Below are 121,649 nucleotides of genomic sequence, written 5' to 3'. Positions count from 1 at the left end.
CAAAAATAGTTCTTTATAGAACATTGCTTATGAGCTGTGTGCTTATAACTACACTTTGTCCTTTGAGGTAAAGGATGTGGCTATTGCCACTTGCTTGGTGTTTTACAGAATGAATCATATTTCCTCCCTCAGGATTCATTAGAAAGGCAAAGCATTTTTGAGACTTATCATTGTCTGGGACTTCTTTAAAATCCTCAGGCTGCACTGAAAATGCAATGTATTATGAAGAGTCATTGAAAAATACAATTTCTATCATCAATTTAAAACCATAGGAATCATCTACATAGTCATGTGTTTATGTCCTGATCTCCCTGTGTCGTGACCCATCCCCCCCCACTGCCCTTCCCCGAAGAAATGGGGAAATTAGAGTCTAAATCTATTTTTACAAATGTTATGAGAGAAAAGTTTGAGAAATGATAAGGTTGAGGTAAGTTCAGAGGTTTAATGTCTTGAATAGGATCCCAACAATGTGATGGGTTCAGCGTAAGGTAGCAGGGATTTTAAAGCTGCCTCCTCGTAATGGTTCTGGAGGAAAAATAGTGACAGCCCTGTATGTCACTTGCAAAATTGAGAACCAAGACATGATGAGGCTGCACAAGATCCTAAGCTATGTGAGGAGGGGTCCAGGCTGTCCATGTGGAAGTCTAGTTTGTCTTGTTTCTATTTTTATATGGCCATGGCAGTAAAAATAGGTGGCTCTGCCAGCATCCCATATGATCCTAAATTAGCTTTCCCTTCCTTTTGACTCAAAGCACCATGAGGAATCCATCTCGCCTGTTAAAATAAATCCACTACAAGTCTGGACAGGCAAAAGGTAGATAGATGACCAGCCAACATGGAAGTGGATATAGGGAGCTCCCTGTGTCTGAAGGTCAAGACACACAGACATTCAGCACTACTCTGTTACATGGAGGAAGTGCAGTATTTGCAGGTTCTGACATTACTGTACACAAAGGATTTAGTTTGGGGATCTTATCCCATGCTTTCCAGACAACAAAGGATACTGAAATTTCACTGCAGTAGGCAAGTGCAGCTAATGTGACCAGCTATCCTTACTAGGCACTGTACTTGTACATGTGTGATCAGCTTATGTTTGCTGTGATATCCACCTGTTCCTCAAGTACTGATCCTTAAACAAATCTCAGGTGGCTTGCCTAGTTTGGCAAATTGCTGACCTGACTGACTTGTCTTGATTAGCTCCATATTATCCTTTATGAAGTGATTGGTTCTAACATCAGGAGAGGTGAGCTCCTTGAAAAGAAGAGCCTGCTTGTGGTAAAGCTTTTGTTCACACAGCTGGCTCAAGTGGTGTTGCTGTGAGATGCTGACTGATGGAGCTGGATACCATGATGGTGCTAAAGAAAGGTTCATAAGTTCTTTGATTTGAGGCTGCAGACCCAACACTGGAAATGGTGCTTCTCTCTGCTGAACTTCCACACGGCAGACACACAAGGTGTCTGTCCTGTTTGGTCAAAACCTGTAACTGTGGTAAGAAATTATTTTTTTTTAGCAATGACACTGTAAATGGAACGGACAGGGCTGTACCTCCCTCCTGTTAATAGGTCTTTGGTTCTTTATTTCTTGCAATTTCTTCACAGGGCAGTGAATGTATAAAGATACTGCCATGTGCAGATCACGTTCACATCCAACCCTTGAAGTCCTGCTTCTCTAACCAACACACAAACAGCAATTTCTGTAATGCAGAACCCAGAAGCAGGCAGGGGAAAAAATGCAGCTTATGTGGATCACAGTAACAAGTTTTATATTTAGACTTTCATTTGTTTCCATCAGTCCAGATCCTCTTAACTTCTGCCTGTTATTTCCCTGCACTCAGCCCAAGGGCATGAGCAGATATTCAAGCTGGTGATCAACCCCTAATGAAGATTAGTGTCCCTGCAGCTGAGATAGAGCAGTTGCCTGGCAGTACCCAAAGATGTCAAGGTCAGAGGGGATTTCGTTGACCTAGCTAGAACATCAAAAGCATCTCTGAAAAAAAGATTTCAACAGGGGACTGTGCAATTTGGTGAAAAAGAGTAATTGCAGTTCTTGGTCAGTTGTATTCATGGTTAACAGCCCTCACTAGTGGTTCTTCTCAACTGGCTTGTCTGTGCTTATGTGTGCTTTTTATTCTGAACATCAGATTTTCTTTGTAAGTTATCTCTTTGCACTGCCCTGCTTCTGCTGGCACTTAGGATTTTCTTTGTCTTGGTGATGAGCCTGCCAACAAGACAGCTATGTTATTTGAACACTAAAAATACTTCTGTTTAAACTTTTCCTTATCAAATTAGGTGGATTAACTTCCTGATGTCCCTTCCTGTCAAGTATGTTTTTTCAGTTCCTTAATTAATCACTATAGGTCTTCTGGGTACTCTACTTATCAAAATCTTTGATGGGTGAGAGATGAGAACAGCAGTGTCAGTCACTTCTAGGGATGAAATGTTGAGCTGCCCCATAACTCCTGAACAGAGAAACTGAAACCCCAAATTCACCAGACTGAGTGAAACAGCTTGTTCAATACTTGAAAGTGCAAATAATCTGTTTAATAGTAGATTAGTTTGAGTTACTTGCTTTAAAATTGAAGTTTAAAAAAGAAACCAAAACAGCAAAAACCAAACAACAAACAAACAAACAAAAAACCAAAACAACAAAACTCTGCTCTGCTCCTTAACAGTTTGAGGTTGTCTGTGCTTGCTGTAGTCTCACTGCCTGGATGATAACATCAAAAGATTGTGAGAGTGGAGATAAAAGTATCACAGGTGGCCTTAATGCCCTGCTGGAGTCTTTTAAGAGAAAGTAATAAAGGCAGAAAAAGCCCTAGGATTTGGGGGTTGTGTTGTTTTTTTTTTTCTTCCTGGGATTTCTTGGTCTGTCCTTCTACTTAGAAGATGATTAGAGAAATAGAAATGAGGTGAAAGATCAAGACTGAAAGGAAGAGGCATGAGTAGTTTTTGAAAGACGGAGGAGGGAAGACAAGAAGTTAAACTTCCAGTGCTGGTTTTCTTCCAGGGTATGAAAGATATTCTCTGCCTAATTGCAAGGAAAATACAACTGTGGAAAGGCAGAACAAGTAGATTATACTAGCATTTTATAGGTGAATTTATTTCTGGCAAACACTGAGGCTAGGCTGGCATGAGGCCTTGGGCACAGTGTTTCCTGGGGAGATGATTTAATCCTGCAAGCATGAATAAGATATCTTTGGTTTGCTTGCACTTAATATTAGCCTTGCTTCAGCTGGGCATCCACAATGGGAATAGATGTGACTGCTAAGAAAGTGAGGGAAGAGAGATGTTTTCCTCTTTGTGTTCCATGTGGCACGTAGAGTTTGATGATCAAGAACAGGGTATCCATTAACCAGAACAGTGTCTGGATGTCTTGGCCTCATGGCCCAGTGCTTTTTTACAACACTGCTTGTAAGCTGAAGCCACGCCTGTATAAATCTCATATTTGTTCACTTTTCATAGGTCACCAGTTAAGGACCAGGTCACCATCTGAGTGTGATTTGCAGGGATGAACACAGACACGTTCACCAGTAAAAGTACTTTGAACTTGGCTTGTCAGACCCCGCTCAGGCCTGACCTATCCAAGTACATGTGATAGACGGGAGTTTGCACATCAGCAAATCACCTGAAAAGCTACAAGCATTGTTTTTGCTTGGCTGAAGAGCTGCCCTGACTTGGATTCTGTAGAGGATGTTATCTTTGGCTTCAGCACTAGTTCAACTGGGTCAACCTCATTATTGTAGAAATCCTTTTTTTTTTTTTTAGTAGTATTTATTTTATTAGAAATGCAGCAGGTTTCATAAGTCTGTCATTGTCCTAAAAAGTCATATTTAATCTAGCAGTATTATTATGCTGTGTCAATATTGCTTGTCTTGCTCCTTGCCCTGCCACACACAGCAGTCCAGTTTCATACAAGGAAGAGAGAAATTGAGAGTAAAATGCTGACCCCAATGAGCATCAAGTAATGCAAGACCATTAACTGATGGAGTAGCAGGGCTTGCTGTTCTTAAAATGCCACAGACTTATAAAGGGATGTTGTGTCCAAAGGATGTGCTCACTTAGCCTTTTAAATTTAATTTAAATTGATGGGGATGCAAATAACTAAGCTGTCCTTAGTCTGAGTCTCAGAGGTGAAATAGCTCTATTAGCTCTATATTCTGCTTCATTTCGGATGATGTGCTCTTCAATGGCAGATATATTGTTTCTCGATCCTTGAAGACAGCTCAATTGCCTGTAATTTCCAAGGTGATTTTGTCTGTTGGAAAATGTTTTGCTACATCAGAGACCTCTAGTGCATAGTCAAGGATTGTCAACAGTCAGAAACTGAGTGAGAGCTCAAGGAGAAAAAAATAAATACAAGTGCTGTGATTCGAAGCTGGATCTCTAGATGACAAAGATCTTGAAAGTAAGCAGCATGGTATTCATTCAGTGGGGGAGGGGAAAAAAGGTTCCAAGTTGATATTGAAACGTGTTAGAAGACACATATTAATAATTTAGTATTTAGTAATCAATTGCCACTCACTTTCATACTTTGATGAAAGCCTCACCTCTACTTGCTTACCATTTTAGCTTTAAAAAAATTGAAGTAATATCTATTGTGGGCTGGTTCTGTCTCCTGTGGTGGAAGAGCTGTATCGAAAATGTTAATGTCTTGCCTGTGTATGCAGATCTTTGCAGACTACTAATACCATAGTAGTTACTAGTATGTGCTTATTGAAGGTATAGGTATTTGACCTGGCATATATTCAAAATGAAACTGAATTACAAATTCAGCTGGTTTATTAGGAAGAACAGCCAAAACCTTTCCTTCCTCTGTTAGAAGTAATCTTGGCTGTAATTTGAAGAAATTATTTGGGGTACAAAGTATGCAATCAGACAGTGTGACTCTGTACCAACAAAAATTGATTGATTTAGGAATGTTTATGAATGCCTTCTGAAATGTCATTATAAACTGTCACTTAAACTCTTGTTTATTTTTCACAGACATGTTAAAACATGTGCTTTACCTGAGTTTTGTTCAAAGAAAAAACAGATAAAAGCAATATGCAAGAGAATTCTTATAGGTACTAAAACCAGGTTGTCGTAGAATTACCTTTGCATTGTGCAGGGACTTTCCTCCAATGATTTTGTGCAGCTTCTTAGACATTGCTGGTTAGCAAAGGGACATCCTGCAATACAAGCAAACTCTGTCACTTTTAATGTTCAGTTTGGAAAAAGTGTCACGCTGAGGTTAGTAGCTCTCTGGAGCACCCTGCTGTGTTAGTGGGCTGATGCTGTCAAGCTGGTTCTAGGCTCCCGTCATTTAAAGGGCAAGGACTGTCTCTGAACTGATCATGAAGGCAGCTTTGGTCAGAAGGGAAAATTTTCTATTACAAAAAGATGATTTTGTAGATGGCAGGTTTGCTAAGATAATAACCTCTTTCCTATCTGTACTCAGTTGTGAAAGTGTGATTCATCGTTTCTGTTTTGAATGCTTCTCTGTCACCATCGTGTATAGACTGAGACTAGAAAACAAACTTGGATTTACATGCCTAACATCTAGGCAGTCTGAGACAGGTGAGCTGAGCCCTACCTCTCCCCTGGCAGAGCACTAGGTTTGTGCAGCACAAGACAAACTTTTTCTCCTACGAGGCTGAATTGCTGGTATCCCAGCTTCCTCCACGATATATCCATGTAATACAGGCAGACATCTCCGCTGTGGCTTGAGGCTGTTGCGTAGATCTGCTGTAACCTTTCCCTTAATGAGGGACTCAGTGGGCTGGGGGAGTGTAGCAGAGTAGTTGAGAGAAGGTTCTCAGCCAGGTACAAGAAGTAGGACACAATCATCACGTGGATGATTATGATTAGATTTATTGCCAGTACAGTATATAAATATTGCCAATGCAGCAGCTAAATAACAACTCTGTGATCTATGACACAGTGTCTAAAGGGTTATAATATGAGAAAGTTTGATTAAAAATGTACAGATTTACAGTCTTCAGTCTTGCAGAATTCACAGTTAAAAAGCAACAAAGCACTTACATAGCTAGTTCAGATTTTAGCTCTGTATTTATCGGGATCTTAGCACTTTTAGTCACTCATCCAAAAGTGACTGTTCTCTGTCTTCCCTGCTAAAGGAATCCACCCAGAATGTGCTGACAGCTTCGGGACATCAGTTTGCCCTGATTGGCTGGTCTCCAGCAGCATTTTATACCCTTTTGCAAGCCAGTGTGCACCAACAACAATGCAAACATGACTCCCCCATCTCTGGAATGCATTCATTATGTGAGCCTCCAGACAGTTTCTCCTGCAAATACCCACCTGGTGGTCTTATCTGGGGACAAACCACATTGCCCAGAGGACTGGAAAGGGAGAGACGTGTTTGGGTGTGTAGGGAAGGATGCATCAAAGACCAGACTATCTTTCCTTGACTGTCTTTCGTCCCCATCATGGGGGGCACAGATTAGATGGACAAGCTGCCCCTGGTTGTGTGAGTGTCTTGTGCGAGATGGGAAACAGAAAGTCAGGCTGCCAAACAGATGTACATGAGGAAGCTATGCCCCTAAGAGAGAATGATGTGAGTGAAACCAAGTGCCACTATCAGTGTGTGAATGATCTGAGAAGTCTGTGATTTGTGGGAGTGGGTTTTACAGAAGAAAAGCATGAGGAAGTGGAACTGGTCAGGAAGCTATGACAAGGGCAAGAAAATGGGACACTTCTGAAACGGTTATGTTGATTTGGGTCAGCAAGAGATGTCATGTTTTCTTATGCGTTACTTACAGGAGATAAAAATCAAGGTGCTTAATACCAGCACATTCATACCAAGTAATGGCTTAAAGCCAATAGCCCTTTCAGGTGGACCTAAGTCAAAATGCATTTCTCCACAAAGCTCAGAACTGGAATACTTGGGTCATGGTAACTTTTCAGGCTGAACTGGAATCGTTGGTATCTATCAGGGGACCTGAGAGATTGAGCCTATGATTTGCATTGGCTTTGAATTTTTTTAGTCTTCAGACTTTTTTTTTATATAGGGAACATGCAATAATTAAGCAAAAGGAAACAACAGTGCTCACTTTCATAAGATGATTTTATTTCTAATGAGTTTCATGTTTCATTTCGGTTTGTCAACCTCTTTATTCTTGCTGCATTCTGTTTCAAAGTAAAGCTATCTTGAGCAAAACTCAAACCCTTGCTTTTTAAGAGGAGGAGAGGGGGAAGTAAGTGCCATATACTGCAACACTGGTTCTGGTTAACCATGACTATCAGCCAAACTCCCACCCAGCTGCTCAGGCTCTACCTCCTTTTCTCAGCAGGACTGGGGGAAGAAATGGGAGGAAAAGGAAGGAGAGAAAAATAGTGGTTTCTGCTGAAGACAGGGACATTAGTTGTCCATTACTGTCACAGGCAAAACATACTCAACTTGGGGAAAAATTATTGAACTTATTGCAAATTTAAAGAAAAACAGAAGTATTAATGTGGGTAGTGGGAAACCAAAGGGCAAACATGGAAAAAATGTTGTTCCTCCTCCTTCCTCAGGCCCATTTCTTCACTTGCCTCTTTTCTATTTACCCTCTCCCTTCACCTTCCAAACTCTGAGTAGTGGAGGAGAATGGGGGCTTTTGGTCAGTATTCAGTAACTTCTCTCTGCTGCCCCTTCTTTCTCACGCTTTTCCTCTGCTTCAACATCTGCTTTCTGTGGGCCACAGTTCTTCAGGAAAATCTGCTCCAGCATGATCTCCCTCACAGGCTGAAGTATTTATATGTACAATGCTCTTTCAGTCTATGGACCAGCTTCTGAAGTACCACTTATATCACAGGATCTCCCTGTGCACAGGGTAGTTGGAGGCTTTTGGGAATTAGATGAACACTTTAAGAGACCAGAGTAATCCCCAAAAAATTACTCATAATTTAAAAAAAACCCAAAAAGTGGGACTCAGAAGGAGTTATATATAGTCATTCTTAGATTTTCCTATGTGACTAAGCATTAATAAGGCCCAGAGCTTAATGTATCACTTGATATGGTTAAATTACCTTGCAGTTCTAGAACAAACAACTGAGGACAAAATTGTTGTGCTTCAGGGTATAAGCCAAAGACTACTGCAGATAAGAAATAGTTTTCTAGTACTTTATCTAACTCTAGGATTTTTTGCCTTGCAGTTGAAGTAATTTATTGCTGCTTACATAGAGCATAGATCACACCTGGAGCTCACCTGTTATGAGTTCTGACTACACCTTTTCTATTCTATGTCTCTACTGTATTGCTAATTTTTTTTGATTGATAGTCTAGGGTTTATATCTTCAAAGATAAATTCATAGAAGGGTTATTATTTTAATAAAAATGGTATTTTTCCAGTGCCATTTCTCCAGCTGATTCAAGGAAGGCATCGAGATTGTTAATCACTTAAAAGTAAAGACAGCTCTATAGTTAGCATCCATTGAGGAAAGTACTGGTTTACATCCTCTATTAATATTTAATTAACAAAGAAAATAGGATGGAACTGTTATAATACAAGTGACTTCCTGCATCTGATTACAAAAAGGATTCTCTATTTGAAGCCTGATCTATTTTAACAATATTAAATAAGTAACCTGCAGCAGTTTATTTCTCAGTTACAATAAAATAACCAAATTTGAGTGTTCAACAATCCGTTATAAAATTCTAGAAGAGAGTCAAAATGCTCCTCTTGGTTTGCAGTTATCTACTATTTGCAATACACTTACCCAAGGTGCCTGTATTTATTTTCCTTCTTTTGGCATGTTTTTGCTTTCATATTTATGTTTTGCTTGCTACTTTTCTTGTTCATGAAACTAATTTTGCGAAATTTTAGTGTAGTATAGATTTTGTCACTGTGATTTTATCTTTTAACAAATTGGAGTCTATTTCAGCATTGAAAATACTGTGAAAAGCCTATTTTAAGCAGTCTGACTTGGAAGTCTAAAGTTACATGATAGCAGCCTTCTAACATTCACAAAGGTGCAATAGGGCAGATGAGATTACAATTGGAAACTCATCAAAGTAAATTGATGCCTCTTTTGGTCCTGGACTTTGCTGTTAACTGTCTTCAGCTTCAGTAGTAGAAGTGGTGCTTGAAGAAAGGTGCAAGGCTCTTTTTCAGCTCGGACAAGTGATAAAATTAATTCTGCTGGAATGGATGGAAAAAATGATGACCCAACAGCTAAACCTGAGGATGAAGGAAGTGTAAGTAGATGACTTAAACATTCTTGATTTTATGTGCTTCTTGACGCTATTAGATCTCTTGTGATCTGATTATCAAGTATTAACCTTAACATCATGGCTAGATTTGACATTTGAAAATGTCAACGTGTGTTTGCATATCTTTAGATTGCTAATAATATGAATTTTTAGACAATTGAAATAATGAACATGTCAGTGTGACAATATGAAAAGTTTATACTGGTGTCATGGCAGCAGGTTTTCAACAAAGAAGTCAAATTCTAGACAAAAAGGTAACATTAAAGTAGGCAAAGTGTTTTGCTTTTCCCTGAGAAAATGCAGCAGGGGATTATTGCATGAGTGTTAACTCATGACAAAGAAGTAATTAAATAATTCAGTGTATGGTGATAGTCAAATTACAGCTTTAGATGGAAACCAATTCTAGAATACAAGAACTAAGTTGCAGTAGAGAGAAAAGGTGAATTAGGAATTATGGCCCTTACTGAGGGAAGGGAGCAGCTTAACTTTGCCTTGGTTTTCCTTTCTATAAGATGTCTATGGCAGACTATTATTACCTAAGAAAATACAGAAATGTAGCACACAGCATTCAGTATTCCTGTGAATCCTGCATAGCAGAGAACTTTGCCATGCAAACCTTGAGACATGAAGTGCATTTTAAAAAAAAAATAAAGTTAGAATTGCAGTAATGGCAATGAAGACGTTAGTTGTTTCAAGTTCATACTTATAGTCCAGTTGTGTCAATCTAGTGCAGTTTTTAATGGTCCTTGACACAATCCAGCTTTTAAGAAGAAGTCTGGCTGGTTAGGTCTATAGCTGCAAAGAGGACTGAAATGGGAAAACTTAGATATAAAATATTATTGGGGGAATATTGATCAAAGTGGCCCAAAGTTCAGATGTCAGAGCCAAGCATTCATTGAGCTGCCTCAAGCTGTCCTATTGGACACCTGAGTGTATACAGGAACTTTACCTGACAGTGAGGAGTCTTAAACAAACAGGTAGTTTGATTTGCATTCTGAAAGAGGCGTGTACTTGATAAGGTTTTTAAAAATTATGGCAGATGGGAAATTGAGTGGAGAACACACCAAACAAGTGCAGTTAATAAGCCAGATAGAAGATATTAGTCTGAAATCTTCCAGTTCTGTGTTTTCAGGTTTTGCTTGAGGAAATTTTAAAGCGTATTACTGGGTCTTGTTACTCGTTATTACTTATTGCCAAGCTTTCTTTGGACATCCTCCATTCTCAAAGACTGCTATCTGCTGTGTTTGACTATGGGATCAGTAGGATATTTCTGGTGATGTTTCTTATGCTACCTCTGTAAGGATACACAGAGCTCTCTTCTTGAGACCATTGCTAGTGCATAATATCAGAGAAATATTAGAAAAATTTATGTTGATGGGGATTTCTGAATGTTTTTAATTTTTTTAAAAAACAGGGCTAACATCAAAGCCAACAGATTTCTTGGGACATTGATCCACTGAGTTTTGAATACCCCTAGGGATGGAGGTTCCCTGAGCTCTCTGGGCATGGCTCACATGCATGACCCTCATGATGAAATACATTCTTCCCCCTCCTCCACTCTAGCTGGAATTTCCCCTGCTGCTGTATGTGACTGTTGTGACTGTCTCTTCACTGTTCATCAGTGAGAAAAGTGTGTCTCTGTCTTTTCCATAACCCACTTTAGATAAGGAAATCTATCATTAGGTTTACTCACACTGTGTTTGCCTTCTTGCCTCTAACTGAACAACCCCGGGGCTCTCAACTTTTTGCTGCACATCCCTTCAGCCCCTTACTGCTTGGTGACCTTCCCCTGGAATCTTATACTCATGGGCCAAAAACTGGACACAGATGTGGATCTTCTACTTTTGGGCAAAAGGAAACAACCACTTATTGTGAAATAACCTACAATGCTACTTTTGCAAATGACTAGTAGTTATGCTTGTCATCTCCTGTGTGACAAGCTCCATCAACACATGGATTTTGTAGCCACTGTATTAAACTTGACATCCCACAATGATGTCAACTTAGGAGTGAAATGCAAGTGTCTTGAAGGAAGGCCCTTGCTTTCTGACTGGAGTCTTAAACTGCTGCTAAGTTAGTTACAGTTATGTACATGCAGTAACAGGCAAATGTATGTGGGAATCTCTTCTAGTTGTTGGTCCATCAATTGCTGTTAGAAATGTTCCACATTTTTTGTTGTCTTTCACCTTATTTTAGGTAGCCAACATTTCAGTCCAAATGGTATCTGCAGAAGATAAGTTGGCAAAGAGGATTCTGGCAAGGAAAAAACATGCCAAATTGAAGAAAAAAGATAAGTTGCTGTGGAATTTTCAAAACAAAATAATTCTCTTTACCCTCATTCTATTCATTTTAGGAGTTGTAACCTGGACATTACTGTGGCTCTTCATTGGTGAGTTCCTGAAAGCTCAAGCCAATTTCATACATCCCTATCCTGAGCAGTACTTTCAGCTGTTTCTAAAAAAAACATAGTACTTTTTGTGTGTCTTTGTTAAAGACTTAAAAAGTAATTATAAGAGCAGGCATAACTGATGGCTTTAGGGAGTGTGACTTTTTTTTTTTAAGTGGCATGCAAAACATTTTTATGTGCAAGTTGATTGTGCAGACTTGATAGTTTCTATGAGCTTGATTGCTCAGAAATTTTGCCTTTCACTGTGTTTCTTGGCCTTATGAAATCCAAGTCCTTTATCTTGTATGCAAAATAGAATTAAAGAAATAAAAGGGGATTAAAAAGCACGTGTCTAATTGGGCATTAAAAGCCATGTTTTCCTCTTTAGACTCCTGATGCTAATACTGCCTCAGGTTCCTTAGAGATGCTTCAGAATCTGGATGTTGATACTGCCTTCATTATGCTGGCTCATTTGTATGGTGGTATCTTACCTTCTGTGTAGGGAACAGGTGCTCAATAAACCATATTTTGTGCACATCTATAGCAGTTTGGCTATAAAAAGTGCAGTGTTCTTTTGGTAACTGTTTCCACTGTAAGGCCAAATAGATTCGTTTGGGTTAGAAGTTAAAAAAAAAAAAACCCACCTCATTGTTACTGGGGGGAAAAAAAAAGGTTGTCTTCTTTGTTTCTTGCAGTTCAGGCAGAAAACAAAGATGCACTGTATTTTGTTGGACTGTTTCGTGTTGCCAACATAGAGTTTCTCCCAGAATATAGGCAAAAAGAGTCAAAGGAATTCCTCTCCATGGCACAGACTGTGCAACATGTGGTAAGATGAGCGTGTTGCTTGGTTAGTAAAGATTAGAGCTGTGAACAAAAGGTGGGACATTCGGGTGCCATTGAGTCTGTTGTGGTGTTCTGCTTTCCACCTTTTCCCCCTCAGAGGATTATGTACAAAGAGTGGCTATCTGGAGGTATGAAGGAACTGACTGCTTTCAGCTTGTTAATCACAAACTCAGTTCTGAATAGGTCTCTTTGACTTCTACATTTTACTAAAAATTTTATGTATTTTCCCCCACAAATCGGGATCTATGAAGAGAACTCTGCAAAAGTCTTTTAAAACTTAATTGCCACTTTTGAGACATTGAACTGATGAAGTCTTTTGCATTTAAATTGATATCTTCTGCCAGTCTTCTGCCTTAAAGCATCTATAATTACCCCAGAGCTCCCAAACATATTTACATTTACATTTTCTTCTGATGCTAGGTATTCTAAAGGCCATTATTTTTCCCGAATGCCTTGCATCAGTCAATGCAGAGATAGCACTCTGTTGGTAGGCAGTTAAAGCTGCTCCACAGTGGGAAGAAAGGGATGGGAATCTTAGTTAAAAGGGAATGTGACTTTGAAGACATTTGGTGTAGGGATAAAAAATACTTTAATGCAGCAGGAAATGCAGCACTGTCCACATAAGGATTCAAACAATGGTATGAAAACTGCTAAACAAATAACAAAGAAATGTCAGATGCAACCAAGAAATTTTTTAATAATTGCTAAGTTTTGTCATAATATCAACTCATTGTCTCGTTTTCCAGCTCTATTTCTCCTCCCTCCCCCTAGCTGGTTCACAAAAGACTTGAAAGCTGACTGTCTAGTTTTCCCAGTCCTGCATGTTAATGACTGAAGTGCTTTCAGGAGGGGTAACAGATAACCAGTGCAGGGCACATCCTTCCCCTGCACTCCATGGAGCAGCTCTAACCTGACGTAAGCCCTGTGTCTTGCTCTTGTCCCAGAGCATCCTGCCCTTGTCACACAGAGGTGTCAGAAAGAAGGTGTTGAGCTGCCAGTGTCACCACCTCCTACTTGAATGTAACTTGAAGTCTATTTTTTATGTGTAAATTTTGCCTGAATACAAGACAATGGATTTTGCAAAGCTGAAGCTGAGCTTTGTCCAACCTTTAATATTGACTAAAGTTGTTAGTAGGGAAGTGGGGGATTTGGGATTTTGTTTGGTTTTTCGCCTTGAAACATTTTTGTTCATGGTTACTGGCCCAGAGACCAAAAGTGGTAGTAGAAGAATGTCTCAAGATAGATTCCTTTTCTCTTTTGTAGTGACAGTAATATATAAAATCCCTTGTAGCCTAATCTGGAGAAAAAATTGAAGTCCACCCATTTTATTTAGACCATTGAAAGTATTGTTCAAACTTCCTGTGTCAAACATTAATAGGGATTTATATTGATGTGATTTTTGCTTCAAAATAACCCAAGGCCATCCCACAGCATGAAACAGGCAGAGATTTTACTTCTCCACACATTTTATGCTGTGTGTATTGGAAAGAAATACACTAGTACTGAACTGTTGATGAAGAAAATAGACACAAACTGAATCAAAATGCAAGAAATTCCACACAAACAGAGAAAAAGAGCTCTTTAGCTGTGAGGGTAATCAAACACTAAAGCAGTTTTCCAGGGAGGCTGTGGAGTCTCCATTATTGGAGATATTCAACTGGAAACATCCCAGAGCAACAAGGTGTAGTTGACCCTGCTTTGAGCACTGAGATGGTCTCCAGAGGTCCCTTCTCTGATTCAGTGGAAAAAGCCCTGTGCTGTTCATTGCCCTTCAGTAGCAACACAAAGAATGGTACAAGCGTGTGCACATTTCTTGAAGTTTGGCCCTAAGTTTCAGCATCAGCACAGGGAAGCCCTTTGTGTTTGGAATTTACTGGGCAAAGAATGTGCACCTTTTTCAAAACTCATTTATTTGGAAAAAACATTGCTGTACCCTTCAGCTGGCCATGGGCAGATGATCTGATGTTTCCTGGGAATATTGGACTTGTTATAAACAGCTGGTCTTCTTCTCTGCCTGGCTGGGCTGATGTATGTCTGGAAATACTTGCATGTTGCATAGTCTTGGAGGAAAATAGGATGTTCTTAGGAAAGGCCAGACATATACCATTTCTAGGTAGGACTGACTTTCAGAAATGCTAAATCTTTATACCTTCTCTTTCAGATGAACTTGGTCTACACAACCTCTTCTTTCTCCAAATTTTATAAGCAGTCCACCGTTTCAGAAGTCAGGTAAAACTGCAGTTAATGTAATTGCCTTTCTGCCAGGTAGGATATAATGTAATGAGCCCACAAGAGAAGCCTATTTTTGGTGGTTATGGTATAATGTCTTTGCTATGTACTTGTACTGATAGCAAAATACGCTGATAACCTATATGAATTCACTTAACAAAAGTAAGGGCAAACTAAAGTCATATAAGCAGTTCCTTGTCTGCCAGGAGTACAATCTAAGATGAACAGAAATAATGTCTTTAAAGAGGATTGGTGATAGTTTGGCCGATAGGTCACATGGAATTTTAACCAGTTAAACATGCTATTGAAGTACAACTCTGTGTTATTGACTAAGTCACACATATTTTGTAACTAATTTATTGATATAAAACTCTTTTCTACTGACAGAAGGGGAAAATCTCTATACTGCAATAGAGTACCCTTACTCTAATATTAGGTTTGCAATTAATATTAAAAGTTTAGTTATTACCATCCTCTTGAATCAAATACAATTTTGGTTCAGGTAGAGGAGTTTCTAGGGTACATTTGTTTTAATGATTTTTCTCCCCACCTGAAGGTAAAGATTGGGGTGACTGTACATCTCTAATGTGTTACCTAAATAGTCTAGAAACTGTATCTTGTATACCACAGCACACAGTACAGGGTGAAATGCATACCAGTGCAGAGTACTGCATTTCTGGAGATAATTCTATTTCTGTTCTACTATTTCTGTTTTGATTTTTAGGAAATAATTCAGCCCTAATTCAAGTAGATAATATCATTTCCATAGATCTCAAAAGTCAGGAGCCCTCAGGAAATCAACATACTGAAGATTCCCAACTGGATATGAAGAGTGTGTTTTGGGCTTCTTTCCCCCTCCCCCTCCAAGAGGAAAATACACGTTCAGTGTGTTAATGTAATTAGGAAAGATGAAAATGAACCATACACTTCTAAATTTGTACTTCAGAAGTCTGGGCTAAAAGTCCAGTCTTCAGAGAACTTTCAACATGATGATAACCTGTAGGACCTCTTTCTTTCAGTAACAACAACAATGGAGGCCTTCTTATTCATTTCTGGATCGTATTTGTGGTACCACAGGCGAAGGGCCAAGTGCTGTGTGAGGATTGTGTGGCTGCCATTTTAAAGGATTCTATTCAGACAAGTATCATTAACAGGACTTCGGTGGGAAGTCTTCAGGGCCTTGCAGTCGACATGGACTCTATTGTACTAAGTGGTTAGTATTAGCACATACCCATATCCCAGAGGAAACACTTTGTTAAGCAAACATTTCTACCTTGGAGTAGCAAATTCTAGAAATAAACTGGAAGTTTTATCCTATACTTTTAGCTTCTAATACTAAATTTATAATTTAAGAAAAAAAAAGAGAAAAGGAAAATGAAACCCCAGATTTGAGGTCAAAAAGTGTCTTTGTAAACAGTGACTGTAAAACTTCCTTTGAGTACTTGGAGTGCTTATGTTCATAGTCAGGAGCTAAGACTGACGCTTTGTAGGCAGCTCACTCTGTGACTTTAAAAGTATAAAAAGATGAAGGGTTAAGGTTTCCAAATGGATCAAACTTTAGTCCCCACACTGTAAATGAGACTCTTGTCATCCCTTTATTAAAAACTAAAAAACAGATAAAAAACCTGCTCCTTCGTTAAACAACTCTTGTGCCATTCCTGTCTAGGGAACAAAAACTGTGAGATTCAAGTATCTGTTTGATGTATTTAGCTACAAAATGGTTTATGATTTTCAGTTCTATGAACATAGGATGGAACAACTCTGTCCAGCTGAAAGCTGATTAAGACTTTGTGGTCAAGGATGAGGAAATGACCCCCTGGGGTACCTCTGTCTTAGTTCTTTAATTGAATATGACTGCTTAACTGACATGCAGTCTCTTCTTGCCTCAGGCACTGAGAGGTCTGGGGGCATGATACCTTTGAAGCTGCTTGCAGAACTTGCAGAAATAAAGGGTAGCCCCCCCTCATTGAGACATCTGTTTTGTCCTGTGTGTTTAGTGTTAGGACTGAACTGTGATTGAATTAAACCCTGAAATCTGGATTTCAGGCAAACAAGAAGACTCACACAACTCTTTTTCTATGCAGCAGGTCTTCGGTCAGATTATTGGTCAACAACAGGAACAGGTAATTCAGCATTTTGGCAACTTCCTGGCAGTGGAGAGGTGGAGAACAAAGCTTTCAGTTCATGACTTAGACTCAAAGACACTGTTCAGTGTTAATTTAAGAGGGCTAAATTCAGCCTTGGTATTTAAGTCCTGACTTGCTATAAGAATGACCAAGAGTCTTGCACGTGACAAATATGGAAGCTATCTACCCTTAATCTGCCTGGTAAATTTTTTAGATGTACCTGGTGGCATGGTAGGAAATAAACTCAGGCAATTGTTTACTATTCACTGTGTTGAACAAAGGATTAACCTTTCCTAAAGTGGACAGTAATGAATTTAATATGCTGAACAGTCGTAATGCTTTTGTCCACACTTTATCCTCCTTAATTCTCTTTCTCCAAGGTTAATGATGAGTTTTTCTTTTGAATTAATTTCCTAACAGTAATTAGTTTAAGCAGTCGAGTTTTGCAAGGGTTGTGGGAGATATAACTTGTATACCTGCTTGGTTTCATATTGTAAACCTCCCAGCAGGGTTCTTTGCCAGTGTGCGGAAACTTTACAAGAAGTTCAAAAGCACAGCACATCTATCTTCACTGTTATGTGGAGTTGGTACCTAGAAAAAATGTGCTACTAGGCTAAGCCATAGTATGCTGATCAACTTTGATGCAGACACCTGATAGGTTTCTGTTGGGCCAGTAGTTGCCAAGCAGCTCAGTGTGTTGGCCTCCCTTGCTCTTTGACACAGACTGACTCTTCGTCTTGAGAAGTTGCATGGTTTCAGTTTTTTGAGGGCTTTATACCCTTCTGTGATTGTATTTTTCTTTTCTGAGACATTAACTTTTTGCACTTCTATCTGTGATTTTCACTTCTGTTATCTTGAAATGTTTTAGCTTGCATACTTCTTCAGAATTCAACAACTGCTTTTGCCCATGCAGCCAAGTCAAGGTCTCCTAGTTCTGTGGTCCACAGGTGGACTTTGGGTCACACACCCTGGGCCATGGTTTGCAACATTTAGATTGCTATCAGCCCACGACTTCTCAAAACTCAGGTCAAGTTTGCTACAGCCTTCTCTTGTTCAAAACCTTTCCTGGCTTAAATTGCAAAGCATAACAATATTGATGTTAAGCACATCTCATGACATGCATTTTACTTATATAAAAAAATTTTGCATACTGGTGGTTACTTGCATAGTGATTTAATTTCCCAGTTCAGTGTTCCAGTGCAGAAGAATTAGTACATTCGAAGCTTGTGTTTCAATTTATTGCAAAGTGCAGTTCCTAAAACAGAAGAAATTAAGAGGAGGATTTCAACACAAGTATGGATGCTGAGGTTTTTTTAGGACTTATGTGGTTTCTGTCACATGAAGGGAGAAGGATGTCCTGCCATATTCTAGACATCTTTCAGAGACTTGCTGTAGCCAACCACAAATGTCAGCTGGTATCTGTGGGAAGCATAGAGCTGGTATGCAATGAAGTTGCTAGGGAACAACAACATAGTAGAGAAAATCTTATATTTGTGCAATTTCATTTTCTGTGGTCCTTTAACTATGTCTGCTTAGGACTATAGAATATGGTGCAGTGGTGAAAGTGCTCATGCAGCAGCACACAAGGAATGTGTATTGCCTGGTTGTATTTTGAGAGCAGTGGAGTTAATTTTGGTATGAAGATGCACCTAGTCATTGGTTCAGGCACAGCACTGGAGTGCAAATTTGTTGAAGAATCTTGTTGGAGAAGATGCTTGTAGAGATTCAGCTGATGCAAGAGACTTGCATTGCCATGGCATCTGACTATGCAGGGTTTGCTTGGGTGAAGATTTTTATCCAGCTTTCTTTTCAAGCTAACATGCTTGCTCTACTTGTAGTTCCAGAGCTAGCTCTGAATTTTCTTCACCCTGCTCCATACCAGCAGTGAGCTCATCATTACTTACTTAGTAGAAATAATGGTAGTCACATAATTCTAGAGGTTATGATCAAAGCTGTTTTTGTTAAGGGTGACTAAATAAGCACAAATAACTATTATAAAAAGAACATTATTAGGAAGAGATAAGAACAAGGAATAAGGAAGAACAATGGCCCAACCAAAGCTTTAAATAGTTATAACCGTAATTCAGTTGAACGGTATGTGACCCTTAGAGATTGTTCATAAGCATTCATAGCATTAGTTTCAAGATTGCAAATTAGAAGTGGAAGTCAAACAAAGCCTGCCACTTCCTGTCTTGATTACTTGCTGGTTAAAAGGCCAGCATTTAATTTGAGTCAACAATTGGTAGGAAACATTCACAGTGTTCTAATTGAGGTTCCATGATAGTAACTATTTCAGAGACTTGTCTTCTTAATAGGCAGAAATTAATGCAAATATTTACTTTGGATCTTATTCTCCCTAATTTGCATTTTCCAAAACAAAAAAATCTGTAAGATTTTTGCTGACTGTGGGTTACAATATTGAATTTAAAAAAAGACCTCACTGTATTTGACTTGGAAGTCACAACTGTTTCAGCTTGATTGGAAAATTGGATGCAAGTAGCACAGTTTCCTGGTATCCTTATCTTAATTATGACACAACTTTTTACCATCTTTTTTTAATGTAAGTGTTGTGTAGGCTAGGTTGCCTCATTAGTATTTCAAAGCATTTCTGTTTCTAACAGTGATTTCTAATGCTGCAAATGTTTTCAAGACTCGACAGGACAAAGTCCTGGTTTGAATTAATTCTGATCCTGCTTTGAGCAGGACGATGAACAAGAAAGTCCTAGCAGTCCTTCCAAACTGAAGGAATTGGTGAATCTGAATTTATTGGTAGCACTTACAGCTCAAGTCATGATAAAACATTGAAAACCTTGACAGTTGAACAATAAAAAAGCTGGAGTAACACAGTCACGTAGCTGCATTTTTATTTTGTTTTTATTTTATTGATTATAAATATCCTAATGTCTGTAGGGGCAAGCAGTTGATTTATGCCTTGAAAGTAGATGAATATTTCCCAGCAAACAATTTTTTAAGTCATTTATCCTATAGAGACTCTGCAGAACTTTGTTAGCTGCAAATTGTACAAAATGGCATTGCTTTAGTGCAAATACACTGCAAGAACTGAGTTACAGCACTGTTGGCCATGTTCTGTACTTTTATGAATAGACTTTTCCTTGACCACAGATGTGTAACTAAGGTGAAAACAGTGAGTGGCAGAGAAAACGAGAGAGAGATTCTTTACAAGGACAAGGGGGAATGGCTTTAAGCTGGAAAAGGGTAGGTCTGGGTTTAGGGTAAGAAGAAATTCTTTAGTGTGAGGGTGGTAAGGCACTGGCACAGGTTGCCCAGAGAAGCTGTAGATCCCCCATTCCTGGAAGTGTCCGAGGCCGGGTTGGAAGGGGCTTGGAGCAACCTGATTGAGTGGAAGGCGTCCCCTCTCCATGGCAGGAACTCGATTATCTCTTGTAACACAAACCACCTTATGATTCTGCAATTACCTTGTTTTCTGAGTTAGATATGCTTTCATATGTTGCTTTAGTTTAACATATGTTTTAGGTTTTTGGTTGTTTTTTTTTTAATGCCATGTGGATTTACGTGTTTTGGAGCGAGTGTGTCCAGTGTTGAAAATGTGACGTTTTCACAGGAACAAATTGTATGTATGATCTGTATGGTGATCGTCTACATGAGCACTTTCCTCTGGATATGCGGGCTGCCTCAGAGGGAACAATCTGCTATTTTAAGCTTATTGCATCTGTGGGCCATCTTATTCGCCTTTCAATAGTGTCCCTCCAGATTGAAGCAGATAACTGCATCACTGACTCACTAACCATTTATGACTCTCTGATGCCAATCAAAGATAAGATACTGTACCGGTGAGTATAAAGTTTCATTCATTGACTTTTTTTTCTTTCTGTCTGTCTTTTTTTTTCCCCCTGAAGACTTGTCATTCGTATTTTTGGTAGTTTTTGTTTTGTTACAATTATTCTGATCTTCGCGTATTACTCACACGACACCTGGCAATTTTAAGTTTCTTACAAAAGTGGAAAACATGACATTAGTAATAAAAGAAATGGTAAAATATTCTTCAATTTTTTTTTATTCTTCAACTAGAGTGCAGCTACAGAATTGTGAAAGTCACACATTACTGAGTGGAATTTTCTGTTTCTTTTCAGGAAATAGATGTTAACTGAAAGTGAATGTCAAAATTTCCTCCCTTAAGCAAACTCTTCTTTTAGATAAAGATTAGTGCTCTTCATATGAAGACTGAAGTTCTAAAACTCAGTCTCATGATTTTTTACTTACTGGCACTAGTCAGTGCTTTTTTTTAATCTGCTTTATTTGTTTAGAGGGTTTTTAAAACCTAGAGTTAAAGCTGTGATGGGTTGAGGGATGTTGACTACTACTTTTTTCTTTTCCTTCTGTCTTTTTAATGATCCAATATGCTTGTTTAGGGACTTTTTGCTTGAAATTCCTGATAACTAATTCCTCAGGGCTCTGTCAGTCCAAAAGGAGAAGACAGCATTTCTATGAAGTAGATGAAGAGCTCAGTGTTTTCACCCCTGAAATCCTTTTCTCTGACCTGTCAGTCTGTTCATAAGCCTCAAAACCAGAGCATTGGCTTTTCAGTCCTCTTTGAGAGCTGCCCTCTACTAATCTCTCTCACCAATTGACTTGTCTATGATACAGCAGATGGTGTTCACTTACATGTTAGTATCTGTAGAAGAGTGAAGATGTCTGCTAGGTAATGCATGTGGAAAGTAACTTTTTTAATGAGACTAGTTGATTGGCTCAAGTTTTTAATTTGACTTGAAGAATAACTTTCTTGTCTTTCCCACTCCCCAAAAAGTGGATAAATCTGTTGGTCTAATTAAATAAGCTTTCTCTTCTCAACCCTTTTTTAGTATTGGCTTCATTTATTTTTACTTGGAGTGAAGGCTGAAAGTCATTGTCTCCAAGAGCAAACCATTCCATATTAGTTTTCACGTTTGCAATTTCTTTTTTTGGTAAGAAGTGATTTCCAATATTGGGTTTCTAACTGGCCTTGTAACAGGTACTTTTGCGTTTAAGAGCATGGAGATTTTTACTAGATTTTCAAGTAGGTAAGATCTGAACCAGTGGAAAACTCATGCATAGAATGAGAGTAATGTGTTAGGCTTTTTACTTTTTAGCTGATTTCTTATGTATGTGCTGTTCTTTCTTCCCCCTCAGAGCTTGTGAACCAGCTGATTCATTGGTGTCACTTGTGTCCACAAATAATCTCATGCTGGTAATGTTTAAGGCAGCACAAGTAAAGGAGCGTAAGGAATTCCATGGCTATTTTGAGGTCATTACACAAGAAAGTAGGTTTGTTCTGTGTTTGGAAATGCATTTATTGTTTCTATCTAAGATCCTGATGAGGGTGTCATGTTTCCGACTACAGATAAATGACTCCTATATTTCATATCCAGTTTTTTATAAACGTGTGTCTCTCTTCTTTGTCTCCTCTGCATTATTGAGCATCTCCCTTCCTCTTTAGTAATTTAATCTGAGCAGACTAGCTGTGAAGTGAAATATGAAAGTAAAAGGCTGAAACCAGACCTGAATTCAGTTGGTGAGCACCGCAGTGTTCCAGTAGATGGAGCTGTTATTTCGGGTGTAGCACCGGCTTCTCTCCTGCGTTGCAACTCCGGGATCACGTTAAAGGTGGAGGGAGTTCAGCACTAAAAACTGCTCTCAGAAAATAAAACTTCAGTAGCTTTGTCTGCATTTGCTATCGGTCCCTGACTCCTCATGAACACAAAGGAGTCAGTAAAGTTTGTGCATCAGGTCCATCACTCGCTTTTTATTACTTTAGTCGTTAAGAAGTGGTTAGATCATAATTGCAAATAGTACAAGGAATATCACACTAGTAGCACAAGGAGAACAATCTAATACAATCCAGTGCAAGGAAATTCAAGTTGCTCAAAAAGGTGCTGCATACTTTCCATGTTGACAGTAATTAAGCATTAAAACACCATTATAAAAACCTGTGATAAAATCTCCATCTTGAGTAACTTCAAGTTCAGGGCTGGGTGGGTTCGGTTCCTTGTTCATTTGTTTGGGTTTTGTTTGTTTAAATTCAGATCTGGGTTTTCTTTGTTGGTTTCTCTGGATGTGCTTTGTTTTTAATGAATTCTGTAAATCCATAAAAAAGAAAATTTTGACTTCAGGAGGCTGATTAGTTTAGTACATTGTCCATTCCTCTTCTAGCTGGCTGCATTTTAAGACTAAAGATCCTTGTGTACTACTGCAGTGTGGACACATTGATATGCTTGTTTGCAGCAAAATAACCAATATAAAACTTCACAATATTTTCTCCTGGTCTTGCAGAGCCCAGCAAGCACCCCTGGACTTTTTTAAATTCCTTGTCTTCTGTGTGCATCAATGGGAAGGGTCTCTTTTTACAAGTTGAACCCAGATAAATGTAACTCCTTACCTGCTCCGCTTTGCAGTGAAAGACTTCTGATAAATGTGGATACTTTAACCCACTGAGTAGCTTTACTGGAAGCAAATTTTAAATTTTGCCTCCTTTTTTTTTTTTTTTTTTTTTTTTTTTTTTTTTTTTTTTTTTTTTTTTTTTTTTTTTTTTCTCCTAGGGTGTGGAAAAGCAATAGTGACAAAAGAGAAAATTGGCTACGAAGGGAGCATCACAAGTCCCTATTACCCAAGCTATTATCCTCCAAAATGTCTTTGTGCATGGAACTTTCAGGTAACATGAATCTCTCTCCTCTCTCAGGCACTTTTGTGTATTTTGGGCACACGGAGGTTAAGCAGAATCAATTGAGTAGGCAGTAACTACATCCTTACAAGTGTAGCAGTTTATAGAAATACCATAGCTGAATAGCTGGCTGTGCTCAGGTGTTTTGTATCAGTTTTTTCTTTTTTCTTTTTCTGTGCATTTGTTCTTAAGAGAGAGAACATAGTTCCCAAGCTGTCTAGTTATAAAGGTGAAGAGCTGAGATAAGTTTTGATGTTCAGCCTGCAGAATTACTTCACGTCAGCAAATATAAGACTTGACTGTTTTTAACTCTCCTCTTCCCACTCTCAGAAATTTGGATGAAACTTGTGTACAAAAAACTCCTCTAACCTCGTTATTACTGCCACTTCTCTGATGTCTTCTCATATGTCTAATATGTTTAATTTGTCTTCAGGATAGTCTGTCCTATCAGCACAATCCCACAGACTTTTTTTAACTTGGTGTCCTTTTTTCGGTGTCTTTTCAGGTACTTTCCTGAAAGCAAATTGTGAAAATTTCCATCAGTTTAAAAAAGTTTTGTCATGCCTTCTCTGTCATGAATATTTCTCTATTAGTGCTGCTGAAAGTAGGGCTTGCCCTTCAGTGTTTTCTTCTCTAAGGAATATGGCAATAGATATGATAATGTCCACTATTTACCCATCTTTCTGCTTATGTTACTCATGACTTGTAAAGCTAGTGGTTGCCCATATTGAATCACACCAAAAGAAATCAAGTCCAGCTAGCCATGACCTACAGCCTCTTCCTTTTCTAGAATGATAAGGTGTGGGTTTTGGTTTTGGGGGTTTTTTTGCTAAATGTAATGTCTTTAGTTCACCTTGGACTTCTGAGGGAAAGGTTTCTAGGCGCTTAACATGGGCAACTTGCAAGAGTTGTTGCTCAAACCAGTTTAATTTTCCAGTCATTCAATAACAAAACTTCCCTCATTTGCCAAATTATGTTTTCTGCAAGAGAGGAGGAGAAAAATTTTCATTTCTGGATTTTTGCCCTGAACCAGACCTTGTTTTTAAATGAACATTGCCTTGTCTTGCAAAAAGGTTCTGTTCCTTTTAATAGAGGGACTTCTAACTAATTATGAACACTCATGATATTGCTGGGCTTAAAAATGTTTTGTAAAGTACTAAAGAATGCTTGGCTGAGCAGGTACTAGAAGAAGACTACAGTATTGTGCTAGAGGTAACACGACACAGTTATTCCATGCAGTATCTGAGCTCTTAAAGTCCAGTGGGTCTCTGTGTCCCTACACAAGTAAACTTGGATGTGTTTGAGTGTTTTGGTCTTGATACAAATGCTGCTTTCTTTGGCCAGTGGCTTTCTGAAGATGAAAAGGCGATTGGCTAGAGGGGGAGAAAGCCTGCAGCTGTGGTGGGGCTGTGCCAGCCTTTGCTTTTACTCAAGACTGAATAGCTGGCATGTGTCTCAAGTGCTGGCTGCTGAGCTGGCTCAGAGCTCCCAGAGTGTGGCACTGCCAAGGTCTGTGATTGCTAAGTTTATAGACTTTTGTGGTTTATGTCCACAAAAGGAAAAAGACTCCTTTCACTGTCTTTCTTGTTCACAACAGACTCCACAGAAGAGCCTTGGTATAGCTCTGAAGTTTCATAACTATACCATCAGTGAGAAGAATATTAAAGGCTGTGAGCGAGGGTGGTGGAAAATTAATGAACACATGTAAGTATTTTGATACTGTTACATTAATAATCCATGCAGAAGTAAACCTTCCCATTACTACTGCAGCTCACTCAGAAGGTTTCCACAAAAACAGAAATAACTCACTGCCTTGTCCTAGCATCCTTTCATTTTAGCTGATGATGTAACAGAATCTTTATTTTATATATATGTATAATTTTGTATATATTTCTATTGAAAAGTACCAGAAACATGAAAACAAGAGCCTTTGGTACTCTCTGGAGAGAGAGAAATCGAAAGAATTGGGTGAAGATGGATGTCCTGTGAACCCTAAAATAATTCTGGGTTTTCTGGGGTCATTGAACTGGGTCTGCTACAGACCTTTTAAGTGTAACTTAATTCTATAATTGCTCAAGAGGACGGCAAATCTAGTTAACTTCTTGGTGAAAGCTGTTGCAATGAGATGACTGGGAATAGAAGAGTAACTACTTCCTCATTCCAGTCACTGACTCTTGAAAGAGAAACTGCGCATAGGATTTTTTATATTTTTTTTTAACTTTGTTCAAATGGAAACCTCTGTAAGATTATTCTTGAAACTGAGTTTCTGAACTCATTACTGAAACTAAGAAAAGTCAATTAGGCCTCTGAGTGTAACTGAAAGAACTGCAAAGAGGAGAAAAACTTTCTCTACTCTTTGATACCATCTTCTAATTAGACAGATAAATTTTAATTTGAAGCTCTTAAAATTGTGCCTTGATGGAGATTGGTTGTTGGACTAGATGGGCACATAAAAACACCAGTCAAAACACAACACATTTGATGTGCTTGTGGGGTTTTTTGGTGTTCTTTTTATGACGGAATTGTAAGGATTCAGGATATTTGGGAGGGCTGCGATATCAAATAAAGGCAAAAGCTGGATGAAAAAATGATAGTGGGTTCATATTGTAAGGATTCTCTATCTAAAAGAGAAGTTTTTCAATAAGCCTACCAATTATACATTCCATAGAACAAAATGTCAGAGAATAACACTTAGAAATGCACTTAGGACTACTTTTGAAGTACTACACAAGAACACGTGTTCCTGATTTCTGTTGTAAGTTGCTGATGATATGTGTAGACTAAGACAAGACTTCCTTTGAAAGTGTCTCTTTCACTGAAAATAAGGCTTTTGAACTTCTGACTTTCTGTTCTGTGTTTACTTCTCAAGGAAAAGTAGTATGATTTACAGCATGAAATGTTGTGTTATTTTATTTTCTTTTTTCCCCATTTTAATGGTTAATGAAATGGGGGTTGGGGGGACCCCACCTTTCAGTTTTCTGCAATTGCAGCTTATAGAATGCTGTTATCTTAGGTAAAAAAGGTTAAGAAGCTTCAGGATACTGATATTAGTAAAGACTGCTACTGAGAAGATGGTGCAGATAAGGTTCCTTCAGACCTTCAGGAACAGCTTTATCTACCCAGAGACACTGAACACAACCATACAGTTCTCCCTCGTTTTTCTTCCAGTGGACATACAGATGTTCCACTGCCTAGTCAAAGAAGTTAAAGCTGATGAACTGCTTTTGCTAAAATTCTCAGGGGCAGAAATATCAATGAGTCTCTGTAAGCAAAACATTAGAGGTTTATGTGAACACAGTTTGACAGTGCTTTACTGTTCTTAAAACTGTTGTTCCGACATCCCGTTGTTTCTGCTACAGGATGCATGTATCTGCTCATCCCCTGAAAAAAGTATCCCATTCCCTCCTTCAACATATGGGACAGAATCCCCTTCATTAGTTTCTCTCAGTATCAATGGCACAGAGTTACAGATGGTGCGTTGCAACCTCCATTTGCCTTGGACATGGAGATATGGTTAGTAAAACTCCAGCAGAAGGCTCCGAAGGATCAGTGGCTTTGTCTTACAAATCCCATGAACATATGGCATTTTTCACTGTGTATAGGAGACGGTTCCCTCAGTGTACCTTTTTCAGCTCTTTCACACATGGGCACAGATATCCTCTGCTTCTGGCGAGATGAGGTTGTTTTATGTGGCTGACAAGTGGTCAATGCAGACTGCAACTGTTTTTAAAATGGTGCTAAGGTTTGTTGAAGGGAAGGTGTCAAAGTCACTGACAGAAGGAGAAATGCAGAAAATGTCCGTGGGCTAATTGAGAGCAATGAGATGGTTAGGTGGCATTCTGCTATGTACTTTGACAAGCTGGTTTAGATTGGGAGCACTGGTGATGGATGTTAAAATGAGTGAGAATTAGACTTCCTGTAGTAGGAAGTCTGCACTCTGAGATTAGCCCAGTTGGTTAGAGCATGGTGCTAATAACAGCAAGGTTGTGGTTTTGATTCCTCTATGGACCATTCACTTAAGAGTTGGACCTGGTGATATTTGTGGGTCCTTTCCAACTCAGAATATTCTGTGTTCAACTCATAGCCCTGGTAGATCTGGTGTTTTGGCTGTGGTTTTTTGTTGGCTTGGTTTTGCCTTTTCTGTTTGCTTGTTTGTTTGGTGGCTTGATTTTTTTGTTGTTTTGTTTTTGTTTGTTGGTTTTTGTTTTTTGGATTTTTTTACAATTAATTTTTCTATAGTAGAAAGCTGTAAAATTAACTGGGTTTTTTTGCATCTGCATTCAGGATGTCTAGGAGGAGTCTACTTTTTAAATTATTTTCTTCCTTTATTTTTTTGCACTGCTGGAACAGAATCTCCTACATCTGTTAACAGGATGTTTCATTTTTGAAATCCCACCTCACTGGGATGCACAGGACACATAGGCAACACCCATCCACATGGAAATCACTGACCAATTTGTCTGCATTCGTTGACATGAAGAGTAGTCCTGGTGCAATGCCTGATGTGGCCAAAATACATGAGGGAAATATTTACCTCTGATTAATAGTCCACTAGTCCATTTAACAATACAACAATCCATTTTCATGTTCTTCGTGTTTATTCTAGCAGCAATGTGTGTTCTTGCAGTGCTGTCGAGCAAGCATGTGTGCCAAGGGTGCTAAAAATCAATACTGCTGCTTCTGCTCTGAAATCTGTTTAGACTCAGAAGTACTTTTTTTTTTGGCAGGAATCTGAAAGATGTTCTCATAAGTGCTGTATTTTTGAGGCAGTTTGTTGAATAGAGGAGGGGGTCCTTATTTCTGCTTCTAGAACAACCTGTACTGTCAATGTTCACTGGTTTAAAACTGTCTCCAATTTTTAAATAACGATCCAGCAACCTTTTCCTTGTTAAACAGGCTTTGTATGTTTGTTTTCATTTTGGGGTTTGGTTTTTCTGTGGTTTTGTTTGCTTGGGTTTTTTTTTGTTGGGGGTTTTGTGGGGTTTTTTGTTTGTCTGTTTTGGGGTTTTTTTGTATCCCCCCCATCTAGAGCTGCATCTAAATGCTAGTTGCAACATCTTTGATGGGAAGGGATATTAGAATTCATTAGCAGTGGATGAATTAAATGTTTACTGATATCAGGGAACATTTAGGTTTCTCTCAACTTGGTGGTGCCTAGGCTGAAGTCCAAGGAACCTCTTTGCCAAAATGACAGCTTTAAGTAGATTATTTTTAAGACTAGTTATTTGAAGGCATGACATTCAAAGGTAAATTTCCAGAATGTTTATAGTGGAGGAAAGCTGGATGACTACTTAAGAATATTTTCAGTTTCTGTAAACCTATTCCACTCTGCCTTAAATGAAGTTGGACCAATTTTATGCCAATCTCTTTCTGCGCTATTCTTTACAAGCAATCCTCAAAATCAGAGAAGCTAAATTTGCTGTCCCGCTGCGCTGACATTTACCCTCACACCAAACTTACTTGAGTCTTCTTAAAAATCAGAATCCTTTGAAAACAGATATAAGAAATGGTGACAAAAGTACCCATGTTTGTTACATCTCTGTTCTTCTAGATTTTTTGGCAAAACTTTGTGCTTGCGTGCGTGTGGTCACGAAGGATTATGACCAACATTTTGGGGAATTTGTGTACTGCTTCAGGTTTTGGTTCTTAATTAATGAATGGCAGCTGACTGTACTGCTGAATTTCAGTGTTGTTGACATTTAAATTGCATGTAAGGCAATTTTCACGTGAAGGCTTCTTAGAACTCCGCTGAACATTTTTAGGTACTGCGGTTACTATGTTGATCACCAAACAGTCTTCCACATTACAAGTTCTGCTGTCCATGTCGAGCTTCAGTGCAGTTCAAAGGTCTCTGAGAAACCACTTCTGGTGGAGTATGGCAGCTACAACATCAGCCAGCGTAAGATGGATTTTATCTTTTCAACCCCGCTTTGCATTTCAGACCTGTGAAGCATCGTTTTCTTGGGGTCCACTAGGACTTAATTAAGGAACTTACCTGTTGGGTTTTAGTTCATTTTCTTTTCTGATCTTTCTACATCAGATGACTAGCAAACAAAGAGCCTTTTCGAGCTCATCAAGGCTGTGCATCTAAGGTTTGTGGGCGTGTGCAGCATGCTCTGGTTTCCTGCATGTACAGTCTGCTCTCTTCTGCACAGTCCTTAAAGTTTCCTGTGTGGCTATGACCATGGTGCGGTCAATTGAAGTCTGCTGGTCCTCTTTGTTTTCATCCCCAACATTTTTTTTGTGATGTTTCTCTTACTACAAAGGCTTCCAGGTAATGAAGAGAGAGTACCAAATAATCAACTGCTTATTTCTTTTTTATTTTAAAAGGAAGCATTGATGTAGTCCATACCTCAGCACCATGCAGGTTACTTATCAAAGTTGTGAAGTGCTGCAAATTTTGGTTATTGGAAGCAAGACTGTCCTTTAGAAGAAGATGGCATTCGAAGCAGTCTCACGTTGTGTCATAAAACACTGGCTGATTTGGTCCAACCCTAGTGAGCCTGTGATACCTATTCCAGGAACAGCTGAATTGGAACTTTAAGGATGTTTTTTCCTCTTCTTCAAATCCCAGTTTTCAACATTTGAATTCAGTTTAAGTGCTGGCAATGTATACAGTTCTATTAGATTTAGATCAGCTTTGTCATTCCTTGAAATAGCTTAATGACTGTAAAATGAAATGAGCTGGCAATATTTGGGAAAAGAAAATTTTGAAGTTGTTTTTTCTTTTTTTAACCTGCAGCATGTCCACCTGGATATTTCAAGTGTTCTACTGGCTTGTGCATCCAGCAGCTACAGCGCTGTGATGGCATAAACAACTGCTTTGATGAAAGCGATGAACTCTTTTGTGGTTTGTATTCACTTATTAGAGATCTTGACTGGAAATGAATGAATTATCTTGTCTTAGAAGGCAGCTGAAACAGGGTGAAATTTTTAGGGGGGAAAAAAAAAAAGATGTTTTCAACTTCCTTTGTATGTCCAGGTACAGACTATAAGTCAGTCTCCAGTGCTTAAATAATAGTTAATTGGCAAGAGACAAAACCAAGAATGAAGAAATATGGCACTGGAGAGCACAAGGAAGAAATTTGGATGTGCAAAACCAGCTGTAATAGACTATATTTTAGTTTTTCCTCATGTCATAAAAGCTGGGAATTATTAGTTAAGTTCTGTTCCATTTTGAGATGAGTTATTTTTGGGGGGAAGTGACAAATGGAGGTGAATAGAGTATATGAAAGTGATACTAAATGTCCATGATGAAAGCGGGTTAGAACTTGTCCAACTCTGCCCGGGGCAATGTGTGAACTGGGGAAGTTACTGAACTCTTGCACTTTATTTCCTGCACTTTATTTCCTGCACTTTATTTCCTGCACTTTATTTCCTGCACTTTATTTCCTGCACTTTATTTCCTGCACTTTATTTCCTGCACTTTATTTCCTGCATTTTATTTCCTGCACTTTATTTCCCGCACACACAATGTGGCACTGACCCTTATCCTTGTACCATGCAGTGAAGGTATGAAGTGGTACTCAGACATAGTCAGAAGAGTAGTGTCAGCATTGACAAGCATGCTTCTATACCTGATTTGACTTATGTTTTTAAAGTTGTCCCTGAATGGAACTGTAACTCCAGCTTCGCAATACAGGATAATTTGGTTGCCTGCAATGGAGTAAGTGATTGTGAGAATGGAAAAGATGAGCAGAACTGCACCCACAGTAAGGCTGCTCTCTTAAATATTTTATTTTCTCTCTTCTATTATCTATCTCCCCCTGACTTGAATTCTGGATGCTACATTCAAAGAGTTGAGAGGCACTATCAAATTTCACTCAGGCTATATAATTCTGTTTAATTTTCTAAAATGCTTAGAAACAAGTCCTTATTGATTTTAAACTATTTATTTTTTTAATGAGCTCACGAACACCTGTTTCAGCAAAATACTGGCAAAAGAATTAAGTACTTTGGGTGCAGGATGGGGATCTATGAATTTGAAGCTTGAATCCCTGCTTTTATCTCTTTAAAGCATAAGCTGTGCAATTTATTTCCTGGATCTGTTTTACCATCTGTAAAATAACTATAAAAATGATAGCTTCTCTGGTACAGTTTTCAGGTTTATAAGGTTAATGTGTTTAAAATTCTATGGAAGCTATAAATTTAGCAGTAGGCCCATGAAAGTCTTGAATCAGACCTTTCTTGGACTTTTTAGAATAAATTAACACCATGACATGAAAGGGAGCACAATTGGTAAGTGCTGCAAGTGACCTTTTTGAAGGCAAGGTTTTGACCTGTCTGACTAGACAGTCTGTGTAAATGGTTACATGATACTTCTGTGTATTGACAAGAAAAATAGATTGGGTTTGAGTGGCCTCATTTATTGCAAACCACAGGGAAATAGAAAAATGCCAAGCCTAGGGTTTGCAGTTTTACTGAATACGGTTAATAATACTGCTTTCACTACAATCTTTCATTTCACATTTAATACTGAAATATAAAGGAGAGCTTCTTTCCAGAACCCTGGATGTTTTCTCTTTCTAGCCTCACACTGTACATCTAAATTTTTGCCACTATATCCGTGTTCATTAGTGCTATGGGAAAGGATGGGACAAAACCTTAGTTCAAACTTGTCCAAATTGATGTACACCTTGATATTGTTGCAGTTCTACTTGAAAAGTTTATTCTAAGTAGAGGTTGACTTAAACCATCCCATTCAAAGTGCTTTTTTTTGCTCTGTTCCCTCCTATCAATTAATACATGTATGAATCTTTTATCTGTGCACACATTTCTTCACATGTTAAGCTGAGTCAACAGTTGTTTTTTTTTTTTTCTCCACAACTATTTCAGGTATTCCTTGCACAAACCACACATTTAAGTGCAGGAATAATATTTGCATTAGGAAACAATATGCAAAATGTGATGGGACTGTGGACTGTGTTGATGGAAGCGATGAGAACAGCTGCAGTAAGTTCCTCTCAAACATTCATCTTTTTGAACTTTGAACTTTTTGCACAATAAAGCCCTTTATTCCTGTTTTGGAGTGGGTACAACTCATGCTGCAGGTACTGAGTTTTTATTGCATTCTCTCTATGGTAGTGGGGTAATGATCAGCTATCAGGTCACTGCAGGTCTGCTTGCAGAATTTCCTAAGTTCTTGTGAGAGGGTGAGTTTACAGTCTAAGACATGGGGAGTCTTAGACAGCTGTACTGCTTATTGTAACTGTGTTAAGGATTGGGGAAGCAGAGTTAATTGCAGAGTGAACTTGGCTAGCTGGTGAGGCAGCGTTTTTGATGCCTGCAGTGATGTCAGGTACTTCTGTTGAAGTCAGACTGTATTCGGACTTGGGGATGATACAGCTGCAATGAGATAAAACCCACAAATTTTTCACTTTCTCTCACTCTTCCTGATGGTGAAAACCCCAGTATTTCATAGTATCAAGCTATGTTCTAGTCTCAAATCTTCCTAAAGTAACCTCTGTACAACCTCTTCAGTTTACTTTGCTCTAAAGTGAACAGATTATTGTTACTGCAGTAGCAACAAAAGTGGGTTAGGATTAGTTGCTTAAACTGAATGTTTTCAGGTATTTGAGGTATATAACATAGACCTGTTGAAACAAGTCCAAAGGAGGTCCACAAAGATGATCTGAAGGCTGGAGCCATCTGTCATATGAAGACAGGCTGAGAGCTGGGGATTTTCAGCAAGAAGAGAGGGCTTTGGGGAGACCTTTTAGCACCTTCCAGTACCTGAAGGGAGCCTACAAGAGAGCTGGAGAGGGACTTTTCTTAAGGGCATGTAGTGACAGCACAAGGGGAAATGGCTTTATACTGACAAATGATAGATTTAGATTAGGTATAAGGAAAAAATTCTTCACTGTGAGGGTCCTGAGGCACTGGAGCAGGTTGCCTGGAGAAGAGAATGCCCCATCCCTGGAAGTATTCAAGACCAGGTTGGATGAGGCCCTGAGCAACCTGTTCTAGTGGAAGATGTCCCTGAACATGACAGGGGGATTGGAACTAGATGATCTTCAAGGTCCGTTCCAACCCAAACCATTCTATGATTTTATGATTTTGCCTGGCCCTCAGCTGCTTCTGGCATGTTACCTGTATTTCAAATCTGCCAGCACCTGCCTTGGATAGAGTAGGTTATCTTAAAAGACTAGCCATATGACTACTTTTGTCTGGAAACATTAATGCTGCATTTGACTTTTTGCCTGTGTGCAGGAAGCTGTTCAGAAAGATTAACACCTCTGTGTGGGACTAAAACTCTTGAGCAGAAGCTTTATGTGCAGGCACTAGGGATGGACACAAGGCCCTACAGAAGGGTCTTTCTTCCTTGCTTTTCAAATTAGAGTACAGCTTTTTGTGCTGAGATATGACTTTTTCACCTATTACTAATAGATGGCATTGACAGGCTTTCAGTTATTTCCATACAAATTAATGATTGGACCACCTTATTTCTGAAGTAACAAATGTCTAATCTCCACGTACATTTTTCTTGTATCACTCCCACTGTTTTGGCAAGAAATAAGTGTTCTGATGATGCTGAACTTCCTTACTGATGGTGTCCTTTCAGGTCAGGGCTGACAGTATCAAAAAGAGATAAGGTACTGTCTGTTTTTATATATTCATTGGGATGCTTATTAAATCAATGGATCCTCTGACGTTGCTGACATAAGAAATATTCAGAGGTCAATTCTTGTAGCGGAGCTAGAAAAGGAACTTTTTTAGACTGGTACCTTTTTTGACTTGGAGTCACCTCTTGTTTCAGTAATAGAGTAGCCAAATAGATTAGAACAGGGCAAGGAAATAGATTCCAAACATTTCAAAGTTCAAGATTCTTTCATGCCCTGTGTGGGAAGCCCTCTCACTGAAGAAAAAGCACTAGGGATGGGGTTTATAACCTGAAATATCCCTTGCAGGTTGTGGCAGTAGCAAGATCAGCAATCTCATCTCTAGGATTGTAGGTGGCTCAAACACCAAGGAAGGTGAATGGCCCTGGCAGGTCAGCCTTCATTTTGTGGGAGCTGCTTACTGTGGAGCATCAGTGATTTCAAAAGAATGGCTCGTGTCTGCAGCTCACTGCTTTCAAGGGAGCAAGTAAGCAATCTTCCCTCTGACTCTGTCCCAAACACGACCAGCATCCACAAATGCCTTTAGATCCCAGAGCTTGAATTGCATGGAGGTGCTGCCCTCACCTTTCGCCTGCAGGTGTTTTGGGGTACTTTTTAAAGAAATGCCTTCACTGTGTGCTCCCAAGCAGGCTGGCTGACCCCAGAGCATGGCGAGCCCACATGGGGATGCAAATGCAAGGCCGTGCAAAGTTTGTATCTGCCGTGAGACGGATCATAGTCCATGAATACTACAACAGCAGGAACTACGACTACGACATTGCGCTGCTGCAGCTGAGCAAGCCGTGGCCAGACACAATGAGCCATGTCATCCAGCCAATCTGTGTGCCTCCCTTTTCCCATAAAGTCCGCAGTGGTGACAAGTGCTGGATAACAGGCTGGGGCCAAAAGCAGGAAACAGGTGAGTTTTATCCCTTCAGTTGAGCTAATTTTTTCCCCCAGATAAACAGCAGCCTTCACAGCTGGTATGTGCATGTGGGTGTGCAGGACACCAGCTTTTGTGTGTTGCTGAGGTGTGCAGAAAATAATAGTGTTTTGAATTTTCTGTCCTATGCAAGTAGGTGCCTTGTGCATGTGCTTCCATGTGTTCAGGAAAACTGGCTACTGGTCCTATGGATCTGAAAGTCTTCTGGGTCATGTTGTTAGCTAAGACTTGCAAGGAGCTACACTTAATCTGAAATAATGTGGTGTTGTTTTTTGCCTTTGTTACCCTTGGAGCCTGTGCTGCTTGTTGCACGGAGATGAAATCGCTGTCTTCCTTCTCTCACCTTCAGCCTCTGCAGGCTGAGCAGCCCTGTGGTGCTGACCCTGGCTGTGAGGTGCCAGCTCCGTCCTCAGAGTGCAGCTTGAGAGAACGGCCACACTAATCGTGAACTGCCCCGTGGCAGGGGTAGGGCTGGCCTTCCCAGCAGCTTGTCCTCACCTGCCTCTTCCCTTGTGGGAATGGTGGTACCTTCCGCCCCTCCCATGGCCACCTTCCTAAAGCCCTTCCAGTGTGGGTGTGATGACTTCCCTTGGCATAACTCGTGGCACTGCAGGGACATGGGCCAGGTGGTTTGTCTGCACCTTCCCAGGGCCAGCCTCACCTGCCCTCTCGGGGCTGCTGCCACTGTGCTGGCCCAGACAGTGCAAGGTGAAAGGTGGCAGCAGCAGGTAATTAACCTCCAGTGTTTGGACTTGCTGCTCACAGCCAGGATTCCCACATGCTAACTTACATCCAGCCTCTCTATAAATAGCTGTGAGCAAATATATGGTTGAAAACCAAGAGCAACCACCTGACTGAGATAGGATGCATGGTGTGGTTTCTCTCTTTGGGCTGCTGGTTAGTCATATGTGCAATGTAAAAGCTGGTTACTTGAAATGCAATGCCTCAAAAAAAAAAAAGTGGTTTTATCCCCCAATTTTCCTCTATTCCCTTCATTCTACACTATATAAGTACCAAATCAATCTTTTAAGTAATGTTAAAGTATACATTGTACTAGCTTTATCAAATCCTGAAACAGAGCTTTGTTATGTAAACCAACACTTTCATAACTTGAATATATAGGGGAGGTTTCTTTGGCTGTACCCAGATTTTGAGAGGATCAGCTGGTGATGAGATTGGATCTTTTGTATTAAAAGGAGGGGACAATTAGATTTAATTCTGTTTTTCTGAAAGTATGTATCTTACAGCAAAGAGGTGTTTTACCAAATCTTTCAGACAGAGAGAACTGAATTTTGAGAAATGTCCAAGTTCTTAATGCTGCCAAAACTTGCTTTCTGAAACTCTGACTCATAATCTTAATCTTGGATTTGGCTCCTTCAGATATACTACCCTAACTGCAATTCTGTCATGTGATGATCCAAATACCTTTGTAAAATCCTATTTCCTTTTAAAAATAAGAAGAGAACAAATAAGGAAGTCTTGAGGCATTTTTGCAAAAAGCAAAGAAAAAACTTTTTGGCCAACCTTAGTGATTATGCCATTGTATTTGGTGTGTCTAAAGGACCAAAACCACATTATACAATTGCCTATTAGAAGAAGCATTCTGCTCTATTGCAGTTGTTTGGAATCTGAAATAAACTCAGTGATCTAAAGTATCCGTGGATATTTTCTGAAGATTTGTTTCCTATTTCAATAGATGAGTAAAATGCTAAGCTCTGTTGAATCACCCTTCTTTGAATTTGTTTTCCAGATGATGAAGGTTCAGCAGTTCTTCAGAAAGCGGAGGTAGAAATTATTGACCAGACATTATGTCATTCCACATATGGGATTATCACAGCTAGGATGTTTTGTGCTGGGCTATTGTCTGGGAAAAGAGATGGGTGTAAAGTATGTATCTCAGCACACTTTGCATAGAGCGTATCTTGTCTTCCATTGTTGCATGATGAGGTGTAAGAATTGAGTGGCAGACCACTTTGTGGTCAGTATGTTTCAGTTCTGAAAAAGAGCAATATAAGAACTGTCTGTCAGCAAGTCTCTCCTCTGGGTGCTTTCAGAGTTCTGCTGCTTTATGTGCACAAGTAGCATCACTAAGTTTCAGTTGCAGGCCAAAAGCCAATCAATTTGCAAGTCCCAATAACAACTTGAAGTCAGGCAACTTTTGGCATAAGAAGCTCTCAGTTGAAGAAAAAAATGATAAACTAGCTTGTCTCTTTTCAGGATCCCTCCCTTCCAACTTGGAGTCTATAATGAGACAATGATAATTGGGCATAAATTTTCCGAATGTAAATTATTTCTGATCTAGAAAAACTGAAAGATAATAAATGTGAGGCTCTGAATTTACTTCTGGAGAATGGTAGTAAAACTCTGCGTGTCTGTGTGTGTATACACACAATATGTATTTATATAACATTTCATATTACAGATGTTATATTGAACTTATATAAACCTACTACTAAAATAGTAGTTAATTTTCTGCTAAAATAATAATAAAACCATTTTTTAATGATGGAGATCTGGAATGTTCTAGCTTTCAGTGATCTATGTAGAAGTCAGAGAGACTACAATGGGTCTCAGGCAAGGAATGTCTGAGGGTTTTGAGGGAGTGTAATGCGCCAGCTGCTTGTTAGACATTAGCGAGACCATTGATATTAAGTATTGTTTTCACTAACTGGAGAATTTGTTTCTGCAGTTACTTTGTTTCTGTAAGACCACTCAAAATATAGCCAAGCAAAAGCATAATTTACAGGTCTTCTGGCTGTGTTTTTGTAAGGGCAAAGGATTTGTGGCTGTGTCTGGCAGTTAGAGCTGATCGAAATGTGTGAAAAATGCTGGTGTTCCACTTCTCTTTTGTCCTAGGAATTAAAGAAAAAAAATTGAAAATTTGACCTCAGTAAATGTAAAATCTTAATTGTCAAGGAAGGAAAAAGTTTTCTTCTAAATTCTTGACCTTTTTGTCAGGCAATTCAAGTTAATCCTTCTTCGAGCAGAGGTGCCACCTTGGCACCTAGGAAGAGGTCCCTTCCAACCTGCCTTCCTAACATGCTATAATGTTAAAACAAAATAGTTTTCTAGCTCTGTCAAAATATATGTCTAGAAGGAAGGCACTTCTCTTGCAAAACATTGAATTTTGCCAAGTCACTTTTTGCTTTTGGAAATTGTTTCTTGCATTCAGTGTTTTGGTAAGGTTTAACTTGCTACTTGGTGTCTTTTTCAGAGATATTGTGTGTACAGCAGATTCTTACAGGAAAGTATAAGCTTGGTCCAAGCAATTTTCCCCAAATGGTGGCCCATTTTTTTTTTACCTGAAGCTCTGCCAATGTATTTGTACAAGAACATCCTATAAAAGAAGAGTCCTAGTTGCTTTGTCCTGTATTATGGCATTATGACATAGTGTATAAAACCTTGAAGTCTGTTACAGACTTCACTTTAACTGATCTAATTGCAAAGACATTACATACACCTAAACTTGTTAGTTGTTTGTTGACTTGTATCTACTAGAGGATGACACTTAGGCTCTTTTTCCTTCTTTAAACTAAAAAAAACCACAAACACAAAACAATTGAGGGATTCAATCTGCTTCCATTTACCTTTAATTTGAGAGAAGTTATATAATTATTAAATATTTCATTTTATTTATTGTATTTATATTTTTTTTAAAAAAGCTTACTATTTTTTTGAGTTGTTTGTGTGTAACCTTTGAATTTACATGCATAGCAAGGAGCAGATTTGGGGTCTAGCTGTGAGTTTGAAACTAGGAAAAAAAATTTGAATTTCAAATCTAGTCCATGAAAAGTAATATCTTTAGTGTCTTTAGAGAGGGAGAGTTAGCCTTCTTTCTTGTGAAAGAGCACACTTTGGTACAACTGTGCAATCCATCTGCTTACAAATAACAAAGTATCGATGGTTTGAACTATGTGAATATGAAATTATAATCACTGTTGGAATTGCTCAGGCAAAACATCTGCTGTGGATTTTTCCCTAGTTTTTATATTTCATTGTAAACACATACAACTCAATCTGTTATTTTTAGGGTGATTCTGGCGGACCATTGTCGTGTCAAAGCAATGGAGACGGAAAATGGTTTTTGACTGGCATTGTGAGCTGGGGTTATGGATGTGGAAGACCAAATTTCCCAGGTGTCTACACAAGAGTGTCAAATTTTGCACCATGGATTCACAAATATGTGCCTTCAGTCTTGTAATGTGAAAACTGTTTTTGTGGAATAAAACATGTCCTGGATATCTCAATTAAAAATCATATTTGGAAAAACTGTTCAGTGGTGGAATTTCTTTGTGGGTCTCTTGCTGATTCTGGAATTCACATATGGAAGTAATAATTAGCCTTTTTTCAAACCCTCATGAATAAGGAAGAGGCTGTTCCTTGTGGTGGTTGTTCTATGCAGATGTCTGAAGACACAGGAGGAGGTGCAATAATAAACTTCTGGCACTCTACATTCATTTTCCAGGTACCACCTAAGTGCAGGTGCAATCCTCTGTCAGGAAGCTGAAGATACAATTGATCACATAAAGAGAGAGCTTAAGGCTTAGTCACTCCTTTCTTCTGAGATGTGTAAGGCCAGTACAGAAGTAACTGTGGAGCAGCAATCAACTATTTGCACTCTTGCAAATACTACTTTCCCTGTCTCCTCCACCAAGAACAGCTGACAGGTAACAAGGAAGAATAGAGGTTGCAGAAGGTGAACTCAATCCTTTCAAATCTGTAGGGCCCTAATTTTTTAAGATCAGAAATTTTGAGTTGAGTAGTGATTTGCTCCATGCTTATTCCTCCTCCAGCCTTCATTTAATTAACTGCATGATTTGGAGCTACTAACTCTTTAATTTCCTGCCTTCATTTCTTCATATTCAAGTTCATCCACCTAAGAATTTGAATTCTTTAGCTTCAGGCAATCTTAAGACGGTGAGTAAATATAATGATGTAAGTTATTGCAATGATCTTGTCCTTGCCAAGTAAAGCTGATGTTTCTGAAAGGTCCTGATACAATTTTTATGCAAAAGTGGTTTGTTTCTTCTAGGCTTTTTCTGTGTTTTTTTCTTTTCTGTAAAGGGAGGGACAATCAGCAGGTTGTGTGTGTAGCAGAAAGGCTGTTAGAAAAAAAAAGGACTTGAACAAAGCCATCTGTCTGCAGCTGTAGTTTGAATTTCTGAGCTCTGAGGATTGCCTTCCAGTTAATCCCTTTTGCAGTCTGCGTGATCTGGGTTGGGGTTTGTTTCTTCCCTTTGCGTTTTTTTCGGAGGGTGGGGTTTGTTTGTTTTGGGTTCTTTTTGTGAGACTCAGGTTTCTTGGGACTGTTTTAGTTTTCAAGGTTTTGTTTTTTGTGCTGTCTCTCTCAACATGTATAAAACATGTTATTATCCCTCTCACATCCTTGATTTTCTTATTTTACATGCAGAATATGTCAACTTGTTGATTTGCTGACTTAAAACTAGTTTTTCTTTCAAACAGGAAATGTGAACATGAATTACTTTGCAGTTACAGTTATTCTTTGGTACCAGCTTGAGACTGGAAAGTTCAAGTGGTCTGTGGAATTGAGCATTTCTTCTCTCTTTGGTATTTCTGTGGATTCCACTGGGCGTTTATTAGAAGTTGCCTCGTTTATGTTGCTCTGGGATTTTTTTATCTGTAAATTGCTTGCATGACCTTTCCATTGTATAATAAATTATTTCTGTACTCTATTATTCCTGAAAGAAGCGACCTGTTTTGAAATGGTGGGATCCATATCCTGCTTAGCCAGTTAGGCAAACAAAGAGTTACAGTGATGGTAGCTTTTCCTCCCAACCTTCTTTGATCACAGATCAGCTGGCTCCAACTTCAAGCAGTGTGGCAAAGGGGAAATAAGAGATGCCCAGGGTGTGCGGTGGGGAGGGTAGCATGCTATTCAGTTCTGTTTCAGAAGTGAGGGTTGCTTAGGGTTTTGATAGTAGGTTTGTCAGAAGGTGTTTGTGTCACAGCATCATGCTACGGGCTCTCCCCTCCAGCCAGACTTCTGTGTACAGCATTCCAGCTCCAGACGCTGAGCGGGCTGCAGGGCAGGTAAGAGGCACCAGCTGAGCTTTATAGTAGGAACATAGTAAACGATCTCCTTGTCCACTCTGGTGTGCATTGACCTCTGTTCTTCATAAATTGCTCTTAACCAAGGTGATAATAATTTCCCCACACACACATTTCCGTAGATTGAAATGCATTAAGCAAGCAAGCAGCCAAGAAATCTGTGGGTTTCCCAGGTGATGTAGCTGATAACATGAAAGATATTATCTCAATTTTAATGTCTTTAGTTTTAAAGAGTAAATATACTAAAATGTAATACGATAGCTCTTCTTCATTGCCTTACTAATTGATGCCTTCCCGTGTCATTCTCTAGGAAAGTCCACATGTTTGCTACTACCCATCCTACCAAGATGGCTTATGTCAAAAGTATCATGTCTTCAAAAGGATGAAGTTGTCTTTCTGGAGGAGACGGCTTCTAGGAATATTATCTGTAGTTTCTTTAACAGTTACAGTAATCGTGCTAGTCCTGCACTATTCTTTCTGTAAGTGTTACCCATCTCATCCAGACCATGCTGGGTTCACATTCTGCGCTGTGAAAAGCTCTGCACTAAGCAGCTGAGCACATAATGTGCACCTAAGCTACTTGGCTTTCCCTTCTCCTTCATGTCTTTGCTAAAGGAACAAAATGCACAATACTTAGCAGTTAATAGCTGCACAAGAATATTGAAGGTGTGCATTTTATCTCAATTGCTTGACTCTGTTTGTGAATACCATCATTATTATAACTGTCATCTTTCCCAAGAACCTACAGGAATTAGATGTCTATCTTCTATTCCCCTTTTCCCAAAAACAGGACAGGTACCTAACTTGCATATATACCTTCCCAAATCTCAACACATAGCCATTAAAACCATACCTCTTCAGGAGATTAGCACTGCAAAAAATGGAAGCTTAACAATTAAATCTTCCTAGTAAAAATGCCTGTCTGAACCTGTACCTCATTTCTCTCCTTTCCTGCTGGGCATTACTCTGTCAGTGAGAGTGATTCAGCATTCTGGCTATTACTGCATGTTTCTCCTAAGAATTAATACCTACAGGCACCAAAGACAAATACATGCTTCTGCAAGCCTCTTATTCTGGAAGCTTTTCTATAATGTTATTAGGTGTGCTAATTTTTTTAATCTTTTTTTTTTTCTCAGCTCCAGCCTTCTCCTTCATTTATATTGGCGGAAGCCTAGAAATTCCTAATGTGGCTTACACAAATGACCTCAATGATCCAACATCACAGAAATTCCTCCTGCAAGCAGAAGCAATCCAAAATTATGTAAGTTCCCACATAAATAGAGCAATAATTTATAAATATTTTTACAGAATCAGACTGGGAATGAGGAGGGGATTCCAGATAGTCGTAACTATTTTTTTTCCTTCAAAATTGCAAGTTTAAAGCTAGCAAGTGCCTTGGCAGTTTTCAGATTTCGAAACATAGCTAGACAGATGGGGCTGTGAGTCTTATAGTAAGGTCAATGTTTTCTAGATAATAAACCTGTGGGTTTCAAGGTTATGGAAAAAATACTCAAAGGAAAGAGGAGAGTGTTTTTGTTTTACTTCATTCAAACTCTCTTCCTTCTACATTTTTCCCTTTATTTTTTTTTTAATTATATCTCCAATTCAGTGCTTGACTTTTTATTTTGTTTTCCTTTATCACTCACAACAATGCTTTCTTTCTTGCACTTCTTATGAGTTTCTATTTGTGAGATCAATACTGTTTCCTAGGTACACGTGAACAGCAGCCTTAAACACAAAGCAGTTCTCTGTTAGCCTGTATTTCCCAGAAGAGCTAATCTAGTGCCTCAAAGCTGCTTTGTGCACTGCCAATACAAGTTGCTTATGCCCAGAAATTTAAAGACTGAAACAAAAATATAAATGTATTATTAAAGTCTTGTTTTTCATGGCTAGTTCAATGGTCTTGAAATGTGATGTGACTTGGAAGCAATTTTTTATTTTAGTGGAATTTAATGCAAAATTATGAGCCTTATTTGATACATTTTGTGAAAGTGATGGACAGTGCTTTTGATATATGTGGGGGTGTGAGGAAGAGGAAAGGAAGAAAAAGACAAATGCTTTATAACATAAGAGATTATATTGGCACTAAAATATAATGCTTTGCATTTTCTTTTACCACCATTTGATTGTCAGTTGGCAGAAACATATGAGTCTTCCTTCTTGGGAAAGTACTATTTGAAGTCTGTGGTGGCTGCTTTCAGGTAGGTACTGTTTCAACATGTGGTATAAATTTAAAATACTCAGCTGTGTTTCTCTTTTTTTTTTTTCCATGCATTTTAAATGAGTTACCTGGAAGAACATGCAGATCTCTGTAAGAGAATTAAAAATGTAGAAATGCACTTAAGTATATGAGTTAAGCTAATAGAGTGATTTCTGTCTTGCCCTGTAGAATCGGTGAGAGAAATGAAGTCTAATTAATTGTTCCTTGTTTTATGGATTGTTTTATAGTCTATTCATCTATTTCTAATTTTTGAAATAACAATTTGGCACTTGCAGAATGTTATTTTGGTTTTGTCTATTCAAATGAAGTTCCTTTTTAACCTATCAAAACAAAAATTAAATGTATAATTTTGGGCAAGACATTCTGCTTAAGCTCCTGGTGAGAAAGATAAATACACTGTGCAGATGGCTACTACTATCCTGGTAGTTTCTGAAAACTCTGACAGGTCAGTCCATAGGTCATTTTGAAAGGAGGAGTGTGATGGATTGTCTCTTTGAATCACTGAGGTCATACTTTCTATATGTACTCGTAAAGATTGTTTCTTTCAGCAACAATTGTATGAAATGTTGTATCAAAGTATGGGCATAAAATTGCGTTGTCATACGGTGCTAACCTCAGATAAAAAAAAAAAGTACAATGTTTCTGGAGCTGTAACATGATCTTAAAAGTGTTTAATTATACAGAAGGGAGGGAAACATCTGATTCCATAAAAATTATTGCAAGGATTTTGTGAGGTGTAGTTTTCAGTGTTAGTGTGTAACCTTTTAAGCAGCATTTTTTCGAAGTATTTCTACTGTATAGCAAAAGCAATTGTTAAACAAGAGAACTTTTTGCCAGTGTGTTCAGCTGCAACTCTTTGCACAGCAGTTCAACTGGCTGTGAAACTGTGCCAGCCAAAAATGTAGACCAGAGGAAATCACGTCCAAAATAGTAATTACAGTGTATTTATGATGCACTTTTTTCCTTTCACAGTGAAGGGGAATTTGGACTTCGAGCTTACTACTGGAATACATTCTGGGCACCACAAGACATAGTTACTTCTCTTAAGAAATTAACCCCAGTGGAACAAAAAGAAATGTGTAGTAAACAGGCAGCTCACTTGTTCAGTTCTTCTGGGGAGGAAGATTTTGATCTTGTTACAATGGAGCTTTTTGGTAACAATGTACCTGTCGTTTAATTCCTATTCTGTCTATTTTTCTTTCTCCAGTTTGTGTCTTTGACTTGTGTAGCTGATAGTTAATAAATTTCAGTTTCAGATTCCACAGAATATGATGTGATGCTAAAATCAGGTAATTATGCTTCAATCCCAACTGATACCACTATGGGGGGGAATCCTGTAACAGAAAAATGGCAGTTTGCCATTTATATCTGTAGGGCCTACAAACTAAACCAAACTAGGGAATCTCCCTGTCTTGTGTTCCAAATAGAGGCTGGATGAAAATACCTTACAGCTTTTATTCTGATGTTCTGACTAAAATGGTTGAAATTTAATAGTTCCCACTGCATTGCAATGAGCTGTGGTTCCTATCCGTGGCATCTTTAAAAAAAAAAAAAAAAACTCTACAAAATTATATATCACTTACTTATCTTGTGATTAGATAGTTTTGTAGTGATCAGTCAGACAGTGTAGAGCTTTAATTCACTTTGCTTGATTTCTCCACATCAAGCACACCTTGAGATTGACTTTGTGTACTTAGTGTTCTCATTGCATGGAGGGGGCAAAGAGAAAAGGACGCAGGAAGCAGTAGGTGTGAAACAGAGATCGTGGCAATTGCAGCCAAATCACCTCCTGCTTCTGGAGTTTGTGATGAGCTGGTGGTGATGAGGCTTGTCCAGAGCTGGAGAAGGTGATGCAGTCTGGTAGGGAAAAGAGAATAGAGTTGAAAAGGGAAGGGCAAAAAGGGATTAGAGTAGTCAAGAAGTGTGGGGAGGTGATTGTTTCTACCTTGTTTGAAATTTTATCCAAGAACTTAATTTATCTTTCAGCTTAACAGTTTTTCAGCCACTGATCTAACTTCTTTTGTATAGCAGTATCCTTTGACCTGTATGCCAAGCCAGGTAACAACAGGACTCTAACTCTGATGAATCCCAAAAAGTCTTTTTATCAATGGAGGCTGCGAGTTCCTTCTAACTATGTGGTGAGACTGGTAGTTATCACTTTGCATGGTGTCACTCCAGAGAGCTGTGCATCACACCACTTATCAGCATATGATTTCCTTCTTCCACTGCAAAACAAGATCATTACCAGGTATGATAGAGATAGCAAAGGTGTTTTATTGAGCTGTACAGAAACTCTCTGAAACTGTACCAAATTGATAAAATGTAAGACTCCAAACAAAACTTAATTAAAAATATTGCGTCAGGCAGTGAAAAGACCTTCTATAAAAGTTGGAAGTGCAATTCCCTGCTCTTCATTGGACTAAAGCTAAACCATATGACTAAGAGCCCTGTCCAGATGCTTCTTGAACTCTGACAGGCTTGGTGCCATGACCCCTTCCCTAGGGAACCTGCTGTGAGGCTTATTCCATTTTATGACTAATTTTTAATGGATTTGATTTCATACAGTTACTGTCACAACTCAAAAAGATACAGACTTTTTATAGTATTGTATTCTATCACTTTTAGAAAATACATGTTTTATAGTAGTCCATCTGCAAGGATTGTGCCTATGGAAGGCTCCATCCTCAGTCACCATGTAGTCCATTTGCGTAAGTAAGATCATATGATATTTAAACTTAAGTGGCCATGCCCACTTTTCAGAGTCAAATTTCATGTATGGACACAATTGAATCTGTCTTCATCAAACAAAATAAACAAGTTGAGAATCTGATGGTTTCAAGAAGGGAATTTTTAAAAAGTTTTTTGTAAGAACATTCAGGAAGAGGCTAGCTGAGCATGAAGATTCAGTAGGAATCTGAAATGCACTTCTCCAGTAGTGCTTTAACTTACTTGAGTAGGTGGTCCTCTTCAGCTCTCTTAACAGACTTATTTCTCTCTTCATGCAACAAAACGTAAGAGCTTGCTTTTGTTGGCATGGAATGAACACATGGGTTTTGTAAGGACTTACTCTCAGACTGTAGCCTAGGAAGGAGAATCCTGTTCCAGATGCTGGGCTGCATCTGTTCTGCTGTTGATTATGGATTATTGCTGCAACTGTTACTCCACTGTGCATTATTAGCAATGGCTGAGATTTTTAGGAAACACAAATGTAGAACCGTCCATGAGCATGGAAGCACCTGGAAAATGGCAAAACTGACACAGGGGTGTGATGTAACATATTCAGAGAACACTGATGCAGCGAGCTGTAAGGCAAAGTTCAAGAATGTGCATTAGTGCCTGTCTATCAAAGAACCAAAACAGAATTTTGTGACTGAAATTATGTTAAATGATACCTCAACAAAAGCTGACTTTTTTTGGTTGTTTTTCTTGCCACCATAGAAAATGTGTGGGTTTGCATATGTCTATTAGTTTTCTACTGGAGCCAAAAGCAGCTAGCGGCTACTTAAGACAGACATAATAGAACTAATAATAATATGTCCAATAGCCATGACAGCCAGTAATTATGATATTTATAGCCATTATTCCCTAATGTTTAGGTCTAGGGTCACACATGGTGACTAAAACAATTCTCACCAGTTTCCATAAATTGTGGTAGTACAGCTGTTCAGTGACAAATACTAAAGAGTGAGCAAGCTGTGATGGTGAGGTGTACTGTAAGAATAATCATCTCACGTGGACAACTCTTCTCATAGCTTGCCCTGCTACTCTGATGATACTGTGACAAAAGGTACAGTCAGAAGACAAGCCAGGCTGTCAACAGGGCTGATCAAGATGCTGAAAGATTTCCATGTTTCAGTGCAGATAGGACTCAAATAGTTATTTTATAAAGGTTTTGTCAGCTATTATGATAAAACAGATTTAATAATGTCTGCAAGAGAGGCAAATCTAGTGTCTCACATGAAATGGGAACCAGGAATAGCCTGCTGGAAAGCAAAAGACAACTATTTTCAGTTTAAGGTTCAAAAATTTTATTTTTATGCTGCCAATGTGGATCTTGGTGACAGTGGCAGGGCTGTGGTGAAAAGACTGTTACTGAGAGGTCTTGTCTTAATTGCTTTCATTTGCTGTGCAAGGAAAAGAGAAAACTGCTAGAAATTTTTAACACAGATTTATCAATTAATGAAAAGAAATCCAAAATATGCTGTGTATTTCAAAATGGAATAAACATAAGAGTGAATTTACAGATGCAAGAGATAACATCTCAAATTCCAAGTAGAAGTAAGTTTTCAAGCTTCAAGATTATAAATTAACTCATTATTCAAGTAGAAGATCAGTAAGAATTAATAGTTTCCATGCATAGACCTTCACATTTTGTGTAATAGCTCTTGTGACATGAAACCAAAGTGAATGTTAATAGATTGAAAATGTTTGGGCTTATCTGTTGCATAGATGCTTCTCAACGCTGCTGCACTGGCACTTGTTGTCTTTTCAGACCTAACCTCTATGACCCAGTGCCCCTACCACTACTGGAATAACATAGTCTGGCACTCCCTCTCTGAAGCTTGTGCAGGCCTGAAAACTCTGGGGCACTCGTTAAGCAAGAACAAGGGTGATTTTTCACCCTGAGTGACTAAGCCTCAGTGACGGGAAACTCTAGCGTCTTGTGTGCTGTCAATGGGGTGGAAGAATAAAAGGGAAGTGGTAGCCAAAGGAATGCTTCAGCAGTGCAGATGACCGGATCAGTGTTATTTCTGCCTGGTTTCTCAGCAAAGATGACTGGAATATGGGATTTTTTTAATGTATTTTTTTGTGTACTATTCCAGATGGTGTGGACCTGGGGCCTGGGCTCCTTCTGTTGTACGTTTAACTTCATCTAGTAATGTGATGTTGCTTACCTTCTCACTGGACCAAAGAGAAGGAAGCAGCATATTAAAAGCTCACTTTCAAGCCATTCCTAAAATCAGTAAGTAATTAATAGCAACAAACATCTAACGTATTCCTGATTTTGCCTCTAAAAAAGTTGATATTGCTTTGAACATACTTGTGGGAGGGAATGTTGGCGTATAAGTCAGGGCATTATCATTCCGACCCACTTTGAAAAAAGTTTGAGAACTGAACAAAGAACAGAAAAATCCTTTGGTCTGGGAGATTTTTTTGTCTTTCTGATAACTACTCAAGCCATACTTGCCAGACATTGGTCTTGCTACATGGAAAACACTGAGCAGTGGCAGCAGAACAGCCAGCCAAATAGCCCTACAGGCACTATATGTCTAGGCAAGGCTGGATAGTTCCAGTCAAAGAACAGCACTTTTATCAGTTTTGGCAATCTATCCCCAGCCTGTAGAATGTGTGTTTAAAGAAAATGGAAAACAAGAACAAACAGTTCTAATACGTCTTTGTTCCTTTACTGAAAGTACTGTTCAATGTAGTTAAATGTACAAGAAAAGTGTTTCAAGACCTATGAAGTATATTCCGAACCTATAAGGTACTATGAATTTTACATGAGTTCTGAATGATTAGTGAAATATTATGAGTAATGATAAACTGTAGTATTGTAGAGGAGATGAAGGGGCTTCACATGGTCAAGCCTAAGTGAAAGGATTTTGACAATAAAGCAAGTGACTATTTTCAAACTTGTGGAACAAATCACAGGGGGATAAACTTTTCCAAATCTTACACACTCGAGCTTGTGTCTTTGTGGATGCTGCTTAGGCAAATACCTATTCCATGCACATTACTAACTAGAATGGCTTAATTTTTCTGAAGATTAGCATTCCAAATGATATTTAGATTGGGGGTTGCCACAAAATATTGTTATTTTCAAAATTGTCTTCATTTCTGTTATATTCATGTTTACAATTGTGATGTTATCAAAAGAGAACTAAAAGCACTGAGGACTGGATGTCTAGGAGAGTCCTTGGTAGAAAATAAAACCTCAAAAATACTGTTCAAATGTGGCATGAATTTTCAGACTGAGAACTTTTACATAAACTGGTTTACGTGAAATTAAACAGAGGTTTCACTTCATTGGGCTGATTGCTTTTTAATTTTTGATAATGCCTACAGAAAGGTCAGAAGCACATTGGAAGGGGGAGGTTTGTTGCATCCACATTTAGTTGCTTCTTCTACCTACCACGAAAGAACATTTTTTAAAAACTTCAGTCAAAGGTGTTTTGTACTTACCCTTAGCTGTAATTTAATAAGAGAAATCCAGTGTGATGGAGAGGTAGCAGTTGAGTGATTTCCTGTTAATACGGGCAAAATGTGAGTTTAATACTGTCACAACCCTTTCTTCTAACTCAGTACATAAAGAAGGGTCCTAGCAAGTGAAGTAGCCTCTGCCCTTTAACCCGGCTGAGATAATAACGGTGTTCCTTGCTGATATATTTCTCTCCCAGTGTGTGGTGGTCATTACATTTCCTGGAACGGGACACTCAGTTCCCCTTATTACCCAAGTTACTACCCACCAAACATTGACTGCAGCTGGATCATCAAAGTAAGTTCCAGGATCTCTTTTGAGTACTGATGACTTTGTTTTATGTTAATTAGACAAAAAATCGGGAGAAATTACTTTTGATGTGGGTGGGACAGAGAGAAAACTTAGTGGGACTCCTGCACCTGACTTCTTTTCAGGCACTCATTTCTTTCCTGTCTGATGTACAGATGCCAACTATGGAAGGGAAACATTGCCAACTTCCAAAAGTTTGAGTATTATTCATGACAAAACCAAATTAATGGGTGAGACAACAACTCCTAGCAGCCAGAGAAAATTAATAATAATCAGCACTTTTCTTCTATGTCAGAAAGAAAAAATGGTCATATAAATCATGCCTCATATGGTGGATACCACACTGTATTTCCCTGAATTCTGCAGAAACAGGTTCTTCTCTGGCTCAAAAGTTAGCTCTGAATGTCCAGCAAGTCCTTTGGCAGGACTTAAAATCTCCCCATAATTTTTACCAACTCCCCAGTGTGTTGCTCCATTAAGCATTTAAGTACTTTTTTACTTTCCCTGGTAAAGGAAGCTTTTCATATATATAACTTGGTAACAGTCTCTACCTTTCTTGTGCTCAGTGAAAATTATTAGCAGCTTGTAGCATAAAACTCTCATCTCTGTTCACAAAAGGAATGGGAACACATGGCAGTACAAACATAGGATGAACTTCTGATACAGTGCTTTATGCTGACTGCAGAAATGCTCACACTCCTTTATTTGGCAGAGTCTGGCCAAAGTTGGATCTAAAAAGATTTCTATAGATTTTTAAATCGGGAAAGTTTTTTGGTTCTTTGAAGGCACTAATTTGCACAATAGAAATGCAGTACTTTCAATCTAATAATATGTGTACAAAGATTTGCCATCTTGGCAGCACAGGCCTTTTTCACCTTGTGAAATATGTATGTCGGGGTATTTATCCTTTGATTTTTAGGCACCATTGCCTGGCTACAAACTGTCACTAAAAATCCTTGTAATACAAATTCAAGAGAAGTCTCCAGGGTCCAGTAAATGTGATAAAGACTGGTTAGAAATTGATGGAGTTAGGTGAGTAAAGACATTATTTTCTGATATATTAATTTGCATTTTGATGTTCTGCACAATGTACTGTACTTAAGAAAAAAATGCATCACCACTTATAGTGCAGAAAGGTACATTTCAACAAAAAATTGGCATGCTTCCAAAGAACTTCAGCAGCAGAATGTTCTTAATCCTGCCCTAGTATTAAACATTTGTCATTACATTAATTTAGGCATCCTGGTTTTTCTACAGGCACTTACTTACACTTTTGTTCCCCTTAAAAGCAATAATGTAGAAAACTACAGGATTTTATGCAGCTGCAGATGAACTGTAAATTCCTGGCAGTGGTCTTGATGCAGGTGAAGAGCTTGCATCCATCAGAACTTTCATTTTCTATACCACTTACTCTTTAGTGACTGTAATTGTTACACTAACACTAAAAAAAACCACTACTCTGAGTAATTTGCCTCTTGGAAGGTGCATATTGAAATAAGCAACACCTATTGGATTTGGTTGAATGATTTAATCCTTCACTGGATTTGCAGCTCTTGGATTTGCAAACCTAAATGGGAAATCTGAAATCAAACATGCTTGAAGCAGTTTGTATTTTTAAGGTAGATCCTGACATCGATCATCTTGCTGTATTTTGTTTCAAAGTCTGCTAGTGTGGAGTGGAAGGCATTTGTAAATAGGCTTTCCAATGCCTCTGTCGGGCTGTTTTTAACACCAAAATATAACTGATCTTTACTGCATTGTTTTAAGAGCTTTTTGGAGTCATTACCTTTCAGTAAAAGTAGATGTAGCTGGGTGGTAATGGTCTGTTTGGTTAGAAATTAATAATTCTCACTTTTGCCTTGCTAGATACTGTAAAGCTCTTTCAGAAAACAACAGAAACAGGGAATATGGCTATTCTGTTGCAATCAATTTCCATTCTGATGAACTGGTCACCCACAGAGGGTTTTATATTGAATATAAAGCCTTCAGTCACACAGACCGTAAGTTATTGAGCACATACTTTAATTTTTAAGGACAAACCTTTGAGAAACCATGCTTGACAGGCCAACCACATACAAATCGACCTGCCTTTTATTCTTAACCTGATTTCAAGAGATAAATGTTTAAAATATGAGTCTGTCTTTAATCAAACAAATAGATGTACACATTTAGAATAAGATGCTTTAAGAAACTGATTTTCTAGGTTTTATCAATACTTATGTAAAATGGGTAGTAAAAAAAAAATTCTCCATTTCTGTGGATCTAATTATATGGCACTTTGCTAACACCTTAAAATAGCCGAGCTGCAACATGAAAATAGTATGGCAAAGAGCCTCTAAGCATGACTCCTCTGCCAGCAGAAGTTAACCACGAATACTTAGTCTTCTCTCTAAATTCACAACTCAACTTGCTCTAAATCAGTTTCCAGGTTTATGCAAACACTTTAGATTTTCACTGACAGTTGAAGAGGACCCCTTGCTAGCAGATGTTGCAGAAATATGACTGAGATTCTTATAGCCCTCTCCTGATTCCCCAGTCTATGCACTTCTGGATCAGCATTAGGTCTTGGAGGGCTTCTGAGGGTGAAACAGGAATTTTTGGGGGATACACATATCTACATGTGATATTTCTTAGAAAAGATGGAATATCTTATTTTTTTCTATGCCTTTTATTTCCTTTACCCAATTAACATCTAGGTAACTAAAGTTCTCTGCAATTTCAAGAGATCAGATGAGTTTTTGAAACCTCTTCAGATCCTCAGCTTGCTTGACCAAATGTAGTTCAGTGTTGACACAGAAGCGTTTATGTATTAAGGTCTCTGATAAAGATTCTTGTTTCATGATTTCCATTATAAACAGGTGTTAGGTTTTATGGTTGGTCATTCTACAGGACTAACATAATTTTTAGGGATTTCTGCTTCCACCAATGTGTGTCTCTTTGTACTAGAAAAAGTTACAGACTATACCATGTGCTGTGGTTATTCCAGTCACTGCCTCAAAAACGGGCTAAAGATGAGTCTAAGCCTAACAGAGAAAATCCTCAGTCTTTATTACAATCATAGAATATGCTGAGTTGGAAGGGACCCATCAGGATCATCGAGTCCAATTCCTGGCCTTGCACAGGACACCCCAAGAATCACACCATGTGCCTGAGAGCATTGTCTAAACGCCTCTTGAACTCTGTCAGGCTTAGTGCTGTGACCACTTCCCTGGGGAGCCTGTTCCAGTCCCCAGCCACCCTCTGGGTGAAGAACCTTTTCCTGATATCCAATGTAAACCTCCTCTGACTCAGCTTCAGGCCATTCCTTTGGGCTCTGTCACAGAGAAGTGATCAGTGTCTGTCTCTCCTCTTCCTGTGAGGAGGAAGTTGTAACTGTAGTGAGGTCTCCCCTTCTCCAGGCTGAACAGACCAAGCTGCTCCTTATATGGCTCTTCCTCCAGACCCTTCACTATCTTTATCGCCCTCCTTTGAACACTCTCTAGTAGTTTAATGTCTCTTTTATATTGTGGCGCCCAAAACTGCACACAATATTCCAGCTGAGGCTGCCCCAGTGCAGAGCAGAGTGGGACAATCCCCTCCCTTGACCAGCTGGTGATGCTTTGCCTGATGCCCCCCAGGACATGGTTGGCCCTCTTGGCTGCCAGGGCACTGCTGACTCATAATTAACTTGCCATTGACCGAGACCCCCAGGTCCCTTTCTGTGGCACTGCTTTCCAGTCTCTTGTTCTCCAGTCTATACACACAACCAGGGTTGCCCCATCCCAAGTGCAGAATCCAACACTTTCCCTTGTTAAACTTCATATGGCTGGTGATTGTCCAGTCCTCTAATTTGTCAGGGTCTAGTACTATCCGTGCGCTCTGCTTCTAGCACTGAGGAGCAAGCAGATGGCTCAAAGTTATTTAATCAAGTCTTAGTCATGATCATAAGGATCTGTATTAAGACTCAGCAGGCGGGGTAAAATAGCTGTGATGTGCCAGTATCAAGTCACTACAGTAATTTGTGGAAGACCATCTGAGAGCACAGCATGTATTAAGAGCACTGGTTTTCTAGGTCAGATGTGCCTGTAGAAGTAAAAAGGGGGAAAAAGAATTCATCTCCCGTATCTGTAGTGCCTGCAGTCACTCACCTCAGATTAGTTTCTTTCCATTGTTGGGTACCTATTAAAACACACTTATTAAAAATCACAGGCACTGCTCTGAGTTGACCTGGAAAGCAAATGCCAGCCATCATCTGAATAACTTTGGGAGTGGTGAAGAGAAAATGGAAATGCTGCTGGCTACCTAATGTGTGCTTTCCTCCCACTGACATCACATGCAAGGCAATGAAGAGGACTAAATTACCCCAGATTGGAACTGATTAGACAACTGTGGGACAAATATGTTTGGTCCTTCAATCTGATGTAGCTCTTAATTTGCTTATGGTGCTAGATGAGAAAAAAGTTTCATTTGACTTGGGCAGAAAGAAGAGAACTTTCGACTACTTGTTCTTCCACAGATAATTTTTTTCCCTGACACATGTGAAAAAGTGGAAGACAACAAACATTTTTTTATTTATTGCAAACGAACAACTGGCCATCTATACTAGTTGGTAGTTTAAGTGAATGTGAAAGAAATTCTTGGGGAAAGGCTGTTTCATAATGAAATTGGATTTGGAAAAGGTTTGATAAGGCACTTATTCACATAAGACCTTCAGTTGAATGTAGTAACACAGATTAGTTTCTGCAACATTTTAATATCAGGAAATATTTATCTATAATATTAAAGAGAATGCCTAGTTTTGATTTTTTTTTTTATTTTCCTTCTCCTTAGATACTCCTGTGTAGAATACATTCCCTTAACAAATTAAACAAGTGTTTGCTATCAGTACTTGTTATGTGTCTGTGCTGAATCACTTTCAGCCCTCAGAGTGAGGCAGTTAATGTGAGATTAATTTGCTAATTTCCATTTAGATGAATATTGATTAATTTGATCCAGACTGATTGATAAAAATCTTTGACAGGTTGTGCCAAGTAAGATATTGTTTCCTTTTTTAATATTCAATTCATTGTATAAATGACACTAGCTTCAATTTTTAACAGCCATTTTAGTATTTCTGCATGGTGTAGTCCTGCATTAATGCATTTAGACTGTAAAAGCATTTCTAGTGTCATTGACTTCTTATTTTTCTAGCTTGTCCTTAGATATGCAGATAGAACATGCATTCCTTCAAGCAATCTGTCTGAAGGCTGGAAAGGCTGCTCAAATGGTAGTGATGAACTAGATTGTGGTAGAGCAATTATTTCTTGTTTGCTGTCTTCTCTAAAGAGTTTGTTCCATGAAGGTTAGAGGCTGTCTGAAGTTCTCTAAAATACTGGTGGTGATCTTTAAGATCACATGAGGGATGTGGGTGAAGATATAAAAGTCTGGAGAAGAGGCTGTGTAATGCATCTCTTTTAAGAGTGGGAGAACAAAAAAATGAAGAGGGAATTTTACACCAACCTTTATAAGTTAATCTTCCAAAGGAAAAAAAAAACATAGCACAACAAATAAACAGTGAAAATATTAAATTTGTAAAAATTTGTAAACAGTGAAAATATTAAAAACCAGCATGTAGTTTTAAAATATTGTTTTAATTCCCCGCTGTGAGAGGATAAATAGAGGAAAACTGTACTTTCACGCTGTCTTGTGTGACAAGCTTGTCAGTAAGTGAAGAAAGCATAGTAAGGAAAAAATACAGAAAACTGTTTCCAGAGAACAAATGGCCAAGAGTAATTACCAAAGTGAAAGGATATTTTCATTGTCATTCTGCCAATATCTGCTATGGAATGTCACATAATTTTTGTTCATGATCTAAATGATAGACTAGAGTAGATGCTTATGATATAGGGAAAGTGCTACACAATAGAAAGAGGGATGTATTTATAAATGCTCCTGAGAAACTAGAGAACATATATGTAGAAAAATAAAGATCTGAACATAGGGAATCAAGTAGACAAGTAGATTGCCTACGTTGCTTTTTTGCTAAAAATGGCTGGGGGGATAATAGTTGCTCAAAAGATGACTTGTGAGTCAGTCATAAAATATTCTTTGTGTGTTTTGTGTGTACTTGGTGTTTTGTTTTTTGGTTGTCTTCTTTTGTTTTGGGGGTTTTTTAAGCATCACACTAGGATATAAAGTGGGAGTTTGAAAATATCTTCCCAGTCACTGGCAGGAAGGCCTCAGCTAGAGTATTGTATCCAAATTGGGTACTGCACATCAAAGAAGATAAGGAACACTGAAGAGATGCCGGAAAGACTGACCAGAAGGTAACACAAGGTCAGAGAGCACAGCACAAGTTAGGTAATGAAACAAGTCTCTCTGTCACAGGATGCTCTCAAAACTATGGTAGATTAATGTCTGACAGAGATAGCACAGCAACATCGAGGTGACTTCTGATAGGGTTTGTAGCTCATAGCTGATAGCCTGCTATTGGAACTATAAAGCATTTACAGACCTTTCTTCTTCAGGTTGTAATCCAGAATGGTTGAACTGTGGTGACAGGAAGTGTAAGCATCAGTATAAGTCTTGTAAAGAAGATGACAGCTGTGGGGAGGACAGTGATGAAAACAACTGCTGTAAGTATATATTTTTAGCTACCTTCTGAAAGATGGTGGAAGGCAGAAGTGGGAATATGCTTATTTTAATGGATAAATGTGTTATTTCTAAATAAATTTTTTTTCATGGCACAAAGTTTCATAATTGTGAAAATAAAACATGCAGAGTATAACTAGTTCTTGGGGGAGTCTAGACAATTAATGAAGCAAAATCCAAGATAACAGTCATTTTAGAAAGATGAACAAAACACATTTGCTGGTGATCTTGTTGGAAGAGCACTTTTTCCCCAGGTTCTGCCAGATCTGTACAAAATAATGTAAGGGAGAGAGATATGGTAGGTTGGGGACTGTTACCACATTCATGGTCTTTTTACTGTAGATCCACAATGGTTACAGACATTGCTGGTACTACCAATGTCTCCCTAGTGACTTGCTGCATTTTTCCATTATAATTCTTGGCTTGTTTTGGATCTTAGGTCCTTGAGGTAGCCAGGAGTATGTCTTCGTTTGCTGAAAAAAAACTCCTTCCCACTGTTTAGAGGTGTAAGCAACTGGTAATAAGAACAATAGCGATGGAAGCCTATTGCTGAGATGTGTCAGGGTTCTCACATAGTAAACTTTGATAGTCCTTAGAAAAATTGATTGGTGAGAGGTATAAAGTTCTTCCACAATTCTCTCTATTTCACTTAAAAATGCAGAGGTGCTGTGAAGATTTATAATTCATAATGCCAGTAGTGCTGGTGAAGGTAAAAGAACGGATCTGACAAGCCTAGCTGCTTCAGTTTAGAGTTCAGTAAAATGGTGGTGAAGACAGTTGGATGCTTTTATGTCTTTTTCCTCATGGATAGTGAAGACTGAAATTAGTGTGATTGTTATTCAGAGTAAAACATTCCACTGTACCTTCTCCATAGAGGGACCAGTTTACACCAGTACAGGCTGTGGCTTCCAGCAGACTGGAATGTGTAGTTTTGAACAACTAGTGCAAGGGTTTTTTTAATAATTTGAAAGCCTGACTCCAAACCTGTGACACTATCTTCTCTCTCTTATTTCAGCCTACAAAAGTTGCTCCCCTTATGCATACAAATGTCTCAACGGAAAGTGCTTGCTGAAACCAAATCCTGAGTGTGATGGGAAGAGAGACTGTGCAGATGGATCTGATGAAATGAACTGTGGTGTGGTAACATTTATGTAAAAATTAGTTTATGACTAGGGAAACTGAGTCAGGAATTTGTGTTACGGTCAAGCACTATTGGATAAAGAATTGATTAAATCAAATGGAAGTTAAAAAAAAATAATTCCCAGCAACATCAGTATGAAAATGTACATCTTGAATTACGCATGGTTTCTTTTAAATCCACTCATCCATTCTGTGTGTGACGACTTATTTCAAGCAATGAACACTTCCAGGAGTATTTGGAAGGTCTTAGAGCTTGTTGCAGCTGAATAAAATGCAGTTTAAGTGCTGTGTTTGGAAGGAGGGAAAAATGTGAGAATGTAATCAAGTGAACTTTCAGAAACAACCCAGCTTAGGTTTGTGCCTAAATGTCTTTTTGAAATTTTAACCTCTTTAGAAAGCTACAAGGGAGGATAAGCAATGATTGGCTTATATCTCACCTGCCCATTGAGTGAGAAGGAGCAAGTACTCACCTTTTTACAAATTGCACAGTAAGAAAATACTCTTTTTTTCCAACAGCTTTGTGGTCTGTGGATAAAAGTTTGTGTTAAGCATGGCAAAGTGAAATGACCTTGTGGGCTTTGTTACTATTGTATTCAATGATTTCTATTAGCTTGTGGAAGACACCAGATTAAGAAAAACAGAATCGTTGGAGGTGAAGATGCAAGATCTGGAAAGTGGCCTTGGCAAGCAAGTTTACAGATGGGAGCACAAGGTCATGTATGTGGTGCATCTGTTATTTCCAACAGGTGGCTCATATCTGCTGCCCACTGCTTCCTGGACTCTGATTCTGTGAGGTATGAAGAAATTATATTTTCTCAGAGTATGTACAGTTTAATAACCTTACGGTGTTGCTTTCAAAAGTCTGCAGTAGCTATTCCTTGTCTAGAGAAGCTGATTAAGGTTTTAATTCTGTGACATATCAGTACCTCAACACTCAGTATTGTATTCTGCTGGCTTCAAAAATCTGAAGTATTCAAAGTTACTCCTTTGCTTCTATTGTCAGTCAATCCTGCAAGATAAAACACTGTTTTGTTAGATTTAGGGTAAACACCCTTTTTTTTTATTCTTTCTTTTTTTTTTTCTTAAGGCAGTGATTTTCTGAATAGAATCTGTGGCCTTTTTTCTCCAGAAAAGTTCCTATTTATTGAGTGTAAAACTCACTGATGTTCAGTTTAGGCAGTGCAAATTGAAAAGACATACCTCCTACATGCAACAAGGAGGAATTAGAATTTAATAATATGCTTTTCTGACTCCCAAAGCATGGTGCATTGCATGGAATTGATCTTAGAGCTCTAGGAAATTAATTGTTTTCAAAATAGCAAGTAAAAATATTACTTAATGTTTTAGGAGACAGAGATTATAGTACATCTATCTTCTGAAGTACTATTCTACTCTATTCACTTTGGTTTTGATGAATCTCATCTAATACTGAAAAGTAATTAAAATGGAGTGAACTAACACTACATTACTTTCCAGTGGGATCTTCTAAAAACATTTTCTTTACAGATACTCTGTTCCTTTGGGATGGAGAGCATATATGGGCTTACACACTATTAATGGAAAGAGCAGTCGTGTAGCTATGAGATCAATCAAAAGGATTATTGTCCATCCACAGTATGACCAATCTATCTCAGATTATGACATTGCCCTGTTGGAAATGGAGATGCCTGTATTCTTCAGTGAGCTGGTACAGCCCATTTGTTTACCCAGCACCTCTAGAGTATTTCTTTATGGAACTGTCTGCTATGTAACTGGCTGGGGAGCCATAAAAGAAAATAGTATGTTCATTTCTTGGATATACTTCTGACAAGTTTGACTTAGTTTTAAACTCTAACAATGAAATATTTATACTTGTAAGCAAAATAAAACCCAACTCTGTGGTTTACTTAGTGGGTCTATAAAAAGCTAGAAAAAATCTCCTTAGCTACAGTCTGTGAATTCTGAATGTTTGCTTGGGTGACAGGTGATAAGTGACAAAATGCACAGTCAGGTGTCACAGATCATTGAAAAGCAAATGACCATAGATTTACAAAAATGTGCCTGTGCTCATGGCTTATTTTATCTGGTGAATAGGTATTTTGCATGTAAAGTAAACAGTGACTTGCAGCTATTGCAGAGGAAGAATTTGTCTCTATATCTACATTTGTGACAATAGGGGGCCATGAACAGCAGTAATTGCAAAAATATCATGGAGGATTTTTTGTTTTCTCTGTCTCAACTAAAGGCAGTTTAATGTAGGCCCCATGAAGAGTTTTGCCTCTGTGCTTGAAATAGCATGCTGCAGTAAGGAGGCAGAAAAAAAAGCAAATTGAATTGGAGAGGGGAGGTGGGGAGCCCATGGGATCATAGCCTGTCTCAGCATTAAACAGGAGCCAGTGTTGAAACCTGGTCTTGGACAGCCCCTGAGCACTTCAGAGGTCCCCATAGTTGTGCTGAGACCTAGTTCCTCATGTTTGGTCAGAAGCCCCTAGGCTGTGTAGTTCTGGCTTACTTAATATGCCTTAAAAAAATAATTAAATCTCATTAATAACAGAACAACCTAATGAAGTGCAAATGGCTTTACAATTGATGCCTTGATACGTCTTGCTTTTTATCAAAATTACATGGGTAACATTCAAATTCAGTATAATGATATGTAAAAGAAACATATTTTTCTATCTGTTTCACTCCAAACCCACCCTCAAAGCTGACTAATCAAACAAACCAAAATTCTGTACTTCCTCTGATCATCCAAGTATCAAAAAGGTTATGTACACTATTGGGCCAAAACATGACTTGGGATTTTTAGTTCACAACGACAACTTATGTCAATACTATAGCACAGAATTAAGTTCTTAGCATCATGTGTGACTCGCAGGCTGTTTTTTGTTGGGTTTTTTGTTGGTTTTTTTTTTTTTAATTATTTGGTTTTCCCCCTTTAGCTTTATTCCTCAGTTTAGAGAGGATTGAAAACAGCATATAAATTTCATTTTGTAGGACTTGGACATTTTTTGGAGCACAACTATAGTGTGAATAACAACATATTGTCTTTGGACATAATTTGAAATGGCATTCAAAGATAGTTACTCTGTGTAGAATCTTACTTTACAGTTTGCATGGTGCTTTTACTACTTTCTGGCAGAACAGGCTCATTAGGATAAAGACTAGGGAAATGCAAAGGTGGTGCATTGGGACCTCTGTGTCTAAAGGGTAGTGTGGACAAGAACTTTTGTAAGTTGAGGGCAGGCACCATCTGAAGGGAACAGAATTACTCTGCTGTCATTAGCTGGATAGATTTAGAGCTTGAAGCAATTCTCTTTTGTGATATCTCTATTAGAAATTTGTACCACCTTAACCTCTGCAATACTATTTGTATTTTTTTCTAGGTCATTTTGCCAAAACACTGCAAGAAGCTCGAGTGAGAATAATTAACCAAAGTGTTTGCAACAAGCTGTATGATGATCTTATTACATCACGTATGCTCTGTGCTGGGAATCTTAATGGTGGCATTGATGCATGCCAGGTAATCTGGAACTTGTAGAAACACTACAAAGAAATACTTGGTTTCATTAGAAAGCTGTTCAGAGTTGTGGGTTGTTTGTGTGGTTTTTCTTTTTACCTTTTTTTTTTTCTTTTTGTTTTTATTAGTAATAGAGAGAGATATCTTGAGTGTGAGTGTATGGTTAACTTAAAATAACAACTAAAGGCTCTCCAAAACAAGGAAGGAAATTTGGCATAGATAATCTCTGACTCTTGAGAAATGTTGTTTTGCAAAGACAAAGGGCCAAATGTGTCAAGAATTGTTTTTCATCTTCTCTTATATGAAATACAACTGTAGAAGAAAAATATAAGGATAAAAGGAATGAAGTTAGGTCCATCTGTATTAATTTGTATTAATTTCTTTTTTTTGTTTTTTAGTGTCTGGGTGTGTAATTGCTAAAATACTGTAACAGTATGATGAGTAATGTATTGTTATAGTTACAAAGAAATACAAACAGAAAAGCTAAGCTAGGTTTGGGAACTGCAGCTGCAATGTTCCCTTTTAATACAACTTTTGACTACATCACTGTATCATAAGTTATATGACCTCACTTATTTATACGCACAATCAGAAACTGCTCTTTGGATGTACTTCAATTGTCCTGACTCTGCTTTCTTCCTCCATCTCAGTTATTAGACTAGTTGTGTACTTTTTTAGTATTTAAACTTATGATAAATATCAACTTTCAAAATTACAAACATGTTTTTTATACCAGTTACTGTGTAAAGGGAGAGAAATGTGTTACTGATTTTTAGACTGTGGCAATTTGATATAATATTTGTGTAATATGTAAATTCTACTATTTTAATGTAATAGGAAAATTTTTGCAAGATTGTAGCTCAAAATGGGTCAAACTTCTTTATATGGAATAGACTATTTGCAGGGTTTTCTTGCAGTCTGTAAGTTCTAATTCAATGAACTATTATTTTTGTTAACTTTATGTACAGTTTGTCTATAACCTTAGACCTTGGAATTGTTTTGTTAAAACATGTTGGTTTAGGAGTGTGATGTTCCTCCAAAGATGTATTGCTTAAGAAATGCCCTTGAATTTTCAGATGGACATTTTTAAGCAATTCAGCTATATCTCATACTGGCTAGTTTCCAATATAATATGCTGTGTTTGAATCCTAGCATGCTGGCCCTCTGGGCCTCTAAGTTCTTGGTCTGGGTAGCATCTTTGCTATTTTTTTGTTTTCTGTCACTAGTATATTTCCTGTACAGTGCTAGAGAGGAATGACATTGGGAGTTCAGGAAACCCCCACAGCACCCTGAAACCCTCTTACTGTAGTTCCAGACTTGTGGTCATCCTGTTTTGTTCATTTCTTCCTGGACATGTAAGCTGTGCATGTGTTGCACAAGTTATGCGAAACTTCCAAACGCTTTTCATCTTTAGAGGACCTGATACTTACAGTGAAAAATGAAACAATTATTCTTTCACACTGTTTTCTTATCACTCCAGGATGTTCTTTGGTCTTAGTTCATCTGTGTAGGATCCTTCCTCTGCCACCATCATACTGCCCTTTTGGTCTTTCAGAACAGGCTGTGTAATCAGCTGGACTGTGTATCCTCCTTTCTCAAGTCACTTTGGGATCAGCCTCTTGGATCATTAAAATTCCTCATAGGACAGCAGCCTGAGAGAGTGGAAGAACTGCTCTGTCGTCTTCTCTTATCTCTAGATAATTTTGTTTGGTTGGGTGATGAAGGCTTTTCTTTTATTACTCTTTTCTTGGTACATGACTTTCTTCTGACCTTTTACATGTTTTAGCTCCAACTGGGGGCAGCAAACAAACCCCAGGGTCACTTTGGAGGCTGCTGACTGCCTTGTGTGCGTAAGGAACAGCTGCAGAGAGGAGCTGCACTGTAGCTGCTCAGAGTTCTGTGAACAGACCAGTTCACGGAAGACATACAAGGTTAAAACAATGAAGGGCACAAAAGCATTGATGAGCCTGAATGCATTTGGATCCTGTGAACTGAACCAAATGGAATTTTTTATTTTCCTACATTGCTGTGCAGAGCTGCATGTTCCATTTGAGGACTGGGTTGTTATGTGTGTGTTCCTTAGTCTTTATTCCTTCCTTTCCATCTACAAATGTAGACACAGTCTTGACTATGAAACTAATGATAATCCTTAATTGTGCCTGGTTTGTCTTGGGGTTTGGTTTAGTTTGTTGGGTTTTGTTGTTGCTGTTTGTTTGGGGCGTTGTTTGTTTGTTTTTAATTGAGGCTGTGTGGTATCTTTCTGTTCCTATTTAACACACACCATGAGAATTCTGCCTTCAACCTGTGAACAATTTATGGTCAAATGGTAGTAGAATTCCCCATTTCTGTCCCTATCATCATCTCTCCCCATTTTGGCTGTGTTGAGTTGTTTTATGAATCCTGTAGTGGGAATTAGCAAGGGGTTCTTTCACAAACTACTTCTTGCCAGTGATTTATATTGCTTTATGTGCCAACTCCACAAGTTAAGATAATTGAAAAAATTTGGCGTCTAGCTGGGTACATTCTATCCAGAATTTAGACTCTAGTATTAAGTTTTAATTTGAGAAACAGAAAGGTAGGTATTTACTGTTCTTAAATAACCTAACTTTTGTTAGAGTGCTTTGTGTGTGTGTATACTAATGGCTGGACTCCCTTCATTTTAGGGAGATTCTGGAGGTCCCTTGGCCTGCACAGGAAAGGGAAATAGATGGTATCTTGCTGGCATTGTGAGCTGGGGTGAAGGATGTGCTCGGCGCAATCGTCCTGGTGTGTACACTAAGGTGACAGCACTCTACGACTGGATCCATCAGAACACAAACTGATCAGCCAAGGAGAAAATGCACATCGTCTCCATATGAAAGGCACTTCCTCCTGTAGTCTACCTGATGGCATAACAGGAAAATGCCATTGACTGTTTCTTTGTGAAAGAATACACTTTCTTAATGAAGAAACTATAATTGTGGTTCACCTAGAAATAACTGTTCAGATCCAGAGCAACTTCAGGTTCCTTATGGATTCATCTTCTTTATCCCCATTACCAGAAACAGCACTGCCTTAATAACAAAACAAAATGGATTAGAACCTGTAACAAAAATCCAGCCAAAACTCTCTTGTGCAAGTCTTCTCTTCTTCCATGTCTCTTGTTATCTCTATATATCTAAATGTTTCCACATACACATATCTGCATATGCATAGCCACATTCCATATGTATTCAATTCATGTATATTGCCTTAGTGATGTTACAGGATTCTAAACATAAATGATTATTTCGTATTTCTCAAAAATACAAATAGTGTATAGTGTACAAAGCTTAGATTAATTCATCCTCTAGTTATGCTCTCACTGCCCGACTACTACTTTTTGGGCTGTAACTTTTAGGTTCTCTACTGTGTTTTCTTAAAAATATAAGATATATTGCTCACAAATGTTAGGATGCAAGATATTTCTCTTAAAGAACTGGAAGAGGATGACATCTAGGTAAATGGAAAGAATTAATCACTCGTAATTAATTAAACTAAAAAACTCTAATGCTTTTTCTTACATTATCTTTACAATTTCAACATAACTGAAGGGTTTAATGTTTTCAGTTTGTTACAGGTATATTTCCCCAGCTCTGTCTCTGGCATGCATTGTGAATTTTAAGCATGGGTTCACTGTTTTTCCTGATTTCCTTGGTCCATAGCAAGCAGAGTTTCAGGCTCAGGAGTTTTGTTTTGTGTATCTTTCTGGGCTGTGCCCATGTGACCACACTTCGTTGAAAGGGACATGAAAGGAAAATAGATTTATGTGATTGGATGCATCCTTGCATCCAAAGTAGAAAAGGAAATGGCAGCCACATTCCTTTCACCCTGTCAGTAACTCTAGTTTTGATAATTACAATCTCCTGATGAGCAGATCATCCCAAATCTAGCTGATTTAAGATTTCCAAAACTGCTTATGAGACTTAAGAATACTGGTATTTAGCTTAATAAAATATTTATTTAGATGGCTTCAAGACCATGCAGATGGTCTTTGAATTGTGCTCAATGTTCGAAACGTTTAGCTTTCACCTTTAATGTATTTAAAAAAACCCAATTAAGTTGACAATTTGAATGCCTGTCATTGCTGTCCACAGAGCACACTTACTCTGCAGCACATAAACACGTGATCTTTAGTTTTAGACCCACCTTGGCAGCATGTGGGGAAAATGCTGGAATGAGCTACCACTGTAATCTGCATGCACTGAGATACTTCTTTCTAACACTGATATTGCTTTTCCTTCCTTTCTCACTTTAGTGTTGGGCACCTTACCTTGGCTTCTGCTGAACTTACAGCATAAGCTATACTCAAAGCCTATATTTTAGGAGGTTACTATCTTTAATGGCTAGTCGGTCATTCAGATCTTCCTTTTCAATAAACACATGCTAAAACTGCAAGTGGATATGTTTTATTTGTTTGTGCCTCTGAAACCCTAATCCCCAGGTGCAATCAGACTACATGTGTACCTTGGAGTTTCCTCTTTTTGTAAAGCTGAGCCTAACATAACCCTATTACTAAAGTGCACATTTAAAGGCACAAGTTTCTTTTCCTTATATTGAAACCAGAGATGTCTTGGCTAGGAAAGAAAACAGTTTTCCTGCTGTTCTGTTTTAGATAAAAGCTTAGCCCAGAAAGTTCAGGTCAGTTCTTGACTTCTCATTTTATTTAAGAGTTTCTCAGCAACACATGTCAGAAGGGCTGGTATTTCACATGCAAGAAGGGCACAAAGTGTGGAAGTTAGATTGCCCCGGATGAAAGAAACTCAAGACCTTAGGGAGCTCCTTCACAGATATAAAGAAAATAAGGACTTTGGCCTGTGCATGGTGAGATCTATAATCATTAACTCATTTCACTTAGAAAAACCTTTTTGGTTTCAGACAATTCTGTAGGAAGGTAATGTCTTTTACTGTGATTGGAAATTAAATACATGAAGCTGGTCTCCAGCCAGAGTACTGAGAAACAGCTCATAAAGGCTTTTCTAGTGAAGATGTCCCAGGTAAAATCTTGTGGATCCAGACACATGTTATAATCTTGATGACTACTCAGCTTCATCCTCAGTCCTCAGGATTCTCAGAACCAAAGGTGGGGTTATACAATTTTTATTTCTTTTTACTTGCTGAATAAACATAAGACGTGCTCAATTTTGTGGAGTGCCTTTGCCTGGGTGGCTGTGACACATCAGGAATCTGAACCCTGGGCATCAGTAGCCAGATGAGTTGCACAAAGAAAAAAATCAAAGTGGCAGGATGGGGAGAGACAGCGTCCCAGGCTTTTGGTAGGACAAAGAAGTAGCAGTGCTCTGAGTGGATACCCAGGCAGCAGAGAAGGGAGTTGCTGAGAGAGGCTTTGTTTGGCTCTTAATGCATGATCCTCCCTGTGCTGGAACAAAAGGGTAAGCAAGAATGCAGTAAACAGCTACCTGCCCAGCCCTTTAGATCCAGAGGGGAGAGAGATGCTCTGTGGGGAGGAAGGAGAAACATGAGGGTGGAGTCAGAACAGGAGAAATAAGAGGAGGTAGGATGACGGATAGTGGGGAGGTTGGGGGAGGAATCAGCCCTGGCTGCAGAAAGCAGCAGTGAGTGACTTTTAAGTGCACAAGAGTGTTCACATGGGAAGTTAATGCAAACCAGATCACCGTGACTGCTTCATGAAAACATGCCCTGTAGATCATAGGTTGAAATTGAAGGTCATCTTCCTCTTCTCCTCAGATCTGTACTTTGTGGTTTTGCATTTTTTTTTTGTTTTACCTGAAAGCAGCTTCTCAGGTTTAGGTTGGATAGTATGTTAATAGATAGAAATGGTTCTTTAACACCAGATGTGATTTTAGGGAGTAAAACAGCTAGAGAAAGGACAATTCACAGAACAAAGATCAGTAACATTCATTTCTTTATTGTCTATACAGGGAGACTAAAATTACAAGCGTTGCTAGAGTCACAGCCTAAGCAGACCACAATCTACATGATCCTTTACTCAGTTTGTGCTGCTCAGAACCACATCTGTTTAGCTGCATGGAAAACATTAATAGTAATTTATTGCTTTGGCTGACAGCAGCAGGGAAAGCATTCTGGTTCCTTTCAAAATTGCCTCAGCGAATGATAACGTTGCTGAAGGTTTAGTCACTTGCTTGTCAAGGGCTGGTACAGGAAGGCAGGCAAACTGGAAAACCTAGTATTGCACAGCAGAGAGCTGTAGTTCTCACGGCTGGGCAAATTGATACTTCCTCCACCTCCTGTTTCTATGTAGCTAGTGCAGCCGACGTCATTTGTTCTTCCAAGGAATTCCCCTTATTAATCAGTGTTTTGAGATCACTTCTGTGGAAACTATCCCAACTCTCCCTGTTAGTGTCTCCAGCCTCGTATCAGAGCTATTACTGACCTGAAACCAGAAGGAAATGAGTTGCCTCTGTGCTTGCTTTAGAGTCAGAGGTCCTCGCACAGAGACAGAAGAAACAAAAAGGCAAAACTCTGCTCAGGAGCATGAGATTATTGAATTAAAAGAAGATAACGTGGAGGAAAGCGAGGCTGATCATGACAAGCCTCTAAATGCTCCAACGAGAAAGGTAAGAATTTTACTTGCTCATTAGATCTTTGCTGTTGGGGAAAACACTACATAGCAAGAGAAATGACACTTTGCAGAAACATCTTGCTGGGGTGGTTCAATTGATTGTTCAAGGGAGAGGGAAAGGAGCTGAAAACGTACTTTTTTTCTTCTTATCCGTGAGATGTTCTGATATTGGAGTGTCATTTTAAGTTTTAACTTGGGAACTAAAGTTGCAATTGATACTCTGAGTTTTGCTTTCTATTTTCATGTGCCATCAGTGGGATTGGGCTCAAAATCAGAAAGGAGAAAAGCTGAAATCGGTTTTAAACACAGGCTTCCCTTCAGTACAAATTAACCAGAAAACAGTGCTGCCAAAACAAGAATGTCCTCCAACAGAGCATGCAGGATTCTCTTTCTTTTTATCTTTGAGTAATTCAGAGTTACTAACCATTATGAATTTGTATTAATAGAATGCTCCAAAGCCTCAGTCAAGACCAACTATGAGTCCTGAGGAAGGTAGCTTCCAGTACTTAGCTTAAAGCTATGGAGCAGACTAATGCTGGCAGAGCTATAATATATGTTCACGGGTGACTGTTGTACAATGATTTACATTACTCACTCAAGGAATATTTGTGACAGAGCAAAGATGTTTCCCACTTTTCTCTAGGCATGGCTGAGCCCCCCGAGAGCTGTCTGTATAAGTCACACCACCCCTCCCTTCCTGCTCCTAGTGGAGTAACTGCAACTGCTTCCTTGTGCAAGCCCCACTGATCATCTCTGTGTGCTGATCCATTCCACTGGCTGGGCAAAACCCCCATTTATTCTACTATATCAGGGGTCAGCTACTTCTCCTCTGGTCTGGTAAGCTGAATCAGCTTGCTGCAGGGTGAGACAAATTTGAGGGAGGTGCAAAGAGGAACGGGAGAGGGTGGAAGAGAGGCAGGGGTGAGCTAGATCTACTTGGCTATATTGCAAAACTTTACCCTTAAGTTTATCCTTCCCCTTCCCAGAACTGAGTTTTCATTCAAGCTCTGTTTCTGCTGATTCTGGCAATTGGCTTCCTTTCCTATAGCGACTGCTGGAAAATTATCATGCTTTGCTTTCTGCTTAGGTGGCAGGTTAATCAGAGCTGCCCTGCCCAGGGAGAGATTTTTCTCTGCTGCTGTTGCTTCCCCCCAGTAGTCTTGTGATGCCTATGGGCAATGTCCAGAGGCTCTTGGACTAGTTGTGGAGCTGCAGGTTTTCTTGAGATCAAGGCAGTATGCTATGTGTGATTAAGAATTACATTTTGTGATAATCTAAATATGTGGCGGCTCAATCGAAACCTGGACTTGACAGCTGTCTGTCTCAACCAATATTACTATGTCTGATTTCAAAGTTGCACTCTAGGCAGTAGTTACTGGCTTTTAAAAAATTTTTAAATACAAAATGATATGCTAGTGTTAAGTATTAAATTGAAGCTTCAGTCTTCTAACACATTTAAAAATTAAATTAAAAAATTTATAGGTAAACATAATAACAGCTGAAAGTATGCTGTAAGTCAAACCATATTCAGTTTCTGCTCTTTGTTCTCCACCAAAGCAAAGTTCTGTGTGCAGAGATGTCTGCAGAGAGTGTTTCCCTTTTTCTGCCCCTGCTCCTGGAGAAATGACTCTTGTAAGATCTTTCTGTAAGTGTTTGTTTTCTCTCCCTGACCCCTTGCCACCCTCACAAAAACTTTTAGCCAGCTGGTGGATTCAGTAAAATTCAGTGAAAGCCTTTCTGTTATGCTGGATTCTTAGAAAGTTAAAAAAGTAAAGGACAGTAGCCTGGATTAGTGTCTCCCACCAATCTGCACATGTCCCAGACAACCTTTTCCTTACTTGTACTAATGTCAAAAAGGATGTGGAGTTTACTACTGGGTTTATGATGGATGGAGAGGGGGAAGGAGAAGGAATAAAAAGGCAGCATGGTCTACTTATGAATTCAAACCCTTCCTTCAGTCTTCTGGCTGTGGAACAAAGCAGTTGAAGTTTTTTGTTTTGCTATGTCACCTAAGTGAGGTTTTAATTGTTTGGTTGGTTTGGGGGTTTTGTTTGTTTTATAATATTCATACCACTAAGTTAACTAATTAAAAGATTAATTTTTTCTATGGTCTTAAATAGTATTAAAAATTAAACATCAGGCAAGTACTGTCCTTTCTCTCCCATATGAATGTATATGTGTACAATTGCTTTGGAGACAGTTTTCTTGTGCTCTCCTAGAATAGGTGAGATTCCCATTAAACTCTGTTAAATATATTCAATAACCTTCAAGTTTCCCATCTTCTGCAGAAAAAGGCAGTCAGCTATAAAGGTCTCAGTTATTTTATTGTGGATTTAATGCAATAGCATCTATTGAATAGCAGCCCCTTTGCTTTGATGCTGGCACCCAGTAGCTATGCAGATTGACATCATCAACATTGCAAAGGTGAATGATTTTGGAAATACCTCTATAAACACCCTTTTGGTTGGGAGAGATGACAAACATTAAAAGGACAGCTTGTGGAACATGCAACTCAAATTCCTGTAGTTAAAAATAAAGAGGGAGCCAAGAATGCACCTTTGTAGTACTTTGACTCAGTTGGCAACTCAGTTGGAAATTCTGCACAAATGGGAATTAAACGTTTTTCTTTCAAGTAATCGTCTGACTGTGAAAGTCCTTTGCCTTCTGCAGGTCCACATTCCCACCTGCAGCAGCAGTCAAGGGTGGGAACCCCTGGTGTAGGGCATTTGCTTACCAATGTGGCTTTCCCATCTATGCGGGGTTTTTGTTTCTAAATGTGACAGTAGAGACTCACTTCAATATTTTTTTCTTGCCTTATTTCATTAATCAATATGTCCTTCCCTTTTATACCTAGGAGAGAGATCATTGGAAGTCCTGCAGGAGTGTAGTTTTCTGGAAGTGTAAACTATGGATGGTTATAACTGCAATATTTCTAGTAATCTTCCTCGTCATCCTCATCAGCCTAATTCTTTATTCTAGTAAGTGTCTCACTCTTGGTTACAGTAATACAAATGTACAATATGTACAGTCTAATATAACACAAATGTAAGAGCAGCATCCTTTAAACTCCTTCATTAAACTGCTGAAGGGACTGGGATACTGAGTGCAGAGGCTGGTATGTTGAGTAATGGATGTGAGTGGTTTTGTCTTAGCATGCAACAAGCAACTTGTATCCTGATCAGGTGGCAATTCCAGTTTGTAGCTAAGTGAGAAAATGTTATAAGAGATACAGGGATGAGGATGGAAATGATGTTTGTCATGTTGCAACAAGTGCCGTGGATCGCTTAGATCCCCTCAAGTGGTGGCATTGTCACTCAGGCTCCCAGAGCAGCTGACTTTTCCTAACGGGGGTGGGTGTTTGACCTCCACGTGCTGTCACTTCTCTTCAGGTGACTTGCTGTAAGACTCCAAGCCCAGGGAGCTGCTGGCTCACAGATTTGGCTAGGAATTTTGCTTTAATATATAGATGTAGGGGTTCATTAATATCTCGAGATGGCATCAAGAGAATAAGCCACGGGCTTGTTCCCAAGGAATTTCTTTATTTATTTAGGGGAGCAAATAAGGGAACTTGGCCAAAGTTCAAAAGGACACCACACAAGCTAGACAAAAATGTTTCACCACAATACTGACTCAGCATATATTATTAATCCAAGAAGGTTTTTTTTCAATACTTCAGCTAACTGGAACTTTTTCCTTTTCTTTCTATCTCCTTTTATTATTAGATGTTTACACAGATGAGGATGACTATTGGGATCCTGATGCACTACTAAACAGTGGAAATTTTCACAATTTTTCGGGAACATTGGAGTTAATGTGTGGTCTCCCACACTTTTTCTCTGAGGACATTACTAAGAGGGTATGTCTTGATGTGGTTCTTGGCAACGTTGATTCTGCTTACAACATAGTTTCAGTGTTTTTCCTTTCAAGAAGTTTCTGTTTCTCTGTGTAGCAAGTCCACAAAAAAATTGAGTTGTACTTCTTAAAGTCCTGATCTAGAAAAAAAGTGTTGTCTGCTTTTAAGCACAAAAAGAGCATCTGATTTTTTTCCACCAAATTCGACTAATGGTTAGGACACAGTCTTTACCTTTTTCACAGAATCATTGAATAATTTAGGAGGGGCTGGTGGAAGTCATCTAAAGCCAATAGGCGCTCAAAATCCTGTGTGCTGCTGCATTCTTTCATGAGTACACAATGACAGCCTGGGTTTATAGCTGCAATTTCCATCAAGCCATCATGGCTCTGAGTTACAGCTGAAATAAGCTCAGCAGGCATGACAGTGCTCATTTAGACATTGTGGAAAGGGAGTATCAGTAGAGAAACCCTTCCCTCTACCATTTAAAAGTTAGAAGAGCTTTTTGGTACTAATTAAATCACAAACCTAACGATGTGAATTGCACATGGCAACATGAGCATACACTTTTACATCACCCTGAATGCCTCTATTGTGTTAAGGTTATATAGCAATCACTCAAATGTGCAATTAACTTTTCTGTCAAATTTAAAAGGACCGTGTACCTCTTCCAGGGCAGATATTTGCTGAAATCTGACCTTCAGTAGCTGTGTTTATGCCCATAAGATACCTTCTAGGAATGAATTGCTGTGCTTTCTTTTGTGCAGAAAAGAGAGATTGAATAGAAGAAATATGTTTTTCTTTTTTTCTTTTTTTTTTTTTCTGTCCCAGCTAACAGAGGTCTACAGTTCATCTCCAGCTTTAGGACGTTACTTTAGGTCAGCTCAAGTGATTTCTTTCAGGTAAGCAATTTGTCACCAAAATTATCTGAAAATTATAGGCTTTTGATGAAATAAACACATAAGCATGTGTATATATAGGTTGTTTAGGGGAAAGTTAGGTTTATAGGTAGGCAAAACTGGTCAAAGGATTCTCTGGTGTAAATGGAAAATGCTGCTAATAGTATATGACAGTAGTATTTTGTTGCTGTAAAGTATTCATCTCTGTTATTTTGGGTTCTAATTGCAGCCCTTAATAAACATATTCAAGGATATTCATTAAAGGGAAAGTTAATTGATGGAGACACTTAAAAATGAAGTGGCTTAAATAGTCTTAAATAAATGAAACAGGGTTCATGGGGAGGAGAGAACTGTTTTGTTTCCAAAAGAGGTAAAGGCAACAGGAATATACATACCTCCTGTCATGGAGAAATAGCATAGAGGCAAGGGAAGACAGTCAGAGAGCTTCCCCGAGGAGTTCTGAAAAGCTCAATTACAAAAGAAATTAGAAAGATGGGAGAAAATCAAGGAAAGTAGATTCACAAAGTCCCAACCCTTGCAAGGGCAAGGACAGAGATAGAGCTACTCTGGGATGTGGCAAAGGGCAGTCCTGAAGTCACTTAGCTCACTTGAGGGAATATGCTCCCTTGCACTGCCAACCTTGGGCGTGCCAGCTCTGTTCCATGGTGAACTGTAGCTTCTAAGCCTTATTTCCTCTATGCCTAAAAATTATGATTTAGACCATCAAGTACAAAGGTCTAGTTCTGCATATATATTGATCAGCTGATCTCTCCCTCTCTGCCTCTTTGTGTGTCTCTCTCTTGCTGCCTCTTTGTTTTATTTTCTCACATTCAACTACTTTTTGTAATGTTTATGTTCTGTGAGCACAAAATGTAACTGTTGAATTGTAGACAGTGGATGTAGAACGAAATCTCCAGAGGTGGTCTCCCATTCACTGGTTTGTGTAATCCACTCCAGAGCTGAGTTAGGAGCACAGCTGGGTGGTCCCAGGTACTGCTGGCAGGAGAGCAGACCTTTCTGCAGGTTCCTAGCTAAGCTGTGTACATGCTATTGCAACATCTCTTATCAGTGTGTACTTGCGAAGCAGGGGTGCTGAAAACCACACCCGATTAGGACACATGTCCAACTGCCCTTTGTGCATTTGAAAACATGTCCCTGGCTGGCTTCAAGTACATATCCAGTTTCAAGAGCTGTTCTGAGAAGGGAGGAGGTCGGAGGAGGAAACTGGAAGCTTTGATGACAGTTTTCTTTTATAATGCTTTTCTTTAGAAAACATTCTAAAAAAAAAATCCGTGTCAACATTGATATGTAAAGACAGTCTTCTCAAAAAAAAAAAAACATCCAGGGGAAGCTTGAAGGCATTCATACCTGACTTTGTTTTTCAGTAATGAAAGCTCCACTGTAATTTATCAGCTAGTGTTTTCTGTACCACCAACAACAGAAGGATTTATGGAAAACATTATGAACCCAGATTTTATAAGGAACATTTTACATCAAAATATTTATGATGAAGATGATACTTTTAATCCTGAGACATCTGAATGTGACAAGTTAAAGCTTGACCGAACTTCTCTCACATGTAAGTGCTGTACATTATAGAAACTGTTTCTTTACAAAGAGCAGAAGCATTTTATGGTAAAGAAGGGAAATAATTCTAAAAAGTGTTGATATTTGTTAGGAAATATATTTTGCACAACAACATTAAGAACACTGTAAAATAGTTTTGAGAAAGTCCTGCTATGCATAACTTATTACCGAGGATTCAATGTCAGGTGCTCTGATGAGAAAGGGAATAGTGATGAGACTGGTCAGCTATGGACTCCAACCAAACTCCTTAAATCTATTCTTACATTTTTTCTATACAAAGAAATTCTCCTCATGTGTGTGTGTACCATAGCGGGGAGACAAAAAATGAAAAATATTTATCCTTATTGTATATTGATTTCTGAATGTTTACAAACCAAATTTTAATCCAAGTAAAACAGGATAAGTAATTTGAGATTCAATTTCTCAATTTTCTTTTTCACAATCAAGGGTGAAAAAGACTCCTGATTTTTGTCTTTTGGAAGTTTGGGTTTTTTTGAAAATTTATTATGCACAGAGATACCTTTTAAAATCACCAAATATTCATTCTCCTAGGTTTTCTAAGCAGTGATTCCGATGACTACCAGTGACTAGCCAGCGATTCCAACAAATTTATATTTGTCTTGATAGAAATGCCAGTATAAAAGTCCCATGAGCTTTGCAGTTATAATGAAAACAATGCACGGAGCTTCTTCCCCCACCCCCAGTTTGCTAAGCCAAACTTATGTGCTTTCAGAACAATCCTAGGCCAAAGCTTCAGCATGCAGTGTATATCATGATTAACTCATATTAAAGTTTCATTTTAATTTTAATATTGTACTGTTTTAACTTTCAGAGAAATGATGGAAAAGTTCCTCGTCTTCATCACCACCGAGAAGAGATCTCCTATCTGTTAGTAATCCCAGGGCAGGGAGCTATTCATTAGGTAGAAACACTTCTAAATACTGCCTGTGATGCAATATTGTAAATGGAATATGTGACATATTTATAACAGTGTTGCACTCCTACACCACCACTACCTCCTTCTTAATTGTCCTGATACCTCACTAATCCATTTTGCTCTTGTGAAAATCATATATCTTCTCTGATGCATGTTCTGTTGACTTTGAAAGCTCTGCTTTGTCTTGCCTTTTGTTTAAATCTGAATGCTCTGTGCAAGCTTTAAAAGTGGTCTTGCACATGGCTTTCTTCTTCTCTTGGTTTATCCAAAATTATCTGCACGGCTTCACCCTTAATGCTCACTTTCACCCATACTGTTACTTTTTTCTCTCCTAGCTTCATATGCCATGTTTTCCCATTGCTCCTTTCTTGTAAAACAGCCTGAAAACATATATATATATATATGTATATGTATTCTTTAATTACATCAAAGACCTTTGCACTAGATTCTCAAGAAAGCTTTAACTCTCCTTATTCATCCTAGAGTCTTCCTGGATAAGGTGATATCTGCTCTATTTTTCTCTTCTTCTGTGTGAAATAGAAAAGAAGGAAGAAACATCGTGAAGAAACATGTCTTGTTCACTAACACATCTGAATGTCACAGGAATCTATCAAGGGTCAAATTAGCTGTGTGCTTTAATAATTAACTACTGCTATTAGTGAGTAGACAGATATTTCACCCGCATTTGTAAATCTGAAGACAAACTAGTCCACTCCCTTAGCTATAGTCCCTGTCCCAGCACTGGGGATAAAAATGAACAGATGCAAGATATTTGCCTTAATAAGGCAGCAAATAGTTGTTCTTGTTGATGAAAGATCAGATGAGATGGATCAATGCCAAGAGGAAGATGCTGAAGCAGACCATGTAGATCAGCGTGGCATGAGAGTTATAAACAGTACCTGACTATGACCTGAAAATGAAGCATTAACTTTATGCAGAATGGAATGTATTCACTACCATGTTAGTGAAGTATACCTTCTTGTCATTTATTTATAGCCTGTTGGATAGACAGACACATTTATTTTAAGAAACATTTTGTATTTTAAGAAATACCTTATGGTAAATTGTGTTTTCTAATATTGCTAGTTTATTTAAGGAGTAATCTGTCAATGTTATTGTGCATTAAATTATTTTTAGTCTTAAAGTGATTGTTTTCAAGCTCCATTCTTTCAGGTGTTTGAACTGGAAAATAACCTCTGGAATTCTAAATGCTGAGAGCTGTACGAAGCTTCTGTCTGACAGAGCTGTACACTCAAACCCACAGTTGTTCTTACGTTAGTTTTATCTGAACTTGGGAAACATTCTGGACCAAATTAGTAGTTCACATAACTCTCCTATTTGTGGGTAATTCTGATCCCATCTTGAGTTGTAAAATGTACCATTGGCTGTAAAACCATAATTTCTCTTGCTGTAATTTTCTATGCAGCATAGAGCTAGAAGAGGTATTCCTCTTGATTCTTACACTGGGGAAGGATAAACTTCATGGCCTGTATGGTTTGTCCCAAAAGCAGCAGGCTATGAAAGTACCAGCAGCAAAGAAATAAGTTACTGTTGAGATGCTGCTCAAACTTACTGCTCTTACTAAGACACCTGAACATATCCTTGAACACTTCATCTCAATTCTAAGAACTGAAAAATAATGTAATGATTAGACTTCTTTATGGTGATACCCCTATGAACATTAAGAGTTGAGAGGAAAAAAAGGAGACAAGCATTCATTTTTTAGCCAGCCATCCTCCTCTGCCCCAGTACCTTAACCCCAAGGAAAGAAGGAGGTGGAGTTGTAGTAAGACGTGATATTAAACAGAAAATATCCAACTTTACAGTTTACATCCAGTCAGATTGTATTAATTATGATTCAGTTCATTAGGGACACAGCAGTATGAAAACACATTATTTCATCAAGTTAGATATTTTGTGTGGATGCTTAATGTGAATTTTAATAGAAGGAATGTGGGTAATACTTTAATGACTGAGAAAACTGAGACGCTGTTAAAAAGCATCTTATGGAGTGTGCAACCAGCCCTTTAAAACCCCATAGCAGGTAGTCATCTGTGCAGCCACAGCAGCCAGTACCAGTTTTGGGCAGGTTCAGCTGCCTGTCACAGCAGTGGTACCTGCAGGCAGTCTGTGTCCTTCCATGCTACGTGCAACCATTGACCCGCGGGACTGCCCCCGGCACCGAAATGGCAGGTGGGAGTGGCAAAGGCACCGCACCACAAAGCCAGGGCTGCAGCCAGCCACCACAGACAAAGGAAGACTTAAATTCGGGAAAACTGTGCAAGATTTTCTTCCAAATTGCATTGTTACAAAAATGGAGGGAGCAAAAAAACATGCTCAAGCAAGAAAACAGGCACATAATCACTTTGTGAGCTCTGGTAAACAGTTGAATAACCAGTTTCAGTCCTTTGCGCATGTCCAGAAATACCGCTTGCAGAGGGGTGTGATGGGCTCTGAGGAGGTTATATTCCAGCATTGCAGAAAGCCAAACCTGAGACTCCAGCAGGAGTGAGCTGCAAGAGTTGTGTCATGGAAACAACACCTGGGCTTCCACTACTGAGAGGTAGTTGTCACCTGGGCAGCATCAGTACTCATGCTCTTCTGAGTGGGTGTAATATTTGTTTTGCATGCAGTTTATTGGGTTTTTTTATTTAATTCAAACTTTATTAAGACTTCACTCTTAGACGAGTAGTACATTAAAAGGGGAAGGGGGGAATTTGAGAAATGAGTTATTTATAAAAGTTGTGCATTGTATAATAGTATTAATCAAGCAGGACAGAAAAACTTTGGAAAAGTGTAAGTGCATCTAATACAAGGTTTATGCTCTCATTTAAAACATAAAAGATGCCCCAAACAAACAAAATAACCCTGTTATTATTGCACTTTTGAGATTTGTATCAGTAGTTCTTTAACACACCCTTAAAAAGTATTATAAAAGTCCAGAAAAATGTTCAGCCTCAGTTGCTTCTAACATTGAGGCTCCTCATTTTCTATAGAGGAAGGTTGTCTTTATGATAGCAGTTGCTAGTGATTCCTCCTGGTTTAGTTGTCAAGTCCTGTACCCTGTCCATGTTTCTTTCTCTGATCACCTTTTCATGGACAGGTTTGTCTCACAGGAAATGACTGGTAGATGTATCCTAATATGTAAGCTTGGTGCTGAGAGAGAGAGAGAGAGAGAGAGAGAGAGAGAGAGAGAGAGAGAGCTGTTTGTTTGAAGACCTGACAGCAGAGGTAAGATGGTTATCACGGCTGCATACACTGAAGTAAAAGAGTGCCTTCTAAGTTACCAGGACATCATCATATTCACTATATTCTTCAGGGCTGGTGATAGTTTTCTTCGCCTTGGGCACTTTGACAAGTGCGTATTCTGTCTGATTATTGCCATCAATCTCGGAGGCTTCATGTTTTACATTGTGGCTGAGAGTCGAGTACCACAGTTCACTGGAATTCATAGAATCTCTTTTGGCAGCATGTTCCTGAGGGTGGAAGTGGGAAAGAGAGAAAGAGTGAAGTTCAACACGATTATACCCTGAAGAAGCTGAACGAGCCTAGTATAGCCTATACACTCACTCAGTGCTATTGACCAATATACACAGTACCAAGAAGGGTTTGTAAATCCACAGTCATTTCCCTACTACACAGGCTATGGTGGCACACCTGGAGCTCCCAACAACACATGGACACCTGGTGTGGGTGGAGGGCGAAGGCCTGACTCTTGTCCTGAGGTACCACCACTGCCAGCAGTGGCTTGCATGGTGAAAGCTCATCACCACATGAGGGAGCACAGCAGCACAATTGCAGCCAGCAGCCCTGCCCCAGCTCCCCCCAGGGCTGTTCCATAAGGGAGATCATCCCGGTGAGCCTAAGGTGATATCAACCCAACCAGTGAATGGGAGCTGATTGGAGTGGAGGGAGAATTATGTGGGACATTGATACATGTATGTGAAGGGAGCGCACTGGGGATTTGCACAGGATTTAACATGGGGTGTTTAGAGGAGGAACTAAAGGGAGGGTTCAGGGTGATTTGCAAAGTAAAGTGCATAAGAAAACAGAGGAATAAAGGGAGGGATAGAGGAGTCACAGACAGTTGGCAGAGAGACTGTAGGGTCTAAGACCCCAAGTGTGCGTGTTGTGTGTGTCTGTGCAGGAGACATGCTGTCCTGGAAGGGGCCCTGGCCTCACTGGAGATGAAGCGATGGCTAATCCCTTCCCTGGCAGTCCTCATCTAATGTTCTCTGTGAAAATAGAGGGAGGAGAAAGAAGAGTCCCTCCCAACTTGAATATTCTCTAACTCCTGTCTGCTGTAATTTCTGTAAGAGCCATTAGCGGATGAGGTAAGACCGTGTGGGCAAATGCTTTCCCAACTCTGTTTAGACTTGTCCCTCCTTTTGCCTCTTGAAGGTGTTTGCTAATGGGTCGTGGGTGATTGTGCATCTAAATAGCTAGCAGGATGACTCATTAAATCTAAAGGGACAATGTGAAATGATTAAGTACTTGGAGCCAGAAGTTAAAAATTTGTTTGCTCTGGTGTTCTTGATTTGAACCCACTGGCTAATGAAGCCAGTGAGTAAGTACAGGCTTTATAGTGATTGTCCTCGGTAGTGGTAGTGTTTTAAAGTGAGTGCTGCTGGGTTCATGATGACATTTATAGCTACCTTTCACACTCTGTGAGTGTAACAGTGGTCTCTGCTTCATGGGTTAAAAACCCAAAACTGTTAGATTCTATTTTTCAAACCTAGAAGTGAGAAAGAATTCTTAGAACAAAATTCCTACAGAATTTATCTTGGATTTTCCAAGTTTATGTAAATCGTATTGTCTGCATTGTCTGCTTGAATTTCTGTGTGAAAGATCTCCTGACCTTGAGGATACTTCACCAAAAGTAAATCCTGAGTTTTGATTTGGGGCTTTATAACATTTGGAGATTTAGAAATTCCAGAAATTTTAAGGACCAAAGCGGTCAGGGTAAACTTGCCTAAGAAAAGGAATTTCCTACCTATCTGCAAGTGCATGGCTCTCTCACCTAGTCATGATTGCAAAGAATTGGGAGGACAGCAGTGTTTCTCTTAATGTGCCTATGAAATGAGAAAAGGTAGGCTCTTAATTTTCATGAGTTACTGGCTCCCAGTCCACTGAATGAAGTCTGGAGCACCTCTTGTCTGTCAAACATACAAGTCTCTAACCAAGACTTGCTCATAGCCACATTTTCCAGAATCCTCCCAGTCTTCATGTTTTAAAAGGCTGTTATCATCAACCTTCTCTTCTCAGTGGGGAGATCAAAGTGCAGAGGTGGAGTGATTTCTCCCGCATACCAATGGTGCAGGAGGAGCAAGAGTGAAGACCTTCATTATTCACAGGCCAAGTGTAACCTCAGAAGGGGCATCTCTCCTACTGCACTAACAATGCTACTGGGACTGTCTTTGAACCATGCTCTAGAGCTTTTACTCAGGGCACCAAAAACTCTCAAAACTTGACAGCTATTTGGCAGGTTCCCCATTACAGTTCCACCCCCTTCTTTTCCCCCACAATCCATCCCACACTTACATGTACAAATGATGAACTCATTTAATCACACCATTTTCTGTCATCTTGCCCACCTTCTTCAAAATTTTCTGCTAAACACCCACTTGTCTGCTGGACACCAACTTTTGTTTTACTGATGTCATCTTTATTGAAAAAAACCCTAAAACAACCCAGTTAGGCTGCTAAATGGCAGTGCTTTGTTCTGCGGTACGTAGGGCTCCTGGTGATCATTGGTCATCAGGGACTTGAGGCAACTTCACTAACCCTCTGCTAAAATGAACTATTTACAAAGCAGAGGTAGCAAACCACAGGTACTCAGCTGCTGCTTCTCGGAGCCCAGTGTATTAACTCAGACAAACAAGCGCACAAGACTGAGGAGTGCAGCAGTTGAGAAGTGGCTGTTCCCCCACCCCTGCCTTCCAGGATGATAAGTTCGGGTACAGAAGCAGGGAACATACCAGCTTATATAGTTACCTCTTAAATTACTGGGGGTTGCATTGCCAGAATTCCTAAATCTAATCCTAAACTAGGGAGGCAATTAGGACTGGGCAAAGTGTTTATCAGTCTTTTCTGTGTTGCAATGCAACCATTTGCTCCATTCTGGTTTACAAGAAGCTAAATGCATGACCTGAAGGGGCATTTTTGTTTGGTTATTTTTTTTCTTTTCTTCCTTCTACAGTCAGTGGGACATTGGAAAGGGAAACCTTATTCTGTTCCAACGGAGACTTAGCCATTTGTTGAGGCATCAACAAATTTACATTTAAATTACATTTACAGTGTAAAGATTAACCTTTAAGCCTCAAAGCATTAAAATTCCCATTGTTTTTCATCTGAAGATTTCTTTTATTACTAAACCTGGTTGGCCATAGTCCAGTTAAATGATTTTTAGAAAATGTCATGTTGAAACTGAAACTTTTTGTGGAAACATGTCAGTAGTCAAGGGAGGCTACGCTGGCTACCAGAAAGCTGAAGGGAGAAGGGAGGGGGGTAGAGGATAGAGAAGCACACCCTCAGCTGTAACTTGTGCAGTGGCTGGGGACACTCACCCAGGACGTGATCTCAAGGTTCAGCCTCCTGAATTGTCTGATTTGGGCCAGGCAGCATTACACTCAGCCTTGGAAATTATGAGTGAGTGCTGCAGCCTGTTTGGCCGCTGGCTGCCCAAGACTGGGGCTGAGTATCAATGCTACAGTTGTCTATGCACACACTTATTTTGTACGTAGGCTTAAACTGATGTTTTTCTGTGTCCCAAGCAAATACACTGATTATGGGCTTTTCTCTCTCCCACGGGAACATGACTGACACCACGTCTTTCTGATACTTTAATGTTTTGATTCAGTTACCCCAGAGAGCAGCAAAAAAAAAAAAATTGCTTTTAGTCTTTACCTTGATGGTACTTGATGGATAGCTGTAGGTCTCTGCTGAGGAGAGAGGAAGAAAACACATGTGATTGTCATGCTTTGGTGCAGCAACATGAGACAAGGATTTTTGGCAGCACAGGACTTAGCTACAGACGGAGCACAGGCTGTGCAAAAGCATGAGCTCACGTGGCATTAGTTGGGGAAAGAGTTGAATCTCTGAGGGCTAAATAAATCTGATGATTTATCTTCTCTCTAGTTCAACACACACTTGTGTCATGCAGTAGTGCTCAACGACCTCAAGAAAGCCTAGATTTGCAGCCTTATTTTTCTTTTTGTTGTTTTGTTTTTGGGGGTTTAATTAACTGAAATCAGTTGTACATGTCTGCTTAGAGATGGATGATCTTGCTCGCTCATTCTCTGACTCTGCTTTAGCTTTAAGGCCAACGGAGCCTGAATTGTGCCTGGGATCACCGGCTGGGCGCTGGGGCTCAGAGGCACTACATGATGTGCCACATGCCTGACTGTGCACTTGGTGTCTGTGTGCATGGGTCTGGCAGGCTTGAGCCTTTCTGGAAATTTGTCTCTCTGTCCCATAAGTGTCTAAATGGCAGAGGGCTGCCATTTGCATCATGCTCTCAGCCTTGTTTTTATCAGTCTAGTTCATTCTTGTTATGAGGTTGATTGAAATATGGATTGCTCCTGTAAAATTTTAGAGCTGAGTTTTCACTTTTGCCTAAGATAATGGGATTTTTAAGCATACTTGTTTTGCAACCTGACAGAAGGAGAGACATCTGTCTCTCGGTATTGTGTTAAAGCTGCTATCTTAGAGAATTTGAGGTGTTTTCAAACATTATTGTGCTGCCTTAAGACTGCCATGAAATTGCTGATGTAAATGACTAACAAGAAGCTGTTTTTTGCTAAGCAAATACTGCAGCTCGTGAAAATGGTAAAAGTATTATGTCTTTGCTACATGAATGGCTTTACCCACAGGGGAAAAATGTAGCAGTCTGAATCGAAACCGAGACCTCCTGATTCACATGAACACATGTGATCCTGGCTATCATGTGAGTCTTCCCTATTTGCATATTCAATATGCAGAAACTGTTTTATTAGGAGAATATGTCATACTGACGTGTTTAGAGAAAGTTCTAAACTGTGCTTGTGTATGGGGAATGCAGGCTGGTGTGTGACCAAATGCAGGCTGTGCTGTGTTGGCAGCCCACTTCCCTCAGCAGCCCTCCACCTCATTTGCAGTGGATGAAGCAGAGGCATAGCAGAGGCTCCCCCGCTCTGGTTCAAGTGCTTGCAATCCTGTTTGGGATGTAGGAAGGCCAGGTTCACCACTGCAGGAGGCAGCTGCAAAGCGGTGGCTGAGGCACGCCACCAGGTGGAGAGGACAGCTGCCCCCTCATGCTGCCTTCTCCAGAAACAAAATAGACCAGAGGCCCCAAATAATCCAGCACAGGGGGGCATCAAGAGCGCAGATATCCCCCACTGGATGCAAGGAGGTTTCCCTTGGCTGGGGTGCAAAATTCCTGGTCATGGCTGCTGCCCACCACATCCGCAGTGATGCTGGATGCTGGCAGAGAGCTCCCCCTTGCCCCCACCCATGCGATGCCACATCACCCCCGAGGTGCTCAAGGAGCCTCTTTACTTACTTTGCTTGTGGGAATATCTTTTTCTCCTGATCGGGATGGGTATTTTCCACCTAGGGCAGGAAAATAAAGGTGAGCAGGTAGGTCTGGCACTTCATAGTCCACATCCCCACTGCCAATCCATGGGCACCTGTGTTCCCATAGGGAGACCCCTTCTCCGGCTTTTTGGATAAGGCACTTTATTCAGCTTCTCTGCTGCTGTTCTCCCCTGGAGGCAGTCCCTGGCAAGGCATCCAGTTCTGCCCTGGAAGCTGCAGGAGCAGGAGCTGTCGCAGGGGGGTAGAGGCACAAATCACCAGTCCGAGGATGGAGGGATGGCAGGGACAAGCTGGTGGCTGTTGGCAGGTGTTACAGCACGTAGCTATTCGTGGGAAGTACAGCCTGTGTCCCGCTGTGGGGAGCCTGGCAGTACCTCTGCAAAGTTTGTGGATTTGAGGAGCAATCAGCCTTTCTGGGCTTGTCTGTATTAAGCACCTCTAGATGAGTGAGTGAGCAGTAAATATTGGAGAGAGATAGCGGAGAACCAGCCTCATGCTCCCACAAATGATCTACATCAATCTGACCTTTAGTGTGTCTTGGTGAAAAGCAAAAGGAAGAAAAACACAGCAGTTGTACAACACAAATTGCAAACACACAGGTGAGTGCAAGGCTAGCAGACACGACACCTTCTGGGACATCTGTCTCCAGCAGCTGAAATAATCCTTGCTGTTTCAAGCAGAAGACTATACTTCCAGGTTTAGGTACTGAAATTATTTGGCAAATTTGGAGCCTTTACATTATGTTCACATTGCTGTTACCGTGTTTCTTGGTAATAAGAACTAGGCTTGCTGAGGCGTGTGTTATCGCTTATGGTTTAAAATGTTGTCTTTGTACAATGCCTGTAATGTACAAGCATTTTGCAATGTAGTGTTAATATTTATATCTTAGTTTTATGTATATAATAAAAATGCACTAATGGGTGTGAAGCTGCCAAGAGAAATATGCCCATCTTGCTGATGGAGGTACATTATGAGTGGGTCTCTAATTGCTTATTTGCATATTCTCTTTCTTTCCCAGTACTGAGGTAAATAGGTGATGCCATGATCTTTTGTTGTTGATACTTTCCCTGATAAATGTGTGCTCTTTGGTCTCATTTCTTCTATATACTACCTACGTTCGGCAACTCGCCTGAAATAATTTCTTTCTATATATGCCTCTGATGCTTTTATAAGACTAGCAGAAAGTTTTGAAAATATTAGTAAACTTCCTAACTTTCTGTTTAGTGGGAGGATTTAGACTGCTTTCATTACAGCTGTGTATAAAAATAAAGTTATAATCCTACCTCCTTCCAGGTTGCCTACTTGATTTTCTCTGAATTATGTGTAGTGGTTTTCCTACACTGAGCACAAACTCCTCTACCCTAGTTGGAGATGCAAGGGGGACTGTTTCATGTAATTCAGTCCTAGAATTCCTATGAGATACATTTAAAATAAAATATGTATGTATATTTATAATACACGTAATTCACATTAGGAGTCTATTGTAACTGTCAAGCATCATGAGTTTAAGTATTTTTGTTTTCTAATCTTTATTTATTCCACTTTTTCTTGTTTATATTGAGTTGGCTTCTGATTTTTTTAGTCTCTGGCTCGGGGGAAAGGCTGTTGGGCTTGGGTAGCTCTTCCCCAGGACTGTCAAAAGATAAATAGCATATGTTGATCTAGCAAATTAGACCTGTAAATTGCTGCACAGCTCTCAGATAAATTCTAATTTAGTCAATCATATGTAATCCTGTGGCAAAATATGTCGTGTGGTCTGAGAATTGAAAGCATTTCTCAGCATCTGCATTCATGCCACAGATATGGTGACTCTCTGAGGCAGGTCCCCAGCAGTTAGAGGAAGGGAGCCCAACTTGCCTATGGTTGGAGGGGTTCTAGGGGTTGGCTCTTGATGGGTTTTTTTGGAGGTAATTAAAGGCATAGCCTTATCAGTGAAACTGCTGGGAAATAGTTCTGACCAGCAGTCTCAAAAGAGGAGAAATGTGACTCAACTATTAAAATGAAAACAAAGGCAGAATTCCTTTTCTTTCTTTCTATAGTTTCACTTTGCTCTTTGCAGAGCAGCTGCATGAGCTGTCATGCTCGGGAAGTGGTCAACCCAAATATAGAAGTGCTGCTTAAAAGTGAACTCTTCAAACAGAAGGGATGAAGTGGCAGACTTGGGGATGTATAGGAAGAAGGAAAGAAAGTCAAAAAATTAATTAGAGGAAGCAGCAGAGGCTATGGGTAAATGGTGGGGTCTGAACTCTGCAACATTTTCTCCCAGCAGCTGCAGCATTAAGCACCTGCTATTAAGAGCTTGTGTTAGGTCTGCTTTGTACACCTGAAATTAAGATTGCTTTCAATCTGACTTTACTTCTATCCAACTGCCAAAGGGCCAACAAACAAGGCAGTGGGTGCACTTTCTGTCCATGAAGGAGGATTTCTTGGGCAGAGGTGGTGGGACACTGCTGGTAAGGTCACACAGAGACCCATTGAGCCACCTTCATGAGGCACCAGTCCCCCTGCTTCCAGAAATACGATGCTCCTCTGAACTGCTGTGGGACTTGACAGCACCAGCTTTAAGGAGCAAGGGCTTCAGTGGGGAGCTGCTGCAGCTCTTGTCTCCATCTAGCTTGGTGTCCCTCAACAAGAGGTTGCTGGTCCAGAAATAGCGGGACCTTCCTCCGGAAATATCCAGTTCCCACTTGACTCCTTAAACCCACCACCTCTGACACAAAACTGCCAAACCTGAAAAAATCCCCACATCCAACCAAGCGAAAAAGTGTCATTCTTGCTCTGTGTCTGGCTGCTTGGCAAAGAAGGCCCAATGCCACATCACTTCAGTACATTTTAATTCCTGTCACCCCTGTAATTGGCTCTGGCCCCTCCTTCTTGGGACCCCACTGGTTGTGGCTGCTCAGCACTGACATACAGACTAACTCACCTGAAGCTGATGAACTTTTCCTGCCAGTCTCACAGGAGTGATAATTTGGGATTATTTCCTCCATCCGACTGTCAATTTTCCCAAGCCTTGTAGATACTGCACCACCTGCAGGTGCCCCTTTCCTTTAATTTTTTTTCCAGGTCTGGTTAAGGTTACTCAGGAGAGATACTGACAGTTGGATGATGTACCTGCATGAGCCTCATTCCTTAGGAATTTGGTGTGGATGGGCTGACTTCCACAAGTTACATGCAAATTTTATGTTGCAACCTGAGCTATCTCTTTAGGCTGACTCTGAGCTTGCCCGGTGCTGTGGAGCAGAGGAGCCTTTCCCAGTTAACCCTCAGTCTCTGCAGATCATGCTGCCTAGTGAGCAGCAGCAGCTAGGACTGAAGCTCTGCAGCACCAGAGCTTTACAAGGATGCTGCATAGGAATGGCTATTTCACTGAAAAAAAAGCCACAAACAGACAAAAAAACCCCTACCCTTGTTATTTCTCCATCCCTCTGAACTTCCGTGAGGTCCACGATTTTTTTGAAAGATGCGACTTCATGACAGAGGAGTGACATGCTACACAAAAGTCACACCAGGCTGGCACAGCTCATTGACAGGAGCTGCAGTGAGATGAACTGCAGTTTCTGTCCTGCAAGGGCAGCTGGTCAATGCTCTCCCTGAGTTACTTCTCCTGGCAGTGATTTGTTAGAGTTTTTGACAGTGAGGAAAACAGACTGTGGATGAGCACAGGCTGGGACACAGCACCGTGCTGGTGCTGCCTTTTACAGCAGTGGCCCTTCCTCCCCTCTGCTCTCATGAGGGATATGGGGTTCATGGCCTTGTCAAGCTAGAAGGAAAAATCTGCTTTACACAAACCTTGCTCAGAGTTCTGATTCCTTCTCCCAGAAAGCAGTCAGGAATGATTTCAAAAGGATCAGAAGTCCCACCTGTAAGTGTGACACAGCCACTTAAAGCAGTGGGTATTCTGCCAGCCTGGGAGCAAAGAGCCTGGAGCTGAGACCCTGAAGGAGTGTGAGCTCATCTCTGCTCCTTGCTACCAGAGGAGAGGACTCACCAGCTTCACATGGATTTTGCTGGCCTTGACTCAAAGTGCTTTTGAGAGTAAGGCTTCATGCTTTGGGGACTTTTGCCCTTTCCCTCAAGGCCAGGTAAAGTGGTCATGACTTAGATGTCTGGACACAGACCTGCAGGGAGATGAGGGGTGGATTCTCTTTGGAAACAAGCAGAACATTTAATTTTGGCAATGGAGTGCCTCATCTGAGCACCACAAGACCAAGTAAGCAGTCAGGATACAATACACAAAGATTGCAGGACCTTTTCTCTGACTTACCAAGAAAACAAGGGAAAAGAAAGGGAATTTTCCACCTCTCCTAGGTGGCTCCTGCTGAGCATCCTCCTCTGTCTTCACAGCTCCTTAGGAGACAATCTATTCCTAACCACTGTTGTCCTTAACTGTAGCACACTTACATATCTCATGTACAGCATTTAGATACATTGTACAGTTTAATCTGTTTTTTTATTGTGTATATAAAAGCTTGTCTTTATGAGACGTGGTGCTAACAGATAAGAGATGGTAAGGTGAACCTCTACATGTAATTTTCCTTCCTGGAAACTTGGAGCAGATGACAAGTACTTTCTGTTCCTTGCGTTCCTCACCAGGACGAACACCCATCCTCCCTTCAGTAGGCTCTCCATGCTGGGAGCCTACAGATGAAGTCACCTCCCTAAGAATCATCCTGAGGTAATACTCTTTGACATACTAAGAACTATATTGTTCATCTTAATTTGCTTTCTAAATTACCTTTAATCAAGAGGCTCCTCTCGGTGCCTTACATTGTCTCTTAAGTCTGAAACACTGAAGGTATTATTTGCTCCAATTTTAATGGAATCGCTCTCTTAATCCTCTTGTTTAGTAATTAAATATAAAATGGTATTGGACCTACCTTATTTTTGGTGGGCAGTTTCCCATCCTTCCACTGGATCTCTGCACCTTGGGTAGCCAATTTTGGTGTGGTTTCCTTTCTGGCTAGATTGTTTTCTATACTGTCTGTGTTACAGAATGAAACTCAGTGGCCAAAGCAGCTCTCACACTGTAAAACATATGCAGGACCTAGATGTTGTTCACCTACAAAAAAAACCCCACCCCAAAGCCTCCACTGCATGAAAACCTTATGAGCGGGGGTGGGAGAGGAAGAAGGGTGGAATGGATGAGTGATGTGGTTTCCTGGGACACTGGTATGTGTGCTGGTGCTGATGACCTTAATGAAGTGATTAGGGGGCTGCAGCATGGACTCCCTCTAGGTTCCCTTGACCAAAAATAGTAACTTAGGGTGCTTTTGGCAAGAGGAAACCACATGCCTGGCCATCTCACTCTTCTGAGAAATGGTGTGACGCATCGAATGGTAAAAACCAAACACTTCAAACCCCAACGAAGCACAGCCTTTCCTACTGAAGCTTTCCAGTGCAGACTTTTTTTTGCTTCTTCCTCTCCTTTTTGTCTTTTTTTTTTTAATTATTATCATTTTTATCCCTTTCTATTCCTCCTCAGCTACAAGGAAGAAATAAAATAGAAGAACCAGAAATACTATTTGCAGGGTCGGTGGTCTGGGGAATGAGCAAGTTTTTGTTCACACATTCTAATTGTGGTACATTGCTGGAAAAGAAAAACAAATCTCTGTAAGACTTTAGGTGTCTGCAACAATTTCATCAAAACTCAGAGGTAAGAAGGGTTGGGCACGTAACAGGACAGTTTGACAGCATGTGCTGTCCCCTGGGAACATGTCGTTTTGCAGATAGATGTATACCACCACAAGCTAGGTCTCAGCTTATTAGCCACCTCCTTTTCTTCTCTTTTGCACTTTACTAGGCAGTCCCACACTGGATTTCAGCAGCAGCAGCTGTAACTTTTGGCTGACAGCAGTGTGTTAGCAGAGGGAGGAAGTCCAGTTTGGGGAGAGATCACAGATCAAATACCTCCAATCCAAACATGACATGATAAACAGCTGTGTCTGTGGATAAACTACCCTTGTGTTCTCTGATCTAAAACTTGTGCACAAACGTGACAATTTGTCTGTAACTCAGCCCAGATGAGCACCACTCAGTCCTGCAGCATCCCTTGGCTGCGGATTGCAGGTCCTGCTGCAGCTCACCCTGGTGCAGTGACATAGGCTGGAGCATATGTTGGTAGATGCAGATACTGTCTTTACCCCAGTACTGCAGCTCTCCAAACTCAGTGGAGATGTGGAGGGATTTGCCATATGCAGGCATTACCTACAAACACGTTATAAAGTTCCAGGCCTGTTCAATTGCATTTGACAAGCTGCTTCCCAGCAGCAGTACCTACTACCAGTACTGGTGAACCACCCTCCAAAAGTCAGTGCAAATCAGGAGTGGATGAAACCATCCCCACCTGTTTTGTTCTCTTTACAGGCAATGCCTTGAGAGGTGGCACTGAATTCTACTGATGAGGTAGGTAGCTGCCCAGTTGTTAACCTGGGTTTGGGTGGTTAAAAAACCAGTGGTTTAGATTGATCGTTGACAAAACAATGTTTTAGACTCCAATTGTGCCCAAGTGGTTCCCATTGGGAACATTTTCTGGAAGTTCATCCGTATGAGTCACTCCATTAGTCATTTGGGCTGTGGGGAAAAGTTGGCATTTCATGACTGTGCAATTAATTCTTGTATGTCCTTTTTTGATTTACTGAGAACTAGAGAGAACATCCTGGTGAAGCAGAAAGGAAGAAATGAATGTGAACCACCGGGTTTTTCAAGCAGTAGCTGCAGAACAATCTTCTGCCTGATTTATTCCCAAGCTTTCACTGACTTTAAAATGTGACTGAAGCTCAGGCATGGTGTGCAGTTCTCAGAAATGAAGATGCTGTGCAACTGAAGCAGAGGAGCATGAGATTTGACTGACAAGGAAGGAAGAGGTCTGTAATCCACCAAAAGTCTATGTAAAGATGAACAGAGCAGGAACTGTCTGAATATATGCACTTAAAGATACACTCACAAAATTTAAATAAGTGGTGGGGTTAATGAGTGGATCTCATATTTCTGCCTGCCTTGTGTTTAAAGTAATTAATCAAGAGCTGATGTTGCCTGGTCCCTGGAGAAAGGGAAGGGATCAGACAGGGATGCTGCAGCAGTCAGATGTGCATGCAGACGCCCACCCAGGTAGGCTGGTAGGGAGGTCTCCGCATGCTCGGAATGTGGAAAAAGGCAGAGCTTGGAAAGAGCAGCCAGAACACATGGCTTTTATCACCAGTTATGCTGGGTATACAGGGGTTCTGCAAATGGAGCCAAGAAATTTTTCCCACCATTTTTCCCACCTCTGTCCTTTCCTAAGACTCAAGGTTTGATCTTTATCAAGAAGTGTTTGCTCTAGCAGCACACAGATTTCAGGGTATTGAAAGATTACAGTGTTTCTGGCAGAAAATAAGATGGTTATAGTCAACACGAACATTTCCTATATATCAACTGGGTTTGCAATTCTTTTTAAAATCAAGTGCAGTTCCTTTTGTGGTCACTAAGTGGTGTCAGCTACAAGGACAGTGTCTGCAAGCTCGTGGGAAGTTCTCCTATTAAACAGTTGTTTTAAAATTGTAGCAGAACTAAGAGGAGGACATCAGCAAAGACTGTAATGAATCTTTTCAGAGGTCATTTGCACCCTGCTAAGAGACTCTGCTGCAAAAGGACATGCAGCAAATCTTCAATGGGTTGTGGGTTTTGGGGGCTTTTCTTTTCAGTTTTGAAAGTTCTGAGAGGCTGACAATCAGAAATTAAATATTTGCTTGTGAATCTCCATTTCAAGGCTGGCAGTTTACTGTCTGACTTGTTCCTGAGTCTTGGTCCAGAGTCTGTTGGAGCTGCTTAATAGCTGTGAAAGGTCTGGCAAACCCCACAAGAACCATTTTTACGTTGATTTCACATTTTGATCAGACCAGAATGCCCTTCCAGAAATTTTGCATGAAAATGCAACTATGAAAATAAGGAAAGGAAAACAAGATACCTCAAATGAAAAAGACAATAGTATGAAGCAACTGCAGTTTTGAAGACTGATAGGAATCAATTATTGAACCTGCTCAAAAGCACATCCAAAATGTTTCTTTAGAGGCATATTGATACCTGAGCTGTTTCTGTGTTCAGACTAATTACCTCTTGGGAAGAGAAAAGGAACTGTAAATGTGTAAGCACATCTGAGAATTTTTTGTGTAAAGTTATGACTTGGGCCCGCTGGCTTCCCCCAAACTATTTGCATGATTCAAGGCTGATCTGTGCAGCCATTCGACTGAAAGAAAACATTTTAATTGCAATCGTAGTCATTTGGAGTAGTAAGAACTTGCAAAAATGTAAGCCACCTCATCAGGAAGCAGAAACACGAAACACAGTTTACCAGTAGAAGTTTGATTAGCAAATGAGGTGTCACTGGCTGGCTGCCCCACTGTGCGGTGTGTGAGCCACCCGTGGGCTGAGGGTTTGGCTGGTTTCGGCCATATGATCACAACCCACAGAAAAAAGGGAAACACAGGAGTAACAATGACAAAGCAAAAATGCACAAAAACAATGGCTCAAACCAGCTGTGTCACCTATTTTAATGTCATCTCAAGTGAAGGTGGAGAGGAAGGCGTGTGCTTGTGGGACAGCAGCCCTGTCTTTCCTAGGGACAGGCCTGGGGAGAGATCATGGACCTCTGGAGATGGGGGCAACCTCAATGGAAGAAAGGGGAGACCAAACCTCTGCTTTTTCTCTGAGGCAACATATGACCTAAGTCCTGGGTCTGGCCCTTGGCTTGCTCTGGTCTCCTTAACTTAGAAAAAGAGTTGTGTTACAGCAGCATCAGCAGCTCCTGCGTGTCCACTGACTTACATGAAGAGTGCAGACCTCTAACTGGGTCCTCTGAGTTGGGGACATTTGCACTACTGATTGCAGCATGATTACTGACCTGAACTCCTTTCCTAGAGCTCAGGTCAGGACCAGGGTGGCCTTTCATCCTGCAACTCACAGGCACTGCTCAGCTGGCTTAGAAATCTGTGTTTGCATTTAGGCACTTGTGAAAACCCAACCTTATGGAAGAGGTGCTTGTGAAAAACCCATTCCCCCTGTCTGCCCAGCAGCCCAGCCGGGAAATTGTCAGTTTCTGACTCTGATGTTTGTTGTCATGTCCCCCAAAAATTTTGTTATTCAGCTGAGTGTCAGAGGGGCAGGAAGTTTTTATGAGGTCCCTCTTACTGTAGTTGAAGGGTGTGGGAATGTCCCTAGAGTAAGAGTGCAGTAAATAAAAAGGGGAAGTCACACTCGAGGCATCAGTCGCTCTTTCGTCCCGCTGAGCGTACAGCTGAGATGATGATGGTCGCTTGCCTGCTCCTCTCCAGCATCTGGACCATTACATCAGGTAACTCCTTCTGTCTGTCTGTGGGTCTGTGTCATTACTGTAATCGCCTTAGGGACCTCGGTGGCCCTGCCAGCCTTTTGCACTGCTGGATGCTACAGTCCTCATCTCTCACCCCCCTGGGGCAAGTCCCTAGGTGACAGAGCAATTGTGGCACGGCACACGACTGCAATGCTCAGTCTGCAATGCCTGGAGCTTCAGGCATGTCACTGCTGGTTGCATTGACAGCATCTGCTGCTTAATTTACCACCAGTGCATTTATAAGCTCCAGAGAGATGTACATATTTATTGCAACTGGCCAAACATTGCTTGTAGGTATCTGCTTAGGCCACCAAAAGTGTGTGTGTGTGTTACACTAGTTTTGTATTTAAAAATCATATATAAAAGGCTGACTTAGTTTCAAACTAGCTTTCATAATCATGATTTGTATTCTGCCTATGGCACAGCAAAATGACTGGTACAGCTTCACAGCTGGGTTCTTGCTCTCTGGTGGAGATCTGCCTGGCCATGCAGCGAAAACCTGAGAGCACTTTGTTGGGTGGGTTAGCCAAGTGTACCTCTGGGCACTGCAGACAGCCTGCAAAGATATTTAGTGTTCTTATACATTGAATTATATGTCTTCAGTGATGCACCTGTCCTTGCTGATATCTTCCTCTCCCTGCTGATGTACACAAATAAACTTTGAAAACTATTACCCTAAGAGGACTGCAGAGCTGAGCTGTCAGCCTGGAAGCATCCCTTTTCCTTAACAGTTTTTTCACAGGTCTATAAATTGGAAGAGGAGACTGTTTTTATTTTTCCCTTTAATACCATGGCATTTATACTGTGGAAGTTTTCTATCTGTGGGCCTTCAGCAAGGTCTCTTCAGCAGCTGCTTCCCAGCTGCATGGCCTCAAGCCTGAGATAGCAGGACAAATACAGTTTGCCTCTGATCTCCCTACTTTGCTGTTTCCTTCTCGTTTTCTGTTCTCTTGCCAGTCTCTGACAAGTGTGAATGCATGGTGTAAAGTGAGACATATAATTTTTAGCAGTTTTACTGATTTCCTTCATTCTGCACCGCAGAAGGGCTAAGAGAGAGGTAATGGCCTGATGTTTGTTTGGTCCCTAGCACAGCTGAAACTTTAGGGAACCTCTCCGTGGGTGCCCGTGGCATAGCAGTCCTAGCAGAAAGAAATCAGTGGCTCCCAGCACCAGAGCTGCCTTTCTCAGGGGTGCTCTCTGCAGCACAGGTATCAGGCTGGTGAGATGCGTAGTGTGAGAGGTGGCAGGTCCAGTGAAACTCTTGGAGTAGTTCTTTCAAGCTGCATTTTAATTTTTTTCCCTGGATGTAGGGACAGAGAAATCCTCCAGAGTTGCTCTGGTTGGAAGTGAGGGTGAAGGGCTGTGGGGGCCTCTGCTGGGGGTGGGCTGCAGATGAGTGTAAGAAATGCTGAGTGTGGCACCTGCTTCTCTCGCAGCCTCTGTGCAGGTGATGAACAGAAGAGTCCAGTCGGTTCAGGCAGGAGGAAACGTTACTTTTTCATGCCAGTCAGTCACAAAAGAAGATGTGATACAGGTGACCTGGCAGAAGGAGACGGATGGGCCTGAAGACAACATAGCGACTTACAGTACAATGAACGGCCAGAAGATAGCCAAGGGCTATGTCAGCCACGTGAGCTTCGCCCACAGCGAGTTACAAGCCTCGGCCATCTCCCTCCATGGAGTCACCCTCCAAGACGAAGGATGCTACAAATGCATCTTCAACACGTTTCCCTCAGGGGCTGTCACTGGCAGGATGTGTCTCAAGGTTTACGGTAAGGCATTGTAATTGTGTACAGACTTTCTTCTGAGGACCAAGTAATTTTCCCCATGAAAAACCTTCCCTGACATTGCTACATTGCTATGGGAAAAGTGGCTCAGCTTCCTCTCTGGCTCTCTCTCCCTCTCTGGTTTTACCTCTGACTGGAAACCAGCGTCCAACATTTATTTAATTTTCTTCCCCTTCAAGTCAGCAACAGCGAGATTCAAAAGCTGATGTGCAACCCATGAACTTCCTCCAAGTTTCCCTAGTCCTGTGGTGACAGCTGGCTGGCCACAGCCATGAACCCTGTGCTCCTCTGCTTAATTTCACTGCTGCTCTCACATCTTAAGCCTGGAACTCAGGCAATTGTTTCCTCGGTCTTAAAAAAATCGCAAAGTATTCAAAAGGCAAAGAGGCACATGCATGACCAGAGTAGTTGAAAGATCATTTTGAAGCAATAGTAAAAATGACAGTAGTTGTGCTGGGGTCAGGAAAAGGGCTCGTGAGATTTGCCACATGAATCTTGCGCAAGTCAGCATTAACTACCTTAAAGAAGATAGTTGAAACAAATCACGAGTCAAGGTGGCAATATTTGTCACCTTCATACCTAATCATCAACTAGCTGAAATAAAGACAAATAGATGAACTCAACGGAAACAAGTGAAAAGCTGCTTATCTTTTGAGGAGGCTGCTGCTTTGCTGCCTATGAGAAAGCTGAGACATTAAACGTGCTCTGAGGCCAACCTGTTGGCTCCTGACTTCCTCATGGAATACTCTGCTGCGAGGACATTGGCCAAAGATCATGTCCCATGTGGGGAATATCAGTGTCTGTGACCTGTCGCTGGTGATATGACCTCTGCAGGGTATTTTGCTTATCCCTGGTACCTTCAGCTGACAAAGACACAGATCCATGTGTCCACACACATGTGTCTGGAGTCCTCTGTGTGGAGAAAAGACGCTCCTGGATTATAGGGGAAAGGTGGAGGGAAATACAGGGGAAAATCAAGTCTGGAACAAAAGTGCTTTTTCCCTTCTTTTGGGAAAACTCCTATACCAGAAAAGACAAATGACAATAAATTCATTTCTTAAAGACACCCAGCTCTGAGTCACTTGGAGGGTAAACACTGGCTATACATTACAGGAAAAACATGGAAGTGCCTTGCAGCGGGATCCCATTCTTCTTTATCATGTAAATTGAACACAAAGTTAGATTTCTTTTGTTTCTGTTTTTGCTTTGGTTTGGTTTTTTTTTTTATCCAAGTGGGGGAATTTCTTACCAAAACAACTAGCCTTGTGGCTCTGGTTCATCCTTCACCAGAGTACTACTTCTAAAAAAAGAAGTTGTTTTTCTGCTGCCACACACACACTCATGCAAGCATCTTTTCCTGCATCTCGGATGAAAATATATCAACTGAGAAGGGTTTCAGTTCTCTCATGGCCTTGTGGGCCACTGCCAGGGGCTGCCTCATGGGGATCATGGTGGCCTTCCTGGAACATGCTGCATCAAACTTTTCCTGGGGAGGTCAGCATGAACAATCTGAGTATTTGGCACTGTGACAGAAGATTTTGGTTCATATGTGGTATCTTTCATTGAAGCTAATGCATGTGATGCTACTTAAAAGCTATGGTCTTGCTCCCTTATCCCCTTACTCATAATGATGGAAACAACTTGTCTGAACAAGTCCAGAGGGTGCCCCATGATGGAGTGTGAAGCCAGCAGGAATCTCCCAAGGCTCAGGGGCACAGGGCAAAGTAAGCAAGCCAGAGTCACCAGCTGAAAATGAAACGCTGCCATGTCTTTGCCCTCAAGAGGGGACTGCCAGGGAGTTTACAAGCTGGTAATTGCCCTATTACACAGCCCTCACAAGAGAGGCTGTTCCGGGATGGGCACCATCGCTGTGTGGTAAGGGGAAGTGAAACCCTGTAAGAACTGGATATAACACTGTGAAAAAAGAAACAGGTATGACTAGAGGGATCTCAGACTTGCCCGTTGGGAACAGCAAACCCAGGAAGAAGCAGAAATTTCTTAACCCTTTAGCATAATCCATTTTGGAATAGAACAGTTTCAATCATGCTTGATTGATCTCTTTTGAACAGTCTGTTCCCCTTCCCCTTTACTTTGGAAATGTTTTGTCAACCTTCATTGCCAAAGAGTATTAGAATGAAATCCAGGAAGAGGATTGAGGGAGCAGGTGTGGAGAAAGAGGCATGTGACACACGAGAATGGGCAAGACTTGCTGGGTCAGAAAATTCCCTGGGCATTTGCTGGGCCATCTTCAGAGACTTGCCTTTATCATAGACACCACCATTTGCCTGGAAGTCTTGAGCATACTGGAGAGATGCCATCACTCTTTCTTAGGCAGGGAAACTGAGGCACGGGGCTGCTGGTGAACACCCATAGGGTTGGAAAAGGCTTGATGTCATCATGAGGCATACTATAATGCCTATAATGTCTCTATGACACCACTGTCAAGAGTTTTTAAACACAGAAAGCAAATCATGACCTGATAGTCTCCCTCTAATTACAGAAACCATTACAGATAATCAAAGTGATGTACCTCATCAGAAACTCCCTTTTTCAAATATTTGGGAATGCTGACAGAGCTTGAATTTGGGAACATCTGCATTACTTCTCTTCAAGAGCAACTAAAGCAAGTACTTGCACACAACCTTTTTTGCAAAGACTTTTTCACTGGAAACAAATATTTTAATGAAAGGCAAAAGAAGCAGTTAATTTAAGTGTGTGTATCAAACCTCAACAGCGGGCACACAGTAGCAAACAGTATAGCGGGACTTTAATGCAAAAGCAAGCACTTACAGGTTTTGAGAGTGCATCTATTACAGACATTTGCTAGCGAGAAATTTGGCCCTGCAGGAAAATGCTTTGGGGTCCAACATGAGAAGAAAGAAAACTGCTTAGTCTGGGGAAGAGCAGGCATGGAGTGCACGTGTTTCTGGCAAGATACTAAGCAATTTTGCTCATCCTCTATGGAAACATCTGTGACTACTCTCTTTGACTGCTTTTGAATTTTGCAACCTAATGTTTGAATGCTGTGCTAATGCTGGGGGTGGATATGTTATTTTTATGCATCTCGTGAGTGAAAGAAGAAGTTCAGAGATCGTTTATTAGTTGAAACATAAACTGTTTGTGACACTAGTCTTTTCATACATAGGAGATTTTGAGAAGTTCCAGCTGAAATCCCCCTACACACTTTCCTTGTTGCTCTCAGAGGTTTCAGCAGCCCTGTGGGGCTTGAGTTTCTGTCTATTGGTCATACAAAAAATGAGAAATACACACTTATTTTTCCTAGGCAGCCGCAACCATAGTAAATGAATGAGGTCGGGCTTTATTTAGTCCTGTGATCCACAACTCTACACACCTCAAACAGCAGTAAAGCTAATCCTGCAGGTAAGTTTAAGGGAAAAGAACAAGAATTTTAACTCATTCAAGCAGATCAGCTCTTCCAGAGAGGAAGACTTATAATTTCATAGTTTCACTACCTACTGATTTTAACTCATCCATAATCACCACTTCTCAGCTGGGATGCTGCAGTGCAGCTGTTAATAACAGAATTAAAACACAGATGTTTCTGCCCCTTGCCCTTTATTTTTGTCTAGCTCTTCACTTCTACACTGCTGCCTGATCACTTTCATGTTTATTTGTCACTGCTGGGGCTTTGGGGGGGGGAAGTAAGATGAGATATCAAGCTTGTCCTCCAAGATAATTGTAAATACAGATGCTCTTTGCTCAAATGTGGGCAGAAACTAATGCATTTTGTCATTTTGTCGTTTACAGCCATCTTGGACCCCAAAGTGGAAGCTAAACTTATACCCAATCCAGATAAAGCTGAGGACTCTGAGAAAGTGGTGGGGATAAGCTGCTCAGCAACAGGGAAACCAGCTCCAAAAATAACCTGGCACCTTCCCAGCATCCTGCAGCAGAAGCCAAGGGAATATCACATCAAGTTCAGCAACCAGACCGTGACTGTCATCAGCAATTTCACCCACACTCCCTCCAAAATCCTCCATGAGTACCCCATCGCCTGTGTGATCCAACACCCTTCTCTAAATGTGACCCTGGTCCTGCCCACGGACAGCCTGGAGCAAGGTAAGTGTATAACTCTGCTCCTGCTCTGAAGTGGGGTGGAGAAACACTCCCTAGGATAGACCACAAAACTACTCAGAGGGTTGGGGACAGGTGGGGAAGGCATCCTGAAGAGCAGCCGGGACTGGGCTTGGGAGTGATGGAGGAGGTGCCTGGGAACATCCAGATGCCCTGGGCTATGGCATACAATGTCTTACTCCTCCCTAGGTCCCCCTATATGCCATGATGTGCCCCAGGCTCCCTTCCTCTCTGACGGGTTTCCCTGTCACATAGCCTGACACACCAACAAGACATGCCAGTGTTGGGTAGCTTGGAGGGCTGGGTTCCTCACACCTGATCATGACATCAGACCCCGAGCACAGGTCTGCTGGCACTTCTGCTTGTGTGTGTGTCATGCTGGCATGTGGTCCCAGTGCCCCTATCCACCCCATCTCACCCCAGGGAATAGCCAAGAGATGTTTGAAATGGCTTTTGGGCTGTTTTTTTACTTTTTTTTACTGAGTACCTGCTACCTTCCCCACAGGTCCGGACAGCACCGTGGCACCCACTATTGCCATTGCAGTGGGAGTACTGGTCCCCCTGACTTCCCTCCTCCTTCTCACCTGTCTCCTCTGCCGCTGCCTCAGGCACTCACATGACCTGGAGAGAAACCCAGCCTGGCCATGCTGGGTAGGTCTGCCTTTCCCCAGGGTGCAGCAGGGCTCAACCCCACCGTCACAGGGCTCAGTACCATGATCGAGCTCTGCCCAGCCACACCAGGGCTGCCTACACACTGCTCAGCCAGGCTGCTCCTGGGCTGGAGAGGGACACAGGGAGCAGCCCCCAGCCAGAGAGCTGGGCAGCAGCACGCTGGGAAGGTGAAACCTGATTCTGCGTAGCCAGGCCATATGCACCTGACAGCACTGGCAGCTAGAAAATATTCACTGTGTCAATGACAAGGCACGCTGTGGCAGAAGAGTCACTCTACTACTATATTTATGCACAAAATAGTTGTGCAAGCAGTGGCCAGACCCTTGGGCCATTCTTCTGCAGCTCCTAAAATAACCTCCCTCAGCACTCCTAGCACAACTCACAAAGGCAGCAGCTTTGAGGATGTGTCTCAAACAAAATGGGGTCTTAGAGGAAAACTGTGCCTCTGTGAGGAAAGCCCAGGGTGCCATGCTGTGGTAGGGGCTGAGGCGCTGCTGGTTGTCCACCGAGGCCATCCTGATGATGACGGGTGCAAGCCTGAGGTGAGGGGTCCACTGAGAGAGGTGGCATCGTTTCAGAAAATCACAGCCCGGTTTTGAGAAGGTTCCTCCTCTTCCTTGCAGGATATGCCTAGCCTGTACACCCTGACTTTTGATAAGCATTTTGGACAAAAAGAAGCAGTGGAGGAAATACAATACGTCTTCCATGGGCATTATGCCCGTAGGTCCAAGCTAAAGACTGCTGGTGGGATTGCAAGGGGAAAACTTGAGGCTCCCCTCACACAGAGAGATGCAAGGACCCATTTGACAATACATATAGCCAGGATCTTTACCCTTGCACTTCAAACATCCATGTATTTTTAAGAAATAAACAAAACAACCTCTCTTCCATCAGGTACTTCCTGCCTGTAGCAAGGCCAAGAAGTGCAGGCAGTATGGAGCTGCAGGCAGGTGGGATCCTGTGGTGTCCCCCAGCCCCAGTGCACCACTGAACACCTGAAAAACTACCCACACTACACATACAAGAGGGAAACTCTTACAACGGCACCTCAAGCTTCCAGGCAAACCTGCTGTGACTCTTTCCAAGAGTAATACAGAAAAGGACAATTTATAATAGATATTTATTTATTTTGTTACACTATAATATTCCATTTTGTAGGAAAAAAGATGTAAAGTATTTATTTGAGATTCAGGCTGGATGTGTGGATCCACTTAATGAAACTTGTTCTTCGTATTTTCTGGGAGTTTGAACATTACGTTTATTCCTTTTCGATATTTTAACATTGCAAGCTCAAAAGGAGGTGGGAGAATTGTCTGAAACAGGGCAGCATTTTGTAGGGCTGTTGGCCTGGGAAGTGCTGCTGATGGGCCAAAGGAGACCTCTGCAAGGAGCTGGGCTGCAGAAAAGCCATGGAGCAGCCCAGCACACTGCTGTGAGCTTCAAGCGTTGAACTTGTTCCCCAAAGGGCACAAGAGATCAGGCCAAGACTGCAGCCAGCCTGAACTTGCAACCCAGGCGCCAGGAGCAACAGGCTTTAAGCCAAGAGTCATCAGGCACGTGGAAGTGCCAGCTCTGACTTCCACCAGCCTTTCCTGGAAAGTAAAGCAAAAGCAAAAGGCACAAATGTTTTCTTCTCCCCTCTTCTTCAGTGGTTTCCACAGCCCCCTTCGTAATTTCCCTGATCCATCACAGCTGCCCTGTGTTTCCGGGCAGCCCACCCACCTGCAGGAGGAAGCAGGGCAATAAAAGAGCAGTTGGAGGGGTAGTAGGGCTGCTTGGTGTGGTTTGTTTTTGTTCTGGTGTAGCAGCGAGTGCGGTGGGATGCAGGTGGCTGCTAGGCATAAGGAGGTGGGTGCTGCATATGGGCAGATATACACGATGACAGGGCAACAAGTGTTACCTGTGGTGAAAATTCTCTGCTTATAGCCTGTAGGTCAGCTCTGAGCTGTAATCTCCTGTAATTCTCTGAGTTGCACCATATGCTCATGAAACCTTATAGACCCAGGGGAGGAGAAATGAGACCACCTGGCTGATGTTGGGCTTGTGGGGACCATGGAGACTGCAAGTGCAGGATTTTTCCTCTCTTTCTGGCTTCCTGGAACAAGTGTATGTCATCTGGTTTTTCTTCATCCATCTATTTCAAATGGGCATCCCAGATGAATCAGACTGAGTTGTAGTCAAAAAGCCAAGTAACCTAAAATGAAACCAAGTGGGTGAGTTGAGAATGAATAAATCTGGTCCCTGCCATAAAATGCTTTTTTAGGCTCCCTAACACTTAGTAATAGAGGAGCTGGTGAGTGAGGGGAAAGGGGAACTGGCTGCAGCTGTCACAATTGGGATTTTTTCTCCTCAGCTCCCTAATTTTCAAAGGAGGAAGCAATGTTTTTTCCAAATTTTTCCATCATTGCAGCTTTATTTCTTCCTCTGCGAGGGATGAGGCCAGGGGAGAAGCAGGTTTTACCCCTGGGTTCCTGGAGAACAGGAAGGGGGTGAGAGCCCCTGGCACCCTCCTGAGAAGGCTGTGCAGCCTCAGCCTGCATTCTGCACAGTCTGCACTTGCAATTTAGAGAGGCTTACTTGAGTTTGAACATAGGATTTCTGCTACTGTTTAGACTAAGAGGTCCTTAAAAGAAAAGAAAAAAGAGAGAAAGGATTCTCTCAGAGAAACAGGGAGTCTGGACATAGGTAATAAAAACGATTTTCTGAGGGAAGGAAGAAAGGAACAAAGTTGCAAAGAAACCTTTTCAAACCCAGGAAGACAGCATAGATTACCCACTATTCTTTTCTACAAGCTGATCACCTGGAGTGGGGGAAAGGAGGGTTTGGAGTCATGAAAGTATCTGTTTATCTGTGGGATTTCAATTTCTTATGCTTTTTAGCTGAATGCTGAATTGTGAGAAGCTTTTGTGGCATGATAGGTCCAGAGACTGAGCAAAAGAGAGGGATGAGGCAGTTTACCCATAAGCAAAATTCTGTACGAGATTTATTTTTCTTTCACAATACTGGAATGAGAACAGCAAATGACATCCAAAGGCAGAACACTTAAAACCAATACATGTATTTACCTTCATGCTATACAAAGCCACCTGCTAAGATGCAGTGCCATAAGATGCTCTATGCTAGTGCAATGGAGTTTGGCTTCACATAGCAACAAATTGAATGCAAGCATACAGACTATGGATAATTAACTAGCTCTTAGCTGTCGGGGGGGGGGGGGGAAGAGGATGAAAAAAAAACAAACAAGCACGTGACTGAGGGGATCAGAAGGAGTTTGTTTCTTTTGGGACTGGACAGTTGTTGGTCTCACCTAACTCTGCCTTTGGCCACCTCTTGTCACTGCCACTTGTCCAGCCCAGGGCAACAGTGGTGTCGATGCAGGGTATAATTTCTCCTAACAGATGGAAAGAAGGCAAGTGAGAACTTCACCCTCCTGCTTGCCTCTTACATGGGTAAAATTGGCTCTGGGTAATGTGTTTCTCTTCATAAAGCAAATTTAGCCTGCACCTCTCAGCCCTGGGATCCTTTGATCTTGACATTAACCAGTTTGGGTTAAGGTTTTAACTCATGTAAGGAGTGTCCTTTTTAACTGATGGTATACTATATCTATCTATCTATATATATATATATGTTGATATATAATGAAGGGTCCTCAGGCTGTATAAAATGCCCATGTTCCTGTTTTGGCATGTCAGGCTATTTCAAAAATGTATTGTGTTGGTATTTTTCTCTGCCCAGGTACTGGGTTCCTGGTTCTAAGAGAGCAGTAAGGTGCAAATGAATTGCCCCAACAGCTCTGGCTGAAGATGTGACTTTGAAATGTAGCTGAAATGCTGGCCTTAGATATTTTACAAGTCATGGCTGAAATAGGAGGAATATTCTTCTTCTGAAACGACTACTGGCAGTGGGCTGAGACTAAATTCATACAGTGAAAAGGAACTTTGTTTTGGGACTAAATTCATATAGTGAAAACAAACCTTATTTTGATAATAGAAGTTTGAAACCATAATTCATCAATTCTCTATTGCATGACCCCAGGGGAACGATTCATCTAAATACCACACCAGTAAATTTTCCTATGAACTCATAAATGGAAGAAAATATGACCTATTGTTTTTCATTCAGTTTTCAACACTTGAGCCCTGGAAATAGCTGAAATAAGAGAATTGCACTAATTGAGTACATTTTTCTCTTTCATAAATAAGACTATCAAACCAGGCAGACACAAATCAAGTATATTTTTGTTTTCACTCTCAGTATACCAGTAATTACTCACATTTTGGAAGCCATACAAAGGGCTTTTTCATATCTCTGCTTCTTTCATCTTTGCACATATAAAGCTGTGTGTGAAAGGAGCACTGAACTCTTGTCCAAGTGTTTGTGGACAAGAGTTTGTCATAGTCTGCTCAGCTTTGAAAAAAGCTACCTGAAATTTCTGGGAAGACTGAGGGAATCCTCAGCCTAAAACCCATACACAATATAAACAGAGTTCTGAGTTCTCTACCTTGTCAGAACCTGTGGTCTTTAACCACCCTAAAGAAAAAGGAAGAAAAGGAAGCTTTTCTAGTAAAACAGCACTTGAAATTATACATGAAGGACTAAGATGCAATGAAAAGTTAGCAGAAAAAAAAACCCTAAACTTTTAGTCAAAAAAAGTTAATTTTTTTCAATCAGCATATTTTATTTGATATTTTCCCTCACATAAATTACAGAAAGTCCAGTGTTTCATCATAAACACCCAGGCTTACACTTTAGATTTAAAGAAATCAGTCTGCCCTGAGCCTTCCTTGTCTACAGGAATGTAGCTATTTTCATAAGTGAGATTGTGGTGGATTTCAGTAACAAGAAATATCATTGTTTGCTGCAGGTTTTTCTCTAAATACCAGAACCTATACACAAAGAGGAGAAAAGGGGGAATGAAAATCTTTGCATACCTACTTTAGAATGGTTTCATTTTAAGGGTATTATATGTAAGCTGTCTACTTTCTAGGATTTATCAGTAGAAACAAGGTGTCAGTTCTCTATTCAATACTTCAGTATTTATGTATATAAATTCAACATTTCTTTCTGAAAATCTGCATTATAACAATTTCTGACCACATCAAGACAATCAGAAAACATTCCTTGGAGTCTAGCTCAAGGCTGCATAGGGAAACCAAGACTTTGCTGCATCACCAAGAGAAAGTGCTGAGCTCCCTGCAGGCTCCTCTGGGGTGGAAACCTTCTGACTGGGATGCAAAACAAAAGCAGGTGAAATCCTGGGTCACAGGTAATAACATCCCAAACTGAAGGGGTGTGAGGTACCAGGCTCTCCAGTAGGCTCTGGCCCAGCAAAAGGATCTTGTGGTCATTGTGTAGTTTTAACTCCTCTGCTCTCAGATTTGTGGCTCTGTATCATTCTGCTGTGGAACTGGCAGACAGGGGTTGGGAGGCCAGCTTGGAAAAACTGAAGCCAGAGGCCACCAGTCATCAGTAGGGGGACAGATGTTTTTCCTGACAGGTAAGTGAGAAGGTCTGGGACCCTCTATTTGATTCTCTACAGCTTACTTCATTCCCTTCTCACATTTATTCCTCCTTTGCTCTTCTTCTTGTCCATAGGATCCAGACCTGATGAACTATCAATCAGTGCAATACCTCTGCCACAAACAACAAGTCTGTCCTTTGCTTTGCTGTTGCTTTGACCCAGCCACCTCATTTGTCTCTCCTGGTTGGTTCGAGGTTGTTTCCTCTCCCTGATGTTATTCTGTCTTATCATACCTTTGAAGATGCTGTCCTCCTGCCTGGATCACCTCTACCCTGCTGGGCACCTCTTGTTCTTCTCCATCTAGTGTTGTCATAGGGCTGATCTGGCAAGCGGAAGCTAGGGAGGGAGGAGGGAAGGAAAGATCAGAGCAAAAGAGCACACGCAGAGCCTGAAGATGGGGGAAGGGTTTGACTCTCTAAATGGAGTCAAATGCAGGAATAATTTTCACAGGAAATCTCTCAAGTTGGCAATTTGTTAGAAAATGGATGATTAGGCCTTTGGCTACTTCCAGGAGTGACACTTCTCACAAGATTAGCTTCGCATTGAGACCATTACCTGGGATCTGTACCTCTCTGTGGCCTCTTCTGTAGGCATTAGCAGACTAATTGGCTTGAGGAGTTTGCCCAGTTTTGCAACCAAACCACATGTGCCAAGGGCTTGGCAAAAGAATTGAGGAGTGCTTGGAAAGCATACCACTTAAGAGCACGAGCAAGTGTCCTATTTTGCAAAGTCTGCAGAGTTAATTAGCGATGGATGGTCTCTTTTTGACCCTTGATGACCAGCATGTGACATAAGAGTGGGTATGGATGATGCAGCCAGGGAAGATGAGGGTTGGGTGCAGCTGGGAGCTGACACACAACTGGGGAACTGGCAGTGGGTATTGCAAAACTCCATGTTCCTCAATTGGTTTGTGATCAAAAGAGTAAAATCCCCATAACTTCCGAACTGAAGAAAATCTGTTACCAGCAGGAAACCAGGGGGCTGAACCTTTTGGATGATAAGCTACTCTCATGATGTTTGCCAGGCTGATGTCTGACCCTCTCAGCTCAGCAGTATGTCTGGGCTTGCAGCCAGGAGAGAGCCAACATTTCCTTTTCCCCTCTCCCTTTCACCCAGGCTGTAAGCAGGAGCAGGGTGTCCCTTGGCCTGTGGCATAACTGAGGACAATAAACATGAACCAACAGAAAGAGTGGAGGGAAGTACAATGTCATAAAACTGCTGATGAACTGTCTTTCTCTTTACCAGTAATTCTCCTGTTTGGCACCAGCACAAATAGCAAAACTAAAGCCTGAAAAAGGAATAAGCCCCCAGAACATTGTCTTTTCAACTCAAACCTAGCACACTTAGGCAGACTTTAAAACTTTTTTTTCTTCAGAAAAAAAATTAAGTAATTAAGGTCACAGCCTTCAGTACTCACAGTCTGAGTACGCTGCTTTATCTGAAAAGTTGAAAGCGTTGAGGTCTGGCTTGGACAAGCAGTCCTCTGGGACAGTTCTGTTTAAACAAAGAACTGCATCTTCCGGAAACTTTGATAAATTATTGAAAAGTGAAAAAAAGCTCCTTTCTGTGTACAAAGTTTAGGAACTATACAGAAAAAAGTAAAAGTTAGGGAAGGAGGATGTGGGAAACCGTGTGAGAAGTTGGACAGATTCTGTTTCAATAATCTGACCTGTTACCAGGCCCCTCTAGAGGTGCAAGTGCCATGTGCATTGAGCATATTCACCTTCACATGCTCTTTGGCCCCTCTGAGCCAGGAATGTTCCCTGTGTGACCTCTGCAGCAGTAGTTGCATCCTCTCTTGTCCTTTCCCATCATTTCTTGCCTTGAGCTGCTTCTGCAAGAATCTCTGATGTTTGTTTTTGTTGAGGTTTTTGAGTTTGTCAGCATAGTGAATTTGGTTGGCAATTCTGCCCCTGGGAAGGGGAAAATAAGTGAGTTGTCTTGACTTTCTCTGTCATAGAGTTTGCTGTGGAGCATCACTTAGCCAGCCCCTGGGAGCTCGCTCTGAGCCCCAAATGCTTCTGCATGGCTGGCAGTACAGCCACCACTTCTGCACAGAGCAGAAGTCTGGGAAACAGGAGGCTCAGATGGGAGCCTGCACGGGAGGAGAGAGATGAAAGGACCAAGAAAGGGAACAGAACCTGAAAATTCCTGGGGTTCCTCTGGAAAGGCTCTGACACAGTGCACTGGTTTCACTTCCCTGCTCTTTGCCTGCAGTGCAAGCTGGTGCTGTGAGGCTAAAGGAGAGGCTGGATGGAGCCCCTTCCCCTAGTGGAGGTTCCAGGAGGGATGTTCTGGAGTCCATCTCACCTTGTTATGACTTAGTCCACAAGATGGGGGAGGGAGTGGAGGCGGGAGGATGCAAACTCATGTAGACCTGCAAGAAATCACAGAACTGATGACAACTAGAGAACTTGATGATGCTGCTCCTGATGGATGGAAGAGTCAAATTTATAAACAGCAAAGACACACACAGAGTGTACGTGGTACTTGCTTCTCATATTTTCCTGTAAGACAGCTTTCTCCCTTTCTTACTGAAAACATGTGCTGAGCATGGTGGGCATCCTTTTGCAAGTACAATTAGGAACTTCACAATGCCAGGTTACCATGTGGCAGGGAGCTGTGCTGTGTGGTTTTACAGTAAAACCCTTGGGCACAAGACATCACCTCGGAGTCCAGGAGCACAATCACACCCCGGCTTTCCCTTTCTGGAACTATACACAAACACATTTGGGGTGAGGAGGCTTCAGGCAAACCTGCCCCCTGCAGTGACTCATCTCCTAATCCAATTGGTGGGTTTGGTTTGCTTGTGGGTTGGAGCAAAGTGGTGGCATCTGCAGGTGTCTCCACACTGCCCTCTTGGTGGGGAAGGATCTGCTCTTGCTTGTGATTTCTCTCTGCCAGATCCAGGGGAGTAAAGTGATCTTGCTCAGGAGTCTGGTATTGGCACTCAGCGTGGTGTCCAGCAAGCAGCAGAGGCAGTGATCCACAGGCAGCATCTCCCTGCCCACACTTCCTTTCCTGCCAAAGAGAAACAGAGGAGGGGCTGTCAGGGCTTGTCAGGGCCTGTGGTCCCTCATTTCTTCCATCCCCACCAGCCACCACTCCTGCTTACCAGGAAGATCCCACAATTACACCCTGTGAGGCGCAAGTCCGTCAGATGGCTCGTGGCAGAGCCCAGATGCAGTGGGCTAGCGAGGGACAACACCAAGCTTTGCTGCTGGGGGAGAAAAAAAAGTGGGTGCTGTTTGTTTCCAGCTCTGGAACTAGTGCTGCCAGAAGACAATGATTAATGATTCACCAGGGTCCTGAAACAGTTGCTGCCTGGTGCTGCCTGTTGGCATCCGAGGAGCGTGCTGAAAAAGGCGCGAAAATCTTCAACTTTACCCCTGGGCGCACTAGCCGCCCTCATGGATATGAGGAAAGAGATGAGCTTTCTCAGGCAATTGCTTTGTCCCACGGCGCTTTCCTCCCTGCTTTTCTGGGCTGAAATCTGCCACCTGCTGCTCTGTGGAGGCTGCCAGCCAAAGGAACCAGCGATGGGTGAGTGGAGTGTCTTTTACCCATACCAGGTTAACTCTAGAGCAACACCAGCCTTTTCTGGTGAGCAGAGAGATCCAGACCCCATCCTGACTAAAAAATACTAATTGGTGTCTGGAATAACAGCTAGAAACCTGGGGGTTGTTCAGGTTGAGAAATGCAGGTCAGAGAGGGAACCTCAGATGATCTTTGCACTCAAGCTGTATTTTCTGCCTATATATTCCCCTTCTTTCTAATTGTTGCTAAGCTCCTCAGTACAAAGGATAGTGCAGGTTTGGATACAAAGGATAGTGCATTTCTAATGTACATGTCTGGGTGGTGCACACTTCTCTGGGGACAGGCTGGAGCAGGGGGATACCCCCCTGCAGCCCTTTGCACAGCCCTTTGTCTGCGGGGTGCATGGGACTGCTCTGCCTCCCCCCACAGCCCTGCAGGTGCCTGCAACAGGGGAGCAGAGATGCTCTTGGGAGTGACAGATGTTTTCTCTGGGTGGTTGCTGTGCTTCCCAAGGAGCCTGCCCACCCTCCATTCCATGCTGCCTTCCTCTCTCTGCAGGATATGTACAGCACAGGCTAAAGATGCGACGGTCACTTGTGAGACCAAGCTGTCTGAGTTCTCACAGTGTGCCACACAGCCATGTGGTGGAGTTCCTTGCTCCAGAGCTCTGCAAGATAAGAGCTCTGTGAAGGGATGCTGCAAGGCACTATAGCTTTCCCAGTAGAGTAGCATAGTGTCAGGAGATGAGGAAAAGGCTGAGTTACTTAATGCCTTTTTTCCTATGTCTTTAATACCAAAACCAGTTGTCCTCAAGATACCCAGCACCCAGAGCTGAAAGTTAGTGACAGGGAGCTGAATGAAGCCCCCATAATCCAGGAGGAAATGGTTAGTGACCTGCTATGCTAATTAGACAACCACGAGTCTATGGACCTGGATGAGAATGATGAGGGAGCTGGTGAGAAAGCTTGACAAGACACTTTAAATCATTCACCAGCAGTCCTGGTTAATGGGAGAAGTGCTACAGGCTGGGTGACGAGTGGCTTGAGGGATGCTCAGCAGAAAGGGCCTTGGGGGTGCTGGTTGACAGTCAGCTGGATAGGATCTGGCTGTGTGGCCAAGAAGGCCAATGGCATCCCGGCCTGTATCAAGAATAGTATGGCCAGCAGGACTAGGGAAATGATTGTCCCTCTGTACTCAGCACCAGTGAGGCCACACCTCAAGTACTCTGTTCAGTTTCGAGCCCCTCACTTCAAGAAAGACATTGAAGTGCTGGAGCATGTTCAGAGAAGAGCAACAAAGCTGATGAAGAGTCTAGAGAATAAGTCACGTGCAGAGTGTGTGAGGGATCTGGGGGTGTTTAGCCTGGAGTAAAGGAGGCTGAAGGGAAATCTCATTGCTTTCTACAACTACTTGAAGGGAGGTTGTAGTGAGGTGGGAGTTGGTCTCTTCTGCCCTGTCCCAAGTGAAAGAACAAGAAGAATTGATCTCAAGTTTTACCATGGGGGTTTCAGATTAGACATTAGAAAACAAAATTGAATGAAAGAGGGGTTAGACGTTGCAATAAGTTGCCCAGGGCGGTGGTGCCCTGGAATTGGATGTGGGTGGCACTTGTGGATATGGTTTAAGGGGATTATGGTGGTGCTATGTTGACAGTTTGACAAGATGATATTGAAGGTATCCTCCAACTCTGATGATTCTGTGAGTGAATTGTTTTTCCCTCTTGCTCTGATTTGGGATTTGCTTTGTTCCTAGGTTTCGAGGAAGTCATCAAATCTGATAGTGTCATCCTAGCAGCCTTTGGTGGAGAGGCAAATTTATATTGCAACTTCTCGCTCTCGATGGAGGTTTTGCAAGTCACCTGGCAGAAGACAAATGGGTCTTTCTTTCAGAACATAGCCACCTACAGCTCAATACACGGTCTGAGGGTGATAGGGTCATTTCAGAAGAAGGCACGTTTCACTGGAGCAACCTCAAAGGCCTCAGCTATCACCCTCCAAAATCTCACATTTGAGGATGAGTCCTATTACAGATGCATTTTCAATGTGTTCCGTCACGGCTCTTTCAGCAAAGACATACGCCTCAACATCCAAAGTAAGTTTTACACTAATATCTTCTTACTCTCTGGCACTCAGCACAGGTCTGGTGTAGTCAGGAGGTGGGTGGGTCATTATCCCCTCCAGTGCTGCATGGAGACATTCCATGCTGCAGCATCTCCTTGGCGGATAGTCTCCAGACTGACACCATTCCTCAGAGAAGGTGAAGGTAAGTAAGCCAGGAGATGCTTTTGGATAAGAAACCCTGCACAGACAGGTGATCCATCCAGCTTTGACCATAAACTCACCACAGATTGTAAAAAGTACCTTCTCGTTTTGCTCTCAGCAATTTCTGAGCTCACTGTTGAATTTGATTCACACCTGCCCACCAAGGGTCTCCTTGCTGCAGTTTGCTCAGCAACAGGAAAGCCTGCTCCCAACATCACTTGGCTGGATGACAGAGGCCTGGATGAGTCCCCTGAAATACACCACATCCAGAACCCAAATGGAACTGTAACAGTGGCAAGCAGACTTACCTTCTCTGCCAACCACCTCCATGCCTTGCATTGCCTGCTTGAACACCCACAAGGAAGGAAAATAAAGTCACTTCGTCTGGAGAAAAAAGGAGAGGAAGGTAGGCTGCAGTTGTATGGAGAGGTGCACTGGGGAGTGGTTGGGGAGGGATATGCAATTGCGGGAGAGCAGCTTGTACTTACGTAGGTCCTGCTGGACAATCTTCTGTGAGTTCAGATCTCATGCTAGACAGAGACTTTGTGATTTGAAACCATGCAGAAGACTCTTCCCTGTGGTACCTTTGTGTCTGTGTGGTGGCTGTGTGCACATATAGATCTAATAAATACGTTGTTTTGTGCAACATAGGTATATATGCCTCTGTATGTTTACATTTCTATATAATCATTGACCTAGGGGAGATGCAATCAGCCTTCCAGCAGTATCCACAGATGGAGGTTATCAGCAGACGAGGTTCCTGGCTGTCAAATGGAAGATCTTGCTGGGCGATGTGCCACAGGAAGGATGGGAGACTTCTGTCATGATAAAGCGTCTTCCTACAGAAAGAGGAACACAAATAGATCAAGAGCTAAAATGCTGGGGTTTGGTTTCCCTGATACCAGGGAAATGTGAGACACTACCAGCATTTATTTAAAAAACAAAATAATTTCTTACATTCCAAAGTGTTACATTGTTACACTGTTCCTTTCTCTCCTTCAAGGAATAAATGAGCACAAAATGCTGAATGTTTCACCTCAGTCCCAACCTTTTGAAGAGGACACAAGACACATGTTGGCATCACTTCATGTTCTGTGTGAACTTACCGGTTTCTTTTCACAGATGTTCAGAAGATCATAATCATCACGCCGCTTGTAATAGTTGTGTTGCTCTTGACAATCTTGATGATACGTTGTGCCACAAGACTAAACAACACAAGGGAAAAGTAAGAATACTTTCCATTTTCTTGCAAATGATGTGGCTTGCCTGTGTTCACCTGGCAATTTCCCTGCCTGTTCCTTGTTGGTGTTTTTATATACCTGCCCTGGAAACTCATCCAGGTAGTAACAGCATCTTTAGCACAATTCAGTCTAAATGCCAGGAGGTATCTGAGCATTATGTGACTAATTAATGGTGTTGGGTTTTTTCCTAGACAGAAGATCCGTAGTGCACCCAGAACACCTGCAAAGGAGACAGGCTTACACCAAGACCTAGGCAAGAAGGCCTCTGTGAGCCTGCACACACCCACAGACCAGCACATTGTTTATCAAAATGAGGTAACACAAACACCCAAGGCTTCTAGTAATTATTCACATCCTCCACTTAGGAAGAATGTGACAAAACCCTTCCATGGAGACCTGGGGTCTGCTTCTGCTGCCATATCTTTGCTGCATGGGACAGCCACACTGGGTAGATGATACACATGCCCCATTTCACCTCTAGCAATGCTAAGGAAAAACTATTTAGCGTTTTGAACTGCTGGCTTGGAGTGTGCAGGAGAAAAGGTACTCAATGGTTAGGTGGAAAGGCAAGGAAGAGGTACTGGAAGTGCCCAGGAGGGCAGATGGGGTGTGCCTTCTGGACAAAGGCAAGGGAGCACTGCAGAGCTCAGGCACTGTAACCTGCAGCCTCACGCAGAAGTTTCCCCAGGAAAGTCTGTCCTGCCCTCCCAGTCGTGCAGACACAAAGGTGCACAGTGGGGGGCTGGTGGCATCCACAGGCAAAACCAGTAAGTGATCACAGCTGAGTCACCCCCACTAGACACTTTGCTTTGATCTCCCTATTTCCCTTGCAAGCTCTTGCTAGTCCTGGGCTGTGAATGGGAACTCTCTTGTCTTCCCATCACTTCTCTATGCGAGGTAGGGTGGAGCTTTGTTGTGATGACCATACCACTGTGCTGGGTCTCTTGCAGGAGCAGACACCAGGCAGCTCACTTCACAAAAGGTGGAAGAGAAATCCAAGAAAGCAAAAGAATCACAGGGGCTTGTTTTCAGAGGAAGCTGAAAACCTGAACAGCAACTTCCAAACTGCATTTGAGAGTGGATCTGCTGGGTTATCCATGAAGGAGCTTGGCTGCTCACCCATGAATGAGGACAGTGAGGCAAAGGCAGGTGATGGAGTCCAAGGAACACCCCACCACACCTGCTCCCCAGCCCAGCAGAGGAAGGAGAGACATCAGCCATCTCCACAAAGAGGAGCACAGGGGCCCAAGGGCAGATGGGGGACCCCGACTAAGGACTCAGAGGAAGGAGCAGCTTGCCCAAGCCTCTCCCAGTGATGTCTCAGAAAATCCTAAGCCATGGGGTCTGTGTGGGAAACCCATCCAGATGAGTCCATCAGTAGAACATCTTTTGAACTGAGGGGCATCACTGCCTAAAATAAAAGGGTACGAACACATCATGCCATGCAAAAGAAGTGCACTTTGGGATAGTACTGGACTGTTATGCGATGCTTTGGGAGGAGACAAAGGTGAGAAAGGGGAGGAATCAAAGGGATCTGGGAATAAAAAGAGAGGGAAAATGGATGGATAAAGGAATAAAAGGATATATAGGAGGCTGGTCAGTACATTTGTCTGGGCATGCCCAGCACCTGTTCGCCATGGTGTGTCCCAGCTCCCAGATAAACTCCATTTCTGACTCTTTTCCCGGGTGAGGGATGCCCTAGCTGGCGTGCATACGTGTACGGGGGACTGGTGCAGCTGGGCCAGAACCACAGGCCACATGTGCCTGGGTGCTGGCAACTGGAGAGACCTGAGTGAGGGAAGCCAAGTGCCAGCCACCAGCCTGGACCAGGGTCAGAGCCTCTGTCCCTGCTGCAGCACCTGGAGCAGGCATGTGTGGAAATGCCTGTGTGCAACAGCAAGAATCAAGCCAGGCAAGCTAGTGAGTAGGTGACATGTCCCAGGATGCTCTTTGATGTCTCACAAGAAATCAGGCAGAAGGATCTATGCTGTGAATGTGGCAAGACCCACAGAACTATACCAAGATCGGTATTTGAAAAAAAAAAAAAAGTTACATTTTTAAGGGCTTGAGCTGGAAAAGTTCCCTCCAGCTCTCTGTGTTGTTATATGATGTGTGTTAGAGATGTGCTTCCAGTGTATTTTTGTAAAGGCCCCCCAAAGAAGCTTGTGTTGAGTGCAGCTTCAGCACAGAGCACTGTCTTTGGTAGCCACAGAGTACCCTCTAGTGGGAGAGATCACCAGTGGAAGGGAAAGCACCTCCAGTGAGTCTTTCATTAAAACAGTAACTCACTAGTACTGTGTTTTCTCTCTTTTGACTTTCAAATACCCTTTGGGTATCCAGCAACCTCATCCCAGCTATCAAGAAGTTACAACAATCGTATCCAAAGTTGTTCCATGATTAAATGATTCTATGAGCACTTTCCTGCAGTAGAGACTGACTGTGGTTGCTGATTGAAATGGACTGACAGAACTGGGCTTTGAGTTTCAGTGCTTCCTTGCTCTCCTGGAGAAAGAGCTCTCGCAAAGGACCAGGGAAGGGAATATGGACATACTCCCAAGGCTGTTCTCCACACTGCCAGGCTGGCCAGCAATGGATAAAAGAAGGTGCAGTGCTAGAGGGACCTTTAGAAATCAGTCTTGGGTGATGTTTCAAGCAAGAGTTGCTCAGCATTTAGAAGACAACCATTCCTTGCATTCTGAAAATCATGTGCTGATTCAACTTGCCTTGAAATCTGTCATGTCCCATCATGTATGTTACAAAGAGGTTTTCAACTTGGCATTCCTCAAATTAGAGTTTCCTGAGACTAAATGCCCATTAATATAATTTTTTTCAGTTAAATTATCTGTGGGGTTTTTTCCATGGTAGTCACAGGTGCTTTTGTGATCTTCAGTTGTGGCTCTGATTGGAAGCCATCAATGTATTTGTATAAACACAACAAAACAAGAGATGAGTGAGTTTAACTACTGCTTTTTAAAGTTAACTTTTTCCCAGGAAATGGAAATTGTAAAGAGAAAATGTGCAGGCTCAGTACTGAGAGAAAGCAACCAGTGGTGCTCCAGCTGAGTGGTTCAGAGACTGCTGAAGGAGGGGGAGAAGAATGGCCTCACCTCCACATTTCTGGCAGCAAGAGCACAAGAACAGTGCAAAGGTGTAATTTCAAAGAGTAGAAGTTAGCTTTGGTGATTGAGAAGGAAGCTGAATATATGATTAAATGCTCCCTAAGGACTTGGAAAACAAATAGGCAGGAAAAGCTGAATCAGCTGAGCCAATGTCCTGATATAAGCCTCCAACAGACAGCACACCTTAGTGGGTTTGGTTTTATTTTATTTTATTGGAATTTGTGTCACAGATTCCAGTCAGCCTTTTTTTCTTTCCCTGTTAAATAATGGCAACTTGGGTCAGCTGTATCATATCCTTTTCCTTAAACCTGTACAGGTTTCACTGGTTAGTGTCTCAAACTGCTCTGCTCACAATAGGTTATTAGTCCAGAAATCCAGGGAAGAGTGATGAAATATATTAACTGCAGAATGTGTCCATCCAGAAGGCAGAGGAAAGAATAGACCTCATGACAGAAGGAATTTCAGATTGCCTTTTCCACCAGCACACAGGATTTATTGCAGGTGAATAAATAAAAGGAGAGGAACAAAGAACCATGGATTTTAGGACAAGAGGTCTCTACTTACTCTCTTTCTCGCTAACTTCAAAGGCTTTGTCACTCCGAAGAATCCATGTCAGCTCAGCCACCACAAGCTCCAGAGAAGGTAATGTACAAAGAACTTTGTAAAACTTGGCAAAGATTGCTGAGCTGAGCCAGGTCCCTGTAAAAAGAAAGAGTTGACATGAGAACACAGAATAGAGCAGAAGAGGATTTTTGTGTCTTGTTCCCCTCTGAATACAAAAGGCTTTGAATCTTCTGCCATTGCTGGTCTGCCTAGAGTACCTTCCATTTGCCTATCTGCCCTGAGGTTACCTCTGGTCTTCCCCTACTACTTCAGTACTGTCCTTTCCCTGCTCAGCTCTAGTTTACTCATTCTCTTCCCAAGAACCAGCCCTCTTACTTTCCCAGACTCTTTCATAATTTTCTTCTTTCTTCTCGAGGTTTCTCCAGCCCATTGAAGTAGTAATATTTGCCTAAATACAGAACCTTTCCATGTCAGCAGATATGAGTTACTATAAAATATTGCTCAAATTCCCCAAATGTCCCCTTTATTTTCATTATATAAGAGCAGGAAGGTGTCCCTGGGACTTCCCTTCCTTTGTTGCTTTGATGGCACAGCACACTTCTGGAAAACTTTATTTTAATCTGTGCAGTTGGCAGTTCTCTGGAGTTCCCTCTGAAATCCCCTCAACTATAGTGAAGGTAGGTGAGCACAGGAGACTTGCTAACACATTTTTCTCGTTAAAAGAAAAAAGTGTGTGAAGGGTGTAGGTACATCAGCCTCAAACAACAAGTAGGTTAGTTGCTGGAGACATGACCTACTTCAGAAGGAAAAAAAAAGGGAATGCTGGCAGAGTGAAATTTAAGTGATTCAAGACCTACCTATTGATCCTAGGAGATAGAAGGAAACGTTGAAATAAAGGTAGTGGTAGTGTTGAAATTTTGTTGAAAAGCCAAGTAGCTTTGGTTTGTTGGTTGGCAGGGAAAGGGCTGCACTAAATCAAGCACAGTAGTGGAGAAGGTGTTTCCAAGGACAGCTGTATCTATCTGGAAGAGACCCTGCCCTAACCTCCAGACTCCAGCAACAAGTTAGACCTAATCTGTTGGGGGGACAGCAAGAGCTTTCTGTTTTCATGGGACAAAAGGCACTGCTTTGTGCACTGAGGTACTGAGAGCAGTGAAACAGGCAAGGTTAACATATGGTGAGCCTGGGATGACTTGTGAAAGGTTCAAACACCACTCTGTTCCTTAGGACAGTTTAGTAACAATGCTTCAAATATTCCCACACATCTGTGTCTTAAAGAAGAAAGGGTTTCTTGGTTTATGTGGGCACTTGGCCACTACCTGGGTGTCTTTGTCAATTAACTTTGGCAGGGGCTTGAAATTGTGCCAGTTTTGATATTCCCACGAGCAATGATGGTTTAAAGTAAGAGACCTTTTAAGACCTTGAAAGGCAAATATTGCAGCTGATATGAATGGTGTATAAACATGTGCATGTGTATGAAAGCAACTGAATTACCTGTATTGATTGATAAGGATGCTGTTTCTAACTAATCACATTGGGAAATGGGTTGTTTCTGTCGAGCCTGGAACAAGCCTGACAAAACTACAACAGAGACAACTTGTCAGTTGAAGAAATTGATCTGGTCTGAAAAAATCCCAAATACTTTTTGGAATACTAAGTATTTACAGTCCAGTATACGGATGGTGAATGTCACAGCTCTTGGCCATTACTATAAATTATTATCATTCATTATTATTATTACATTGTATTCTGCTATTGGATTCTAGTTTCAGTGGTTTATGATAGTACAGAAGTCTTTCATAAAGATCCATTGTCAATGTGACTGACACTACCCTTGAACTAAAACCACAGAAGGATATGTTTTGAACATAAAAGGAATTTCTCTGTTGCACACTGGAATGAAACCCCAAATTTCCTAGAGGGAAGTTCAGGTTTATACTACTGATTTTCTACAGCAGTGCGATTATCCATCTGCCCCAGAGAGTTGCTGGAACTAACTCTGTGCTGACAGCTGTGTATTACTGAAACTTGGAATGTTTCAGGGTTCACCGTGGTGTTCATTTTTTTTAATTTGTTCTTCCGAGGCAAATTTGTTACTTGGTTGAAATTCATAACCCTTGAGGGAAAGGTTACCGGTGGATGAATATGGCGCTTGCTCTTGTACCAGGAGGCATGACAGCTCCCTGCCACGTTGGGAACACTGCAAGCTCCGACGCTGGGACGAGAGACAAACCCCTGCAGCCACCGCGCCTGGACGGGGCCGAGGACCAGTCTGGGCAACTCCATCTGCCCGAGGCTCTCCTTCCATCCATCTCCCTGCTTCCAGGTACCTGGCCGTGAGCATCCATCCCTCTCGCTGCCTTCCCCGGTCTCACTTCCAGGTCTGAGGTCGGTTTCGGGGGGAGGTGTCCGTGCGGGGGGGAAGGTAGGGAGGCGCAGCCTGGCATCGCCGCCGGGTGCCCCGGCGGGGCCAGGAGTGGGGCCCACCGGGATGGAGGAAGGCTGGAGCCACCGCCCCCGGTGGGGCCGGGGCAGAGGCCGGTGTCCCCGCCGCTCGGCCCCTGCCGTGCCCGGAGGCTCGGCCCGGAGAGGCTCCCCCGGCAGAGGTTCGGCCGCCCGGGCGGGCAGCGGCCGCTGGCGGCCGAGGCGCATCGGGCGCAGAAGTGGCTCCGGGATGTTCCCAGACGTGGGAGAGGCGCCCGCGCCTCCTTCCTCCGTCTTTCTTAACCGAGAGGCTCCCCCAGGTGCCAGGCTCGCCCAGCAGTTGCCTTTTGAAGCCTGTGTGACGCCGAGCAGTTACTGGCGCCGGTCGCCAGAAGGATAAAAGTTTCTTTAAAGTTGCAGGAGTTTCACAGAGAGTGGCGGAGGAGCGGTTTGTCCAGGAAGGGGCACAGCTTGTGGCTCAGGAGCCCTCCGCTGTGCGGTTTGGGAGGGGAAGGCACAGCCAAAGATTCTCACTTTGTTTGCCCCAGTCTTTAATGCCTTCTCCCCCCTGCCCTTTCTTCTATGGTTTGTTGTTGTTGTTGTTTTGTTGTTTTGGTTTTTTTTTTACCTCCGCAGTATGCGTGATTGGGGTTGTGACCTAAAGAGACTTCTTTTTTGGTGCCCTATATAGCTACACGGTATGGCCTGGTTCCTCATCGTGTGAAATCTTGTAGCTACCCTGGGTGTGCGCAATGGTGCAGTAAGGGCTTTAACAGGTACTAAAGCAGTGAGACAAAAGGCTGTAGTAGAAAACTGGGCTCGACTGCAGGTGTGGCACATTTTTCACTGCTTTATAAACACTTAATGTAACTTGGTATTTTCTGCTTGCTATGCCAGCCCTTGATTCCCGCATGATTTTAGGAATATCCGTCTGAATTTCTTAGAGCCATGCTCAAATATCTGACTGCGCTGTATTATCTGGCAAACTCTTTATTTTTTGGAATTGTTACTGATGGATTCTTGTTTCCTAATTTTATTCATAAGCACTTGGTCTCTATTCATGCCTGGTAACTCCAGAGTTATATCAGGAGTTGTTATACATGGTGTGTTTGAAATTTAAAGGTAGGCTACTGTTTGTGTGTGTATGCATTGTGTGCACAGGTTTGATGGGAATTTTTCTTTTTTTCTTCCTCTAATTCATTTATTTATTAATCAACCCTCCTTTTTTAACCTGTATAACATAGCAAATGCTTTGCAGTTGATTATCTCTTCTATTTTTTGCAAGTTGTGAAAAGTCTTTAAAAGGTTGGGCTTTGCTTACGTTCTTGACAGAAGATGCTCCTGTCATGCTTTAGGGATAGTACTCCCCAATTTAGTGTTCCCATTGGAACTTCAAACCAGGCTGCTGGTGTTGTCATGTGAGTGAGTTGACATGGCTTTCTCTGCTACGTGTCATAGAGTTTGCTGTGGAGCATCACTTAGCCAGCCCCTGGGAGCTCTCTCCAAGCCCCAAATGCTTCTGCATGGCTGGCAGTAGGGCCACCACTTCTGCACAGAGCAGAAGTCTGGGAAACAGGAGGTTCAGATGGGAGCCTGCACGGGAGGAGAGAGATGAAAGGACCAAGAAAGGGAACAGAACCTGAAAATTCCTGGGGGGTCCTCTGGAAAGGCTCTGACACAGTGCACTGGTTTCACTTCCCTGCTCTTTGCCTGCAGTGCAAGCTGGTGCTGTGAGGCTAAAGGAGAGGCTGGATGGAGCCAGCCTCCTCTAGTGGAGGTTCCTGGACGGATGTTCTGGAGTCCATCTCACCTTGTTATGAATTAGTCTACAAGATGGGGCAGTTGAAGGAAGGGGGAACTGATATAAACACTTATAGACCTACAAGAAGTCATAGAACTGATGACAACTAGAGACCTTGATGATGCTGCCCCTGATGGATGGAAGAGTCAAATTCATGAATAGCAGAGATGAACGCAGAGATCATAGAATCAACCGGGTTGGAAAAGATCTCTGAAATCATCAAGTACAGCCCTTGATCCAACACCACCATGGTTACTAGACCATGGCACTAAGTGCCACATCCAGTCTTATCTTAAAAACCTCCAGGGACAGAGAATCTACCACCTCCTTGGGCAGCCCATTCCAATGTCTGATTATTCTCTCTGTAAAACATTTTTTCCTAATATTCAACCTAAACCTCCCCTGGCACAGCTCAAGAGTGTGCCCTCTTGTCACACTGCTGGTTGCCTTGGAGAAGACACCAACCCCCACCTGGCTACAACCTCCTTTCAGGGAGTTGTAGAGAGTGATGAGGTCTCCCCTGAGCCTTCTCTTCTCCAGGCTAAACAACCCCAGCTCCCTCAGCCTCTGATATTTTCCTGTAACATAGCCCTCTCCCTTTCTTACAGAAAACTTGTGAAGGGTATGGTGGGTATCCTTCTGCAAGTATAACGAGGAACTTCATGTAGTGCCTAATCTGGAGGCTGGGTTACCATGTGGCAGGGAGCTGTGCTGTGTGGTTTTACAGCAAAACCCTTGGGCACAAGACATCACCTTGGAGTGCAGGAGCACAGTCACACCTCTGGCTTTCCCCTTCTGGAATTATATAAGATGCAAAGACATTTGGGTGGGGAGACTTCAGGCAAACCTGCCCCCTGCAGTGATTCCTCTCCTAATCCAGGTGGTGGGTTCGGTTTGCTTGTGGGCTGGGGCAAAGTGGTGGCATCTGCAGGTGTCTCCACACTGCCCTCTTGGTGGGGAAGGATCTGTTGTTGCTTGTGACTCCCCTGTGCCAGAGATGTGGATTCCCCATGGAGACAAGGGCAGGCAAGCAGGAGCCGAAGGTCCCATGGAGAGAAGTCCATCTGCTCTTGCTCCAGGGGATGCCAGAGTATCCTGGGAAAGAGGAGCATGTGGCACTGGGACCCTGAGGCAGTTGCCACAAGGTGGCACTGGCCTCTTGTCACCCAGCCTGGTGGCATCCAGCCGGCAGCTCCAGGGTGGGAGAACCCCTACCACAGGCTCTGGTCCAAATTTCACTGCAGGGATGGACAGGAGGAGCTGCCAATGGATCAGAAATCAGGTGGATAGTGATCACTGCAGAAGCTATGTCTTGCAGGAAGGATTTTCCCATTTAGAGTCTGCTGGATTAGGGAAAAGCATTCTTATGATATGCCACCCTTTCTCAGGGTTTTTCCCCTTAGGTCATAGCAGAAGAAGAGACTCCAGGCTCACCAGATTCATCCCTCTCTCCCAGAAGTGGGAAAAGCAAAAAGACCAGATCACCAGGGGGGATTTGGGGTGCCACACTCACCATCCAGCACCCATCCCATCCCAGGGCCCCACATCTTGCCCCTGGCATACGAGGCTGCTCCATGGCTTTTCTCATCGGAGAAGGACAAACATCACAGAGGTGGAAGAAACCCAAGAGTGGATTGTGTGTCTCTGTCCCCACCTGGCCCAGTTCCCCTGATTTATTTGCAGATAGGTTTATTTTCCTTTCCCAGCACTACAACTGAAAGACAAACACAATAAAGCTTCTCCAGCTACTTCCTGCTTGGGCCAGGTGCCGGAGGACAGTGGTTGCACCTGGACCCCAGAAAGCTCTGCTGG

At 41.3% G+C, this 121,649-nt stretch overlaps 3 protein-coding genes across 3 annotated transcripts; all 3 read left to right on the top strand.

The window, feature by feature from the left end:
- The first annotated feature begins 8,966 nt into the window (after positions 1-8,966).
- TMPRSS7 (transmembrane serine protease 7) lies at positions 8,967-39,194 on the top strand. The gene is given in 19 exon segments (XM_027744267.2): positions 8,967-9,083; positions 9,085-9,177; positions 11,389-11,581; positions 12,274-12,404; positions 14,583-14,650; positions 15,670-15,863; positions 16,735-16,773; positions 20,360-20,588; positions 21,925-22,055; positions 23,331-23,443; positions 25,050-25,156; positions 29,215-29,351; positions 30,195-30,302; positions 31,054-31,164; positions 32,288-32,404; positions 34,360-34,537; positions 34,701-34,969; positions 36,744-36,880; positions 39,024-39,194. Coding segments are annotated over 19 exon segments (2,643 nt in total).
- Positions 39,195-40,828: 1,634 nt separating this feature from the next.
- On the top strand, positions 40,829-65,517 carry LOC114000099 (transmembrane protease serine 7-like). The gene is made up of 17 exons (XM_027744145.2): positions 40,829-41,044; positions 41,373-41,541; positions 42,199-42,323; positions 43,196-43,263; positions 44,256-44,437; positions 44,534-44,572; positions 45,315-45,531; positions 48,107-48,246; positions 49,682-49,779; positions 50,711-50,823; positions 51,658-51,791; positions 56,277-56,384; positions 57,416-57,535; positions 58,151-58,334; positions 59,047-59,318; positions 60,906-61,042; positions 63,703-65,517. The coding sequence occupies exons 1-17, from the start codon at positions 40,967-40,969 to the stop codon at positions 63,859-63,861; spliced, it is 2,343 nt and encodes a 780-aa protein (XP_027599946.2). The 5' UTR covers positions 40,829-40,966; the 3' UTR covers positions 63,862-65,517.
- Positions 65,518-67,355: 1,838 nt separating this feature from the next.
- CUNH3orf52 (chromosome unknown C3orf52 homolog) lies at positions 67,356-74,837 on the top strand. Its single transcript, XM_039379864.1, has 6 exons — positions 67,356-67,617; positions 70,477-70,600; positions 71,345-71,478; positions 72,304-72,374; positions 73,757-73,950; positions 74,791-74,837. Coding segments are annotated over exons 1-6 (693 nt in total). The 5' UTR covers positions 67,356-67,449; the 3' UTR covers positions 74,793-74,837.
- Positions 74,838-121,649: the final 46,812 nt, after the last annotated feature.

Source organism: Pipra filicauda, unplaced genomic scaffold (genome assembly GCF_003945595.2).
Source record: "Pipra filicauda isolate LSUMZ 115617 unplaced genomic scaffold, ASM394559v2 scaffold179_size1759329_pilon, whole genome shotgun sequence".
Lineage (NCBI taxonomy): Eukaryota > Metazoa > Chordata > Aves > Passeriformes > Pipridae > Pipra > Pipra filicauda.
The sequence above is the reverse complement of the archived record's forward strand: the minus strand, read 5'-3'. Positions and strand labels throughout refer to the sequence as shown.

What these genes read in the sequence shown, in the direction of transcription:
- LOC114000099 (XM_027744145.2), top strand. Translation starts at nt 40,967, where the DNA reads ATGCTACGGGCTCTCCCCTCCAGCCAGACTTCTGTGTACAGCATTCCA. An exon ending in CAGAAGCAATCCAAAATTAT is followed by an intron (nt 42,324 to 43,195) that starts GTAAGTTCCCAC and finishes TTTGATTGTCAG; the next exon opens with TTGGCAGAAACATATGAGTC. An exon ending in TCTGTGGTGGCTGCTTTCAG is followed by an intron (nt 43,264 to 44,255) that starts GTAGGTACTGTT and finishes TTCCTTTCACAG; the next exon opens with TGAAGGGGAATTTGGACTTC.
- CUNH3orf52 (XM_039379864.1), top strand. Translation starts at nt 67,450, where the DNA reads ATGAGTTGCCTCTGTGCTTGCTTTAGAGTCAGAGGTCCTCGCACAGAG. An exon ending in CAGCCTAATTCTTTATTCTA is followed by an intron (nt 70,601 to 71,344) that starts GTAAGTGTCTCA and finishes TTTTATTATTAG; the next exon opens with ATGTTTACACAGATGAGGAT. An exon ending in GCTCAAGTGATTTCTTTCAG is followed by an intron (nt 72,375 to 73,756) that starts GTAAGCAATTTG and finishes TTTGTTTTTCAG; the next exon opens with TAATGAAAGCTCCACTGTAA.